At 46.1% G+C, this 111,667-nt stretch overlaps 4 protein-coding genes across 33 annotated transcripts; 2 read left to right on the top strand and 2 right to left on the bottom strand.

The window, feature by feature from the left end:
* Positions 1-2,700: 2,700 nt before the first annotated feature.
* LOC133057618 (translational activator of cytochrome c oxidase 1) lies at positions 2,701-9,999 on the top strand. The gene is made up of 6 exons (XM_061144332.1): positions 2,701-3,153; positions 3,446-3,552; positions 5,046-5,173; positions 5,850-6,027; positions 6,365-6,572; positions 7,159-9,999. The coding sequence occupies exons 1-5, from the start codon at positions 2,874-2,876 to the stop codon at positions 6,563-6,565; spliced, it is 894 nt and encodes a 297-aa protein (XP_061000315.1). The 5' UTR covers positions 2,701-2,873; the 3' UTR covers positions 6,566-6,572; positions 7,159-9,999.
* Positions 10,000-14,242: 4,243 nt separating this feature from the next.
* Positions 14,243-73,259, top strand: MAP3K3 (mitogen-activated protein kinase kinase kinase 3). Of its 4 annotated transcripts, none has more exons than XM_061144337.1 (17): positions 14,243-14,567; positions 22,450-22,571; positions 24,143-24,235; positions 33,371-33,411; positions 38,412-38,511; positions 43,680-43,793; positions 50,523-50,643; positions 59,852-59,985; positions 63,661-63,734; positions 65,601-65,668; positions 65,864-65,956; positions 66,564-66,755; positions 67,278-67,426; positions 68,039-68,170; positions 68,654-68,783; positions 69,145-69,322; positions 70,521-73,259. In XM_061144337.1, the coding sequence occupies exons 1-17, from the start codon at positions 14,564-14,566 to the stop codon at positions 70,747-70,749; spliced, it is 1,974 nt and encodes a 657-aa protein (XP_061000320.1). In that variant the 5' UTR covers positions 14,243-14,563; the 3' UTR covers positions 70,750-73,259. The 4 variants fall into 4 exon arrangements, with proteins under 4 accessions (XP_061000320.1, XP_061000316.1, XP_061000317.1 ...); XM_061144333.1 differs by having other exon boundaries at positions 14,436-14,567; positions 63,661-63,722; XM_061144334.1 differs by lacking the exon at positions 24,143-24,235 and having other exon boundaries at positions 14,436-14,567.
* A 1,372-nt stretch (positions 73,260-74,631) lies between these two features.
* On the bottom strand, positions 74,632-76,932 carry LIMD2 (LIM domain containing 2). Of its 2 annotated transcripts, none has more exons than XM_061144338.1 (5): positions 76,827-76,932; positions 75,982-76,079; positions 75,752-75,796; positions 75,532-75,671; positions 74,632-75,457 (listed from the first exon to the last, which is right to left on the bottom strand). In XM_061144338.1, the coding sequence occupies exons 2-5, from the start codon at positions 76,024-76,026 to the stop codon at positions 75,298-75,300; spliced, it is 390 nt and encodes a 129-aa protein (XP_061000321.1). In that variant the 5' UTR covers positions 76,027-76,079; positions 76,827-76,932; the 3' UTR covers positions 74,632-75,297. The 2 variants fall into 2 exon arrangements, with proteins under 2 accessions (XP_061000321.1, XP_061000322.1); XM_061144339.1 differs by having other exon boundaries at positions 76,765-76,929.
* A 2,452-nt stretch (positions 76,933-79,384) lies between these two features.
* On the bottom strand, positions 79,385-107,325 carry STRADA (STE20 related adaptor alpha). 26 transcript variants are annotated; one of them, XM_061144343.1, is made up of 15 exons: positions 107,197-107,311; positions 106,910-107,118; positions 104,119-104,262; positions 98,933-99,012; positions 96,799-96,856; positions 94,325-94,353; positions 88,612-88,714; positions 87,975-88,096; positions 86,418-86,526; positions 86,191-86,314; positions 83,970-84,141; positions 83,335-83,439; positions 81,050-81,291; positions 80,735-80,777; positions 79,385-80,258 (listed from the first exon to the last, which is right to left on the bottom strand). In XM_061144343.1, exons 4-15 carry the CDS (start codon positions 98,966-98,968, stop codon positions 80,106-80,108), a joined length of 1,296 nt encoding a protein of 431 aa, XP_061000326.1. In that variant the 5' UTR covers positions 98,969-99,012; positions 104,119-104,262; positions 106,910-107,118; positions 107,197-107,311; the 3' UTR covers positions 79,385-80,105. The 26 variants fall into 26 exon arrangements, with proteins under 26 accessions (XP_061000326.1, XP_061000332.1, XP_061000328.1 ...); XM_061144349.1 differs by having other exon boundaries at positions 98,957-99,012; positions 107,197-107,310; XM_061144345.1 differs by lacking the exon at positions 104,119-104,262 and having other exon boundaries at positions 106,953-107,118.
* Positions 107,326-111,667: the final 4,342 nt, after the last annotated feature.

Here is a 111,667-nt window from a genome sequence, read left to right on the forward strand (position 1 = left end):
AACATCCATGTACAGATCTAGAGAGGGTAGATTTCTCCTTCAGTCCAGTGGTTAAGACCTCACCTCCCAATGCAGAGGACGGGGTTCAGTCCCTAGTCGGGGAGCTAAGTTCCCGCATGCCTCCTGGCCAAAAAAAAAAAAAAACAAAACATGAACCAGAAGCAATATTGTAGCAAATTCAAAAAGACTTTAAAAACTGTCTACATAAAAAAAATTTGCATTTGCTGAGGGAAGGGATGGTTAGGGAATTTGGGATGGTCATGTACACACTGCTGTTTTTAAAATGGGTAACCAACAAGGACCTATCATAGAGCACATGGAACTCTGCCCAATGTTAGGTGGCAGCCTGGATGGGAGAAGGGTTTGGGGGAGAATGGATACATGTGTATGTAAGACTCAGTCCCTTCACTGTACATCTGCAACTGTCATAACATTATTAATTGGCTATACCTCAATACAAAATAAATTCAAAAAATAAAAACCTAAGAAGTCAATGTTACAGACATGTATGAAGGGTTATGTGAAAATGCAGAGGAGTGCAGCTGAGCCCAAATGGAGAATTTGGAGAGTTTTCCTCTGGCGGGAAATGATGCCTGAGCTATAAATCTTGAAGGAAAGACAAAGACTAGCCAGAAGTGAGGTTGAACAGCAAAGACACAGGTTTGTGCTCAATACAAGAACTGGGAGAAACAATCTGGCATTTCTACATAAACTGCAAAGTACAGGGAGGAGAGGGCCCAGCCCCAAGGAGCTTCAATAAAAAGAGAAATAGAACAATTTATAAATGTACTATGGGCTTCCCTGAGAGCTCAGTTGGTAAGGAATCCACCTGCAATGCAGGAGACCCTGGTTCAGTTCCTCAGTCTGGAAGTTCCACTGGAGAAGGGATAGGCTACCCATTCTAGTATTCTTGGGCTTCCCTTGTGTCTCAGCTGGTAAAGAATCTGCCTGCAATGCGGGAGACCTGGGTTCGATCCCTGGGTTGGGAAGATCCCCTGGAAAAGGGAAAGGCTGCCCACTCCAGTATCCTGGTCTGGAGAATTCCATGGACTGTATAGTCCATGGGGTCGCAAAGAGTTGGACACAACTGAGTGACCTTCATTTTCACATAAATATACTATTAATTACAGCTAAAAATTCAAAGAAGAACTCAAGATCGCTTTACCTGAGGTGGTGACAGCTGAACTGGGTCTTGAAGCATGATAAAGATCTTACCAGCAAGATAGTGACATCACTCCAAGCAGAAAGGATGAAGAAGTGATAACTTCTATTCAGAGTACAGTGACGGGACACGAGACCAGAAAAATGAGTAGATCTGAGTTTATGGAGATTTTCTATAGTAATAAAGTCTATACCTGTGTATTTTATCCATTATCCCATTTAATCCTAGCAAGCCTATTCTGGCCTCCCTGATGACTCAGTGGTAAAGAATCTGCCAGCCAAATGCAGGAAACTTGGGTTCCATTCCTGGGTAGGGAAGATGCCCTGAAGAAAGAAATGGCAGCCTTCTATAATATTCTTGCCTGGGAAATTCCATGGACAGAGGACCCTGGCAGGCTATATACAGTCCTCACAGTGGCAAAAGAGTCAGACACAACCTGAGACTAAACAACAACAAGGCTATTTACGGGTCAGGAAATTGAAATAAAGGGGATTGCCCAGGGTTACACTAGTAATAAAACAACCGGGGTTTGAACCCACCAGTTCAAACCAGAGGCCACAAGCTTAAGCTGTTCACCACACCAGGTCCTTTGGATTTAACCTCACCAGCTTGGGGGCCACTGGGAAGGTGTTCACAGTCGCTGGCTTCGTTTCTTCTATACCTTCTCTTCCTAATAGCCTCGGTTTTTCCGAGGCTCTCCCTCTAGGAGAGCAGAGGGAAAACACAGAGGGGAATTTGGTTCTTGAAAATTCTTCTGATTTTCTTCCCTCTCCAGGATGGCAAGCGTCAGTTACTTTTAGGGACCTTGTCAGTTTGGTCATCTCTGCTATTTACATAAGACTTTATTACTCTAAGGGTTTCCCTGGTGGCTCAGATGGTAAAGAATCCTTCTGCAATGCAGGAGACCCAGGTTTGGTCCCTGGGTCGGGAAGATCCCCCTGGAGAAGAGAATGGCCATCCATTCCAGTATTCTTGCCTGGGAAATCCCATGGACAGAGGACCCTGGTGGGCTGTAGTACATAGGGTCGCAAAGAGTCGGACATGACTGATCGACTAACCCTTTCACTTTATTACTTTAAAGCTCTAAGGGTTTACTTTGCATTTTCAACCCTCCTACGTTGGTAAAGCAAGTAGTAGCATCCTTATTTACAGATAGTGAAGACGAAGTTCAGAGAGACTAAATGACTGAGCAGATCACATCTCTGCCGACGATTTCCTTACCTGTAAAGTGACTGAACTATTTATCTCTTTGCAACTGCAATACATTTATCATTCTAGACCTGCTCAGAGTTGGGAAGCCATTCTGAAGCAGAATCAGTTTCATAACCCAGATACATCTCTAGTAGATCGTTGTGGGACGTAAAGTCCGGCGTTCCCCAGGCAACCGAAGGGATTGAGCACAGGGTTGCCTCACGTAGGTCTGGGGTCTGCTCAGCGGCTACAGAAAAGCACGTACCAAGCGGCGGAACGGCTTTTGCGGGCGGTGGGGACGCGTTTTTGGAACGGACCAGGGAAAGGAAGTGTGTTACACCATCGATTGTACCCACTCCCGGCTGCTGCGGGGACGGTGCGGCGTCCTTGGCATTCCGGCTGTCCTGGGCTGGCCTGAGCCTTAGGGTCTCCGGTGGCGGGCAAAGGAGGCTACTGGCTCTGGACGGGCTTGTTTCGGTGGCAGACTGGGAGGGCTGACCTTGGCCCAGGGTCGGAGCCGATGGCGGCTCGGGCTGTTATCAGCTTGAGCAGGGCTGCTGCCCAGTGCTTGTGGGAGCGAGGCCCCGGGGTCCGGGTGGCTCTTACGCGCTCCGCCCTGGCCTTCCAGCCTGAGCCCCCGTGCTGCAGCGCCGCTGGGGGCCGGACGCTGCACCTCACGGCCGAAGTACCCGCGGGGCACAACAAGTGGTCCAAAGTCCGGCACATCAAGGGTCCCAAAGACGCAGAAAGGAGTCGCATCTTCTCCAAGCTCAGCTTGAGCATTCGCCTAGCGGTTAAAGGTGAGAACCTGGCGGTCACCCACCGCTGGCAGCTACCGCCCTCACTGTGCCCACGCCCTCACTTGTCTCCCAACCCCCTGTCCCCGGCCTTTCATTTCAAATAAACTGAAAACGTCTTTCCCAAAATACTTACCCAGCTTTCATTCAAACGTCGGATAAAGTGTCCTAAATGAACCGAAATCTAAGCGGTGACTTGTCTCTCTTGGCTGATGGAGGGGAGGAGAGGGCGTGGATGTCCTTTTTTTCTCTCATGTCTTATTGAGATGTCTCTGCTTACTCTTTTCTATCTCAGAAGGAGGCCCCAACCCTGAGCTCAACAGCAACCTGGCCAGCATCCTAGAGGTGTGTCGCAGCAAGCACATGCCCAAGTCAACAATTGAGGCAGCGCTGAAAATGGAGGTGTGTCCTCGGTTTGACCTTCTTGTTATTGATCACAACCCCTACCGAGTACATGTTTGGAAGGCCACCACACTTTATTTTTATTTTTTTTCACCACACTTTAAATTATCAGAGAAGCAGTGTTGTTGACACCCTCAACATAGAGCTTTCTGGTGACTCTTGGCCATTAGTTACGGGAGCATAGTCAGGAATAGGATGTATAGATGTTATACAGAACTGCAGCCTAAGACTAGTGAGCTGAGTTGTGAGGAGCTGGGGGGAAAAGAAAGGGCAGAGTATGATGTTAGGTTGAGGAAGAGTTTGTTTTTCTGACATTGATGCCTTAAAGGAGAAAAACCAGTAGAAAGAGAAAAGGTACAGATGATAGTGATGGTGGGAGGGGCTGGGATATAGGACTCAGGTGTGGAAATTATCTTCAAGTCCAGGTGAGGAGACACCTCTTCTCTGGGATGGGTGGGAAGGATTTGAGGAAGTCGTAGCCATCTTAGTACAGTTATTGAGTGTTTACTCCAGGCCAAGTTCTTTTTATTTTTTTTTCTGGCTGCATCATGTGGCTTGTGAGATCTTAGTTCCCCAACCAGGGATGGAACCCATGCCCTCTGCAGTAGAAACACAAGAGTAGAGTCTTAATCACTAGACCACCAGGGAAGTCCGGAGGCCAAGTTCTTTGATAAAAACTTTGTATGCGTAATTTCACTGAATCCTCGGAACAACCTTAAGTTGGAAACTGAGGCACAGAAAGATTAGGCGACTTGACCAAGTCACACAGAAAATGACAAACTGGGAACCGGACAGACCCCAAAGCCTGTTTTCGAACCATCCTACACGCCGCCTTCATGTCAGGTGTGTGCAGATAAGGCACACACCTTTCCCCCACCTGGTGGTCGTTTATTTCCTTTGTGAAAGAGGGAGAGAGAAGTCATCAGTTGAGTGTTCCTGGGAAGACGGCAGGGCAAGGGGACAGGGAGAGAGAGGTGAAGATAGGGTGCGTGGGCAAGGAATGAACAGAGGCAGCGTGGGATGTCCCCATGAGATTGTTCGCTGGAGCTTTTGATTGTTTGAATTTTGAGGCCATGCTGTTTGATGAGGCCCAGGTGTGTGATTTCTCTTAGCAGTACTCAGCAGCCCAGGGATAGACTCACAGGGGTTTCATGCAGGATAAGGTATATGAGGATGAGTTTTAGTAGGAGTGATGAAGGAGTGGATGTGGGATTCAGCTGGGAAGGGGAGGAACCAAAACTGGGAGATGAGTGATTGATTGTTCAGGGACAAGAGAAACAGACTGCCTTCCAAGGAAGGGGTAGGACTTCCCGTTATCTCAAACGTTGATCCCAAGAGCCTCCTCTCAGAGAGGGAGGACAGAATTAGAGCCTTAAGAGCCTAGGCTTCACTCCAGAGAGCGCATTCCATGGAGTCAACTTTGTGGTGTTTGTGGTGCCTGGGCTGGCATGGAGGAGGGAATTAGGAAAATGTGTTTGTGTTATCTATTGCAGAAAACCAAGGGCATTTATTTGTTGTATGAGGGCCGAGGCCCCGGTGGCTCTTCTCTTCTCATTGAGGCATTATCTAACAGTAGCTCCAAGTGCCACTCGGACATCAAACACATCCTGAACAAGAATGGGTAGGTGTGTGTCTGGGGAGAGTGGAAGGGGGCAGAGTCTCTAGGTTCTGATTCTGGGTGAGGTAAGTACTGTGGTTCCTGGTGGGGTTTCAGGTTTTACACACATGTCATCCTTAGCAGAACCCACGTGGGATTGTTTGTTCTCCTTTGATGTGTCCTGTAGTGGGAAGGACCCGAAGGACAGGTGGAGAGGAATGCTGTGTCCTATTGTCTCATCTGTCCACAGAATGTCCAGGTCTTGAAATATCCTGCCAGCAGTGTACTCTCAGTTGGACAGGATTGATGAGCAAAGTCTTGGCAGCCTCCAAACTCCAGTCGGGGCAGAAAATAGAGGGTTGGGGACTTCTCTTGGTGGTCCAGTGGCTAAGACTACACGCTCCTCAGGGGGCCTGGGTTCGATCCCTAGAGGAGCTAGATCCCACATGTCACCACTAAAAGGTCAAGCATGCTGCAACTAAGACCTGGGCAGCCAAATTAATTAATCAAAATAAAACAGAGGGTTAGTGTTATGTTCAGATTATTCCCTTGCCCAGAGGTAGCTGCATCTTCTTCAGGAAGAGAGCTGCTCCATGTCTATTTATACTCTGGGGGTGGGGTGGGAATGAGTGCTGGGCAGTGCTGTGTGGAGGCTGAGTGTCTAAAGGCATCTGTTCTGGCCCATTTCCTCGCCTGTTAGGGGAATGATGGCCGAAGGAGCTCGCCACTCCTTTGACAAAAAGGGGGTGATTGTGGTTGGAGAGGAGGACAGAGAGAAGAAACCTGTGAACCTAGAGCGTGCCCTGGAGCTGGCAATAGAAGCTGGAGCCGAGGATGTCAAGGAGACTGAAGACGAAGAGGAAAAGAACATTTTTAAAGTGAGTAAGAGGCCTTGGTGTCTGGTGGACTGCCGAGAGGGCCCTGATAGACACGTTAAGTATTCTTCTCTCAGTCTCTTCTGTCCTGTGCCCGGGGGACAGGTGAGATGAAGAGCTCACCTATTACACAGACAGTTTATTAAGTGAATACTGGATAGGACTTACTCTCCTGAGGACAATGAGAAGGATTCAGAGCGTTGAACACTCTGTTTCTGCCAGTGAAGACTTAAACCCAGTAATACATTTCAGGAATTCCATGCAGGTGTTTGCAAACTTCTGTCCAGCTTTGTCTTGTTATCTCCTGGCTCCTTACCTCCTGACTTTGCTTTGTCCCTAGTTTATTTGTGATGCCTCTTCACTGCATCAAGTGAGGAAGAAACTGGACTCCCTGGGACTGTGTTCTGTGTCCTGTACGTTAGAGTTCATCCCCAACACAAAGGTGCAGCTGGCTGACCCCGACCTGGAGCAGGCTGCCCATCTCATCCAGGCGCTCGGCAACCACGATGACGTGATCCATGTCTATGACAACATTGAGTAGCCAGACTGTACGTGCCTCCAGGTGGCCTATTGTGGAGCACAAGCTTCTGCAGTGTCCCCTGGGACTCAGGTTGTGGGGGGGGGGGGGGGGTGCCTAGCAGGTTAGCAAGCATAGACCTGCAGCTTTGTGGTCAGCTGAATCCCTGCACGTCCATGAAGCCTCTTTGTCAGTTCTGATGGTGTCTGAGCCCTCCTGGGTGAGTCCCCCACATCCTTCTCGATGTGGGGGGTGTGGCCATTCAGCTGGTCAAGTTCTGATCTCAGGAATCTGGCCCTTGGGACAGTAGGTGCCCTGAAGGCCCATGTACTAGAAACTACTCTTCAGTAATAACAGTAATTATTGACCTGAATAGCTGGCCTGCTATTGTGTGACTTGAGTTTTCCTGGGTTTGTGTCCAGTTGGTGGGACCCTCTTGACTTTCTTTTAAGTCTGTAGGCTTAGTTCCACTACTCCAGTCCCAAGACTGTATTTTTTTGATTGACCATAGAAACGTGACTCCCTCCAGGTGCTGTGTGTTCTAGTGCTGGTCTAATGGCCTAAATCTGTCGTTCTTTCACATACCTAATGTCAATCAAACACCTACTGTGTACCAGGAACTGGACTTACAACCTGTTCAATTGATCCCCCGTGCTGGATCTGCTCTAAGACATTGGACCTCAGGGAGAAGACACAGGATCTCTCTCTCCGGGAGCTGTCCGAGGGCAATGTGAACTGCTGTGCATGCATCCTTGTTCTCTTCCTGTGGCCTCTGTATCCTTCTGCCAGAGAGCTTAAGGCTCTAGCCCAAAGGGTGCCAATGTATGGGACTCCCAGGCCCTGCGTTGTCCAGGTCCCTCTGTGTTCTGAGTGCTTTCACTGCTGAGTGAACCCATCAGTGGGCTGCACTCAGGAAAAGAAACACCAACCTGGTTTTGAAAGCTGCCTGATGCCCAGAATGTCCAACTCTGGCCCCTCTTAATCCCTGATGCCAGTTGGATGATGGGGCACTGGGAACTGGAAAGGAAATGAGAACAGAAAGAAGGGTAAAGAGCTGAGTCAGGAGCCTGGCCAGATGGGAAATAGGAGCCATGGTGCCTTTTGCTGCTAAGAATCACTTCTAGGTTTAGGGACACCAGGAGTGCCGACCACCTGTGCTGGAGCCCGTCAGATATGTGGGGTCTGGAGTGGCTTTTTGATCCCTGTTATTCACCTCCTTTTAAGTTGGTTAAGGCAGTTCTGAGCTCAGTGTAATTTTCCTCAAGGAGCCTTAGGTAAATTAGGATGGAGAAGAACTAAAACCAAATTGGCTTTTAAGTGATAGCTTCACTTTCTAGCAAAAATAGATTACTAATTCCATGATGACTTCAGCTGGAGAGTGAAGCCTACGGGAAGAAAATCAATTAAATAACCCATTATGGTGCCAAAGCATGTGCCCTTATACCTCATTTCATAATGGTGGTACTACCTGGGATTTTTAGTTTTTATAGGAGATAACTCATCTAAATATCTGAATAGCACATCATTAAAACAGGGCAACGTAAAGTTTAAATGCCACTTCCTAATTTATAAGATACTTTCATATTTTATTTATTCGACTTTCAAAACAAACCTATAAAATAGTCAGGCCAAGTATTTTATGCACAGATGATCTCATACCAAGCAGGTGAAAACTCCGTCTTGCGTTCATAGACCTTGGTTTATAAAATAGCTCTGTTTTGTGAAAGTTGAATATAGATTAATTTGGAGAAATGTGACCATTTCTGATATGAGTAATCTTGTACTAAGGAAACCTGCTCGAGAAGGGAACTTGGTTACCCATGTGGATAGTCCTCTGATCTAATAGATAGGATTTGTTACTGCGAATTCTTCTATAAACCAGTTTGCATCAAGACATCCTAGACAGCTCTGCACTGACCCCTGGCGGTGCCCTGTAGTCTTCCTGGAGTTAATATGGAAAAGGCAGAAGTGAAAGCTTACTCAGAAAGTTCTGACCCAAGAGATCCTTAGCTACCTAGGTTAAATAGTTAAATAGCTATTTAACTGAAAATTTCAATAAAGATGGTATGAGCTGTTTTGCCACTAGAAATTATTTTTTAAAGAATATTTTATGTCAGAGAAAACATTTACAATATGTTAAATGAAAAACAAAGATTAAAAACTGTGTGTATAGTGTGGTCCAGATTTTAAAATATATATGATGCTGTATATATGAAATTTTAAGAAAAGACTAGAAGGAAGTATACCAGCAAAACTGATTATCTCTGGGTGGTGATATTATAACTGAATTTTATTTTCATGTATTACGTTTATTAGGGAAGCATTTTTTAAAAAGAAGAAAACTAGTCACGTTATCCTCCTACTAAGGAGACAACATGTGAGCACCTGGGATTCAAGTGCACCTTGAAGCCAAAAGAATGGGGTCTGGTCCTGGCTTGCCTTATCTTTGGTTAGTGTCTTAACAACAAAATCATTTAGCACCTTGAGCTGGCTTGGGCTCACTTTCAAGTGTCCTTTCAGTAGGATGGAAGTATCAGTGACAGGCTTTGTCCGCAGCCTTGACTCTCACTGGGAAACGCTCATGTAGTATGTAGCTGCTGCACCTCTGCCAGGGGCCCCGGCTGAATCAGACTGGAACAGTGAAGGCTCTGCCTCCAGCTAACCATGGAAATTCAGTCGTGTGGTTACTTTTTTTTTTTTCTCTTGAGAACATATAACATAGATGTCATAGAGTTGTCTTGAGAACTGTTAAATAAGTTAATATATGCTAAGCACTTAAAACAGTGCCTGGCAGTAGTAAGTATTCAATATATGTTGGCCTTTTTTCCCACTAAGTATGAATGAACATTTTTTTTAAGCATTTTTTATTTTATATTGGACTAGAGTCAATTAACAATATTGTGATAGTTTCAGGTGTACAACAAAGCAACTCAGCCATCCATATACATGTATCCTGAATGAACATTTTTTAAAAATTGAAACGTGACCACCCTATGTGTATCTGCTTTGTAACCTGTCCCTCACCCTCTCCTTCCCCTTCACAATATATCCTAGATGCCTTTTGGTATTGGGATGGAGAAGTCTACTTCTTTCTTTTTAGTGGCTACATAGTATTTTATTATTATTAATTAATTTTATTTTTAATTAATGTGTCATAATTTATTTTATTTTATTAGTCTCTATCAATGGATATTTGGATTGTTTATCTTACAGAAGATGCTACAATGAATACTTTTTACCTTTGCTCTCTTGCAAAGTATTCTTCACGATAAATTTATAGAAGTGGAATTACAAAACGCAAAACAGTTTTTCTTTAGACGTAAATGTCAATATGTAAAAATGTAAAGATGTAAAAATCTATTTACCTCCTTCCTTAACAAAGCAGAGAACCTAACTGATTGAACTGGTGATCTGAATATGTTCTGTGTTACCTCTGAATTAAAAGAATTTTCATCAAATCAGGTGATAGGTTTTTTGGTTTGTCTACCTGTTTTACACCAAATTCATTGAGCTATCCCTTCAGAGAATTTCAGTTCAGTTCAGTTCAGTCGCTCAGTCGTGTCCGACTCTTTGCGACCCCATGAATCGCAGCACGCCAGGCCTCCCTGTCCATCACCAACTCCATCACCGGAGTTTACTCAAACTCATGCCCATCGAGTCGGTGATGCCATCCAACCATCTCATCCTCTGTCATCCCCTTCTCCTCCTGCCCTCAATCCCTCCCAGCATCAGGGTCTTTTCCAATGAGTCAACTCTTCGCATGAGGTGGCCAAAGTATTGGAGTTTCAGCTTCAGCATCAGTCCTTCCAATGAACACCCAGGATTGATCTCCTCTAGGATGGACTGGCTGGATCTCCTTGCAGTCCAAGGGACTCTCAAGAGTCTTCTCCAACACCATAGTTCAAAAGCATCAATTTTTCGGCGCTCAGCTTTCTTCAGAGAATTTATTCATTGGTATTTGTTGTTCCCTGTCATGTGTCCTGTGCTCTTGAAAAATGAAAAGGAATGTGTGCAGCTGGTTGTGAGTGACTGCTTAGTGGGACCAGTACCCTGAGGCCCTGAGCTCTAGGGTTAGGTCATGAACCTTGAGGTCAGGGATGACTCAGGTGCTTAAACAGAAGCACCTACTCAGTGTACAACTAGGGTGATAGACCTGAGAAGGCCTGGCCCAGTTGGGAGGCTTCACATGGGGAAAATGAAGGGGGAGGAGAGAAACAACATAGAAAGGGAAGATAAAATACAGAACTAAAGGAAATAACAATAGTTAGCAACATCCCCATCAGAGGTTCACTTATTCATTCAACAAATATTTGTTTTTTGAATGTGCCATGAAAGATGGTAGGCCATCTTTTTTCAATGACACAGCTTCTAATTTTTTGATATATATATATATATATATATATATATATATATATATTTTTTTTTTTGTTGTTGTTGTTGTTGTTGTTAGAGGATAGTACACTCCCGAGACATGGGAACGGGCCAACCCCAAAGGAGAGGCCCAACTTCTGTCTTTCTGCTTACTTTCTTAAAGGCAGTTACAGTAGAGTAAGACAAGTGCTTTGATGAATAAAGTACTAGGTGCTCTGGTGCCCAGATTTAGGGCTTTCTGCCTGGAAAGGCTTCCTGAAGGGAGTAGTGTTTAGGCTTACTTCTTCCCTGAAAGAATGAGGGTGGGGGCAAGAATGGAGGAGAGGGGTGTTCAAGATAGTGAATATGCAAAGGTTAGAGGCAAGAGAGGGTCATATTTGAGGAACTACCAGTGGTTCTGTGTGGCCAGAAAAGAGAATTTGAATGATGGGGTTGTTGGAGGTGGGAAATGGAAAAACTTATGGTCGGAGAAGGAATGGTTTCAGGTCCTTCTTAACTACATTGATGTATTCGACTTTTCCTAAGGGTGATGGGGACTGTAAAATCTTTCAGGAGATCATGGCAGGATCAGGAATCTATTTTAAAAGGTCACCCTGTGATGGGAGTGATCTTGAGAAGCTGTTACACTAAATACTCCAATAGACTTGGGAGGTTTGAACTAGGATGGTGGAGCTGGGACAGGGAGAGGAGTGGACAGATTGGAGACATGGTCAGGATTAGCTGTCGGGGAAGGGAAATGGAGAGGAAGATATCTTCAAGTTTGATAACTCAAAAGCATCCAAATTGGGGAACCTATGATGGAGAGAGCAAATGAGAACCATGGAGGAAAACAATCAGATCAGTTTGGACCTGTGGAATTTGAAGTACCTGCAGAATACTCAGTGGGTGATGCCTCTGAAGTTCAGAAGAAAGCCCAGTAGGATGACCGCAGCATGGGGATGTTTGAGATGGCTGGTTCAGTGACAGACAATGGAAATGGAGTCCTCAAAAAAAGCAGTTGCTAGGAATGTAGAGGAAAAATCAGGAGGCTCTTTCCAGCTAAAGACTTAATGTTGCTGTACTGCATGTGCTACTATGTGCGAGGCACTGTTCTAAGTGTTGGTGACAGGGCAGTGAACGGGACATAGTCCCTGCTTCTACATGGCTTATGTTCATTGTAGTCGGAGGAAACTGTATAATTTCAGGCTCTACGAAGAAAAATAAGGCAGCATATGGAAATATAAAATGTTGGAGGGGAGAGGGCCTATTTTGGATGGTGTGGTTAGGCACTTTTGAGAGTTGACATTTGAGCAGACCTGAATGAAATGGAGGAATTAGCTGTGGGAAGAGCATTCTAGGTGAAACGAAGGGCAAGGGCAAAGGTCCTGAGCCTGGTGAGCTCAAAGTGTGGAAAGAAGGCCAGTGTGGCTGGAGTGATTGAGGGAGCTGGAGAGGTGAGGTGGGAGAGGATGGCGGGGGCCAACTCCTTTTGGGCCCAGATGGCCATGACAGAGTTTGAACCTGTTCTGTGTGTTGATGGGAAGCCCTCAGAAGGTTGAGAGCAGGGAGTGACATGATGTTAATTACATTTTACAAGGATCACTGGCTGCTGTGTGGAGCATCATTTGTTAGATGGTCACAGAGGAAACAGGGAAACCAGTTAGGCAGTCACCCAGTATGTAGGGTGGTGTCTTGCACCAGGGTGGAAGTGGTGAGTAGTTGGATTCAGATACATTTTTAAAGGAGAGCTGAAAAGACTTGCTGGATGATTGGACAGAGGAATGTTAGAGAAAGAGTGAAATGAAGAAAGATGCCTCCTAGGTGTGTATTTTTACCACTGGGAAAACAGAGGAGCAAGGTTTTGTGGGGAAGGGGGAAAGAATCAAGAATTCAGTGTAAAACATGTTAAACTGGAGTTGTATTTTAGACATTCCAAGAGATGCTGCTGAATACAGGCAAATATTCCTAAATCTAAGAGGTGGATTTAAAGAAAAAGGTCTAAAGTAATTCTTAAGAGATTTGATACCCGAGGCAAAGCCACCACTAAAGGTTCTTAGTTGACAGTTGAAAGCGACATCAGAGGAAGATGTTTTTGGCGTCTGATTTATCTTACACTGAACAGGGGCCTGAGGAAGGGAGCCCGGATTGTGACGGCCTTGGAATCTGAAGATGGAGGTGTATAACATGCTGAACAGTGGAAGCTGGGAAAATTAATTATGGTCATCTCTATTTTGAAATGTCATGCAGTCAAGCACAATTGTTTTGGGACAATATTAAGTGGCACGGGAAAACAGGATAAAATTTAAGCACACTACAAAACAATATGAAGCCGTTTTTATCAAACGCTGTATATTTATGTAGGAAAGAGACAAAATATCTCTGGGGTGAAATTTTTATTTTTTTCAATTTTAATACACAGAGCTTGTGTTGCTTTTATGACCGGAAAAAAAGTTTTCTTCCCGAAAGAACCTCACTTAATGGTTTCGGCCCTCGCCAGCAGATTCCTAGGACCCACTTCCCGGCACTACCCCAGCCCCTTGGGGTGTGTGGCTGTTGAGACCCAGGAAAAGGCAGGCAGTGGTAAACCGCTCCTGCCTCCCGGCAAGCGCAGCCTCTGGACCGGAGGACTTGCTTGGGGGTCCGGCGGCAGAGGTGGCCACACGCCGGGAAGCGCTCAGAGCCAGAACCCTCCACGCTTATTACGCGCTGGTGTGGGGACACGGAGGGGCAGGACGTCAGCCTCAGGAACCGCGGGGAGCTGGAAGGGCGGGAGGCAATGGGGCCCCTCCAAACGTCTTCCTAAACTCCAGCCCCAAAGTAGCCGGCGGGGAACCGCGCCAGCCCGCGCGCCAGCCGAGACTTGGGTGACTGACGGGAGGTGGGAATGTGGGCGGAGCCTCAAGCGCGAGCTGTGATTGGAAAAACCCACACCTCCTGGGGAGAGAGGGCGGGCAAGTCTGCGAGGGATGCGCAGAGGAGGGTGCTCAGAGGAGGGTGCTACGTGATTGGCTAGCAGCGGAGTGAACCGGGAGCTGTTCCGATGATTGGCAGAGGGTAGACAACCCTCCGAAACTGCTTTGGCTTCGCCTATTCGCATCCTGCGAGAGTAGGCGGGATTGGTTCATCGAGGGGTGCCGTTGATTAGCTGGCGGCTGAGAGTTAGGGTGTTGGAGAGAGCTGGGGGAGGAGGGGCGGCGGAGGCAGTGACTTCCTCCTTGTTATTGGCTGGTGAAGTGAGTGAGGGGTGGCACCAAGGGCCAGCGGCTGGCTAGGATTGGCGGGTGCTGGGATGAGTGACAGACAGGGGGGCGAGCTGCGCGACCAGCGGTTTGTTTTTCGGAGCGTTCCTGAGGTGGAGAACGGCGGCCGGACGGAACGACTTCGGGACTGAGGGACTGGCGGTCGGGCGGGCCGAGCGGCGCCGCCGAGGCCGGGCTGGGCCGAGCCGAGGAGCTCCGGGGATGTAGCGGGCCACCCTGCCCATGCCACAGCGCCCGGCTGCGGGCGGAGCCGGAGCCGGAGCCTGGGGAGGCGGCGGGGGCCCGGAGCACAGCCCGCGCCCCCCGCGCGGAGCCAGGCCCGCTGCCGTCCCCGCCGCCCGGGCCCCCGGCATGCAGCTCCGGCTGCGGAGGTGACACTCGGGCCGGAGCCGCCGCCGCCGCCATCGCCACCATGGGTGAGTGTCGCCACCGCCCCGGCCTGTGCCCGCGCTGCTTCGCGTCGCCCCGCCCCGGGCTGAGGGGAGGAGGACCCTGGGCCGCCGCCTGACAGGCATGGACAGCCCGCCCGGCCGGGGCTGCGGACCGCCGGCGCCCGCCCGCCCCGCTCGCGGCTTAGCGGCTCCGCGGCCCGGGCGGGGGTTCTGGCTCCCCCGGCCTTCAAGGGCGGCCCCGACCCGCTGAGCCCACTCGGCCGCCTCTTTCCGGGCCGCGCGGCCAGCACATCCCGAGGAAGCGGCGGCGGGTCGAGGGCCCGTGCTCGGCGGAGCAACCCGCTCCGGGCCGAGCTAGCGGGACCCCGAGCCCGAGGGCGGGGGAGCGCGAGCGCAGTGTGGGGCCCGGGCTGGAGGCTGGTGCAGGCCTAGCTGCTGTTGGGTCTTTTCCTTGATTTGCTTTTTTTTCCTGCCTGTGTCATTTCCTTCCCTTTGCTCACACAGGCCGGCCTGTGAGAGCTCCCGGGGCTTTGCTCTCGAGCCCTGTGCGCGCCCCAGCGCAGGGGGGAGGGCGTGCGGGGAGACCGGCTGGGAGGTGACTAAAATGGCAATCACTGTTATCTAGCGCGCGGTTGAGAAATGCGAGCTGCACGCAGATTGCTGGAGTTTAGGAATCGGCTGCCAGTGATAATACCCATCCTACTTTTTGAAAAATCTCCTTGCAGTGTTTTACATCCATTAGTTTAATCTAGCGGTCTCCCTGAAATTATGTAACTTTTGAAAGAGAGAAACATTCACTACACAAAAGAATCTCTGTGAAATCATTTCCTTTTTAATCGATAGTTGCAATTTCTGTTGTGAAGATGTAGTCTAAGGCACGCTTTTAATGTCTTCCACACGCAGCATTTGAACTGAATTATCTATTTCATGTCCTTTGTGGTAATCTAGCAGACAACTATTGGACTACATTAAGTAGCAATAACATGTTCGATGTACTGTGCTTCTCTTATTGGATCAGTTATTTTGATACGGTTGTCTGCAGTGGCAAGTTTTGCGAAGTATTTGGTATTGTCCTAATTAATCAAGGGGTAAACTTCAGTAAAGGGATCATTTGCACAGCCACTGATTCCATCTGCAAAGAGGGAACATTAATGTTTGCTCTGCCCTATGGCAAGGTCAAGTCGTTTTTGTAGGAGGTTAAGTGTTTGCTGTGTCACATTGGGCAGTTAATCTTTTGTGGCCCATCTTTACACTCTGGCTTTGAATGAATCGCCTTGTTCTGTTCCATGCTGCCCCTCTACAGTAAAGAGTGGGTTCCTTCATTTATTGGGCTGTTTCCTTCCCATGCTTTATTTCAGAAGTGCTTGCTTTTCTAGGCAAAGTCTGTGACAGTAAGCAGAAAAGGAACTCAGTGAGGCCTGGTATTTATTGAATAAATACGTAATTCAACAAGTACTCGTTGAGCATTTACTGTAAATGGGGAACATAATTCTTCTTGTCCTCCCCAGGTTTCACACATTTATCTTGTGCTCTGGAATTTGATGATCACACTAAATCTTTGAATTGATTTGTGAACCTACATTTGTGATAGTTTTTCTAATCAGTCTTTCCTTTTTATCCTGTGGGGACAGGCTTAAATCCCAAAGGGGAGTGTGAATACTTTAGGGTGTGCAGACCTCCTATTTTCCACTTTCTCGACTGCTAAATTAGTGTCCAGATGTGTTGACTACATCTCGTGCCTAATGATAAAATAGAGGTCAGCCTGTTTTCGCATTTCAAGATCATTTCAAAAAGTTTAAATGTGTGAGTATATGGAGGGACAATGATGGGAAGGAAAGGAACTATGTAGATAGGGTCCAGAGCCCCACAGGAAAAAGGACCCAAAACTCAGTATCTTCTCATTTGTTCCCATGTCAGTTTTTACATGAAGAAAGTGAGACAGGGCAAAATTAACTTGCCTGGTGGCTGCAGTATATTAATCGGCAGACAAGCTGATTTAAGAACCCCTGCCTGGCTTTCTTCAGCACTCTTCCCTCATACCATTCTCACTTTCTTTTAAGTAGATGACCTTGACATGTGCTTAGAACTAGTACTGGATTCTCTTAGAACCTGACCTTCAGTTTGCTTTGTATAGGGCTCAGCAAGGGTGTCTGTACAAACATATACACACCGGAGTCTCTCTCCTAAGTACTCGTTTCCATTTTGGTGATATAAATGATGAAAAGTCAGATTCCCAGGTTAGCATGCGTTAGTTGATGTATGTAGTCCTAAATAAGTTAAAGGGGTAATAAGGGAGAAACATAGACTTATTAATATTTTTATTATACTTGTTAAACTCCAGCCCAGTGAGGAAAGGACTAAAACTAATTTGAATCCTTGGCCTTCAGGTTCCTTGGTTAACAGTCATATTTTCCTGAGCTGTTCTAAGCCCCAGACTCAAGCTTGTTTGACAGCTTGTGTTGGTAATGAAAACAGGTCAGATTTTATATTGGCAGTTAGCCCCAGTAACTTTCTAGTGGAAATTACACTTATCCTTGTAAATAATAGGAAATACTCTTTTTGTTTGTTTTTGGCCTTTTTTTTTTTTTTTTTTTGGCTTTGATATTTTGTGGTTATAAAAAAACTGGAAATTGACTGGTCGTTTTTTCTTGGTCACACCAAAATTCCCTCCTGGTTTTAGTAATCATAGTGGCAAATGCTGCTAATTACACCTAAGATTAATTTGCTAGTGCTTACTTGGGACATGCTCTATAAATGCAATCTAAAATTTGGTGGGAAGTATTAACTGAAAAATATGTAACAACTTGGAAACATTACAGGAACGGGAACTGAGTGTAGGATTAGGATGGTGTGGTTCTGGTTTGATAACTTGGTTTGAAGTCAGAATTGTTTCAAGGCTGTTGGAAGCTCCCAGTTAGACTAATCTCAGTTCAGTTTGGCTAGAATCTGACTGCCTGTGTAGATCTAAATAGTTGGCAACTGTTTTTTAATTGAAATTGGGATCATAGATTAATGACTCAACATGGCTATGTCACAACTAGACTTCTGATGTTTAACAAAATTATGGTTGGCTTTAAAACTGAATTTTAGGCATTTATAAAAAGTAAATATCAGTCCAACTGAGCATGATTTAGTGAAATACATAGAGGATAAGAAGCAGTTTTCTTGGTTCTGACTAAGCTATCCATTTTTCCTTTGCCCCTTTTATTGAACATCTCTTCTGTGTCAGATACAGTACATGTCCCTGTACATTTATTTATCCTGTATTTAAGAAGTTATAGTTAGGTAAGGTGAACCAGAAACAATAAACAAATAAGCGGTGTTATAGATACCTTGTCAAAACTGTAAAGATACATTGGATGGAGAGATCAGTTCTGTAGTTTTGAGATTGACATACATTATCTATAGTCCTCAGGCCTCAAAGGTTAATTTCATTAACTTAAAATAAAATATGATGGTGATATATGGATTCTTATGAGGAAGCAATAGCGTACTTTGTAATATGTATTTTTAAATTTTGAGTTATCAACTAATATTGAAGGACTGTTATATCACAGAAACAGAAAAATAAACCCCAGAATTTGACTTTGCAACCTAGCAAAGTTTTCAACCAGGGCCTTGAAGGAAAAAGGAAAAATGTTTGTTGTGAATTGAGGATCAGACCTTTTTGCTTATACTTATTATACTAGGAGATGATGTTTGCCCAGATGGACAGGGTGGAGGAGAACCGTGCGGGTATGTAACATGTCATGGACAGTAAGGTAGTAAAATCAGACTCACAGACACTGAATCAGAACAGGATCTCCTGATTGAGCAGTGTGATCAGATGATCTGACAAAAGTTGGGTAGAGTAGAGCATTGTCAAGATGAAGAAATCATTTAAATGAAAACAGAGATTAAATTTGGGAGTTGTATGTATGGGAAAAAGAGTGTCTGGCATCATGCAGGACAACAGTGTTTATCCAACAACATGTTGCTTCTGGAAACTTTTCTGGGGTTTTAGCCAAGGGAATTCATAAGTGGGAGTGCCTTAAGACCCTGCTTTTAGATAGAAGTAATAGCTTAGTCTGGAAGAGTGACTTCCTGCTGGGGTTAATGAACGAGGAGTGTGTTTGCCTGGCAGCCCCCACGCCTTAGGTCAGGATATCAGAAGAAAAAGTACTCACTGCTGGATAATTACGGATAGCTATCTGCTTGAGACTGCTGACAGAGCTTCCACTTTTTAAGCCTGAATTGTAAACCCTGTTTGATAGATCCCTTCTTTTTTTTTTCCCTATGAATATTCCTCACCCCTAGATCTTTAACCCCCTAATCTCTAGAATTAACTTCTTCCTTTGTGCTTCTTTCTGGTAGCTTTGAGGTGTGTCATACCACCCCCATCCTTTGGAAATCTTTTCAAGGTTATAGCATACTCTTACCTCTGCCTCAACTTGTTCACGTGTGAAGTACATAAAGGAATTATTGATTTCCACTACTTCCAATTTTCTTTTAATCTTCAGCTTCTCGATTCCCTGTCAAGATGTTTCTGCCTCTATTACCCTATTGGACCTGCCCGCCCTTGCTCTTCTTTGGTCTTAGCGTCTGTGGTGTTACTTTTTGTTTGTTTGTTTATAGTTCTCTTAAAGACTTCTGTGCTCACACATCTTCTTCCTACTCTTCTTGTTGACATGAGTATTCACTGGCATCAGTCCCTGAGCCTCTTTTCTTTTCCTCCGCTGTTCACTTGCTTTCATGTCCCTTCTCCTCCTCAGTTCATTTATAAAGCTCTCATCCATAGCTGGAACAGCTTTCTTTTTTTGAAAAAATGTTTATTCTGTAAAATTATCTATATAACCCCTTGCTACTCACGCTGTAAAAAAACTTTTTTACACGTGTGTTTATGTATCCTGTCTAATTCGGTCTCTTTATTTGCATAACCTTGTATTTGTGTGTTGTTTGTCTTTTTACCCCTAGAATTTGAGTACCTGAAAGTATCTTTCGAAACTGTCTTAATGTATAATACATGATAGGTAGTCAGTAAATGGCTATTGTTAATGATTAATAAAAATTCTAAAATAAAGTTTAGGATAGATTGTGGCCTCCAGTCTTTTCCCATTAACCTTTTTTTCCCCACTGATGATAATAGCCAGCATTTTTTCAGCATTAGGTACCATGAGGAATAATTTGTAAGGTTTTTTTTTTCCCCCCTCTTAAGTCTCACAGCAGCTCTGTGTAATGATACTTTTATTATGTACATTTTACAGATGAGGAAATTGAGGTTTAGGGAGAATAGATGATTTGTCTAAGGGCTCCTTAAAACCCAAGTCTTTCTGATTCCAAGGTCCATATAACTGCTGCACTCTAAGAAAGCTATTTGTTAATTTTTTTTTTTTAAAGGAATGCATATGGTAGCACAGATAATTCAGTTAAAATCCCAATCCAGGAAGAAATGCCTGAGAGAACCACTTGATGTGCATCCCGTCTTTATCCATCTCCTCAGTTTGAAATATCAGTTTAAGAACCAGTTTGCCTCTAGAAATGTATGCAACTCTGACAAAACAGCAGATTCTATAGCTATATTTCACTTGTGTCAGTTGTCCTGGATTCCAGGAGATAGAGCCAAACCATTCCTCCAGTGTGTTCTCAGTGCTGGAACTACCAAACAAGTTTATCCGTTAAGTAATGCCAGGAATTGGTTAGCTTCCTGGAAACAGAGTTTGTCAACCTGATAAACTAGCTCTTATAATAGCATCATCTTATACAGAATTAGAAACAATTTCTCTAATCATACTTGTCACAGATTTGATTTGAAAAGCATGTGTGTATCTGTGTATGAATATGCACATCCATTTTGTTTCAATATCTGAGTTGAGACAACTATTCTCAGTTCTAAGGCAGGTTTCCTTGATATTGAAAATTACATGCATTCTGCTGTTAGGACTATCAAGGGATGCTCCTCAGAAAACACCCCTTTCGTGCCATCTAGTCATAATCATAGTGATCCCAGTTTTCTGTTAAGTGTGTGCATGTGTCGCTCGGTCGTATCTGACTGTTTGAGACCCCATGGACTGTAGCCCACCCGGCTCTCCTCCAGGAGATCTTCCTGACCCACGGATTGAACCTGCGTCTCCTGCGTTGGCAGACGGATTCTTTACCATTGAGCCACCTGGGAAGCCCCCATTTACTATTATAGTTGGTCCAATAATTTTATACATATATAATATTTAATGATATATAATTTTATACTTATTTATGTTAAACTTAACATCAGTGCATGTGTGTATGCTAAGTCGCTTCAGTCGTGTTCGACTCTTTGCGACCCCCTGGACTGTAGCCCAGCAGGCTCCTCTGTCCATGGGATTTCCCGGACAAGAACACTGGAATGGGTTGCCATTTCCTTCTCCAATATAAATGCATATATTTATATTATTTGTATATAAGCCAGTCATTATAGTTTAGGTGTTATACTCTAGTTTTAAAATCTTGGTTTGGAGGTTAAAAAACAAAAACCAAGCAACTTCTCTTTCTTTAAGGAGCCTACAGGTAAATTGTGAGAAAATATAAAATAATTGATGGGATGTATGAGTTTTAATTTTTTAATAAGTGTCTTTGTGTAAATACCTGCTTCGTCCTCATTTGTTACCTCATTTACTTCATTCTTTTTGTACCACAACTGTATCACTCGTACTTTTGTATGTACTTTGAAGTGGAATTAGAAAGGAAGCTACTCTAATGGTGTTTTTCTTACAAGTCTTAAATCTAATTTTACTTTTCTGATCAGGCAGAGGTCTCTTCATGGGTACCCTTCTCCTTCCTTTCTACACCTCCTCAGAGGGCAAGTAGGGCACCCGAGCAGATTTGGTCCAGGACAAGGGGAGAGGTGAATGATCCCATTTACTTCCTATGCTCCATGCTGGTCTTTCCTTTACACAGGGTATTAGAATATTTTCAAGGGACAGTGATAAAGGGCAGAAAATAGGCACACTCTATGGGTGGAGTCTTGAGCTTGCTTCTTTTAAGGTGTGCCCCAAGTCCGTAAGTGACTCACTTGTCACGAAAGCAAGTATAACAACTCATTCCTAATGTTCCTTTGCAGATCAACAGACCTGTTTATTTTTAACCTCCCACTGCTATTTGAGTGGACAAGGATCTCTTGAAGGACCTGGGAGAATTTGGCAAAACGTAGAATTGACCTGGTTTTAGGTTCTCGGTTTTGGCCAGTTGTCTTCAGTACATGAGAACTCTAGTGCTCTATGCTATTTCAAGAAAGGGGGATTAAAAGTAATACCAATAAGGCAGAGACAATGCACTGCTTGCTTGGTTAGGGAAGAAAAACAATAGAATTGCCTTTCGACTTCCCCGTGGGAAGCAGAAGGCCTATAAACTTGTAAAGAGTTGGGAAGGGGCATTCAGAGGCTAGGCTTGTGAAACAACTTCTGTTTAAAGCAGCAACCTTGTTTGGTACCTTTTAAATATGCTTTCCTACAGTACTTGAAGGATAAGTCTGTGACTGATTCTGTCTCATAATTGCTTCTCCGTGAATTCATCTTTTTACTCAGTACCCTGCTACACTGTGCTGTGTTGTTTTTCACTTCACTCCAAGTTTTCATCTATTTTTCCTGGTTGAGTTTCTCTGGCACTGGAAGAATTGGTTTGTTTGAATACCTCTCTCGCTCCCAGTGAATAGGTAGATATTGCTGCCAGAAATCTGATTGGAGAACTGTTAGAATCCATTAAAATTCAATTTGCCATAGTCTGATCTCAGCTATCCTCTTTTCACAGATAGCAAATTTATGTCGTTTAGTTACAGGATCTGTCATTTCACCTGGGCAGAACTCCCTGCGTGTGAGTCATACAACTTGTGAAACTACTTTCTTTTGTGGTCCGTTTTAAAGTGTCTTAGCCCATGTGCTCTCTTTCTTTGCAGACGAGCAGGAGGCATTGAACTCGATCATGAAGGACCTGGTGGCCCTCCAGATGAGCCGACGTCCCCGGGTGCCTGGATATGAGACCATGAAGAGCAAAGACACGGGTCACCCAAATAGGCAGGTGTGTGCAGCTGTGGCTGTTAACTGACTTTGTTGGGGGGTTGGTTTCAGATGGGAAATATGTGAGAAGCCAGTGATACTCTAATACAGGTTTAAATGCTGTTGACCCCTTCCTTTCAGTCTGTTGAATGGTAGGTAAGTGATGTATACCCACCAGGTGTGGGTCATGATCTGGAGTCCCAGTGCCTTATGCATCTGACCTTGTAAATAGCATTTCATTTGTGGAGAATAAGAGTAATTTCTTTGTTATGGGGACAGTACTCATAGAATTTTTCCTTTACTGATCATTTGGCAAATATTTTATCCAGACTCTTGATCTCCAGCTCAGAAGGTCTTTATACAGTATATTCTCAGGAAGAATTAATTGATTTTAGTTTATTTAAATGTAATTAGGAAGGGAAGTGTATTTAATAAAACATCATATATTCTGAAGGTAAGAATGAGTGATTTTGTTATTACTGCTATTTACAGCTGTTTCCCGTCATTAACTCAGGTAGTTGAGAGTGCCTGTTTTACTGAGAGCTGTGTGCTTTGTTAGGAACGCAGTTTCTCTTTTGTTAACATCTCAGCGTGTGTGCTGTGGAGAACTTTCTTCTCCCGGTCAGTCTTGCTGAGCTCCTTGTTTCCCGGGTCCTTTGGCAGCAGAGAGGAGTGAGTGAGGGGGAGCCTGCCTTCCTAGTGGGCACCAGAGGGTTGTGCTCAGTGTGGTTGATGATTTCCTCCTTGATGGTTCTCTTGGTTGTCAGCTGACCTTCTCTCTGCTCATCTGCACCTTGTCTACCAGTTCTTCAAAAGTGCTCTTGGTTCCTGGAGAAAGTAGAAGGGGCTGGAACTTTTTCTGTCTGAGGTCTGCTAGATGTAGCCTCCCAGAGTATTTCCTGCCCTTAGGAAAACTGGGGACCCCAAGTCCTTTTGTTTCAGTTATAGTGGAAGGAATAGTTTAAAGAGCTGCTTTTATTTTTTGTGGTTACCTTATAGAACTGGGGAGCAACAGAATAGGGCCCATTCTTGTACTGCTTTCATACATTATTCTGATTGTGTGGGTTCTCCCTTGCTGTAACATTTCTATTCAAAGCTGCTTTTGGAAGGAGCATTTTACCAGAAGTGAATCCCCTCCCCCAGGCTTGAGCCTAATGACCTCACTTTCCTTCCTGTCTTCCTATGTGGAGTGTGCTTGCTAATGCTGCTCCAGTCAGCTGATCCTTCTCCAAATGGGACTGTTAGCGTGGATATCAGTTAGTAGGTGAAAAGGGGAAGCTTTCTTGAGTTGGAAGGCCCGAAAGAACCCGGCTGAGGGGTGAAGTGGTCTGTTACTGTTGGGGAATCCTACTTAGAGGATACTAAAGCTACTATTAGAAAATCCTGATCTTTTACTGTGCCTACTGCTGTGCTTTTGGAGTGAAAGCCGTGGTTATAGAAGTAGAAGGCTGTGAAAAGGATTGACTACTATCAGGAAATAATCTTAACAAGAAATACTAGCTGTTTGGATCCATAGTTTACTTGAATATCATCAGACTTTTTCTGCAGCATGAAGGATACAGATTATTAACCTCAGTTTTTTTGTTTTTAAAGAAAAAGCACAACAGCAGCAGCTCAGCCCTTCTGAACAGCCCCACAGTAACAACAGGCTCATGTGCAGGGGCCAGTGAGAAAAAGAAATTTTTGGTAAGGAATAAAATTACCCATTAAAGGTGAAATGTGCTTTTAAATCTTGCAGTGCTCGAAGTGTATAGAGTTCATTTCTTGGACACATTGTCGTAGTGGATTTGTAGGGAGCACTGGTTACTCGTTACCTGTGTTCTGTTACCATTTCTCACAACAATATTATTCATACGCAGCCTGTACCACTGCTGCACAGTAGATTTCTGTGGTGATAGAAATGGTCTATGTTTGTGCTGCCCCGCGTAGTAGCCACTGGCCATATGTGGCTGTTGAGCAACTGAGGAACTGAATTTAAATTTTTATTCAGTTTTAATTATTTTAAATTTAAATAGCAACATGTGGCTATTGGCTATGGTCTTAGCACAACTTTATATAAGGGACTTTTGATTTGTTGGGCAAGAAATTGAGTACACGCTTGGAGATGTGTCCATTCATCCTCCATGGACAGGTCATGAGTTCATGGGTTTCTACACATTGTGATAAACTCATCAGTGGGAAACCTATCTAATAGTCTAATCCAGGGCCATGGGGTTCTGGGGGCAATGTGAAGCTGTGGAACTATCATGGCTGTTTAGAAATTGAAGCTCAAAGTTTTATGCTAACTTTAGGTAAAAGGACAACGAAAATATCAGACTAGCTTCTGCTGTTAATAAAGTCAAGGTTGTAGAGTGGTCTCTTCTGGGAAGTGTAACAGATGTTCAGCTTCTGACCAGGAGAAATATTCTTCAGCAAAATCCTGAAAGCAGAAGGAGAGAGGAAGCCTTAGTGAATGCATTTCCGAGGAAGTGTGAGTTGGGGTGAGATGGGGGTGGTGAGAGCAGTTGAGGGGAAAAGTGTTTACAGCCTGATGTAATGAAAAGAGCTCGGCCTAAGAGTCTCAAGATGTTAATAGTTTGTTACTGTAGGACTTTACGGTTTACAAAGTGAATTCCCTTTTTGAAAATTCTTGTTTTTGTTTGCTTGGGCCTAGGATAGGAATAAATAGTTTTCTTATTACCACTTCTTCTACCAGAAGGTCCATGCTTAGGAGGAGAGAGGACTGAAAGATCAAAAACCTAATGTAAATGGCTAAGAGATGCCAAATTGGTCTAAGAATTGTCACACTGGGCTAAAGATTCAGGTTGCAGAGTCCTGGTTGAAAGAAACCAAGTATTTTGGCCAGTAGGAAAGGTGGTTTGTTTGGGGATAGATCGGTGCTCGTAGGGGCAAGCAGCGCTTCAGAGCGAGAAAGGTAGAGCTGAGGTTGGCATAGCCTCCTGGGGCTCAGGCTTGGCACAGCAAGGAATGCCGCGGGAGCTGGGGCTTCACTGACAGAACTGTTTGGGACCGAGGCCTGGAAGAACGCGAAAGCCTAATTTAATATCTCTGCTTGGCAAGACTTCAGACATCCTCTTCCCTGAGTAAACAAACTAGGCGATTAATTGAAAAAAGAGAATGATTTGAGAACAGCTAAGCATTCTGAGCAGCTATGGGAGCACAGGGGCATGACGTGCTTGGTTATCCACCTGTTGGCTAGGAGTTAGGATCTGTGCGCTTTATGCTGTCCCATTAGGTCCCTGGGAGCCTGCCGCCTGGTTAGAGCTGGCTACATGTTTTTGGGTCGGTGTGGCGCATCCTAGGTGTGACTGGGGCCCACGATGGCTCTGTAGGCCATAATATGCAGACCCTTTAGAAGTCATCGCTTGCAGTGCTTTAGCAACAGGTCTATTTCTCCAAGTTGGCAGCTTAGTGTACTGAAAGGAGCACTGGCCCAGAAGTCACTGAGTTGTTAATAATCCATTAACATGGAATTTTAGTTTGGAGAGTGCTGTCAACAACGACAATTAACAACAGTAACAACAATATAAGCATGTGTGTTATGCTTTAAAAATTCTCAAGGTGTTTACGCAAAGGTGTTAAGTAGAGCCAGGAAGCAAACCCAGGCCTTCTGACCCCTGGTCACAGTAGTTTTCCCACGTGTAAGTCTGATGTCCTTTCTGAACCTCAGTTTTTCTGTTTACCTCTGGAAGTTGTGAGCTCATAGACAGAATATAAAGCACTTTATATGTTGGAACACAAGGTACGGGTATAAAGCGGTAGTGACTGCGTCACTTCTGTTGTCATGGAGCTGAAAAGGTTAAGGTTTTCTGCCTTTATTGGATTGACATTACTATCAATTAGATGGTCCTTTGCAGACTTCTGCAGCTAACCTAACATATTAAAATCCCAGTGAAGGAAGAAATAGAATCCTTATTACCACAGATTCCTGTTTTCCTTGAATCTTATCACAGAGGTAGGTAGAGGCTTGAACGGAGATGTTCACTAGTTGGTACTTGAGAATGAAAAAGTTGTTTTCTTCATAGCAGGCACTAGAAGGGCAGGCTCTTGGTATCAGCTCTAAAGGAGGAGAATTCTAGGAGCTGTGCTGCCAGCAGGGTCAGGGACTGAGCAGGCTGTCTTTTGCTTTTACTATGATAGACCTGACTCTTCAGGACTTCCTTTTTCTTTCAAGAGTTATTGATAAGATAGGCTGGCTAGTTTGAAAATAAAACACAACACAGTGTACAAGTCTCATATTCTATTTCATAAGAAGCTTCCTTTTCTGTGGTATTTTATTAAGTAGCAGTAAATAATGAATATGCCATTTCATCATTGATTTATTTATTCACATCCTCACTGAATGCCTTGCGCAGTGCTAGGACTGGAGACTGAGAAGGAACTGGGGCAGGGAAGACGGTCGCTTTATAGTCACCTCTTCCACTGATCTCTTAGGACTTCTCTGAGTCACACAAATAAAATTATTTTTGATGCTCTTTTCTTCTCATTTATTTACTATCTTTGGCAAAATAAGGACTCCAGTGCCAAAGATGTGGGAGCCAGCAAAGGTACATAGCAATGTGGGGGAATGGGAGCACTGCAGAACCAGAGAGAGGGTGCCAGAGATACTGGCTCATGGGGGCCTTTGCCAGGTCAGGTTCACAGACCTTTGTTTAATAAACACTTTGATTTTTTTTTTTTTTTAATTCTTGAGAATCTTCTTGGATTACATGTTCAGTTGTTGAGTTCAGACTTTGAGAAGGTCTTTTCTACTTAAGTTTGGTATTGTTGGTTACTCCTGTTGTCCCTGTGGCGTTCCCAGGTTGCAGCTCAGCCTGGAGGCCTGCGCTGTCTTCTCCTGTCTGTGTCTCTTACTCTTCCTTTCACCACACTGGCTCTGGTGAGCAGGGGACTTGAACCTACGTAGACCTGAATTTTTGTACTGGTGCTTTTTTCTCAGCAGCTGTGGCATCTCTCCATTCAGTTCAACATGAGCTTATACTCAAGCTTCTTAGACAAAAGAAATATGTTATATTCCCTGTACGCTAGGAATCATGCAGTCTTACTATAAACGAGAAATATGTGAAGAAAAGAAACTAAGGTAGGATGTGACTGTGCCTAAATACATGGTACAGATTCTGAGAGGTAAAGGAGGCCAGGAAAGTGAAAGGTGAACTTGGGCCAGAGGAGTCACAGAGTCATTTCCGGAGAAGGTGGCACTGGAGGCAAGCAGTGAAGGATGTGTAGGAGTTTAGTCAGGAGGAAGTACAGCACTCCAGGGTGGGAAACTGCATTGTTAAAGGCCTGGGGGAAGGAATGCACATGGCATATTTCAGGAAATAGGGTGGGCATCGATCTAGCTGGAGAGAGGTTCCCTTTGAGAACAAACAATGTGAGATGATTAAACTAAGTAAGCATAAGTTCCAGGGGGCTTTGAATAATAGTTAATAACTTAGACTTTATTCCATAGGTCATGGGTATTGCTGATTACTTTTTGAATAAAGAAGGGATGTGGTGAAAGCGGTGGCTAAGATGATTGAGACTGTGGAGGCATGTGGAACGTGCTGGAAGAAGGGAACTGAGAAGTGCAGAGGCTGCTTCAGGAGTTGAGGAGGGGAAAGGAACTCGAGGCGAGTGAGAACTGAGAGAATGGGAAGCAGTCTCATCTGGGAGTCTCTGGAGGGGAGAGTGGGGTCTTGCCATCTGCTGAGGAAGGGAAAAGAGGGAACTAATCAAGCAGAGCTCAGAGGTTTGAACTTGTAGCCAGTATTATAAGTTGCACCATTGAGAAGGGGGATTAGTTAGGGAGGGTAGCTGATGCAGACACGTAACTAGGTTGAGTTTGCAATTATAGCGGAAGACTGAGGTTGTGTGCGCAGGTATGTGTGTGCATTGCTTTTGCAGTTCTGAAATCCAAAGAGTGCTGCCAACTAAAAGGTGCTTTTTAAAATTTATGTATTTTAAAATTTCCAACTCCAAATTTCCAATACCAAATTTATGTATTTTAAAATTTGCAAACTCATTTGGCAACAAAACTTGGGCTGAATGGACACGGGGCTATTTATAGTCTTTATTTATTGCACTTATTGTGAATATTGATACTTTTCAATACAGAAACTGACTTTTGCTGTTAGCAGGTAAACCCTGAACCTCAGTGACTGTACGGCCGTGTCCAATGCAGGGAAGGAGGCGATAGTGTTCCCCATGGCCACGTCAGGACCCTGATTGAGGGTGGCCCCTCTGACCTGGAACATGTGGCTGCCAAGGAAGAGAGTGCAGAGCTCAACTTTGTCCCCAGCTATCGGTCAGAACTAGCTACAAAGCCCCAAACTAACTTCCAGAGAGGCTTAGCAGTGTAGAGGAGGGCACGAAGTGTTTCTGTGTGTTCTGCCTCTGCCGTGGGAGTGCCGCCTGACACCCTCCCCCTGGAGGGGCGTCACTTCACAGACAGAGCACATACCACTGTTCTGAAACACTTTTGGCTCCAAGGGTTTGGCTAAAGGAGAATGGACCTGTATTATCATTTTTTGAACACGTGTGTCAAGTACTCTTCTCATATCTTTCCCCAATTATTTCATTTAATTATTTTGATAATTCCACAAGACAGATTGTCACTGTTTTCACTTTGCAGATGAGGAAACTGGGTCACAGAGAGTCATGTTCAAGGTTACCACAGGGAGGTTATAGAGCCAGGGTTTGAAGCCAGACAACTTGACTCTAGTGCTCCATTCCTTATAAACGACTTACCTGCCTCGTTTACATGGCAGATGGATGATGTTTTGCTTGAGAAGATGGGGCTGGACATAGAGATTTGGGAATCTTCTATTTAGAGGTGACCTGATTTTTTAATTCCTACCAAGGAGAAGATGTGAGGAGAAGGAGAGAAATCCAGAGGCCAAAAGTTCAAACCTTGAGGCACAGTCACGTGTTAAGGGGAGGGGTGGGAGAAGGCATGAGGAAGAGGAACCAGCAAAGAAGCAGAAGTGGTTAGAGTGGTGGCAGGTTCTCTGGCTTGAGACAGAGTCACAGAGGCAAGGAGGACACAGCTACCAATGCGAAATGCCTCATAGAGGCACAGAGAACGGTTGGCAGGAAGGAATTGAATCTAGTGAGCTTTAGTGGAACTTTCTTGTCCGTGGCTTGTTCTAGTCAGCCTGACAGGGGAAAACCCAGGGTTGGGAACTTGGCAGATTTGGGCACACCGTGTGGTACATGGAAACCAGTCACGGGCCTGCATCCTACTCTGGAAAGGCCGTAGCCACATCAGACACAGGACTCAGAAGACTGGGCATCTTTGTTTACACTGCTTGCTAATCACAGGCTAGGTTAGTCTTGAGTAGGAGTGATTTGTGGTTTGAGGCAAAAGTTTAATTCCCTTTCTGACTGAATTCACGTCGAATAGCATTTGGATTATGTCCCATCATGAAATAAATTTAGTTCCTTTAGTCCCACAAAGGGACGGAGGGAGTTCTTTCCTAGGTTCATCTAAATATCGTAAGTCCCCCACATATGAACCTTCAAGGTGTGAGCTTTGACAGATGCGAATGTGCCTTCCCATGTTCAGTTGTGTTAGTTCACATGCCTAGCACACCTTGTCACGTGCGTGAACCCTCTACATGCAGTTGTGCTTTTGTGTGCTATACAGTACTGTATACAGTAGTACAGTGTCTTTATTTCAAACCCACGATGTGCAGAAACAAGTGTAAAAGCAGCAGTGATGTAGCTGGTGCTACTGTACTTCTCGAGGTACTGTACTATAAGATTAAAAATGTCTTATATTTTATGTTTTTTACATTATTTGTGTGAGAAGTATTATAAACCTACTACAGTACAGACTATATAACTGATTGTGTCAGTTGGGTAACTAGGCTAACTTTGTTGGACTTGAACAAATCAAACTTACTAACGTGCTCTTGGAATAGAACTTATTGGTATGTAGGGGACTTAACTGTAATAATGTTCTAGGTGAAAGGAGTGGCACCCTACCTGTAGGGACAGACAGGACTGCAAACTGTGGTGGAGACGTGGGGTCCTCCAGAGCTGGTGTGAAATTGGACAGTATGGGAAGCTGGAGGTGGCATGTCTGAGCGTGGCAGCGTGACGCAGACACCGTGCTTTGGAAGGCCCTTCCCATGGGAACTTCAAGGGAGGAGAAAAGGAAGACAGTGGCAAAACTGCTGTCACTCATGAAACCTTGAAGCTGCACCACTTCCTCTGCAGTGTGCCACATCTTTCCATGTGTGCATGTGTACGCTCATGCTCACACACAGTCTCTCTCACCTAGAATGCAGACCAGGTGGGGCACCCTGCCTTCCCATTCCACCTTCTCCACCTCCAACCATGCACAGCCTCAGCCAGAGCCTCCAATTACTGGTTCCCCAGGCCCCATAGCTTCCCGCAAGGTTGCCACCCTGATCTGATGCTGACTCCATTATTACTCCCATCTCCTCCGTGAGTTCTGAAAAGTGAGGTTTCAGAAGATCCTGTGATAGTTTCTTTCTTTCAGTGTTCCCATTGAAGCCCTGCATCTGTGAGTAAAATAAACCTCCCTTGCCTGTGTAACACTTAAGTTGTAGCCTATTTAGGCTTCTTTTAAAGCATTATGATCTTGAGAGAATTTATTTAACTTCCCTGTAACTCAGTTTCTCCTGTAAAATAGGGATCGTAAGAGTTCCTGTTATGAGGGTTAGTTTAACTGATGCATGTAACATACTTAGAACAAGGCTTAGTATATGGTAAATGCTCTATAAATGTCAGCTATTGTCATATTATTGGTAATGGATAAAGTGGTCCATATGTGAAATCAAAGGATGAGTGGACTGTATCAGGGTTGTATTTTGAAGAGCTATCACAGTGCAGGCCTGTTACTCCAGGGAGCTTTGCTGTCCACTGTTCAGTATGTGAATTTTGGGGGGGCATGAAGCTCTTTGAGCCTCCATTTCCTTGACTTTAAAATAGTGGGTTAAAGGCTATACTTATATTTTAATTTAGTGACTCTCAAGGTGTGTTCTGGGACCCCTAGCAGGTTCCCAAGAATCTTTTGGGCGTCCCTCAGGTTAAAACTATTTTCATACTAGTACTAAGATGTTCTTTGGCCTTTTCACCCTTATACTCTTAAAAAGTACACTAGAGTTTTCCAGAGGCTATATGACACATGTTATCAGAACAGTTTGAAAGCAGAAGCTGATAAGAGAATCCAGCTGTCTCCTATGAAGCCATGCATTAAAGAGTGCCTACTCTCTTGCTTCACTTTTTCTTTCTTCTTTCTTTCTTTTTTTTTTCCTGGTATTTTGGCCACACTGTGTGGCACAGAGGATAGTCCCCTGACCAGGAGTTGAACCTGTGCCTCCACAGTGAAAGTGCCAAATCCTAACCGCTAGGCCACCAGGGAACTCTATCTCACTTCACTTTTTAAAAAACATACAGTTTTTAAAATGTGTTTATGTTAACACATAACGGTTTTTAATTATTTTTAGATGAATAAAATTTAAGTTTTCTTAGTTTTAATTTCTAATAAGGCAAATATTTGTAGATATCATATACATAAGTAAAAGCTTTTAGGGGGTTTTAGAGTGTAATTAGAGTCTTTAGAGTGTAAATTTTTAGAGTGTAAGTTAGAATCATCAGTCTGGTTCATTTGACTGGAAGAGAATTCTGGCCCTCCTATCTCTTGGGAAGGGGAAGTCCTTTGTACACCTACCCTACCTTTCAGCTTTCTCCTTTTTCTGTCATCTTCTCTGCCTGCTCTATGTTCTTCATCTTCAGATATCCTGAAACCCTCTTCTTTCTTCAAAGCCACAGTCTTTTGTCTGTCTCAGTATTATTTTCATTCACTGACTATGAACTCTTTCTTACCTTTATCTCTATTACTTGTTGGTTTCCTGACAATTTTAGTTTTCTTTTTCCTTTGTACCTGTTCTTCTATAATATCTCTTCTCTTTTCCTGTCATTTCTAACTCCCTCAAGTTATTTATTTGACCTTTATAGTATCTCTTCCTCCCTGATTTGTTCCTTAACCTTCTAACACTCCTTCTCTTTCTTGTTTCTGATACTTATACTCAACTCTGTTTTTCAATCAATGAATTCATTTAACAAATATTTTTAAGCACAAAGATTACATACCATTACCTTTGCTTGTCCCTGGAGCTACGGAATTAAGAGAGGCATGATCCCTGTTCTCCCAGAGCTTATAGGGTGCCCTGATGGTCATCTAGGCTAAAACTGGGGACATTTATGAGGTATTTGTCCAGGGTGCCACTCTGCTCCCACTTAGGGCAGGCGTGATAGGATAGTAGAAATCATTGGTACCAGTGGTAACCATTTATTGCATGTCTACTATGTATTAACTTACATTTTCTTGTTAAGTTCTCATAACAACTCTGTGAGTTAGGTATATTTAGCCCTATTCTGAAGATGGAAGAACTAAGAGTTACAGAGGGTAAGTAACTTGGTTGTGGTTGTAGAGCTAGAATTATCACTATGAAGAGTTCTTTTTCTGTTTAGTTACGTCAGCCAAGAAGGAACGGTATCCTGGCCCGGAGGTGGTGACATAGTGGGAGCAGCTCCAGAGCCAGTTGTGGAAATAGAGCTTGTGAACTTAGAGATGACATGTCAGAGCAGAGCTCCTGGGCTGGGCACCCCCGAGGGTTCTTGTCCCAAGAGCTTTGTTGCCCGGGAGGTTAGAACTCAGTGACAGGAATGCCCATCAGGGCAGAGAAGCTCCAACAGGAGCCTTCAGGGATGCTGCCTAATGTTGCTGAAGGACTGCCTGAGGCTACCTGGGTGGGGCAGGAGTGACACAGGCTAGAAAACCCGCTAACCTGTCTATCCTTTCTTTGGCAGAGTGACGTCAGAATCAAGTTTGAGCACAATGGGGAGAGGCGGTAAGTCTGTCTTCTGATGAGTGGATGTGTAATGGGTGCCCCATTTCTCAGAAAGCGTGCAGCTTGTGGGAGCCATCTCCCTGGAGTGATTCCTGTGGGGTCCCTGGCTGGGTAATGGGGTTGATGGGGCATAAAGGGGAATGTTTCATCCTTGGTTTGGCATATTGACTGAACCTTGTTTCTGGTCTTAAAGCGTCAACTGCTAATGTTTTACCCTTCTGCTCTTGTTCTGCTGCTGTGAGGTCCATCATTGTGCTGGGGGAGAAAGTCAGAGCTCCAGCTCCACTGAGTCATAGCTTCCAGACACGCTGACCCTGTGCCAGCTGTGGGCATCAGAGAGAGAGGAGGCTTCTCCTGTGACGTGCTGCCATTCCTGTCCTGAAAGAGTGTCCCTGGTTTTGTCCTCATCAGGGGTCATGTTGGGTGAATTGGAAGTTTCTTTAAAATGTCTCTAGGTCATGGGAAGCTACATTAAGTCCCTCAGTTGTGAAAGATTTCAGCTCATTTGAGGACATAGAAAGAGAGAGTTGTCAGTCTGCATTCTGTGTCTTACCTTGGGGAAGTGAAAGTACTGTTACAAAACCCTTGTATCCTTTTTCCATTGTCAATATTAAGGTTTTTGTAGGAAGTCAAGATAGAAGTTCTCAGTGGAGAAAAATATGACTTCACTTAATTTCTCAAGTTATTTTAAGGAAAATCTTTAAGAAAGCATATAGAACTCTGGTCAGGGGATATTTGGGACACTTTGTGTGCATGTGTGTGGCATGTATACGCACAAGCATGCTTTTCAATATCTGTTTCTTGCTCTTTGCCTTTCTCCCTTGTTGATAACTGCCCTGCCCTTTTTCCTTTGCTATGAGCATTTGGAGGGCAAAGAGCACTATGAGCGTAAGATCCTCCTGCTTTACCAGTCACCAGAGGACCTTGCATGCGTCCTCGGTCTCTTCAGTTGTGTCCAACTCTCTGCGACCCTATGGACTGTAGCCCTCCAGGCTCCTCTGTCCATGGGATTCTCCAGGCAAGAATACTGGAGTGGGTTGCCATTTCCTTCTCCAGGGGATCTTCCCGACCCAGAGATCGAACCCACATCTATTTCGGCTCCTGCATTGCAGGCGGGTTCTTTACTGCTGAGCCACTGGGGAAGCCCCCAGAGGACCTTAAGTGCCTTCAAACGTTTTTGTCCTGGAAGTTGTCTGCTGCTGGCATCTTTCAGCCCTCTCTGAAACTAGCTCTGGAGCTCTAGAGATCTGTGGCTCTGCTTTCCCTTAAAAAGATAAATTCAGAAGCCTGCAAGTTGGTCAGAGGTGGAAACATTGTGCAGAGCCAGGGCCTGCTGCTGCTAGGTAAATTCTAGGGCTGTTCCAGGCCGGGAGGGAGGAAGGTTTTCTGAGCTCTGTCCCCAGCTGTTCGTTCAAGGACCTGCCAGTAGCACGGAAGTTAAATTGTCACTTCATTGTTGCTGCTTTTCACACTTCTGACCGGACTGGATTTTGGAGGGATTGCCAAACTCAGAGCAGCCGAGAGTTTTCAGAAGTAGATACTAAATCAAAGACTTGATTGTGTCGGAGCCTAATTACGCAGTTACGCTCTCCTGAATTCCTGTTCACTAAGTGGTATGTAGTTACAGTGAGCAGACTTACACTGAGAAAGTGTGTGTGTTTAGTTTCAGAGATGCTGCCAGATCGAAACCACAAATATTTAAGGTGGTCAGGCAGGAATGGCCTTTTGAAGCCCCGAGCAGCAGTGTTGGTATCAAGGTTTTGAGAACTGCATGCTCTTTTTATGGAGCTGTTTTCTGGAGCCGTGGTGCTTCACTGTTCGTGTACTGTGTGTGGAATTGAGGACTTTATAAAGGCTGTGCAGCAGAGCCATGTTCAAGCTGCTCTGCCAGACAGCTCTGGTTTCATGTATGTCGTATCTTAAAGATTTGGTTGAAAATGTTTCTGTGGGCTTTCTTTACTTTTTACAGGACTAGGAATAGGATCTATTTAAATGTTGTAGGCTCTTATAGACTTAGAATTTACAGAAAAGAGGAAAGAAGTAGTGACTTTTCCCCTTCGTCCTTGCCAGATATCCATTCTGGTGGGCTGACTTTCCCTTTGGTTTGGATGGGTGGGCATCAGACTCTGAACTTTCCTCCCTCTTAGCCTCAGGAGGGCAGAAGAGGACTGTGGACTAAGATCTCCCTCCTTGGAAATTATATTGTTGAATGTATTAGTTCATATCCACCAGGAAATCCATCCATATTGTAATCCTTGTATTCCCTCCCCATCTCAAATCAACCATCCCAAGCATTAATCAGGTGCTGTCTCTAAAAAAGAGAGAGAAAGTGAAGTGCTACCTAGATATGAGTTATCTAGATATGGGTGTTTGATGGATTCTTTTGAGAGAATACCTTTCTATTTATTCCTTATAGTAAATCATATCCCGTTCATCAGGACCTCAGCCACCTTTTGAACTGGTGGGGATGGTTGTGCTGGGTGTTAGACCCATCTTTGAAGTACTAGCCTGAAAATGTCAGTTATTTAAGGTGACAGTGGCAGCTTAGATCTTAACTAACCTGAGAGTCCTGGTTTCTTAACCTTGGTCAGACTTTTGGGCTGCTTTTAAATGGTTTTGGAAGTTTTAAATGGTTCATCACCAGGCCAAATGCAGGAGAATTTATCTCTGAGCCTAATCTTTTTCTGAATGTGTTAAGGATATCTGAGTGATCTGGTATTTTATTCAGAAAGGCAGACCCCTTTTGAACCATTGCTGAAGTCCTGATGAAGGGGGTATGTAATTAATTATGGAATTTAGTAATTCCTTATTTACAAAAGAATTAATAGAAAGGTATTCTCTCAAAAGAATCCATCAAACACTCATATCTAGATAACCCATATCTAGGTAGCACTTAATTTTTTCTCTCTCTTTTTTTCAAAGATAGCACCTGATTAATGCTTGGGATGGTTGATTTGAGGGGGGATAATATAAGGATTACAATATGGATGGACTTCCTGGTGGATATAAATTAATATATTCAGCAATATAATTTTCAGAAATGAAGGTAGTGACAGATGAAGGAAAAGTTATAGAGAAATTATCTTCCTGAGATATTAGGCTTTGTATGAAGGATTATACTAATAGCCTATCAACGTTGTTCAGTAGAACTTCGGCTCTAATAGAAACGTTCTGCAGAAATCCCTTGGTAGCCGAGGAAATTGGTTCCAGGGCCCCCTGTGGATATCAGACCCCCTCGGATGCGCAAATCTTTTAGATGAAATGGTGTAGTCTTTGCATATAACCTACGTACATCTTTGTGTATACTTTAAATCATCTCTAGATTACTTATAAACCTAAGACAATGTAATTGCCATGTAAATAGTTGCCAGCATGGGGCATATTCAAGTTCTGCTTTTTTGGAACTTTCTGGAAATTTTTTTTTTTCCAGATATTTTTGATCTGCAGGTGTAGACCTAGGTATGAAGAGGGGTGACTTATAGCTGTGTTCTCCAGTATACTAGTCACTAGCTACGTGTATCTAGTGAGCACTTGAATGTGCTGATGGGACTTAAAGAGCTGATTTTAAATTTAATCAATTTAAATTTAAATAGCCACATGTGGCTAGTGGCTACTGTATTGAACAGCTCAGTTCTAGATATAATGACTTTCATGGTGCCCACTGATTTCAGTCAGCCAGATTTCATGAAAATCCAATGGCTTACCTATCAAATTACCCATGACATTTTTCACAGAACTAGAACAAATAATCCTAAAATTCATTTGGAACCACAGAAGGCTAAATTGCCAAAGCAATCTGAGGAAAAAGCAAGCAGGAGGCATCACCCTCTCAGACTTCAGACAAATTTAAAAGATGCAGCCATCAGCAGTTTAAATTTTTGCTGTCAAATTTGTCTTCTTCCTTTTGGCTTCTGTATTTTATGTAATTTTATATAATGCTTATTAGGGAGACCTTCCCTACGCCAACATTTTTTTATTTCTACATTTTCTTATATACATGTATATATGTAGTATACATATGAGTTTCTTTTTTGTATTCTGTTTATTTCTTTGTTTATTTTTACTTTAAATAAGTTTTAAAGTATTGGGTTGGACCCATATGATATGGTCACTTTTATATGTCAAACATTGTTGACTATCCCCAGTAACCCTAATACATTAAAACTTTTTATTTAAAAAATGTCAAACACACACAAAAGTAGAGAATGTGAAACTGAGCCTCCAAGGATCTGTCACCCAGCTTCAACATTATCAACATTTTGCCAACCTAGTTTCATCTATACCCACTTGTAAATTTTGTTGTGATATGTAATGACAAGTTATTTTAAGACCTCTTTGAACATGTTGCTACTCTACCATGTGTTAATATTTATAGAAATTGTTCTTTGAACAGACTAGTGAGTCTCTCTGGAAAAGCATCAATATCAACACTACTTACAGGCACACATGTGTCACTGGTTAAGAAAAGTGATCAGGCATATAACCAACTCAAAGGGAATTCCTGTGACTTGGTGGTGGGAAATGTCAATTCTTAGGATAATCACCATTGAGATTCCTGTGGCATCTCAAAAATGAACAGTAGAAAAGACCTTTTCAAGTCCTGGATGTGAGTCATTTAGGAGTTAAGACCATGTTTTCAGGACTGCGGTTCCAGTCTCCAGGTTTTCTTCCTAATAGGAATATTTGGAACATAGTTTTTAAACCCAGGTATCCTGCGGTGATACTGAACTGTCATTGACTGAAAGATCTGAGCTGAAGTGGTAGAACAATGATTGAGATTGAATACTGCTTGTGGGTACTATTGAAAAACCTGAGAGATGCTCAGAGAAAGGGTGAAAAGATAAAGGCAGATAAGAGAAAAAAAAAAAATACAGAGAAAGGTAAGCTGTATGAAAAATAAAAAGAACTCTTGAAAAGAAAGGAAAATGTCACTCAGGAGTCATAACTTCTAAACCCTGCATTTAAAATGTACAGTTAACCATGCTTCTGTTCTGTCTCAGAATTATAGCATTCAGCCGGCCTGTGAGATACGAAGATGTGGAGCACAAGGTGACAGCAGTGTTTGGGCAGCCTCTGGATCTACATTACATGAATAATGAGGTGCGGAAGTCAGATGGCCTGGGGATGTGGGGCGCACCTTGCCTACCCACCTTCTCTCTGCTGAACTGAGGATCTCTTAGTTTGTTCTTCTAATGTCATCTGCAGGTTTTCATTTTCTGGAGCCTCTTTTCTTAATTCCATTAATTTTGGGATTTTTCTTTTTTACTGTGTGGAAGGTTGCACCGCCATTTCCATTCCCTCTGCTCATTCTAGGCCAGTAGCTCTAATAACTCCGTGGTGGGGTCAGGTACGGGGATCAGGGTCAGCGCTTAGCGTTGCCTTACTATAGCAGAGGATTCAGCAGGGCTGGGGATGTGGGGAAAACTGGTGGGTAGGTCCTCTACTGACAGTCATAAATGTTGGATTCTTCTCAGAGTTTCGCTTCTGACTGTAGCTGGTGTCAAACATTAGCACCTACTCTAATCATTTCTTTAATCGCTTACTCCTCCTAACCCTACCCAATGGTCCTTATTTATGCATACTTTGAACATCACCCAGGAAGGAATTCTTTTGAATGTCAGTTACATGGCTGCTTTCCCAGCTCCAAGGAAGGTACTAGAGGCTGTAGTCTGCTTGGGTTGGTGCTTTGCATTAGTCTGAAAGGCAATGTGTTTGTGCCCAGTAAAGAGCCTGCACTTTGAGGGGCTTACCTGGTGGTCTAGTGGTTAAGAATCCATCTGCCAATGCAGGGGACATGGGTTCGATCCTTGGTCTGTGAAGATCCCACATGCTGCGGAGCAACTAAGCCTGTGCATCACAGCTACTGAGCCTATAGTCTAGAGCCCAGAAGCTATAACTGCTGAGCCCATGTGCTGCAACTGTGGAAGCCTGCGTATCTGGAGCCCATGCTCTACAACAAGAGAAGCCCTTGCAATGAGAAGCCTGCCTGCTGCAACTAGAGAAAGCAATGAAGACCTGTCGCAGCCAAAAAATAAAATAAATTAAAATCTTAAAAAAAAAAGAATTAAGGATTGATTCATCCCTTACTTGAAAATAAAGGCTTTAAAAAAAAAAAGCTTGCTCCTTGAGGGAACTAAGTTGAGGGGAATAGACAGGAAAGCTGGGCAACCTCATGGCTCTTTGAGAGGTCTTTCCTATGTAGTTTTATTTTAGTGGTTGAAAAGTTAAGAATTTCCTCCAAACTCTGGGGCTGAAATCCATGGAAGCTGAGATTTGTTGGCTAAAACCTTTCTGGCCTTTAAACAAAATGTACAGCCACAGTTGGGTATGCATGCTTGCTCAGTCACTTCAGTCGTGTCCGACTCTTTGTGATCCCATAGACTGTAGCCCGCCAGGCTCCTTTGTCCATGGAATTCTCCAGGCAGGTTGCTGTGCCCTCCTGCAGGGAATCTTCCTGACTCAGGGATCGAACCTGAGTCTTCTGCATTGCAGGCAAATTCTTTACCACTGAGCTCCCCAGTTGGGTATATGCTGCCATATAGCTAACAAAAATAAGACCATCTGATCTTTTGCTTTTGGGTAAATTTTAGAAATACAACAAATTTAGAAAATCACTAACACTATGGTTAATAAATAAAACAGATGTAAGCATTTCAAAGTATGTAAACTAACACATTTTAAATACAGGGTATGAGAACCCCCAAAATATAAGTGAAAAATCCATAGAACAGTTCAAACATCCATGACTGTATGAGAAAACGAGGCTAAAATCAGCTAGCCAGTCAGCATTCAAGAAGGTGTTCTTTAGTTAGGAAATATTTTTCTGGATGATTTAGTACTACTTATTTCTCTTTCCATTAATATTTCCATTAAGAATTCCGTATGTCCCAAAATCCATTTTCAAACTCTTTTGCCAAGGAAGTGACTGCCCAGAATGTTGGGCATTCCTTTATTCAAATGTTTATGCAGATATTGATTCTAAACCAAATATATTTTTTAAGAGTCAGTGAAGACTAATGTATTTGAGCATTTATTTTTCATCACTTTTTTACTGTTGTTGTTGTTTCTGTTTTTGTTTTTTGACCTCATTTCCCAGACCAGGGATTGAACCCAGGCCATGTCAGTGAAAGCCCAGAATCCTAACCACTAGGCCGCCAGGGAATTCCCATAATTGTTATTATATTAAATCATGCATGTTTTTCCATACTCTGCTAATGTCAGTGACTAAGAGTTGACTAATTTATATCTTATTAATTTCAACTCTCTCAACCTGTTTTTCTTTGCCCTCTAAACCCTGCCTTGTCAGGACTTGTGAGCCACAAATGAAAAATCTTTGATTTTATTTATGTTTATATTTTTGTTAAAATAGCTTTTTTGAGATATAATTCACCTACCATATCACTTACCCTTTTATTTTTAAATTTACGTTTTTAAACTGTACAATTCAGTGATTTTTAGTATATTCAGAGTTGTGTTAACTATCGGTACATGATTCCAGAACCTTTTTATCACCCCAAAGAGAAACCCTATACTCATTAGCAGTAACTTCCCATTCCCCCTCCACTTCCTAGCCCCGGGCAACTACTTATTTACTTTCCATCTTTCTGGATTTGCCTATTCTGAACATTTTATGTATATGGAATCACACAGTATGTTGCCTTTTGTATTTGACTTCTTTCACTGAGCATGTATTCAAGGCTCATCTATATTGTAGCGTGTATTGGACTTCATTCCTTTGTATGGCTGAATAATATTCCATGATATCAGTATACCACATTTTGTGTATTCCTTCATTCACCTTTTGATGGACATGAGTTTTTCCACTTTTGGCTGTCATAAATAATGCTGCTATGAACATTTGTGTACCAGTTTTATATGAGCAGCTGTTTTCAATCCTCTAAAATATACCTAAGAGTGGAATTGTGGGTCTTGTAGAAACTCTGTATCTAACTTTTTGAGGAGCTGCCCAATTATCTCATATTGACTGGTACCACTTTACATTCTTACTAGCAATATATGAGGGTTGCAGTTTCTCCACATTCTCACCAGTACTTGTGATTCTTTTTTTTTTTTTTTCTTTTTTAAAAAAATTATAGCCATCCTAGTACGTATGAAGTGATATTTTATTGTGGTTTTAATTTTCATTTCCCTAATGACTAATGATATTATCTTTTCATGTACTTATAGTCATTTATTTATTTTTCTTTGAACAAATACATATTCAAATCCTTTGCCCATTTAAAAAACTGGATTGCTTGTCCTCCTTTTGTTGAGTTGTAAGAGTTCTTCACATATTCTGGATACTAGATCCTTATCATACATTTGCAAAATTGTAGCTTTTTTTTTAAAGTTAAAACATACTCCAGTAATTTCTTTATCTTCTTGTATCTCCACCCAACACTAGCCCTTATTTATCCTTACTTTATATATTAGTCAGAAATGAATTGTTTAATGTGATATGATCTGTAGAATTTCATCCCATTCCATGGGTGGTTTTGAGCTTTTATTTTAAATATTGTTTTTTACTATTTGTTATTTCCTGGCCTAGGATTTAGAGTTCTCATTTCCTTGCATTATAAATTGGGAACTGCAGAAATTAATTGGATTTTTGCTTTGTGTTTGCCACAGATGTGTAAGATCTGACATTATTTAGGTCTTAAGGCATAGCATACTTCTGCATCTTTTAATACTAAGTACTCATAATATTTCAGAAAACTAAAATCATGGCATCCAGTCCCATCACTTCATGGCAAATAGATGGGGAAACAGTGAAAACAGTGGCTGACTTTATTTTGGGGGGGCTCCAAAATCACTGCAGATGGTGATTGCAGCCATGAAATTAAAAGATGCTTACTCCTAGGAAGGAAAGTTGTGACCAACCTAGACAGCATATTAAAAAGCAGAGACATTACTTTGTCAACAAGGTTCGTCTAGTCAAGGCTATGGTTTTTCCAGTAGTCATGTATGGATGTGAGAGTTGGACTATAAAGAAAGCTGAGCACAGAAGAATTGGTGCTTTTGAACTGTGGTGTTGGAGAAGACTCTTGAGAGTCCCTTGGACTGCAAAGAGATCCATCCAGTCCATCCTAAAGGAGATCGTCTGGGTGTTCATTGGAAGGACTGATGTTGAAGCTGAAACTCCAGTATTTTGGCCACCTGATGTGAAGAGCTGACTCATTGGAAAAGACCCTGATGCTGGGAAAGATTGAGGGCAGGAGGAAAAGGGGACGATAGAGAATGAGATGGTTGGATGGCATCACCGACTCAATGGACATGGGTTTGGGTAGACTCCGGCAGTTGATGATGGATAGGAAGGCCTGGCATGCTGTGGTTCATGGGATTGCAAAGAGTCGGACAAGACTAAGCAACTGAACTGAACTCAGTATCTTCTGCTTTTTAATAGTGAATAGTGAATAAGATTTATCTATGTCCTCGAGAATCTTCTCTTTAATACTTCAATGGAATGAAAACAGAGGAAGTCATTTTTGGTTCTAGTTATGGATTTTTTTTTAACCTTTAAACGTTAAGATATTAAACCCTTCTATGTGGTCTAAATTTGTGTTCTTACTTGAGGAATGTTTTCATCCTCAGCCCGCCCCCCTCCTCCTCCTCAGCCTTTTCTGCTTATTTTGTTAACGTCAGCACAGAGTAGGGTGGGACACGCTTCTACTGCTGGAGTTGGGAAGAAATATGGGGGCTAAAACTGTTTGGGACTTGATGCTTTGGAGTAGAGAGTATTTTGGGAGAGGAAGCTCTTCTCAGAAAATATCTTGAAATAAAGTACTAATGTGCTACAGCATGGATGAACTCAAAAATACTAAGCAAAGTGAAAGAAGTTGGATGCAAAAGACTATGAATTGAATCAAATATATATGAATTGTGTGATTTCATTTATATGAAATGTCCAGGAAATGCAAATCTCTAGAGACAGAAAGTAGATTAGTGGTTGCCTGGGGTGAGAGGTAGAAAAGAGGAGTGACTGTGAATGGGCACAAGAGATCTTTTTAAAGTGGTGAAAATGTTTTAAAATTGAATTGTGGTGATGGTTGCACAACTCTGTCATTTTCCTAAAAATTATTACATTTTACACTTAAATGAAAAAAAAGAGAAAATATCTCTATGGCTTCAGTTAGGTCTTTGAGGACTCCAGAGTATGCATTGAGATTGTTTTTCTCCAAATTTATTTTTAGTTTTTGTTTGTTTTGCTTATTTTTGCAGACTAAAGACATATTTTATATGATTTCCTTTTTCTGTGTCATGTGTCACAGCTCTCCATCCTGCTGAAGAATCAAGATGATCTTGACAAAGCAATTGACATTTTGGATAGAAGCTCAAGCATGAAAAGTCTTAGAATATTGTTGCTGTCCCAGGACAGAAACCATGTAAGTAGCCCCTGCCCTGGACTGACAGCTGAAGACACAGCTTGCTGTCCTTCAGGAATTCACGTTCTTCCTTGGCAGAGTTTTGTGTTCCACTGTCACCACTAAAGTGAGAACATAAGTGCAGTCCAGCCCACTGGGTCAGTGGCCAGCTAGCCTTCTGCATTTGATTTTACTGCACAGCCAGATCATCAGTGTTAAAGTTGCAGGTAAAGGTTACTTGGCTGGTGGTGTGGAAGGAAGGAAAACATTTTATGATAAAGGAGAGAATTCTTTTTCTCTGTAGTTAATGTGTGTTTTTTTTGTTTTTTTTTTTTAAAAACTAGATTTGGACCCCAGCAAGGGAGATTTGCTTAGCGTGGGGGTGCTGATTAGCAAAGACTGTCAAGGATTTGAGACTGTCATGCTTTGTGAACCCAACTCCTACAACTCCTCAGCAACTGTGACTTTCCCTTGGGACACGTAGAAAACACACTTTTCCCTTCTGTTCAGTGGGAAAAAGGCCATAGACTAAAGGGCCTCTTGTAAGTTAGCATCTGCTGCCTTACCAAATGGCAACAATCTTAGGGGCCTTCAGAACTGAGGGATTTTTCCTTACACAGTTTCCTTTCCTAAAGAATCCCCAAGGGCCTACATTTCACAGGAATGCTTGTAATCTGTATCTGTCTTCTGTTTGATTCCTCTACCAGTTTTCTTCACATACATGTTCCTGAAGGTTTCTTTGGTGTTCTTTCCTTTCCATATGCTTGAAAACAGCCAACTGTGGACAGCTAACATTACTGCCTGAGAACCGTGGATGCCCTATACCGGACAGAATTTAGAGGGAATGGTGCTTTAGTTTTAAACAGACTTTAGAATGTCTGTTGATTAGGGAAAGACACAGAAGAATGTAGTTAGGAAGCCTTAGAATAAAGAAGATGTTTTCTAATAGTACAGAAGTGTCCTTGAGCATGAGGACTGGTCTTCTCTTTCCCAGTGTCTTTTTTTTCTGGATATGTTTTGGGAAGTATTCTGAAGTAAAATATAAACTTTATTACTTCATTTCTCTCTTCGAGTTACTTACCTTCTCCTTGTAGTCCTTTCTCATTGCCTGTCATGTGAGATTTAAATGTAGCCTATCACCCAGAATTTTTCACTAACTATCCTTCTTTCAGCTCCCCAGTCTCATCTTCCCAAGTTCTTCAGCATACTCCCCTTCTTCTACAGTTCTTTCTTCTTCCTTTTTGCCAGACCATGGTTGTCAGCCTTTTTTTTTTGGTTCTAGCTTGATTTACCTGCTACGGTTTGGTCAGTATTTTTGACTGAGGCCATATTGATTATTCCCCTTTCCTTTAGTCTTTGGATATAATTTGCACACTAGTTTACTGGTTCCTTAGTAATTGCCCCAAAGTTGTTGCGTATTTGTAAATTTTATCCCAAAAGATTGTAAGGTCCTAGAGAACTGGAGCTGTATCTTGTTGTTCTGGAACCCATCTTCCTAAGAGGGCAACAGTGACTACTTGAAATGTTAGCAAGAGTCAAGTAGAGACCATATTTAGCAAACCCCTTCTTTACAGAAGAAGCTGGAGTTGAAATTTAATGATGTGATGGTTTAACTGGGAGCCAGCAACCCTGATGGTGATCCCTCCACTCCCCTGATGAGAAGCTTCGGACAACTGGTTCTATACATTTGCCTCCGCACCCATCAAAGGGTGCTCTCAGCTGCAGGTGCTGCTACAGCACCCAGAGCTGTGTGAAAGATGACCATCTGATCTCTGACACTCATGGCATTACATTAAATGTTGCATGAAATAAATGCCATATTGACGCCTCTCTTTCTAAGGATGTATATTTAAAAAATTATAAAGTCAGTGTAACTTATTGTAAAGTTAAAATAATAAAAAAGTATTGTCTTACATAATTCTAGCACCAAAACACATTGATTGATTTTTGATATGTTTCTCTTTGGCCATATGTATACACGCTTTAGTGTTGTCATGGTGTTTATGCAGTTTTCTAATATAATTTTTCACTTATTGTCATGTACATTTTTCTGTTAATATACAGTCTTCATGATTATAATTTATAAGGATGCAGAATTTCCTTGAGTGGACATACCATAATTTTATTCAGTAACCAGTTTTACTACTGTTAGAATGCTTAAGCTGCTCCTATTTTTTGGCATTTATCAAGATTTACATTTAAGACTAACAGTAGTACTGGTGGTGATGAAATCTTTCCTTGGGGACTTCCTCAGCTAGACTTCAGGCTTCTTTGTAAACAGAGGTATCATGATCCAAAATTGCTATGTGTTTAGGTGTCCTACCTTTAGAAGAGTGCTTCTCTGTTTGTGATGAAATCTCACTGTTGTTCTTCTAGTTTCCAGTCTGTCATAGACCAGTTCTTCTTTAAAAACACAAAAACTGAAAAGTGGAAAAATTGACTAGAGACGTACAAAACACAAGCCCCCAATTTTTGTTAGATTTAATAGGCATAAGTCACTATGCCAAATTATTACCAAAGTGTTTATTAGCAAGTTACTCTTCACATTTCAGTACTTAAATTGTAGAGGACTGGTTCACCACAGGTTGGAACCTGGCACCAGCCCTTAGATCACACTCTACATATACTTCTTCAGGACACCACATCACCCCAGTCTTCATCCTCTCTTGATGGTCACTGTCAGCCACTTTGTTCCTATAGTTTCCTTCAGTTTTAGCAGCCTATCACCTCATTAACCTTTTGTTATCATCTGAACCTTTACTTCCCTTCTTATTCTTGTTTTTAAAATTTACTGTCTCTTCTCTATGGATTCCTTTTTTTATTGCTCTTTCTATGACAGATTTTAGCCTTTCCTCTGTCTTCATCCCTCAGCAAGGTGGATAGTCATACTCCTCCCATCACACCTGCCAAACCATGTCTTAGACTTCAGTATTGTTTTCACTTAAGAACACTTGGATTTTAGTAATCACAGAACTTCTCTTAGTCTGAGGAACCTTTCTCTAGCCTTGATTTTACTGCCATTTTAAGATACTTCACCACCTCCTTCAGTAGTTCTCATTGCCCTAGACCTCTGCCTTGGGCCATCAACTCTCAGCTGTTTGCTATTACAGACTGCTTTTCTAAGTGTGTGTTCATCTAACTCTTAATTTATCTTTCTAAAGCTCTTGACCTTCTTATAACTTTCCAGATTTTCCACCATCATAACGTAATCTCAAGCTCAACATTATCTTGTCACTTGTACATATGATAAAAACTAAATATCCAGGATAATCTAAATGATAATTCTTTTTATTTTTCTAAGAATAATGGGGCAAGTGCAGGAAGTTAGAACTAAACTTGGTGGGCAGAATATCTTTAGTCTGGCCCCTGTTTAAAAATCATTACACATTTGGGAATTCCCTGGCAGTCTTGTGATTAGGACTCCATGCTTTCACTGATGAGAGTGGGGGTTCAGTCCTGGGTCAGAGAACCAAGATCCCACAAGCCAGTAGCACTGCTAACAGATGAATAAAAATTATTACATTTTATGTATCTAAGGTACTTTCTTTTCTCATTTGATTTTTGTGACTTTGAGGGATCCTGGTTATTGCTAGTCTATACCTAGGGAAACTGAGGCCTAGGGTGATTTGCCCTGGGTGAAGCAGGTAATAGTGACAGAGCTGGGCTAGAGCCCAGATGTTCTGACTGTAGTCCAGTAACGTACGAGACACCATCCAGGAAAAGGATCTTAGAATTATTATAAGATCCTTTATTATTAGGATTATTATAGTAGTCTTTGGAAATTATTGTAGTTCTGGAAAACCTCACCCAGGTTCTTCCACAGTTCGTTAGAAGCACAACAGGAACTGTAATGTTGCCTATGAGGAAAACCTGTGAGATGTGTCATTTTCTCCACCTTTTTCTTCCTTTCTCAACTTAAAAGGGAACTGAGCTAAGAAAGGTCCAAGACAAGACAAATTTTTATGAAGTTGGGATCAGTTTTATACGTGAATAGCATAAAATGCCTGGAACTCTTTAGTCAGGAAAGGGAGCTGGAGCTTACATACCTTTAGGCAAAGTCTGTGTAGCACTGAAGAGTGGGGACAATAAAAGCACAGATTTATTCACCTCATCTCAATTTGAATGAACCCCTGGAATATGAGGATTATCAGAGAACAAAAAAGAAATAAAAATTTGCATAAGACACATAAACATGTCATCCTTTCTTCAAGTTGTATAGCTTCTTTTTTTTTTTTTCAAGTTGTATAGCTTCAAAGCAGATTTTTTTTTCAGACTTTTAATAAATTCATGTGTGTTAAAAGCTGTGAATTTATTAAATAATCTGGATGCTTCCACAGTGATCATAACTATCATGGTCTTCCATGCAAATGTCTCTTGGTGCCACCATTGAAACAGGCCGCTGAGATCCAGAGAGCCACTTCTCAGCTCACGTTTCCATGAACCAAACTAAACCAAACACATGGATACCCCTTTTTTCCCTCTCTGCATCATTGAGTTCAACTGCTCCTTTTGTCTGATACCACCAAATCTTTTATCAAGATAATTTGTGGGTCAACTTTTATAATCTTTTTTTTTTGCTGATCTCCTAGTTTCCAGTGACTGCAGTCTTTGTGCACATGGTTCCGTGGTGATATTTCATGTTGTTTGTGTCGGCCACAGCACACTGCTACCCACAGAATCTTTCAGTGAGGTTTTCACAAAATGGTTGCATGCCTTCTATTTGCTGTCTCTAGAATGTTCTGCCATCTACACACTTTGCACCCATTGGGACTCCTTTCACTCTCTACAGGCACTTTTATTTTTTCCTAGTCCCACCTTCCTCCTTCTCTTTCCCACTTCTGGGTCTTGTTCGAGGTTCCTTGAGTCCTTGCATCAACCTCATTTTTGTTTACCATGTCATTCTCTTGTCATTCTCAAAATCAGGGTTTTCCAAACTTGACCGAATGTTACCAACACTTGGGGGAGATTTTAAAAATACCAGTCCTTGGGCCTTACCCCCAGAGAATCTGCTGTAGTTGGTCTGAGGTGTCAAAAACCCCACAGGCAGTTCTGCTGGGTAGATGGGGCTGAGAACCACTGCCTTAAACCAAATATGACTCACCTCCCAGGACCTCACTGCTCTGAATGTAGTTCATGTACCACTTCATCAACATCACCTGAAAGCTGGTTAGAAATGCAGATCCTCAGTCTCACCCCCAGACCTCTTGAATCAGAATCTTGCATTTGAACAAGGTCCTAGGCGATTTGTGTGCACGTAGCAATGTGAGAAGCCCTGCTCAGAAACCTTCACTGATTCCCTTCATCTGTTTTCCAACTTGGTGCCACAGTCAGCCTTTCCTCTTAGAAACCTATGCTTGTGCCGGCTATTGAACTTCATTTCCTGTCTCAGCTTTTAGATTTGAAAATTGAGAGATTAGAATTTTATATTCTTCGGTAATTTCAGATTGTGTTGCCAAGATGTATGGAGTTCCCACTCTGTGTCAGGCCCTGTCCCAGCAGGTGTCCTTGAGGTGCTCAGCACAGCTCTTCTCTGTCTGACTGCAGGGCTGTAGCCTTTGCGTGCCCCTCACTGACCTGCTTCCCCAGCGTGTGGCTTTGATTGTTTTTTCCTTTCTGACCCTTGGCGGAGAGCTATTGCACATCGGAGGCTTCAGCAAGAACACTCACTTCCCCTTGTTTCTGACTTCCCGTTAGAGCAGGACAGTGTGTCAGGACAGCCAGCATGTGATCAGGTCTGGCGCGGGGAGACCCAGAGGAGGCTGCTTGGCAGCTGGACCTCCCCTTGAGCGCGCGCGGGAAGCGTTTTTCCTGGAGGACAGGATAGAGTTTGTTTTGGTTGCACTTTTTTTTTTCCTTATGGGAGGTGTGTGTGAGAGAGAGAAAAAGAGAAACAAGTAGAAATTTTGACCCAAGTTATTTATAAATTCTGAGCTCCCACTCTCCATAGCGCTCTACTTAATTATGAGCACAGCTTGACATCACTTGCTCCCCTTCAGGCATCAGTTGTAAACTTCCTCATGCAAGGCTCCCCTTTTTTGCTTTGTTTTCTCTCTAGGGCTCACCTTGTGGCCTAACTGAGTCAGTGCAAAGTGGGGTGGATGTAGCAAGGCTGCTGACCCTGTCCTGAAGTCCTTGACCTCGGGCAGCATGGTACCTGTGATAGTCTTTCTGAGACCAACACAGTCCAAAGATGGTTCACACGTAAGCTCCAGGAACATGAAGTAGCCAAGCTCATTGTACCCTAATTTTCAGGGAGCAATGATGATGAGGGAGGAAGAAGCATATCACATTATTTTTAAAATGTTTTATCAACCAGAGGTTTTGATGCAGAGGTGGCCATCATTTTCCATGCTGAACCCCCACGCAACAGGTGATCTTGCTGCTGAGATAATCTGCTTTTCCTGCTATTCTGCCCAACCCTTCAGAGAGTTTTATGAGAGGATATGTACAGCTGTTTTCTCTTTGGCACATTACTACAGGAATGCCTGGTATTCCTGTGTGTCTGGGTCGTCACCTATTCCATTGGAGCACTGGGTATCGGTGCCCTCTATCAGTGAAACTGTAAAATGAATTGAGCAGATAGCGATGGGCCACATCTGATTGAGGAGTGAGGTTTGAGGGAAAGCTGAGAAGCTCATGCACTGAAGGCATGAAGGTGGCTGAGAGCATGCTGCGTTCCAGGGAGGGGCAAGGGGACATTTCTCAGCCTGCCTCCTTAGTGAGCTCAGCCTTTTTCCTCTTATCTTGCAGACCAGTTCCTCTCCCCACTCCGGGGTGTCCAGGCAAGTGCGAATCAAAGCTTCCCAGTCTTCGGGAGATGTAAATACCATCTACCAGCCCCCTGAGTCCAGGAGCAGGCACCTCTCTGTCAGTGAGTATCTCCTCCCCTTTTTTCCTCTTACCTATCTGGCTATTTTTTTTAATATTCTTTTAAAAAATAATTATTATTTAAAAAACAATCATCAAACATTATTGACTGCTACGTTGTTTGGAATAATTTTCCATGCCTTTCTTTGGGGAAGAGAGATAGTGATATGATTGGGATGGAGTCCTAACCCTTATGCTGTCATGCTGTGGTGGGGTAATCAGGTCCTTTTCAACAGCCCCGAAAAAGTGATCTCAAACATCTGCTTGAGGACCTTCAGTGGCAGTGGCCCCTCACTTCTGACCATATTTTCCCCAAAAGACTGGGAACTTGTGGAGTTAGAAGTCAGGTCCAAGTTTGAGTTTTGATATCAAGCCTCTTGCTTGTGGTTCCTGAGGAGTTCTGATACTTCACAGAAGATGCAGACCAGCAAAACTACTGGAGTGTCTAAGTTGTCTGGGAGGATAGGAGACTATTGACGTAGTATATACAATTGGCTCATTAGTAAGAAAGATATGTAGCTGCTGCCAGGCCTTCCTGGGAAAGAAATCTAAATCAGATCTGTGCATTATACCAGGCAGTCCAGTTTTGCTTTGGATCCCTTTTTCCACATTTGAGGAAAAAGCTCTCTTTTTGAATTGTGCAATTTGTTTTAAGGGGGAAGTCTGGCCTTGTCAGCATCTGCATTGAGGTTGCTGCCCTGATGTTGCTGGAACCCCTGCTGCTGTCCATACAGGTTCTCTCTGGGCAGGTAGAATTGCATCAAACTGAACTGCTCTCTGGAGATCTGAAGCTGAGCTGGCGGCAGGGCGGGGTGGGGTGGGGAGCTGCATTCTGAGCATCAGTCCTGTCATGGAGCTTGTGTGGGAATGAGAAGCCTCCCCAGGGAGCAGCAGAAAGATTGTGCTGCTGAGGCACTGACTCTGCCTCACTGAGTAATTTCTGGAGCCCGAGCAAGCCCTGGTAGTAAGTGTTGCCAAGCTGGAAGTCCATATATGCATTTCATGTTTCCCTAGCCTTGTGGATGATTGGTGGGTATGTTTACAGTAAGCTGGTTGAGGGGAGAGCCAGCACCCCAGCAGGGAGACCTTATCCAGAGCATCTCTGGCCCTGGAATCCAGGTGTCCTGGAACCTGGGTATCTCTGCTAGTTTGGCCTCTGTTCTAGAGCCCTTGTAGAGACCAAGGGGCTGGAGCGGGGCAGCGCTGCTCCTTTGTGGAGGAAGCAGTGAGTACTGACGTTGTGCAGTGACCTGGACTCCTGCTCCTAAGCAAGTGCCTGTGACGTGTGTGGAGATGGGGTCTACATGGTTGGCCATTGTCATAGGGACCCCATTTGGAATTTCCTTGTCTGAGAGTGCTGAGGAGTAAAATTTCTACAAATGAGTTCCTGTCTATATAAAGAATGGGCAACACAGCCTCCCAGCATGCACAGATTCTGGGTTCCTCCCTTCAGCCAGCACTATATCTCAGGCTTTAGGCTGGTGTGGGGGCTATAGTGGAGGCACCTGGAAGGCCGAGGGTGGTGTGGGGACACAGAGGAGGCAGAACCAGCTCCACCCAGGACTTTGCTTTCACAAAAGAGAGGGAACATCAGAGATGACAAATGAGGGGAAGATTTACTGAGTGTGAAATGTAGACCGATATTCTGGGCACAGAAAGGGGCATATGCCAGGCACGATCACCAAAGAAGATGGTGACTTCTGAGAACACTGGATGGTTCTGGATTATGAGAGAGACTCGTAAAGCGGGGATGTGGCAGAGGCTGTCTGACGAGAATGACCTGGGATGTGCACCCAGTGTGAGCTGGAATTTTAGAGGTTATGGAGGATTTCCATAGGCCAGGATGACAGGAGAGGGCATTTCAGTGATCTGCTGGTGGAGAGCCCACATACCCTTCTGACTGGGCTGATGTATTTGAAGGAGAAATAGAGACGGCTGAGAAAGGATGTCTGCCGTGACCAAGGAGCCTCAACTGCACATGGACTCGCTCTGTAGGCATTGGGCAAACGCTGGGAGTGGTGACCCCTGGTACCCATCTCTATTCTAACGCTTATCACATTATCTTATGGTATCTCTCTCCCTGTCAAACTGCATTTTTACTCATTTGTTCATTTAGGAAATAATTACCTGGAGTATCTGCTGTGTGCCAGAATCATGGAAATCAAAGCACAGTTCCTGTCCCTGCGGCCCTTATATACCTGTAGAAGGTCATATGTCACTTGTGACGTGATTCATCTCTAATTATAGGCTCTGACCAAAAGGTGTGTGGTGGTGTGAGCACATATAACAGAAGGATGTGACCTGATTTCAGGGCCAGTGAAGCCTTAGGCTGTGACCTAGAGCATGAATGGGAGTTATTCAAATGGACAGGGAGGAGAGTTCCTGGCTCCCCTTGCTGAGGCCTCATGGAAAGGGGAGTGCTGTGTATTTCAGAAGCAGAGGGCTGGAGAGCTGAGAACAGGGCTGAGGAGGAGGGGCCGAGGCTGAGGATGGGGGGCAGAGCCCTGAGGACTGGCAGGTAGATTTCAGTCCTAAGTGAAGAGGAATGGGTGATGTATTTGGAGTTTTATTTTGAAAAGATTTCTCTAGCTACACAAGGGTTGAAGAGCCGATCCGAGAGGGGCAAGCGTGGCTCCAAGGGAAAGCCATATTAGCCTGTGTGGTGGTCCAGGTGAAAGAAGACAGAAACGTGGATTAGACTAGTGACGGTAGGCAAAGAGGAGGGACCAGGTGGGTTTGAGACGCTTAGAAGGTAAAGCCATTAGAACATGGGGGAGATGTTGGGGAGGTACCTGAGATCCATTTAGGATCTGCAGGGTCAGAACTATTTTCATGATAATACTAAGACATCGATCGGCTTTTCACTCATTCTCTCACAAATGGGGGAATTTTCCAGAGGTCACCTGCTTGGGGTAATGTCATTGCTCTGTGGCTAACGGAATGTGTGCTTGGGTATCAGTGTGTTTTAAACTTTTTGACCCTAATTTCTAATACAGTGAATATCAATTGGTTATAACCCCCATAAATAAAAGATCTTTGGTGTCCTCAATTTTAGAAGTGAAAAAGGGTTCTAAGATCAGAAGGGTTAAGAACCACTGTGGTATTGGATTGCATTTTCAGGTGTTGAAAGAGCAGGGTGTTAAGTTACTGGTTTATGGATCTGGCAATGCCTTTTACGAAGACAGAGATTAGAAGTGAGCCTGGTTTCAGGTGCTGAGAAGGGCATGAAATTTTAGGCAGGTTGAATTGGAGATAGATTTGAGTCAGCTAAGAGAAGACAGCAGATGAGCAGCTAACTCTGCAAATCTCTAGCTCAGAGGGGAGAAAACCAGTGGTAGAGGAGAAAAATGGATGCTGTCAAGTTGAAGTCTTGGGCCCAGATGAGAGTTTCTAAACAGACTCTAGAGTGAGAAGAGAAGAGGGCCTAGGACTGAGCCTTAGAGATCCAGACAGTGGCCAGTTAGAGGGGGATAAACCTGTGGAGGACACAGGAAAGGAGTGACCAGAGAAGCAGGAGGGAGAGGATGCCAGGGTGGGAAGGAGGCCCTCCTGGCGCCAGCCAGGTTGGAAAAGGACGGACTAAGAGGAAAAACTTGGCGTCTGCATCCACACGTCTGATTGCTTGCTCTGCTGGTATGGGGTAGGGCCTTCTGGAAGAGAAGGAAACAGAAAGAGAGGAGTTAAGGTTTAAGCGTGAGGGATAGGAGAAGTCCTAGCCATGCAAATGGGGTCAAATCAGAAGCCTTAGTGATGCAACCCCCACCAACAGGAGGGGCTCTTGGCCTTCCTTCCCCACCAACATTAACATACCTGTGCTATTGAGTGTAAGACTGAACATGCAGGTCATTCAGCTCCCACTGCAGCATTTTCAATAATGAGGAAGTGCAGCGAAGCCCAACCCAATTTGAGACAACTTTCTTTATTTGAGATTAGTCCTTATTTTGAGTTGAGATTCTGCCTTCTCTCACTTTACCCATTGGCTCTAGTAGTGCTCTCTTGAGCAGCACAGATAACATCTTTCATATGACAGTTTTTCAGATGCTTGAAACCAGCTATCATGTTCACCTTTGGTTTTTTCCCATCATAATATACATACCTTGAATTCAATCCAGTTAGCTTAAAAAAACAAACAAACAAACAACAAAAACAAACCACCCAAACCAAAAATAAAACCTACTAGATAGTATGTTAATCCAAAAGAGAGACCCCTGAGGAAGATCTCCAGACAAGGCAAATGGAATTTCCCTATGTGAATATCCCCTTCTTTGTGTCCTTGCCTCTGGAGATTCTACCCATCTTTGAAACTGAAAGCTTGAGCACTGTTTCTTCCATAATATGTCAGGCGATGCCCTCAAGTAAAGGACCCATCCCTGCCACATCTGACTCTAATTTTCCTAGCGCATCTTAAGTGCCTTTGTCTCTGTTCTCATTCCATCTTGCTCCTCTTCTTGCCACTGCAACCTGCAGTGGGCAAGCCAGATTGCAACCCCTCAGGAATGGGTAGCTGATGAGTAGAGGCAATCAATTCTTTTTCAAAGGGTTGGGCCATAAAAGAAAAAAAAGAGGTGGGCTAGTGGCTTAAGGGAGTGGCAGAAATAAGGTCAGGCTATTTTTAGGCTAGAGATCTGAGCTTGTTTATGAAGGGAGGCACAGAGACAGCTGAAGAGGAGATTGGAGGCGGTAAAGAGGGGACCCTAGGGAGGGGACCCTCCTGCTGGGAGTCAACGGGGGAGTTCAGACAGAGGGCTTATAGTGCCTGGATAAGGAGGAAGGCAGCCCTCGTCCTCAGAGAGGAGAGGTGGAAAAACAGGAGTGTTGAAGGGATGAGGTGCCTTCTAGTGACACCTGGACAGTGCGGACCTCCAGCCCTGGTACAGATCTGCAAGAGTGAACTGCAGAGGTGGTGACCACAAACACAGAGACAAAACGGTCAGCTTCCTTCACTTCCACAGGTTTTTTCTCCCTGCTTAAAATTCTGCAATACTAGATGAGACCAGAAACTGTGTAGTGGCAGTAGCAACTTCAGAATAAAATGGGAGGTTTGAAAGTTAAAACAGGATGTTCTCAGGGTCTTATGGGATGACAATATCGAGAAGCTCTGTTCTGTACAGCCTGGTCTAGTGTGAGGAAATGGGGATATATTGGTTAAGATTTTCCATTGATGAAGAAAAAAAAGATTGGATTCCTCCCCTCATCAGCCCCCCAAGAGAGAACCGGGTTTAGAGAAAATAGTTGATGGCCAAAAACAGCTATCTCTTTGTACTTGTAGTGACCTGCACATTAACACTGACCCAAAGCCCTAGAACTCCCTGTGGAGGCAACTTCCTGACTGCATCAGCTTCCTGACAGGAGTCTCCTATGAGAAGGGCTCAAGTCTGGGAGCCTCTCTTTCAGCTTTGAGTCAAAGAACAGAGCAAAAGACTCAGCCATATCCTGGGGTATGAGTTTTGCTCCAGCTCTGCTGCCCTGGATCAAGGAGGAATGTGGCCAGCCGGCAGCGTGAACCCCTGTGTAGAGAGGCTTCGTGGGAAGCTACGGCCACCCTGAACACAGGATTATCAGTCTGTTCTTTTGCTTCAGCTGGTGATGACAGGGGGCCCCTTGGCATGAGGGGCCTGATGAGGCTAGAGCAGGAGCAGGCTGGAGTGCCAGGGGAGGGTGGCCCAGGGAAGCCGCTCTCCCTGCCGTGCCCGCTGGGACCTGGGTTGACTGTATCTGGCATGGCACTGTGCTCATGCTGCCTGGCTTGCTGCGGTCCAGCTGGTAAACACAGGAGCCTCAATGAGTCTCTGCGGTCAGTATCTTGTCCTGCTCTGGTCCCTGTCTCACTCATCCTCAGCAGCTATTGTGTGTGTCATTAGCCCCTGATTTCTGAAATGAAGATAAAAACAAAACTGAAAATGCTCTGGAGCAGTTCTGCCAACTCCTGATTTTTCCATTCGCTTCCTCTGATAGCCATTGGTTTGGGGAGACTTCCCTTTCCTGCCCCAAGCTGTGGGCCTGTGCACAATAGCCCCTGGCCCACTGCCCATCAGATAACAAGGCTGGCTCTCGGCAAGCAGCAATGTGTATTGGAAAAAGTGAAAGTCTCTGGCTGGAAATAAAAGCTCAGAAACCCTCTGCTGTTTTCCCCCAGCCCCTCCTGGGTCTGTAGTGCTGGCTTCGTGTGAGCTAGTCCCATCCCACCTGCAGAACCAGGGGAGAGTTCAGTGGTAGCTGGTGGAGGAGAGGGAATGGGTGTCGAGGGCCCATGGATCTTTTGTCCCAGGAGGTCTCACCCTAGACACTCTGTGTGACAGACTGAGGGTACTTCAGCCTGTCTTGGGATAGTTTGGACCAGTGTGTGGGATTTCATCAGTACATAAGAGTTTTTCTTTCTCTCTAATCATAAGAGACATCTTTTGTTTTAGGTCAAATATGTAATACCTTTTCACTCCAGAATATATTGGTCAGGGTTGAGTTGCACAGAACAGAATCCACTCTGACTAGTTTCAGGAAGAAGGCATTTAAAGCACATTCTGGCTTATAAAATCACAAAGAGTGAGAAACAGACTGAATAAGTCTAAAAATGCTACAGAGCTTCTCTTCCTCCTATACTGAGGAAACCACCAGATCCAGAATCAGGGCCCCTCTGTTCCGTCCACACACCACTTACATGGGGATCCCTGCACCTGTGTCTTGACATCAGGAAAACTGGGAACCACAGGTGAGGCCTCTGCTGATGCTACAGCAGAAAAACCAAGGCTTCTGGGATTGTGCCCAGAAACAGCAGGAATTTCAGGAAGCCATCTAAATCTACACAAGTGCATCAACTGGCTGAACCTAAAGGAGGTCTTAGAATTAATAGCTTCTAGCTGACTAACTCGGAGAAGGCAATGGCACCCCACTCCAGTACTCTTGCCTGGAAAATCCCATGGACGGAGGAGCCTGATGGGCTGCAGCCCATGGGATCGCTAAGAGTCGGACACGACTGAGTGACTTCCCTTTCACTTTTCACTTTTGTGCATTGGAGAAGGAAGTGGCAACCCACTCCAGTGTTCTTGCCTGGAGGATCCCAGGGACAGGGGAGCCTGGTGGGCTGCCGTGTGTGGGGTCGCACAGTGTTGAACACTGCGGCTGATGCGACGGAGCAGCCGCAGCCGATGAATTTGTGAGGCACAGGAAGGCCCACTGGAATGGCAGCATGTGTTGTGAGTCTAACCCGTTGCCTCCTCCACACAATGAAGGAAGCAAATGAGACTCTAGCATGTGGGTGTGTACTGGTGCTGGCCACATTTCATTTATAATTTCCAAAAAAGGCAATAAGGTAGAGAGTTCTTCCCATTTTCATAAGTGAGGAAATTTAGGTGAGAGTTTAAATCATTCAGCTAATGAGTGACAAAGCCTGCTCTGAACCTCTGCACATCTGATTTTCAAGCTTAGGCTTTTCTCACTATATCTTGCTTACCTCTTGAGGTTGCTTCTGCTGCTGACAAATTGTTGCCAACATAGGGATTGGATTTCCACAGGACTTGTGGGCTACTAGAATGTTATCCAAGGCCGGAAATGGGAAGCAGGCACTTGGCTAATGTTTGTAAGCCAAGTGTTAAAAATGTGAACTGTGCTTTGGGGCATGGTAAGGCTTAAGAAAGCCATCTTTTTTCCATGGTTACATTGGAATTTTATGGTACAGTGGGGAGGGAAATGGCCGGCTGCCTGGATCTTTGCCATCTGACCCTCTGAAAAATGGAGTAGCTTTCTTATTCCCATTTGGTTTCCTCTTACCTCCATCTTGTTTTTGCCTTTGAGCCCTCCGTTGGCATCTTGCATCCAGTTTACAGGTGACCCTGGACAGAACAGCTTGGAATCAGAGTGACGTAAAATGTGGCCCTGTGTTTCTCTTGTGCTGTCGAGGAATCCCCATATTAGCCTCGCTCCTGGTCCTTGCAGAAAGGCAGTCGCGTTCCCCCATGGGTGGAATCTCCCCAACTCCTCTGTTTGGATTGCTTCTGGGGAATGTATGGCCTGGCCAGCTTGGGGAGAAGTTTTGCTGTCCATCTCTATGTTGAACGGTATGCCTGCCCTTTCTGGAAATAAATTACAGTCTCAAAATGGCCTTGCCCAAACTGTACTGGGAGTCACAAAGGCTGTTTGCTGGCTGAAGCACCACCATTGAGTCACTATATGACTTTGGGCCTTGGCTTCCCCTTCTGCACACAGTGGATGAGCATAGTGCACCTTCACTGTAGGAGTGTTGTGAGAATTAAAGGCAAAGTAACAGGATAAAAAAGAAAAGGAGGACTTTCCTGGTGGTCTAGTGGTTAAGACTGTGCATTCACTACAGGTTGTGTGGGTTTGATCCCTCGTCAGGAAACCAAGATCCCACATGCTGTGCAGGTGACCAGAAAAAAAAAAAAAAGAAAATGACTGATTTCTTTGCTCTGTTAGTTGATGGCACAGTATCTCTGAATTTCTACTCTGAGCAGCATCAATTTCTGCCAGGGCTTAGAAAGTTTGAGCAGACTCTTTCTTCCATGGGTTGTTTGAGATCATTTGAAAGGCATGGTTTAGGCACCGCCTTATCTCAGAATTTGTAGCTGTGGGTGAGGTGTTGAAAGTGGAAATCCAGCATAATTCTACACATGTTTTCAGAGCAGTTTGGTTTCTAGCCTCTGCTTTAGAGTCAAGTGGGGAAGCCAGGCTACCAAGAGTCTCAGGTGCTTCCCACCTGAGATAACTAATCCAGGTGGTTCTTGGAGAGAGTGTGAGTTGATGCCTCCAACAAGAGATTGGAATACCAACTCCTCTTGGTGGCGAATTCATTAAAATATCTTCCCTACAAACTGAATGATCCATATATTCTGAATGAGTGACTTTGTGTAGAAGAATGAAGGAATCACTTGTTTGAAGGACGTTGAAAATAGTAGTTTTAAACTCCTCAAAGACTGTCTTTCAAAGAGCAAGCCTACCACCATTCTTTGGCTTTTCTCTTAAGGAGTTTTCTTCCTTCTTGGGGTCCTTGGATTAGGGGGAGAAGCTGCCTGGTTCAGGAAGTTTCCCTCAACCCCAGCACTTTGCTAGGAGGAGGCCCGCCCTCTCTTCCAGGATGTTCAGAGAGCCAAATGGGCTCTCCACCACCAAGCAGATGCTGGGCCCAAGCTGGCCTCGTGTCTGCTTCTCTCAGGCTGTGGGTCGTGGGCTGTCCCGTCAAGGATCTTGTTTCTGTGCTCTAGGCTCCCAGAACCCCGGCCGAAGCTCGCCTCCCCCTGGCTATGTGCCCGAGCGGCAGCAGCGCATCGCCCGGCAGGGCTCCTACACCAGCATCAACAGCGAGGGCGAGTTCATACCGGAGACCAGCGAGCAGTGCGTGAGTACAGTCTGGGTTATACATAGAGGGTGTGTGTCTGGGGAGGTGTCAGACCAAGGTTATAATGGGGGTTCCTCAGTGGGCATGGTGTGCAAGTGAGGGACTTGAGTCCCATCCAGTAGCTCTTTTGTAAACCAGGCCCGCCCAGGTATGGATATTTCCTTTCTAAGGGCCAAATATCAATTTCTACCAAAGACAGGGCTTCCCTGATAGCTCAGTTGGTGAAGAATTCGCCTGCAATGCAGGAGACCCCGGTTCGATTCCTGGATCAGGAAGATCCACTGAAGAAGGGATAGGCTACCCACTCCAGTATTCTTGGGCTTCCCTTGTGGCTGGTAAAGAATCCACTTGAAATGTGGGAGACCTGGGTTTGATCCCTGGGTTGAGAAGATCCCCTAGAGAAAGGAACGGCTACCCACTCCAGTATTCTGGCCTGGATAGTCCATGGGGTCGCAAAGAGTCTGATACGACTGAGCGACTTCACGTTTACCAAGGACAGGATCTAAGCTACCTCGCCTCCTCGGTGCTAGACGTGCGTTTGACAGCTTTTTGCTCCTCTGTGGTCCTCTCACTGGTCTCACACAAACTGCAGAAACCACTCTGCTGTTTGTGTGCTTCCTCACAACCACCTGTCCTTTCAGCAAGTTTTAACATATGACCAGTCCTAAATACACAGATTTTTTTTTTTCTTTTCCATCAACCAGCTTTTAGTTTTGCTATTGATTTATGAAAGGTAGGGAGTATACCAGTCCAGAGTAGGACTGGCTACTTTGGGTGAACTTTTATGATAGTAGACAACTATATTAGTTATCTGTTGCTATATAAAACAACCACAGGCTTAGCAGCACAAACAGCAGACATTTATTATTTTACAGTTTCCTGGGGTCTAAGATCCAGGCATGACTTCGTTGGGTTCTCTGCTCAGGGTTGCACAAGGCTGCAACCAAATGTCAGCCAGCCCGTATTTCTTCCTGAAGCTTGGGGTTCCGTTCTTGGTCCACATGGTTGTTGGTCAGTGTCTTGTGGTTGTAGCATCGTGGCCCCTATTTTCTTGCTGGCTGTCAGCCAGGGACCCCTCTGAGCTCTTCGAAGCCACCTGCAGTTCCCTGCGGTGTGGCCCTCTCACTTCCAGGCTACCAGGAGAGTCTCTTGCTCCAGTCTGCAAAGATGGAGTCTCACGTAGTATAACACAATTAGGGGAATGAATATCTTATCCACTTTGCCATGGTCTATCGACTAGAAGCGAATTACAAGTTCTACCTATACTCAGGTGAGGGAGTTATGAAAGATTGTGACTCACTGAGGGGAGGGGAGTTGGGGGGTCATCTTAGGGTGTGTTCACCACAGTATCTTACCCATTTTGATGGCTAGCTTTTTAAACTTGTGGCTCACTTGATGAAAATGTCACTTTGGCTTAGTGAACTCAGCAAGAATGAGATCTCTGGCTTCATTCTGAAGTTTTTTCAATGAGCTTGCTTTGATTGCAAAGAAAAAGATACGTCTTCTATACTTTTGGAATTTGATCTTCAAAGGGGAAATGTCTTAAAGGTAAAAGCATCCAGTAGAAGGCCAGCACCAACACATGGGGGGTTTTACCAAAAAAACCAATTCTTACAACTTTTCCTAAAACTGATTCTTATGACTTTTCCAGCATTGTTTCACTTGTACAGGCTATGGGAAGCAGTTTTACATTGCTCCTGCTCTCTTCTGTAGTCCTACCTTCCAGATAAATTGATGTTTAGAACAGTGACCTAGAGTACTTTTATCTGCAGAGTCCCCTCTTGGTTATCTTACTGACCATCCTTTCCTTTTTCTCTAACCAGAGTGCTTCCGGACATCAGCTATACGAGGGGTAACTTGGGTGTAAAACCTCAGAGGTTGTTAATGAGTTTGATTGCCTTTGCTCTCTATCCTTCCCCATGGTCCTATATCCTGGTCCTTTTACTTCTTTACGTTACCTTCATGGCCGTGGAAGGCATGGGAGTATTAGACTTGTAGTGAGGAGAGAGGCCTTTAGGAAGGCCATGGAAGGTGGCAGCAGGACAATGACTAGGTCCTTCCTCAGTGCCTGCGTCTTTAGTGGAAAATTGCTGCTGGTAATGGGCCATTCAAGATAAATCTACTCAACAGAGACCAAAACAGCATGGTATAAGAATAACAGCATAGTGAAAGAATATCCAACTGGGACTTTCTTGAAAAGTGGAACTAAGATAAGTTTGTTTTATTTTTTCTTTAATCAGATTTGAGTAATGGCCGCATCTATTTGCTAATTTTCAGAATGAACAAAACATGGTGCAGGCTAGGTTTTTTTTTTTTGGCTTGATTTTTATAACATAATTTTGCTAATGCAACAGAACTTCCTTCCCTTTGACTTCTGCAGCACTGTCATAAAGAGGGTGTTTTTTTTTTTGGCTGAGCAGCATATGGGATAATAGTTCCATTGGGGATCGAACCCATGCCCCCTGCAGCGAAAGCCCAGAGTCTCAACCACGGGACCACCAGGGCAAGTCCCTAAAAGAGGGTCCTTTTTAAAAAAAAAACAAAAACAACAAAAAACAAAAACAGAAACCTTCACAGGGTTCAGTGTGTTTTCCAATGGCCTCTCTTGAACCTTTGGTATTCTTCCTCCTTCATCACACCTGTCATGTTGTTATTCTTACTCATTTTCTCTTCTGTTATCTGATCTAACTTTGCCAAATATGTACTTTCTGGATTGGGAGCAGTTCTTTCCCGTGTTGGTTTTATCCACTTGGGGAAATCCTATCTCCTTAGCAAGATTTGGGGGATTTTACTTTGCAATTAATTTGCCTTGATTGGCAGTTTAAAAAAAAATCACATGACAATATCTGGGTGAAATTATAGGTGAGATGGTCTCCAGCATTAAATGGGAAGAGATCATTTGACTTGGAAACCAATTTTATAAAAGTTGTTCATGGATTTTCATAGTTCTGATACTCTGCTTCCCTGTGTAATGCTTGACTTTGGATCTCAGATAATGAATTCTCTAACAGTGAACACACCCCTTCACTGCCCCCCACCCCCAGGCAAAATGAAGGGAGATCAGTTGGAGAAAAGGCTAATCTGAAGGCTTTTTGTTACTGCATTTGACCCAGGGCCAGAGAAACATTTCAACTCACATAGATACCTGTTGGCCCTGCCTGAGAACCAGGAACTGGGAAACTTGTATTCTGTGTCAGTTGTGCACTGACTTGTTTCATGACTTCAGACAATACTCCTCCCCTTTCCAGACCTGCAGTGGCTCATCTGTGAAACGAGGACACTCCTTGTCTTTGTAAATTATAAATTATGAAGTGTAAACAGAAGCATCACCGTCCTGCCCACACACACTGGAAGCCTCTGCAGGGTAGTACCGTCTCCAGCACCAGGCTTCAGCTTTCACAAGCCAAGAAAATGCCAACCAGAGAAGCAGCGTCTCTGCTTTGCTCTCCTGGCAGAGCGCCTTGGGATGCCAGCCAGGCATTTTTCTCACTCCTGGAAACTTGCCTTTCAGACTGTGGGGGAGAACGGTACCTGCCTAACCATTCTTCCCACTGCCCAGGCAGAGAAAGGGCACTTTCATATTTTGGGGGAAAAAAAAAAGGACCCTTTGCTGGTCTTGGCTGGGTACCTGGCTCGGGCTGGGGCTGGGGCTTTACTGTATGCCTTTCCTTGCAGATGCTGGATCCTCTGAGCAGTGCTGAAAACTCCTTGTCAGGAAGCTGCCAGTCCTTGGACAGGTCAGCAGACAGGTATGGGACTGTGGCTGGTTCGGGAGTTGGTACACAGGCATTTTTGGAACTGATGAGCTGAGGAAATAGAGTTAGCTAGTGTGTGTGTCCCTGAACTAGACACTGGTCTGCAGGCCCATGGCTAGAACCTCATGCTTTTGGAGAGAAACCTCTCGCTAGCATTCCGAGCCCTCTCCTTAATTTTCCAAGGAGAGTGTTCTGTTTGTGTAATTAGATGGATGTAATAGGTCATAGTAGCAGCTCACATGGATAAATGCTTGCTCCGTTGTTTCCAGCACTTTTTATGTGTTTTGACTTCCCACATAATACATGCTGCCCTTGGCCTCATTGTACCCCTGGCCTCATTGCTGAGGTCTGGACTGAGAAGCAGTGGACCTTCAGTGTTTAGGGGACAAAATTGAATTATCACCTGTAGGTTTACTTTCATTTTTTTCTTTTCTCCAAGTATTTCTGGTGGAATAAGAAACTGGGGTATAAAAACCTGAAAACAAAATAATCCAGACTGCCTAGCTTACCACACTGCCCACTTGATGTGTCATCTTACGCACCAGCTGTGTTCTTATTACACTTTGGGAGGGAACAAGTGCTGTCCTTTACACACCCCATAGTCTGTGGAGCTGGTTCGTCAGTCAGCAGGGGTGTTTAGAGATGGCTTTGGCATTGATCCAGCCAGTCTCTCTCCTTGACCTCATCATGCCCAGGAACACATTTTGACCATGTCTGGCTTGGCTTAGGGCTGTGGTCAGAGGCTACCGAACAGTTGGGAGGATTTTCTTCTCTTTGTGGAACTGATTAATTGCTCACACGGGTAATCACCTTGTGACCCTGGCCAGATCTGTACTGTGTCTCTTCTAAAAGACCTGTGCTCTGGTGAGTGTGGTCTCCCTCCAGGCGTCATAGGACACAGTGACAGTTGCTGTTGGCATTCAATTTGCAGCCTTATTTTAGGCTTTCCAAGCAGAAGAGCAAGAAGGCACTGGTAAAAGTGCCAGAGTTGTTACTGTGAACTGAGAGCTCTTCCAGGACAGGGACTGACTATGGCTTTGAACTCTCTTCTGAGTTTTGTGGCCATACTGGTGGGGGCGGGGAGGTGTGGGGCAGGACCACAGAAAGTCTGGTAGTTGGGACGTAGAGGACAGTTCCTGTACCACTGCCTTGAGAGTTTTCTGAGTTTTGATCTTCTCCAAAGGCACTCACACATGAGGGAAAAGAACCATTCAGGTGGATGCTTGTAAAGATGACTCTCTTGATTCTTGAGTTTTTCCTCTGGCCCTCCAGTGGTTTATTTTCATCTCCTTGGGAGTCAGACTCAGTGACCTGGATTTACTTCCTTGGGGCCCAGCATAACCGAAGGTCAGAGCTTTCATCTTCCCTTCATGGGACCTGGAGCCATTAGACCCAACCCCACCAAATATTAGTCGAATAGCTTTGGACAAATCCATTAACCTCTCTGTTCCTCAGTTTTCCATATCTCTAAGAGGGGATAGTGGTGATTAGTCTGAATGAAAGATCCTGGATGTTATTACTGTTTTTATGACTGCCCTGAGCAAGGGATCATTCGCAGTTCTTCTGTTCCCAGAGTGGGAGGAAAGGGTAAGATCCAGCACTCTGCCCCACCGTGGAGGTCGGGAGCACTGGAGGGCCTCATCATGCAGGGTCCTGTCAGCTGTGGGCCTCAGACTAGTGAAGAGAAAGTAGGAAGCTTAGGAAAGGTCTGCTTCTCTTGAACTCTGCTTCCTACCATATAATGACATGTGTGGGAAGGAGTCAGAAAAGGCAGTGTGTCTGGGTATCCTGCCCTCTGACCTGGTGAGCTGCTTTGGAGGGACCCTGAAGTCTGCTGTGTGATTCATTTTGTTTTTCTAGCCCATCCTTCCGGAAATCACGAATGTCCCGAGCCCAGAGCTTCCCAGACAACAGACAGGAATTCTCGGGTGAGTTCTCCAGAGCCTGGGTAAGCGCTTCAAGGTGTCCAGGCGGGGCTGCCGGCAATCTGCCCTGGACGGCTCAGGGGGGAAGAGAAGCCAGGGCTGTATTTAATCTTCTGCGGCCTGCTGCTGTGAGGTCTCAGGTGACCTGGAGGCTCACCTGGGCCTGTCGAGAAGCCAGTGACCCCTGTCTTTCCTCAGATCGGGAAACTCAGCTCTATGACAAAGGGGTCAAAGGTGGAACCTACCCCCGGCGCTACCACGTGTCTGTGCACCACAAGGACTACAGTGACGGTGAGTGTGCCTGCACGCTGCCCCCTGCCGGCCACCTCAGGAGGGCTGGTGAGCGCTCTGCCAGGAGAAGCCACTGGAACGGGGCGGCCCAGGCACTCCAGGCCCCTCGTTTCCTTTATTCCTGAGGAGCTGCATGTAGGCTTGAGGCAGTAGAGTCAGGGTTTTTTAAAAGAGGAGGATGGTATTGTAGATGGATACTGCCTCCAGGAAATCAGTCCTTTGTCTGAGGGCACGGCGTGCTCCAGGCACCAACTCTCCACTGCCCTCTTCTGCCTCAGGCAGCAAACGGAATGGAACTTCCACAGAGGTGTAGGATTAAGATGCCAAGGAAAACAGAGCAGCCATGGATTGGCCCCACGGGTGTTGTGGGGCATGAGGGCCAGCCTTGCACTTTCCCTTTGGCTGGCTTTCCCTGAACCCCCTGGCTGCTTGCTGATTCCTGCTTTTGTCCTGATCCTCAGGATGCTTGAGACATCAGCCATTCTGGCCAGAGTTGGGTGGGAGGGAAGAGAAGATGGACTGGAGCTGGTGTTATAACCTGGTTGGCACATTTGGCCTTGCAGTCAGGGCGCTGACTTGCTCTACTCTGGCCCCTGCACCCATTCAGGCAGAAGAACTTTTCCCCGAATACGGCGTCATCAAGGCAACCTGTTCACCCTGGTGCCCTCTAGCCGCTCCCTGAGCACAAACGGCGAGAACATGGGCCTGGCAGTGCAGTACCTGGACCCCCGAGGCCGCCTGCGGAGCGCCGACAGCGAGAACGCCCTCTCTGTGCAGGAGAGGAGTGTGCCCACCAAGTGTGAGGAGTGGGCCTGGCTGGGGAGGGCCTGCCTGAGGGATGCTCAGGGCCGGGGGCCAGCGAGTCCCCTGGGCTGTTGGGCTTGGCGGGTGGCTGCCCTGGCCCATCCGTACCCAGGGGAAGAGCCTGAGGGGGCAGCAGATCCCCTGGACCTTGGTCCTCACTCCACTGTTGTGTGATGAGCCACTCCTCTCTGGCCTTTAGTTTCTCCATGTTTAAATGAAGAGCAATCTCCTTAATCCCTGACATAATGAGCTGTCTGGGGGCCTTGGAAGTATAAAGGTGTTTAATCAGTTCAGATAAGCATTTAACTGTGATTTTAGTCAGTCCTCTGCTTATCAGGGTGTGGGCCTTGAGGTCTGATTGGCCAGGGCCCTGAGCCTGTTCCAGGTGAGGGTGGAGATGCTGTGCTGAGGTGTGATGACGCCTGGTGAGGGGCAGCTCGGGCCTTCGGACAATGAGGTGGGATGTCGGGAAATAAGTGCATGAACTCTAATGCTCTTTCCTACTGTTCTCCTGTAGCTCCCAGTGCCCCTATTAATTGGCGCCGAGGGAAGCTCCTAGGCCAGGGTGCCTTTGGCAGGGTCTATTTGTGCTATGACGTGGACACAGGACGAGAGCTTGCTTCCAAGCAGGTGCAGTTTGACCCAGACAGTCCCGAGACAAGCAAGGTACTGCCTTCCCTACAGTCTGACTTCCAATTCCTCCTTCTCAGCAAAATGCCTGTCTTCTTGCACAGACTAATTGCTTGAGATGCTACAGGTTGTTTCTCCCATCATTCTTCCTCCCAAGCTCCTTTACCATCTACCCCAGTCCTAGGAAGAGATTAGTTGGTGTCAAAGTGTCTAGCTGCCCAGACTGGTTTGGATGGCCAGTGCCACAACAAGCAGCTCCTGCCCCCCAGCCCCCCACCTCAGCAGACAGATGCCACTCTCCCAGCCCCTGAGCCAGGAAGGAGCCTGTCTTTGGAGCTTAGCTTTGGCTGTGGCCTTCACTCCAGTTTGAGTGCACAAATTCAGCAGTTGTCTGAACTCCTTAGCTGCGCCCACAAACCCATCTCCCACCCCACCGTCTTCTGTCTTCCAGCATGGGAATGCCCCATCCCACAGCTTAGCCAGCATTGTGGGCAAGGGCCAGACAGTTGAGACATTCCCCGTTTTCTCCAGCTGAAGTTCCCACGGCACATGGGCTCCTCTGAGGCCACTGACTAGGGCAAGCTGAGCTGATGCCAGGCAGGTAGAACCGAGGCCTGCAAGCCTCGGTGACCACTGGCCCCTTCCCAGGAGGTGAGTGCTCTGGAGTGCGAGATCCAGTTGCTGAAGAACTTGCAGCATGAGCGCATAGTGCAGTACTACGGCTGCCTGCGGGACCGCGCCGAGAAGACTCTGACCATCTTCATGGAGTACATGCCAGGGGTATGTGCCCTGTGACACAGGCGGACGTGCACGAGAGGGACTGTCGTGGGGCTGCGGCTGTGGAGGGGGGGGGTCCCTTTGACATGAGTCTGGTTACCTGAGACTCCAGAGGCTCCAGGGGAAAAGTGAGGCAGGGGCAGGACCTGGAGTCAGCAGGCCCTGCATCTGGCTGCAGTGACGGTGTGGGGTGAGAATTGTCCCAGGCTCCCCTGACCTGAGGCTTACAGGGCAGCTGCACCATCCAGTAGGTCCTGCCTCTACCTGGAGCACACAGACCTCCCTTCTGGGTTTGGGTCACCCTAGCTTGAGGGAAGGGCTGTCTCATACTTTTCTCCAAGCTGCCTGACAGCCCTTAGCATGGTGCCTGGCCTGCATTAATGGGGACTGGACCTCACTCCCTTGCTGAACACTGGGGGCTGGAAATAGCCTTGCCCTCTTCCCTCCGCCTTCCTGCAGTGACCGCTCTGACTCCTGTGACTTTAGGGTTCAGTGAAAGACCAGCTGAAGGCCTACGGTGCTCTGACAGAGAGTGTGACCCGGAAGTACACCCGGCAGATACTGGAAGGCATGTCCTACTTGCACAGCAACATGATTGTTCACCGGGACATCAAGGGTGAGCGGGGCAGGCTGTGGGCTCGCCATGACCTAGAAACTCGGGGACTCTCCACCCGGTTGTTGTGAACTTTCTGAAACGTGAAATCCTAATGACTTCCTTGGGGGACTGGTGTAAAGATCAGTTCAGTGATTTGGAAAAACACAGCGAAGGGCTCTGCAGATGCTAGCTGTGGTGATGACTGTTCGCTGCTGTGTAGATGCCTCCCACCACTAGCCTGTTAGCTCTGTGTGGTTCAGTTCCAGCTCACGAGGCCCCCATCCTACCCAGCAGCCCTTTGGACTGGGAGGGTGGGACAGAAGGAGGATGGCGGCAAGTGCCAGGGGTCCAGGGCTGCAGCCTCTGCCCTTTCATGCCTTAGGAGCCAACATCCTGCGAGACTCTGCTGGAAATGTGAAGCTGGGGGACTTTGGGGCCAGCAAGCGCCTGCAAACCATCTGCATGTCCGGCACGGGCATGCGCTCAGTCACTGGCACTCCCTACTGGATGAGCCCCGAGGTGATCAGCGGTGAGGGCTACGGAAGGAAGGCAGACGTGTGGTGAGTGTGCTGGGGACATGCTGGGACCCCCATCTCCTGGTCTGGGCTATAGTGGCTCCAGTTTAGAAATGGGGCTGAGGGCTCTGCAGTGTGGCAAGAATGAGGATTGGCCTCTGGCCAGCGAGGCCAGGTTGCAGGCTCCATGTGGGCAGGGGTGGTAGTGTCTGCAGCAGTACACACAGCAGATGTGTTGTGTTTTCACTCTGAACAGCAACTATTCTTGCTGAGAGCTTAGGCCATGGAAAACATCCCTGGGGTGTTTGCTAAATGCTTGAAAGAACTCGGATCCCATTTGAAGGCCTGGATGGGTCTCTAAGCAGTAGTGGTAGGCTTCGGCTCCCTTTCCTAGTGCTCAGATGGCCTGCAGCTGCTCTAATTTTGTGTCCATCCTCTGAAAGGGCCTGAAAGTTATGAGAGCATCACTTCCTCTTAGAATGTTACTGTGGGGGGGCAGAATAGTGGTCCCTGAAGATGTCCATATCCTAATCCCAAAGGGATGAGTAAGTGTTACCTTATGTGACAGTAGGGCCTTTGCAGACATGAGTTTTAAGAATTTTGAAATGGGGAGATGATCCTGGATTATCCAGATGGGCCCAGTATACTCACAAAGGTCCTTATAAAAGAGGCAGGAGATTAGAGTGAGTAGTAAGAGGTGTGACAAAGGAAACAAGAGGTTGGAGTGAGACAAGAAAGGAGCCATGAGCCGAGAACACAGGCAGCCTCTAAGAGTGGGAAGAGGCCAGGAGACGGGCTTTCCCCTGAGAGCCTCCACAAGGAACTGTCCCGAGTGGCACACTGACTTCAGCCCAGTGAGACTGCCCTTAGGCGTCCGACCTCCACAGCAGGAACACTCCTAGGCTGCTTTTTTATGCCACTGGGATCATGGTCACTGTTAGAGCAGCAGTAGGAAACCAGTACCGTTATTTCAGAGCACTTTGTGCACATGCTCAGTGGTTCTCCCCGATATCAGGAAGCAGCCGGGTGGGTGCAGGTTGATGAAGCCCACGTGGAAGAAGTTAACGGGGCTGTGATAACCTCTTCTGGCTGTGGGGGCCCTCTTCAGGGGTGTTCACCCCCAGCCTGGCCCATCCTGCCTCAGTGTGTTTCGAGAAAGGCACCTCCTTTCACAGCTGTGTGCGGGATGGCTGGGAGCTTGGGGCTGGCTCTGGGGTGACGCGGGGGTTCTCTCTCTCTCCAGGAGCCTGGGCTGCACAGTGGTGGAGATGCTGACAGAGAAACCACCTTGGGCAGAGTATGAAGCTATGGCCGCCATTTTCAAGATCGCCACCCAGCCCACCAACCCTCAGCTGCCCTCCCACATCTCTGAACATGGCCGGGACTTCCTGAGGCGCATTTTTGTGGAGGCCCGCCAGAGACCTTCGGCCGAGGAGCTGCTCACACACCACTTTGCACAGCTTGTGTACTGAGCTCTCAAGGCCACACTGCTGCCGGCCGCCCCTTCTGCATGGGCGAGGGGCTGCTGAGGGGCTCAGCAAAGTTGGGCCATGGACCACGGAGCTGAGTCCAGCCAGCGTTGTCTGTGCCCTTTTGCTGCTGGGGCCCGGGGCCTGGGAGGGCGGCTGCAGCCTCACGGACTGGGAGCCCCCAGCCTGCCAGACCCGAAGCACCAGCGTCCTCAGCTCAGCCTGGAGGGGAAGGAGCTGGAACAGTGTGCGAGGCACCCAGGGCCCCACCCTCGGGGCTGTGTCTTGACATGGCCATCAGCACCAGACCCCAGAGAGTCTGGGGCACAGGATGGACACAAGGGTCTGAATAGTGTTACTTTCATTCAGAGTGTTACTTTGTTTCTCCTCCCCATGTCTGGAGACCACCAGGGCATCTCTGGGCTGATAAGCCCACCCAAGCCTGAGGTAAAGCCCAGCACCCCACAGCCAATGGAAAGCAGAGGCCTGGGCGGCCCTCTCCCTGGAGCCCCAGGCCAGCTTTGCCAGCCCCTGTCCTTTACCAAAGATGAATGAAGCAACTGTTATGCTGCCTTATTCAGGGAAGGAGGAGCCTGTCCTGCCTGCCCCCATGACCCTGCCCCCCCACCACACACCCTCAAGCAGGGGCCTGAGATGTGGAACTGCCCCCACTGAGGGGAGACCCAGTCTGTCAATGCAATTGTCTGTGTTTTATAAGTTGGAGTCACTCTTATGCTGTACCCAGTTTCTCAACTGGCGACTTCGTGTGCCCTCTGGGTTCTGAGTACCCCTGCTGTGGGCTGGGGCCTTGGGCCAGATTGGAGAGCTGAGGGTCATGGCCCCAGGCCTTGTGCTCCTGGCTGGCACCTGTTCCCCCACCGGAGCAGAGAAGATGACAGACAATACGGTGAGGGCACCTGAGCCGGCTGGCTACCCTGAGTGGAGCGTCCCGCAGAGCCGGGGAGTTGTATCAGGCTGTCTGCGGGTTGTGACCTGCTAGGCCAGAGCTCTGCCTGGTAGAAGGGAGAGCCTGTGTGATGCCACCACCTGTGTCGGGAACCTCCAGCTCTGTTCCTCTGTGGCCAGCCTCGCCCATCCCCACGAGGTCTCAGCCTCTTTCCCTTCTCGCTCCCCTGGGGGTGGAATGGCAGCAGGGCTCGGGGAGCCAGTATCTTCAAGCAGCTTAGAGTCGGCCTTACTTACCTCAGCCTGGGCGCTGGTCCTTTCTTCCGGCCCCTCCCCTCCAAAATGTGCCTATTGCTAGAGCTCCTCCCTCTCAACACCCAGTTTCCTTGGGAGTTGTTGTTAAAAGAGAAAAAAAAAAAAGCCAGTGCCCAGGGATGGGTGTCTCCAAGGAGCTGGGGATTCGCGCCAGGCAGCTCATTGCCAGCCATGCCCACTCCCCCACGGGCACCAGAACAAGCCAAAGCCTTCGTTGTATGTTGACGATGCACTTTTATGAATGTAGTTTCTATCGCTGTTTTTAGCCTTTTCACATCATGTAATGTGAGGCCTTGTACTTGTTAATTTATATCTCAGATCATATTTGATGGTTTTTATATATATCAATTCTAGACTGTTACAGGTGATGGACGCCTCAAGAGAGAGAAGAGCAAACGAAAGCAGCTGGTTTTGCAGGAATGTGTGTTGCACGGTGCCAGTTGGGCCTGGGCCTCTGTTTCCATCCTCGCCCCCAAGGGCCTCCGTCAGGCACCCCAGCCGGGCCCTCTGAAGACAGTGAGTGTATGCTCCTGCCTCCACCTCGGCTCTTGCCCAGGGAGGGGACCGGCCCCTTGTCTCGACCAAAGCTGCTGATTGGCAGCTCGGCCTCTCCACAACCCCGTCCTGATGGCTGTAGCATTCTTCTTGGGCCCACACCCCAATCCCCAGTCCCCAACCCCAACAGGAAAGTGGTGCCGGTGCCAGATGAGACGACTCTGTGTCCCAGGTTCAGGCTCTCACAGAGCCCCACCCCCGGGGTCTTACCTCACAGGGAATGTGTTCTTAAAAATGAATTTGCCAACAAGCCAACAAATCCTACACTCCAAAAAAACAAGACCCTGATTTTTCTTTTTTTTGTGCCAAAAACTGTGGACATGCTGGCTCAGCATCCTCAGGACCAAGCTGTTGCTTAATTTTAATTTATTGTTTTTTTTTTTTTTTTTTATTAAATAATCCAAATGAAAAGTTGTGGGGCCTAGGATGGCCTGGCCCAAAGGATCTGAAGGGCCGTCTCCTAGCAGCCCCAGGCTGGCTGTGGGAAGGGCCATGCCACCATTTGCTTATCATTCCGTGGGGTATTTCGGCCTTGGCCAACCCAACATGGAGAGGCCAGGGCTGGGGACAGTCCACTCTCCACTGCCCTCCTGCCCACCCCAGCTCTGTGAGTCTGAATTGTGGATCGTGCAGAAGAACCTGCAGCCATAGTTATTTGACTATATCTTGACCGAGGGCTTGCAGTGCAAAGCCAGGCCAGTGTCGTGCATTACTTACAATAAAAGGGATCATTTATACCCAAGGGGTCCTGTGGCAGTGCTTTTGGTTGTGGGGTGGAGGCAGTAAGTGTTTACCTGGGAGAAGCCAGGTTATGCTGCCTGTCAACAAGCTTGCGTCCCTCAGCAGAGAACTTGAAATGATTCCCAGAGGGGTCCTGGGCACTGCTAGCTCAGAGACGGCACCCTCTCTTCCTCCCCAACTCCTCGGCGCTTTACTGAGGGTGGTCCTACCACAGCTGACTTCCTGAGGTGACACTGTCAGCTCACCCGACTTGAGCGTCACCGTGGCTTAGTTCCCAGGACCTCTGTGGGATCCACTAGTCCTCCCAGCCCCGGGAAGTCCTTGCCAGCCGAAGTCACATCCTTGTGAGGCAGGTACCGCCACAAGCCACCTCTGCTGGCTCTTCTTGAGTGAGCTGATGCTGTTGCTTAGCTCTGGGTGGAAGACCAACCTCGTCCCCAGCTGAGGCCTCTGGTGCAGAAGTTAGAGCTGCCTCGAGTGAGGCGCTCTGCATTCCCCTCATGCTCTGAGGACCCAGGCTCAGAGTGCCAACTCTGCTTCCTGTTGGCTCTGTTACTTCCAGGGCAACACAGCACAGTGGCCTATCTACCACCGGAGTTTGAGGCCCTGCTTCCTACCCTGTTCTGTGGGCACGAGGTCACTTAGGAACTTAAGGACTTGTACAGGGTTAGGGTCAGGTAATCCCCCTAGGAGTCTGCCCTCTTGTTCTGCCAATTTACACAGTCCAGTCAGCTGGGGGAGACCAGGACGGTTGGGTCTGGGGCAGGACAGTCCCGACTTCCTGTCTGTATTCTCCTGAGGGGTGGGGTCTTAGGTTCTCCTTGTTTGTGTCACTGTAAACTTGTCCCCAAGAGAAGAAGAGCTATTTCTCCTTTGACTGCTTGGGATGGTGACCATGACTGCCCCATTCCCTGGAGCTGGAAAAGTGGAAGAGAGACCCTGAAGGGGCACACTGACTCCTTGCTGGGGAAAGGGCACAGAGACTAAGCCCTTGGACACAACTTGTTGGATCCTCTGGTTTGCCCATCCCTTCCTGATTTCCAGGACAAAGAAGATCTAGGTAAGGACTCAGCACCATCACCTGCTGACGGCCCGATCTTGGGCAGCACAGGCTGAGAGACCCAGTGGGGTTCAGTCCTCAAACTCGCTGAGTTTGACGTGGAGAGACCTGGTTGGGAAGAACACCCCCTTTTCTCAGGCTGCCTGGTAAGATCCCTGACACCCATCACCCTAACCACCACCCCCCGCCACCAGTCAAGGCCAGGAATGCGTTGGCCTGATGCTGTTCCCCTTCACCTCTGTGTGGTGTGTCCCTGCCGCAAACCGCGCCCCCCCCCCCCCCCAATCGGCCATATAACAGAGCCAGAATCTGTCGAAACAGGTTTAAAATAGGATTGATTACAACAGTCAAAACCGGCAGAAGTGGGAGGAGGGAGAATGTGGCCCCGCCAGCACCCCCCAGTCCCTGTGGCTCAGCCTGGTGGAGGCTTTCCCTTCCGCTGCTTCCGCACTGTGGGATGATCCCGGCCCTGACAGGCACGCCCTGCCTCACCTCTGCAGGTGGAGGGGGCCCAGAGCTGTTCCAGTTCCCCTCCCCCTACACTGGGCCCTGGGGGACATTTGGAGAGGCCCAGCAGGGGGCACCCTGGCTCACCTTCCTCCAGTCTCCATGGCTCAGGACCAGGCTAAGGGCAGAGGTAGATGGGGAGACGTGGGGGCCACACAGGCCCCTGGGTGGCAGTGAGGGAGCTTGGGACCCTGAGGGGGCATGCTGACTCCTTGCTGGAGAAAAGGCACCTAGATAGGGAAGCTGAGTTTGAGGGCCTCCCAGGGGGGGCCCTGGGGTGAGGTGGGGTAGGCTGAAAGAAACAGGAAGTAGGGTGGTGAGCAAACCCCAATCCTGGTTCCCGAACCCCCACCGGCGGAGGAAGAAGGAATCCGGGAGCAGAGCCCTGCCCCTGCAACCCTCTGCCTGAGCAAAATGGCCTCATCCCCTTTCCACCCTCACCCGGGGCCCGGCCGTCCAGAGGGGCCTCAGGCTGTCTTGGTGCCAGGGTCCACCTCCTTGTGGGCCCAGAGCTCCTTGTGCTGCTTCCGGCCGAAGCCTTCGTCGTAGTTGCCTTTGCTCTTAAACAGCTGCTGAAAGTGGGGCTTGCAGTAGAATTCCCCGTGCAGTGCTGCGTAGCTGCCCAGGCTGCAGAAGCAGAACACTGTGGTCAGGTCAGGCCGGGTCAGGAGGGCTGGGGCGGGGTCAGGGCGGGGGTGCACCTGAGCTTGGTGTGACAGTGCTTGCAGCAGAAGCAAGAGCTGTGGAAAATGAGCTTGTCGGCCACCAGTCGCTCCATGGGGTACACGGTCTTCTGGCAGGAGGTGCAGGTCTCCTTCACCTGAGCCCGAAGGCTGAAGGACTGTTCCGGGAGAGACTCCATCAGGGGCCTGACTGGCGCCCACCCCTTCCTCCCCGCACAGCCCAGCCTCAGGGCCCTACCTTGGAGCGCTGAACCGTGCTGCTGGAACCGCCACCTTTGGCTTCCTGAGGGAGAGGGCGGTGGGGCAGGGTCAGTTGAGGAGGGCCCTAGACCATCACCAGCCCAGATCCCAGGGGGACTCAAAGGGGAAGGGGAGGGAGGCCGGCAAACAGGCCGCTCCTCGTCCCTTCAGGCTCGGGCCAGACACCTGCGGGGATGGAGTGCCCTCCCACCCCGGCTGATCACCTACATGGGAGGGGGTGGCCTGGGCGGCGGCTCCGGCGGCCTGGAACATGGCTCGTTGAAGGCGATGGAGGCCCCGAGTGGAGACGCGGCACCCGCTGGGTTCTGCAAGGGGAAGTCGGTTGGGAGGGCCCTGCAAGCCCTTCCCAGCCCGCAGGGTGGAGGTAGGGGTGTTTACAGGCAGGGGGCTGGGGGGCTGTGGTTGGGACTTTCCCTAAGTCATTTCCTGTTGCTCTGGGTCTTGCCACTTCCGCCCCTCACCCACCCCCCGCTTCGCCCGCTCGGGCCCCACGCGGCTCCCCAGGGGGCAGGGGTCCCTGAGTGGAACCATGTGTCCCGGGAGGAGCGGAGTTAGCGGGCAGCGGCTGGGGGAGGGGCTCCGCGCAGCCGCCCGAACACTTCGCGGACCCGGACGCCGCCAGGCGCGAGGGGAGGTCAGAGGAGGCCTGCCCCACTGGGGCCGCAGCCAGAAGCGGCTGCCCCGGCCTGACCCCGGCCCGAAGCTGCCCAGTGCTGGGCCTCGAGTACGCTCCGTTCGGCGGGCCCAGCCCCTGGACAGCGCCCGCGGGCTGGGCCACCCGCCCCGCCCCGCCGAGCCGCCGCCCGCTCCTCCGCTCCGAACCCGCGTGGACCGGACCCCAGACCCAGGACCCCGGCGGGCCCGGCCTCAGGGACCTCGGCCCCGCCCGGGTGGCGGACGCCGGCCTCGGGACCCCGGGCGAGAGCGACGGACTAAGACGCTCGGCGTCGGGACCCCGTGGGCGGCGGCCCTTGCGCCCACAGCCCCCACCTGGGCCGTCCGAATCGCGAGCCGGAGGCCGGCCCCTCCCCCGGCCTGCCCGCGGGTCTCACCGGGCCCCGGCCTGGGCCGCGGGGCGGGGGTCGGTCTCCGGGGGAAGCCTCGGTGCGAGGAGCGCGCGGGGGCGAGCTGCCGCCGCTGCCAGTGGTCCCTGAGCGGCCGCGGCCGCCGCCGCCTCACCGCGGCACCGCCCCCGCCGGCCCCCGCCCCGCGCCCGCCCATTGGCTCCGCCGCGCCCGGTGCCGCCTCCGGGGCCCCGGCGCCGCCGCCGACCCCCTTTCTGCGCTTTGTCTTCCCCTCGCTCGGCGTCCCCCGCCTTTGTCTGCCCCTCGAGCTGACCCCGCGCTCCGCACCGCCCCTCGGGCTTCGCGCTCGCCCGCCTCGCGAAACCCGCCGCCCCGTCAGCCCGCTCTGGACCGAGGCAGGGACCGGAGCCGAAGGGTCCGCGCCGGAGGCCTCGGGGCAGGGACGAGTACAGGTGGAGACGACTCGCGTGACAAATGGCGCTCCCGACGAGGCGGCGGCAAAGGATAACTGGGCGCGCCTGGGCTTTTGGCTGCTTCCATTTCCCGGCTCCGTGGGCCCTGCCGGCGTCCCCGCGCGGCTCCCACGCCCCCTCGGGCGCCGAGTCTGCCCGCTGTCAGGGGCGCCCCGCACGGCGGCCGAGATGGCAGGGGCGGCCGGGCACGCGATCCCGCGCCGCGAGGCTCGGCCCCGTCGCAGGGAGGGCCCCCTCGGCCACCAGCCCTCAGCCCCTTCTGGCGCCGGGCAGCCTGCGCCTGCGGTGCCCGTTGCTGCGGCCCTCGCGAGGCCACCGTCCCAAAGCGCCTCTGTGGCTCGACTTTGTGGGCTTAGTCACCCCCACTCCCGGCTCCAGCGGGCACCCGCTCCAGGGAAAGATTTTCATCCTTCAAACAATCAAACCTGGGTTCATCCAAACCTCATTTGGCACAGGGAGCGGGGCCTGAGGATTTGAAGTGACTTGTTCAAATAACAGAGACGAGTGGCAGGGTTGGCGTCAAGAGGCTGGGCCTCCGGACCCCTGCCCCGTGGCCAAGCCGGTGGGCACTGCAAGTCCCGGGTACACGAGGCCGGGCGCCTAACTCCTCAGCTCTGCGAGGAGCACAGGGGAGCCTGTCCCCATGGCATCTCTAGAGGGACACCAGGGACTGCTGAGCCGCGCCTGCCATCAGGCTGGAAGCTGTTTCACAAAGCGCAGCCCTAAACATAGCTCCTGCCCACATGGTGGCAGGAACAGAAAGAGCGGCTCCACAGCGAGGCCCACACACTTGTCAGGAACAAATGGCATCAGGCACCCCAGGCCCAGGCTGTTCCCATGGCTGCCTCAAGGCGCCCTCCCTGTGGTTCGCTTTTCTCCTGGGCCCCCTGTCCCTCTTTGGAGGAAGATTTACATTCGGGTTGAGCTGCAGCCCTCAGGCCTCCCCGGATGGGGTGCGTGAGAACTGAAACTGTTAAGGGGCCTCTCTTTTCCATCTGAGCTTCCACACCTGTCTGTCTTCAGATTCTCAAGGGGGTTGGGGTGATGTGAGAAAGGTGAAGCCCGCGGAGGTGTGGGGAGCAGCGCTGGGCTAGCCCCTGGGCACCGCCTGGCCCCTTGGCCCTGCCCAGGACCATCCGTGTGCTGAGCTGCAGCCGTTCCCACAGAATCAGCACTCTGCATGCTGAGGATGAGCTGATGGCAAGGTGAAGCAAGCAGACCAGAGGAAAGAAAACAAGCTGATAATGGTGTGAAGAAAAGGGAACTTGAGGTTTAAAGAAAAAAAAAAAACCCGAACTGGGCAGGAGGGTTGGAAATAAATGTGAGCTGGCCTGCTCACTCCCTCCATTTCAGGGTTCCCCACTCCCTCCAGGGTCCTGCCGTCTCTTAACCCCTGTAACTGGGGAAGAGTTATTTTTTTTCAAAGTGGTGTTAGTTTCTCAGGAAAGGGAAAGCGAGGGCATATGATGGGATGAAGCAGCTATAGGCAAGAGGGAGGGGCACTTCCTTGGTCTGACATTTGAAGTGCTGGAGCTCGCTAGAGGGGCACCCACCCCGAGGGATGGGGATGGGTAGGGGAAGGGGCCCAGCCGGGGTGCATGCAGGCCAGGAGGAAGCACCGTGGAGGAGACCCAGGTCATCCTGACCCCTGGCCCAGACTCCTGGCCACCAGCCAGGATGGAGGGGAGGACCAGGTCTGGGTCTTAGGTTACCTGCTCTCTGAGTACTGGTTTCCAGGTAAGGAGACACCACGAGTCCTGTTGCACAACAATCCCATTCACCTCCTTTCCTGCCAAAAGGGAGCCTCTTCTGCCTGGCCTTCACTGGCCCAGACGTGGTCCCGAGGAAGAGCCAGCCCTAGACCTCAGACCCTTCCTGCTCCAAAGTGTTTTGATGGCTACAGGCTAAAATGGTCCCAACATCAGATAATTAGAGACAAATCTATCGTGGGTTTTAAATGAAATGTGTATTGTGAGGCTATCCTATGAAGGAGGTCACTGCTATGGCTCCATGGGCATGTATGGAAACGCTCTCAGATGGCAGAACCCAGGGCGGGATGACTTGTGTCTGAGCCTGCGTGGCCAATGCACAATGATGTCACTCTCCAGTGGATTCTCTGGAACTTTTTAATTTGTTCTGGCAATGAAACTAACATGGCATAAGAACTTAAGCCCCTCAGGCTGGGCAGCACCAAAGCAGCCAGCAGGGTTCAGTTAGATGGACTCCTGGTGGGAAAGGAAGGAGTTACCCAGATGAACCAAGGGAAGGTTTCCGGGGTCAGGGGCTGAGTGAAAGGAGGATGGACCACCCCAGCCTTAATCTAGTGCTTAAAGAGAAAAAAATACCCTGTCCTTCAGTTATCAGGGAGAGACCTGGGGAAACGGGGTGGGGGGAGGTCCCTCCATGGACCTATAGGATCTGAGAGTAGGGGAGAAGAATGGAACTAGGCTGATGGGAGAGCTGGCATGGGAATAAGTCGCACAGCTCCCCAGGCGAGTCTAACCCTGGGCTTGAACTTCACAGCCCCCATGGCCAGGACAGGACAGTGTCTCTTCCTTCTGCAGAGGTCAGGTCGCCTGAGCTCATAGGACAGGGAATTTCTGGCCCCTCCTGATCCCTGTGTGTTGGGGCTCCCTCGTGTCTCAGAAGCCTTGAAGCAGTAAAGTTTCTCTCCAAGAATTGCCTTTCCAGTCCCTAAGCAGCCAACTCTCCTGGTGGAAATGTCTTTTCTGCCTCATCTGCCCTCAGGAGGGTGGGAATGTGGCCAGCCCTTGGGAAGGGTCCCAGAGGCACACGCAGCCCAGGATGGAGAACGTGCACCTTCTTCAGAGGCTCAGAACTCCCAGTCATCCACCTCCAGCTCTTCCAGGTTTGTTACCAGGCCGAAGATCCCACTGTGATCCTGAGACTGTCTTCCTTCAAAAGTAGTGATGGGGGTGACAGGTCGGAGTAACTCAGGCAGAGCCTCTGAGGCACGTCGCTTGATCTGGGAAGGAGAGAGAGTTGCGGGTGGATCCTGTTGCTTTGAGCCTCGGGACATGGTGGGGCAAGGGACCGTGGCTCAGGGACAGACAGGCTGCTGAAGGCAGCAGGGGAGAGGAAGGAGAGCGCCTTCAGTGGGCTTTAGAAACATGGTCATGTCTGACCCGTCAGGAAAGTGAAAGTGTTAGTCATGCAGTCATGTCTGACTCTTGCCACCCCATGGACTATAGCCTGCAAGGCTCCTCTGTCCATGGAATTCTCCAGGCAAGAATGCTGGAGTGGGTAGCTATTCCCTTCTCCAGGGGATCTTCCGACCCAAGGACTGAACCCGGGTCTCCCACCCTGCAGGCAGATTCTTTACCATTTGAGCCTCCTCCAGGGAGGAGGAGACAATATCTAAAGACCCGAAACTGAGGGGACTGAGGGTGGCTGAGGCCACAAGCAAGGCGAACCACCACGGGCCCAGGGAGGCTACTGCACCTGCTTGAAGAACGAGTGGCCCAGGAGCGCGCTGGCGCTTGGTCTGCGGAGGAAGGAGAAACCAGCATCACCTCGTGCTGTTTCCAGAATCCTGCTGCTGCCGCCTTACCCTCAAGTGCCCACTCCTACTCTTGGCTCCCCAAGAAACAACAGCCAGAGTGACCCAGGCCAGCTTCCTGGCAAACCCTGTGCCACCCGCTCCCGCTGTGGGGACTTCAGACTCCTGCGGGGAACCCAGCCCTTCCCAGGACAGAGGCGTCCTCTCCAGCCCCTGCTGGCTTCCCCCAAGGCCCACCCCGAGCCCGGCAGGAGCACCTCATGTCCGGGTTGCGCTGAAGGCACTGCTCCACGAAGTGGTGGAAGTGGGGCGAGAAGGTGCGGTGGTAGGGGTGGGAGGGCGAGTCGCCGTTGGAGGTCCTGGGGGTGCTGGGGGCCAGGCTCTCGCTCAGGCCCGAGTTGGCCGCCGAGCGCGAGGTGCTCATGGTCAGCTCCTCGGCGGGGATGGTGCTGGTGTCCAGCAGGCAGGGCACCGTGCCATTCAGCTTCTCCAGCAGCATCTGGGGAGGACAGAGCCAGGGCCGGGCTGGAGGGGCCCCCGGAAGGACCCCAGGGTTCCTTTACAAGTCCACTTTTCCCCAAACACACGAGTGATTCGGGGGCAGCAAAGACAGAAGTGGGAAAAGGCCTGTCACTGTCTTACTTTGGTTTTCTCGACTCTGTACCTAGACAGACATCCATATCCCCCTGTCCGGTCCACCAGAGCTCATCTATCTGCGAGACTCACTTTTCTGAAACATGCATCTGATGCTATCACTCCTGTGCTCAGAAGCCTTTGACAGTTCTCCACATGCCCTAGGACAGGAACCCAACACCCTGGCCTGACCCATAAAGTCCCTCCTGACCTGCCTGGGCTTCCTTCTCCAGCCATGCCACCTGGCAGCCCTGCAGAAGCATTCATACTTCAGCCATACAACTATCTCCTGTCCTCAGATTCTGTTCTTTCTTGACTGGGTCTGTCACAGGCTGTTCCCTCTGCTGAAAAGCTTCCTTCCACTGGAAGATCCCATTCTTCACCTGCTGCTGCTGCTGCTAAGTCACTTCAGTCGTGTCCGACTCTGTGCGACCCCATAGACGGCAGCCCACCAGGCTCCCCGGTCCCTGGGATTCTCCAGGCAAGAACACTGGAGTGGGTTGCCATTTCCTTCTCCAATGCATGAAAGTGAAAAGTGAAAGTGAAGTCGCTCAGTTGTGTTCCACTCCTAGCAACCCCATGGACTGCAGCCTACCAGGCTCCTCTGTCCATGGGATTTTCCAGGCAAGAGTACTGGAGTGGGGTGCCATTGCCTATTCTTCACCTAGTTAATTCCTATTTGCCTTCAAGTCTCAAGTGTCCCCTCCCTGAAGCCTCCCCGGGTTCCCTCCTCTAGAGCTGCCCTCTGGCCACTCTCCAGCCGTCCCTGTCCCCACGGGGCAGGCCATCTGTGGGTTCAAGGAGAGGCTTACTCAGTGGGCACAACCCCCCCCTCCCCGCCCCAGGTCTAGATCATGCTCCAGGAACTTGGGCCCCAGGTAATCCTTGCACAAATGACCCAAGTCCACTTCCTAGACTTGGCAAGACCTGGATAAGTCTCTTCCCTGAGTCCAGCTCCAAGGGAGACAATGCAGACTCCTGGCTGCATGTGTGCCGAGAAGCCAAGGGAAGCAGGCAAGTTCAAAGGGGCATGAACAGGGTGGGAGGTGGAGAGAGGTTCAAGGAGGGAACATGTGTACACCGACGGCTGATTCATGCTGATGTACGGCAGAAACCAACACACTATTGTAAAGCAGTTATTCTCCAGCTAAAAATAAGTAAATTAAAAAAAGCTGGGGGGAGCATGAACGGAAGGAGGCTGAAGGTTGCAAAGGTACGGAGTGGAACGTGGTAGCACTGAACCTGAGAAGTCTAATTCTAAATTAGAAATCAGCCTTCTACACTATCACCGACTCAATGGACATGAACTTGAGCAAACTCCGGGAGATGGTGGAGGACAGGGAAGCCTGGCATGTGGCAGTTCATGGGTTGCAAAGAGCTGGACATGACTTAGTATCTGAAGAACAACAGCTTCCAGGTATACTGATCAAAGTGAAAAAATAAAACATATTTTATAAACTTAAAAAATTTCTCAGGGACTTTCCTGGTGGTCCAGTTGGTTAAGACCACACTTCTACTGCAGGGGGCATGGGTTCAACCCCTGGCTGGGGAACTAGGATCCTATGGGCCATGTGATGCAGCCAAAAATTGGGGGGAAAAATGTCAGCTTAAAAGTAAAAAAAGACTCCTGGTATGTGGGCTCCAGGCCTGTGATTATGAGCAGTGCTTGCTTCTGTGACCCCCACCTCCCAGGCTCCATTTCCACCGCAGTTATCACAGACACAAGTAAATGGTTACACAACTACCCCCCCTGCCCCCCCTCCCCCATACACTGGGGCTCTTGAAGGAAAAGCCTGGGTTGTTCATCCTAGCATCTCAGGCTGGTGTCCAGAGTGTGGCAGGTCCTCAACAAGCGTGTGTGGGAGGCAGACAGGAAAGGACAGAAGGAGATCCCTGGCTGCAGGCTCACCTGGGTGGCAGGCATGTCTTTAAAGGGGACGTGGCCATTGGCCAGCTCACAGGCCGTGATTCCCACGCTGTAGATGTCAGACTTGGCATCGTAACCCTGGAGATTCTGTATCAGGAGAGAAGAGCCACAGGTCACTCCACTGGAGCCTTGGTCGTTGTTCTTAGACAAAGAAGCAGGTGGAAACTGTCCCCAAATCGGGATGAGCTGCAGGGCTTCCCTCACCTGTACACTCAGGAGTCGCTGCTATTTCAGGAGGAATGAGTGTCTGGCTGAAGCCATGTGAGAGCAGGAGGAAGTGCTCTGCTTAGCGTAAGGATGCAGAGACAGCACCAAATGTTTGAGCATTTGCTTCCTGTAAGATGCTTCCCGTAAGATGGGAGCATCTCTGAAGGGAGCCTGAGTGCAGCTCAGGACCCCCCAGGGGTAATGACATCACCTTCCAGGGACACAGCACACCTGTGCTGCGAGGGGCCTCCCAGGTCTACCGGCCAACAGGGGAGCCTGCTCTCCAAGAACCCCCCACTCCGCTCAGAAGCAGAGGGCACCCCCCATCCCTAGAACTTCCTGAAGGCCTCCTTGGGGGGGCGGTATCACGAGTCAGTTGGGGCAGGGGCTCCTGAGATCCAGGCACCAACCTGCTGGAGGACCTCCGGGCTGAGCCAGGGCAGAACCTTGATGCTGTACTTGGGGAAGTCGTGGACCACACGCTGCCGCTGCCCGTGGCTGATCATGCTGAGGTTGCTGCGTAAACCCGACAGGTAGACCTTCCCATCAGCGGAGATCAGAACGTGGCTGGCTTTGACGCTCCTGGGGGGTAGGGGGTGTGTGTTACCAGGCGGCAGAGGAGGCCCTCACAGCACAAACCTTTGTCTTCACACACTAGACCCAGTCAGCTCTCTCCCCTGGGGCGTGTATTATATACATACATACAGATTATTGCTTCCCTGGTGGCTCAGTGTTTAAGAATCCGCCTGCCAAGTAGGAGACTCAGGTTCGATCCCTGGGTCAGGAAGACCCCCTGGAGAAGGAAATGGCAACCCACTCCAGTATTCTTGTCTGAGAAATCCCATGGACAGAAGAGCCTGGCAGGTTACGGTCCATGGGACTGCAAAAGAGTCGGATGTGACTTAGCCACTAAACAAAATATACATACATATGTGAGTACAGATATACATACATATTATATATACATGAACGAACATGTATTTTTGTGAAAAATTTCAAACATACGTAGAGAGAAAAAGCATCATGACCCCATTTACACATGACCAGGTTTTAAAACTTATCTGTTTTGTTCAAGTTCTCTTTTATGCTCACAGACCACTGCTTCCTCTAGTGTCTTCCTCCACTGCCTTTAATCTGTACTTTCTGTTTGTAGGTGTTCTCATAAAGTGGATTACTGCTTCGCACGCATCTTCTGTTCTGACCTAATGGTACTGTGTTAGGCAGCCCATGTTTCAGGGTTATGTTTCTGAGCCCCATTGGGTTGCCAATGGTATACACCTCACTGTTGCTTTTAATTGCTACCTGCACTCTGGAGTGGGGTCTGACATTTACTAATCCATTCTTCTAGCACTCGTACTGTCTCTAATCAGCACGAATGTGAACACAAATGTCTATACACACAGCCCCTGAGGTGCCTGTGGGAGGGCTTCTTTGGGGGGTGCACCCAGAGGGTAGCCAGCACCGAAAGCCCCCGTTCTGAGTGACCCTGGCTGCGTGGGGTCACCTTCTACCATGAGGATGGGAGACCCACCTCCTCACCACACTGGTCCTCACCCAGCCTCTGAATCCCTGCCAGGCCCCCCACAGGCATAAGGTGACATCACCTTGTTTTCATTTGATTTTCTGATTCTTGTTGAGTCATGTCTGACTCTTTGTGACCCCATGGGCTGTAACCTGGCAGGCTCCTCTGTCCATAGGATTTCCCAGGCAAGAATACTGGAGTGGGGTGCCATTTCCTACTCCTGGGGATCTTCCCAACCCAGGGACCAAACCTGAGTCTCTTAGGTCTCCTGCATTGGCAGGCGGGTTCTTTACCACTGCGCCACCTGAGAAGCCTCGCTAGAGTGTCTGTTCATATGACCATTATTAGGCTTTTGGGTTCTCTCTTGTATAAACTTCATATCCTTTGCTCATTTTTCTATTGCTTTGCTATCCTTTTCTTATGGATTCACAAAATCGGTTTTGGACAAAGATGAACAGCTTTCACACTCTAACTCCTTTCTTAACTTTGTCCCTGGTGCCCTGTAGTGGAGAGAAAGCTTTAATTGTGATATAATCAAATCGAATCCATCCTTTTTTTTTTTTGCCTTAATGTTTTGCGTGTATAAAACATTTAGAAGTTATGGTACGCCTCAGGTCACAAAAATATTTCCTTGCATTTCCTTCTATGTAAGCCTAGAGCTTGCATTTAGGCCTTGAAAACATCTGAACTGCTCCTCTGCACGTGGAATTAGGGAGAGGTCCTGGTTGTATCATCTTCCCTACCCCGAACTGCTTCTCCCAGACACCATCTCCTGAGCAATCTGTCTTTTCCTGAGCCTCCCAGCTGAGGGCTGACTCGGGGGAAGCACACCCCAGCAGGGGTGCTCCAAGGAGGGAGGGGGTGGGTGCAGAGGCCCACGTTGGATAGTCGGTCCCCTCACACAGTACTCAGGAAAAAGCTGCTCGGTAAAGAGAAAGTCAGCAGCTTCAACACAGACAGGGCAAATGCTCCGCGCCCCCAGCAGAGGCACGGACAGGACTCGCGCCTCGATTTAACCTCTGGCTTCACTGACTTCAACCGTTTCTTTGGGGGCTCACGACCCCAGACACCGCTCGTGTAGAGGGTGAGAGGCCTGCGAAAGCAAGCACCTGTGCACGTAGCCCATGTGGTGGATGTAGTCCAGGGCCTTGAGCGCCCCCTGCAGGATGTAAGCGATGGCCAGCTCGCTCATGCCGTCCATGAAGTGCGTGCAGATGAGGTCCTTGGCCGAGCCTGAGAAAGAGGGCGGAGGGGACAGGGAAGGGCGGTAGCGCATGAGCGAGCTGCCGGCAGAGCGCTCTGAACCCCTCTCCGCCAGGACCCCCTGCCCACTCACCGTATGCCATGAACGACGTGACGACCCACAGCTCGTTGTCCGCAATGAAGGTGGCTCCGTAGGGCAGGATGTTGGGGTGGCTGAAGAGTTTAGAGACGTGGAGTTCCCCCTGCAAGCATTGGTGAGCTGCAGTCAGAACCAGGGGGCAGCGACTGCCCTGGTGGTCCTGTGGCTGAGACTCCACACTCCGCAACGCCAGGGGCCCAGGTTTGATCCCTGGTCAGGGAACTCAATCTCACATGTCGCAACTTACAGTTCACATGCTGCAACTAAAAGAGGCTGCATGCTGCAACTAAGACCTGGTGCAGCCAAATAAATATTAAAAAAGAACCAAGGGGCACCGAGGAGAACGCGCAACATGGTGGCAGCGTGGACACTACGGGGACCTAGAATCCCGGGAGCAGCCGGGACTGGGATGAGAGGAGCCAGGCTCTGCTGTCTCTGCAGGGAAGTCAGCCCTGCTCCACCAGCGTCTGCCTAACTCGGACTCTGCCAGCCAATCCTAAAGGGCCTGAGAACCATTCCCCACCGCCAGGGCAACTGCTGAGCCAGCAGAGGGTGGCAGCACTGCCTCGGAGACATGAAAACAAACTGCAGACTGAAGACTTGGGAAGTTAAAAGCTTAGCTCAACTTCAAGGGCCAAGGCACAGAACTCCTCTTTAAGATAATAAAACAACAACAACAAAAAATGTTTTCCTATTACAAAGGAAAGTGCTGTTAGAAATGGAAACACAGAAACAGCGCATTAAGAACAACTACTAAACATTAGAAGAGATTTCTCCAGCGACCTCAGGTTGAGAGCTCCCTTCCTCAAAAGCAGCTATAGAAAGTTTAAGACTGATGGAATTCTAAAGTAAATTTGGAAAAAAGATGTGAAAAAAAAATTGGACAAAAGAACTGCAGAAACTCCAGGGTCCTGGCCTCTGGGAAATGAGCCAAGGCCAAACAGCCAGCCCCCTCTAACCTATCCACAGCTCTACAGAAATGAAGAAAAGAATCACAGAGCCCAATGCGCTCTCAAACAAACTCAGGTATCTTTTTTTCCAAAAAACTGAGCTAGGATTGACTTTCTGTCCCACCCTGAGACCCACAAAACTACTCTGAACATATGAACTGGTATTAGAGCACCTTCGGATGAGTTGAATTCAGAAAAACGCTGTAATTGAAGAAGGGGAAGGGGCCCAACCAACTATACTTAAAATACACTGACTCAGGCCCTTGTCCCTGCACCAGAAAAGACTGTCTGTGTGTGGAGCTTGTCACTTACTAGTGTGTGTGACCAGGGGTGAGTTACTTAGCCTTGCTGAATAATAGATACATGAATAAATGAGCCACAAGGAGTCTCTAGAGAAGAGGGAAATATACATCGGGCTGAGCAGTGCTACAGAATCCTTAATACCAGATGTCCAAGATTCTTCACTGAGAGCTTCCTTAACTTCTTGGCTTGGTCTACCTTCGTTTCCTGCCAGCTATTTCAGAAGACAGATGTAAACATGCCTTGTAATGACTACTGGGACTAAGAGCCCACCCTCCAAGTGTCAATCATTTCTGATTACCTGTAAGAACGTCACCATCTCGTTGGAGCAAGCCTCGAGGTCAATCCTTCGTACCGTCACATACTCCCCCGTTGGTCTGTACCTCGCTAGATTCACTGTCATCAGGTCCTCGAATCCTTTGCCTAAAAGAAAAGAAGGCCGTAAGCAGGGACAAGAGCAACACCAGCTTTCATCTTCTTTAGAGAGACTTGATTTTAGAATGAATACATGTATGTGAGTAACTGAAGCGCTTTGTTGTACACCTGACATTAACACAACATTGGAAATCAACTAGTCACCAATTAAAAAAAAAACAAAAAGACTTGATTTTAAAAGAAAATTCAAGTTAGAACTTTCACTTCTGTCTTGATTTTTTCTTCTTCTATCAGTTCCTTCTCAGACAACTATTCTAACTGATGATGGTCCAGGACACCAGGAGTGTGCAGGAAAAACTGAAAAAGAGCTCCTCTCCTGAAAATGTGATTGATCTCTTTCTCCATACCTTGAAGAAGAAAACCACAGAAGACCCTGCCCCAAAAAGCCAGTTTTGTCACCACACATCCTGCTAACTGGCTGACAGCTTCTGGCACACATTCATCTGAGGATGCTGAAAAGACTGCTGCGGTCCCCTGGAGCATGACAGTCCTCTGGACATTACCTATAACAGTGAGCAGCTCATAACACCCTCCCTCTGGCAGGAAGCTACTCATGATCTCCGGCTTAGAGAAGGATGCTATCGACTCCGAGCTCGCCTCATTGGTCTAAAGGAAAAGAAAAACAGGTTAGTGAGAGAAACTTGGGGGCAGGGGCGGGAGTGGGGAAGATGGTAATTCAGACCCACAAGGAGACTGGCATCTAGACAAACATACAAATTTGGACTGTGGAGCAAAGAAACAGTTCCAGCACTGTTTGGTGAGAAAGGTAAAACCGCAGCAGTTCAGTGCAGTCACCAGCACTAATATTAAGAATATGTGTGAGGCTAACTACAAACAGGGGTGGGGATGAGGGCCAGGTGTCGCTGACCGTTGATTTGCTTGTCCTTCCCAACAACTGGCTCATCTCATAGCTAAAAGCTGTGGCTTTAGCTGGCTCATAGCTAAAAGCTCTGAAATTCTTACCTGGGAAAGGATGTCCAGAGAAAGGCTTATTTAGAAAAGAGAAGGGAGATGGGTGGGTAGGGGGTTCTCTTGGATGTCCAGCTGCAATAAGGGCCCTATTTTTAAGATCCTGATGAAAAAAATTCCCAAAGATCAAACGTTAAATCTCACTACTGCCCATAAGAGGCTCCCTCTTTAGCAAACCAAGAGGCCAGCCAAGGGATTTTCCCTGGCAGTCCAGTGGCTAAGATGCTGAGCTCCCAATGCAGGGGACCCAGGTTCAATCCCTAGTCAGGGAACTAGATCCCATAGGCCACAGCTAAGAGTTTGCATGCCACAACTAAGACCCCGTACAGCAAAATAAATTAATTAAAAAAAAAAAAGAGGCCAGACCAGTCACTCCCTTCCAAGGGGAGCTAGAAAACAGCAAACACATGGGGCTACGGGCAGGGAACAGAGCCATCAGGTCTTGGCCATCATCCCAGGGAGCAGAAGGGACCCACTCCCCGGGCCCTGTGCACTTCAGCTGCAGATGAAGCTGGGTCTCAGCCACTTCGGATGCGGGCATCACAGGTGAGGTCCTGATGAGAAATGCCCAAAAAAGTAAACGGCAGGCCAATAGCTCTTCCTTCAGTTCAATAGGCTCAGTGTCCTTCTTCCAGATCTAAATTTATCTGTATGATTAGGGACCATCAGTACTCTTCTCCTGGATCCTCTTTTCTTCAGATGTGTGTCTAACTGAAACGAAGACTCTTAGACCAGCTCGCATTTCATAGGCTGCATTCATAAACCTGCCCTCTGGTTAGGAAAAGGTCTTCGAAGACTCGGAGGCTCTTGGCTCAGCATGAGCCAGCAGAGTGTGTGAGCTGAGAAATGTTCTGGCATGCTGGTATCAGCTTGTGGAGGGTCCCTGACGTTTGAAACACATCTGCTTGCAAAACAACTGATGCTGCCGGTGGTGCAAGAAACCAAATGGGGTTTTGTCTCCAGCAGCGCTTCACTAAGAGGAACCCAGTCAAGCAAAGTTAAGCCTTGTCAGCAAAGTGTAGTTTTCATTTAATCGACTTTATATGTCTAAGATTCACTAATATTGTATTTAACCATACTGTGTAATATTCATCTTATGAACAACTTCAGTCTATCCTTCCAATGCTGATGGGCTTTTGGGGTTACTTTTCAGTCTGCTATTATGAACTGTGCTACTAAAAACACACTCGAATGGGTCCCTTGACACATACATGCAGGAGTTATGCTAAAGCTTACACTGATGACTGGAACTGGAGGTCAGAGAGTATATGAACATTTGACTTTAGGAGAAAAATGCCAAACTGGTTTCTAAAAAGGTTACATCAGTTTACACTCTCGCCAGCAAGACTCTCCCTCTTGTCGACCCAGCTTTTCCTCAACACTTGGTATATCTGGACTTAATTTTTGTCAGTCTCTCTGTGAGTATGATTTACATTTCCGACTGCTAATGAAGTTGAGCATCTTTTCATGTATTTATTGGCCATGTGGATTTTCTCCAGAGTGAAAATGCCTTTGTCTCTTGTCCATTCTTTTTTTTTTCCCCATTCTTCTACAATTTTTTGATTTCCCCAAAGTAGGCCCCATGGAACACTGATCCTAGCAGTTAATGCATAAAAAACAGTCTACACATCCAGTTAAGTTACAACATGCAGCACACTCCTTCTCATGGACAATCACAAGAGATGCACGCATGTTAAAGGCTTTGAGAAGTTCTGTAGTTTGACAAAGACTAACACTGTTTAACCTAACATACTTCTCAAAGATGCCTTGTGTGTCTCACATCTGTTAAATCTGGGGGAAGATAATTCAGGGAAGGGAAGCAAAACATATGGGATAATGCTAAGACTCAAGGCTTAGGGGCCAGGGAGAGGCTGAACTTGACCTCAGTCTGTCACTTGTGCTGTGACCCTGGGCAAGTCCCTCTGACCCCTGGGATCTCCGTTATCTCATCAGTGGAATAATTCCCACTTCACAGAGTTGCTGTGACAATGAGATGAGATGAGATGAAACTTACAGAGCTCAGCGCTGCTTGGTGGATCACAGGTATTCAGTAAACATGAGTTCTATTCTCCCTCTCCTGCTGTCTACTTGTTAGTCATGCTCCTGTTCTACAAAGAAGATGGAACAGAGAAGATGGAGAAAACAGAGACTCCTAAATAGAGCTTGAGCCACAGTTAAGGTTGGTTTACTTTTGGTTTTTGCATGTAGCTGTGCTTTCAGATGCTCTGAAAACAGATTCCAGGATCACTTAACAGCCACTGCAGCTTCTTCAGAGCCTCATCTGCAGACCAGACACCGGTTACTACATGCCAGGTGCCTCACGCAGCTGAGAGAGATTCAGACCATCAAGGAACAAAACGGAGTAGCAATCTGAGCCAAAAGCCTACGTGGAGAGCTCCGAGGGAGGCGACCCCCAGCTGCGGAGCATCTCAGCGGCAGGGTGCGCTCCTCAAGGAGAGAGCCATCATAACGTTGAACCTGGAACCCACTACACATATTCTCACTCTGCTTCACTGTTTTCTCAAGTATCAATCTACCCTCAGGAAAATCAGCATCGCCAGTTAACAGAAAACCCAGGGGGTGCTTTCAGACCTAGCCCCTACTCTGGCCTCCGAGGACCCACCTGACTCAGCCGCCGCCTACTTCCCTGACTTCGTCCCACACCTCACTGCCCGCGCTGCACCTCACCCCCGCAAGCAAGCGGTCATAGCAAATGCACGCCAGCCAGCCCTTTGTCTGGGTCACTCCTGACCTGCTCCTTCCCTGCCCTCACCATCTTCTCGTCGATGCTTCCTCCTCACCTCCGAGGCTGCAACTCAATGTCATCTATTCTAGTCAAAGGAAAGCAGGCACCCAGTCACTTTATCATGTCATCTCGCTTCATTTCTCCCCACTGGGATCACTGTGATTTTCTCTGTAGTGATCACTGCAGTTTATTTTGTCTACTGTCTTGTCTCCTCTGCTAGAATACAAGCTCCGTGGAGACAGGACCTGTCTCTTATACAACCATGTTGGCATCTACTTAAAAAAGAATCATTTATGGGACTTCCCTGGTATGGTGTGGCCAAAAAAAGGAAAAAAAAAAAAAAGAAAATTTAAGCCAGCATTTGAACTCAGGAGGTTTTCTGCCCATGACCTTGTTATTCCCATGGGTTGAAGAGGAGAAACAAATGTACCAGCCCGTTCCATTGGAGACGGTTCAGCATACAGACCTAGACTGCGAACGCTAGTCCTCCTACGACACACTCCCTAGCTGCTCTGTTACCGGGGGAACTTTACAGATCAGAATCTGACACCTGCATGAGAGAAAGTACTGTGTATTTTAGCAGCTAGCAATATGGCCCCGATGAGAACAAATCTAGAATGACTGTGTTTTAAGGTCTCTCCTCCGACCTCTATGCAAAACGCCTTATGCTTCTCTAATTTGAAAAAGAGGACTATGAAAGACAGTTGAGTCCTGAGATAAATTTTTTTTTACACGCATTTTAAATAATTCCCTTTGGAAAAACTACCGATGGGATACTTTTTCTTAAAACTACCCATCTCCCCTTTTCTTGCCAAGAGTGCATATAAGACATACTATCTATGCACTAAAGTCACACTTCTGTTGAGCCTAGGTAAGGAATGATTCATTTAATTACTGATATGATTAGCTTGTGACTTGACAAAATGCAGTATTTCAACTGTCTTTGTTGACTACAGAAAAGTACCTTTAAGTGTTTTAGAAAATGAAATTCTTTAGGTAACCGGGAATATGAGTGAGTTCCCTGGGCAGTTTGGAGTTTTATGAAATGAACTAGTGCTGACTGCTGTGGGCCCTCTACCATTCTGTCCCAGCTCCCTGGAAATGACCCTAACATGGAGGATTTCTGCATTGTGCGTGTTCTACGGTCTGAACTCAGGGAGAAACTGATCTTTATTTAGGAAAACAAACAAAGGCAATAATATTTCTAAAGGAAGAGGTTTGGTCTGATTTTCCCACAAGAAAGGCAGGTTAGTCCATTATACTGTTTCAGATTTAGACAAGGTCAGAATTCAGATGAAAAGGATGAGATATGAAGTCCATTCTCTTTAAACATAGCATGCCATAGTTTTACTGGTGTAATGTGTAATCTCAAATTGCCTGGAGAAAGAACTAATTCTATCAAAGTCTTCTCTTAGTTTCCCCTACCGTGAAAAGTATTTTGTTCATTCTGAAGCATTTGAAAAATACATAAGCTACTGATATCGAGAAATAACCATTAAATAACTTTGTTTAAAGAATATAAAACAATGAAATAAAGCACACAGAGACTAGTTATCTATGAAATGCCCAACAAATAAGTACATCCAACCCCCCACAGGTTTCACACAGGATGACTTCTGGTATCAAATCAGCAGCTGGGGAAATATAAACACTATATACACTGGCACTGTACTCTGGAAAAACACCTAACTGCTCGTGCAGGGCACGTTTTTGGTCTCCTGACTGGAAAATATTCAGATCTGATAGACAGGCATTGCCAAGCAAGCTTTACTCAAAGATAAACTCCTAAAAAAAATAAACTAGTCAGCAGCATTATCTTTCACCCACCTCGGAGTTGCTTGCAAAAGGCACAAAGGTGGTCATTGGAAAAGAGGAAGAAGTCTATGGAGAAAAGAGCTCTGATTCTCTCTGCATAAGACTCTGATTCACCATATCAGAAACAGCTTGGTTTGCTGCTGTTATTCCCATTGGTAAAATAAACTAGAAGAGTCAGAAGTGGGGCAGGATTCTTAAAACTTCTGCCAATAAAATAATACATTTTCTGTTTTCTACATTAAAATCTGGGGTTTTGTTTTTAAAGTAGATTTGAAGTCCTGCCTTATAATCTAGACAGAGATCTATATACTCTCTGTGGACTGAAATCTATTATTAATTGACTAAGGACAGAAAATATAGTACCACTAGTTACTGCAAGATAACCACGTTAGATTGTTGAAACTTTCTCTCTCTTTTTTTTTGGAGAGGGCGGCCAGGTGATTGGGAGGGCTAGGAGGGGGAGGAGAGAGAAAAAGTGCCTGAGATGTTTTTTCAGTTTTCAAAGTACACATCAGAATCTCTCCGGGGTGAAACCTGAGTCTCCACAAGAAGAATGATATTGCAAATAAAACTCAAGGGCAGATGAGCAGAAATGTAAAATGATAAGCCAACCAAAAAACCAAACGGAGCTCCACAAATCAATTCCATGCAACAGCCATGGTACAAAAGCCTAGGAAATCACTTACTTTTCTCCGAGTGTCACCCGGAGGCTGCTCTGGAGTAGAGAAATTGGTTGTTGGCATTTTGTGTTTTTGGCAGAAGACACACCCACATGCAGAACAGCAATTACTGCACTTAAGACTACATTTATTAATAGAAACCACTTAAGTCATTATAGCAAAAACTGCCTGCAGTGTTACATATAAACACACACACACACAGAGATCCACAGCAAAAATGCTGCAGATACATGGGCTTTTAAACATGAATCTATGGCTCTTCAAAACTTGGCAAGACTCTTATTCTACGGGTATTCTTTACTGACTATGACTCAACTGCTATAGTTTCAGTATATACAATTACTTTCCATCAGCATGCAATATTACTTTCAATAGGCTGGTTTCAGAGTCTTACACTTTTATAAAAACTCATTATAAAATTATAGACATTGTTGGTGATTTCCCAGGGAGTACAGGAAATAAAAAATAGATTTGCCCCAAAAAAAGAAGTTTTAATACAGCAACCTGTGTTTGTGGGACCATTACTGAGTTTGATTCTTCAGTCAAATACATTCTGTTCTGAATGAAAATAAAGCAGGGGCTTTTGGGCCCTCTGCTACGCCTGGTGAACATAAATAAAGCAAATGACAGCTTAAATAACTTTCTGCTCCAAAAGATGACAACTTCTGTATCTATGCTTTTTATTTTCTCCATTCTGAAAAATAATCAAAGTAAAGATTCTAACTGTAAAGGACTGGAATGATTACACATCTCCAAAATATCTGCAGAGTAAATTAGCCTCAATTTATCAAAATAAGATTTTTGTGTGTGTGCCATGGATCAGTTTCCTGGTATACAAATGGCAGGAGTGGTTGCTTAAGACAGGCTTCTTACAGTCAGAGATAAGAAGCCAGGTGAACAGGTGAAACGAAATGAAACCCAGTCTTCATAGAGCAGAAGGCAAATCCCAAGCTGTATCAACATGAATATACACTTTATTAAGCCGTAAACGATATACAGAACAATTTCTTCATCCTCCTCAAATCAGAGACTAGGCAATTATCAAAAGACACCCAGAAATCCTACACTCAAGACACCGAAATCAAAATCCATTCATCTAATTCACATAACCAGAATATTTTAAACTAATGTAAACTGGACTTTCAACTCAATTTTCATCAATGCCAGTGTTTACTTTAAAACCATCGTGTTACCATTAGTGATGGGAAGAAAATGAGAATGGGAGCATTTCTGTTCCATAAGCCTTGCCTTTATTGTGTAGATTATTTTTATTCTTTACAATCAAAACAAAAATAACTCGTTTTTCTAAACTCTCATTTGTCCTGTATACAACCCTTCGACAAAGTTCATGAATAATTCAACTCCAGAAGTTTTCTGAGTGGCATTAGGGAAAATAAATTAATAGGTACCACCTGGTAACTAACGTGTTTTGAGTTTTCAATTACTCAAGTCTTTCAGGGTATTTTGGATCAGTTAACCAACATACAATCTGATAAGCCATTTCTTTAGCTGCTGCTGCTGCTGCCGCTGAGTCGCTTCAGTCGTGTCCGACTCTGCGGGACCCCATAGATGGGAGCCCACCAGGCTCCCCCATCCCTGGGATTCTCCAAGCAAGAACACTAGAGTGGGTTGCCATTTCCTTCTCCAGTGCATGAAAGTGAAAAGTGAAAGTGAAGTTGCTGTCATGTCCGACTCAGCGACCCCAAGGACTGCAGCCCACCAGGCTCCTCCGTCCATGGGATTTTCCAGGCAAGAGTACTGGAGTGGGGTGCCATTGCCTTCTCCGTTTCTTTAGCTATAGGAGCTAAAGTGAGTATCTGTGGTGTTCAGACACAAAGAATGGGGCTTTATTACTATTATTTTTATAGAAAAGGAATTTTCCTTGCCTTCAATTAAGATCACAGTTCCCAAAACAGCTCAATTTGACCAAAGGGAAGGGGTTGGGTCTATTAAACCTCCAAATTGCAAATCTACTTTACTTTGAATCAACATTTAGAATTTACAATAGGAAGTTAGTGCCTTTGTCCTGACAGATTTTTTTCTTTAGTCTCTTTTTAAGTCTCATGAAAAGATGAGTCAACTAGATTCATCAGTAAAACCATAACTTTTATATCACTGCTACCTCTGTCCTGACCATAATTTTATTTTTTAAATCTTCAAGGCTAGAGGCTTTTAAACACCTACTTTTTTCCTTTTAAGTATTTCAACTCGACAAATACTTAAGAAGAAACACGTGTGCTTTTAAGTAAATACTGGCTTTTTAACAATCAAGACAGGCCAAGGACAACTAACTGCTAGATTAGCCCTCAGATTTGGGGGAAACCATGGATTCAAAGAAGAGCCAAATAAATATAAAAGTGTAGCCAAATAAATATAACAACTTGCCCTTGGAATCGCTAATGTCTATAAATTGATTTTAATCAAGAAAAGGGTAGCGATATTTATCCTAAAGTGATGGCTAAAAGCCATACTGTACTTACCTCCAAATAGTTCCAAATCTCTTAAGCCCTCAACAATGAACTTTTCCGAGACCCACCGCTAAAGAGGAAAACCCCAGAGAGAATTAGTACTTCTTCCAAGCCACAAAAAATTAGCGATCAGCCATTAGAAGGACAAAAATACAACTATGAAAACTGAATCATGCAGTATAGTTAGGCTACATTATTAAGGAAAAGTTTTTAAAAGGAACTGGGATTCAAATTGGCTGAAAACAACAGATTAATTCCTTGCTCTATTCTTGTCTAATTTGGTGAGCAATTCTTAAATCTGACAGATGACAGGTAGCACTGGCCCTAGTAATAAGGAATGTTTTCGTCCTTCCTGTATATAAAACTGCCTTTGGGTCGCATCTTAGTCAGTCCACGGCTGTCTACTATAAATGTTTTGGGTCATTACTGCCAATGTGAAAAAAATATGATGAATTCACAGCACAGAAAACAGGGATGAAACAGGTTTTCACAAGCTCCTAGTAGTTTGTAAAAGGAATCAGCCAGCTACATATTCTTTCATCTGGTAGGAGTTCTAAAGACATCATCAACATTTAAATTTTCTACCAAGTTTATGAGGACTGAACTAGCATGACTGATCTATGGTTTATATAACTGGCCTATTTCAAATGAGTATGGGTTTCCATCATACCATAATCAGAGGTCTGGTTTCACCTGAATCAGGTTGAGAGAGAAAAGCAGCTCATACATAAAAGCAAAGGGAACAAGGCTGCAGTTCACTTAAGGGCTGGTATTACTTTGAATCAACATTTAGAGTTTACAATAGGAAGTTAGTGCCTTCCTGTGTGTGTGCTCAGTCGCGTCTGGCTCTTTGTAACCCCACGGACTGTAGTGTAGTCCGGTAGGGTCCTCCCTCCATGGAGCTGTCCAGGCAAGAATACTGGAGTGGGCTGCCAGTTCCTTCTCCAGGGGATCTTCCCCACCCAGGAATCGAACCCACATCTCCTGCACTGGCAGGTGAAAATCTTTACCACTAGTGCCACCAGGAAGCCCACTGGCTTGAGGGTATTCTTTCCACTGGGTAGAGTACAGGCCAAGGAGGGATTCTGTAATTTTTTACCCTCTTAATAGCAAAGTTTATTCTTTCCAATATAAACTATTCTTATCCACATAAACAGAAGAAAAAAGAAGGAACATTCAGAAATAAGTTGCAAAAAAAAAAGTCGCATAATATGGACTATGAATTGAAACTATACCATCATTCTCTATCCTTCTGTATCAGTTTTTTCCAAGTAAAAAAGCAACACCCTAAATAAAAAACTTGATATAAAAAATTCATATGCACTGTACCACAAAATATAATTTACACCTTAATATTTAAAGAAAGTAGTATATTCAGGGAATTCCCTGGTGGCCTAATGGTTAGGATTCCTGAGCTGTGGCTCAGGTGCAATCCCTGATCAAGGAGCTGAGATGCCACAGGCCACAAAGGGGGATGGTCCATTCACAATGTCTCATATTACACATACACTGTTAAAGAATTTAAAATGATTGCTACCGCATTTAAATACTTGATAATAAATAAGACAGTCTTTTACGAAATCACGGACACTAAACACAGTATTTGTTCCTGAGGTCATTTTAGCTAGTGAAGTTCTCAGGTGTAATAACATTTTTCAGTCTTCAGTTAAAACCTATGATGGCAGTTCCTTGGCAGTCCAGTGGTTAGGACTCTGTGCTTTTACTGCTCATGGCCTGGGCTCAAAAAAGTGTTCCAATGATTACAATTTGATGCTGACTTTTAAAACCCACAAACTCTCTGAAAATTTGCAGGAAACAGGCAGATCATTAGTGGGTGCATATCTACGATGAAAAAGGCCAGCAACTCATTTAATGCATGACTGATACTCATAAAATAAGCTACCTTGTTTCTTCTCTATCAGACAAGCTGGTGGGCATGTTATATTCTGTGTCTCTGGTCAGCCTGTGCCTGCAAGTTCTGTTCTTTGGAGTGGAGGCTGCAATACCTGCTTGACTTTCTACATCTCTCACTTCTATATGATTCTGAGCATCACATTAAAAAAAAAAAAAAGTCTACAATATCTGCTAAAACACACTGCTTTTCAGAAAATAAAAATAGTAAAGGCAGAAGAAGAGAAACACTCACCCTAATTCGCTCTGGTTTACTTACAAGAAAAGACATGAGTTCCTAACGTGTAGACCTACTTCAATTTCAAAAATTTAAACCTAAAAGGAAAATAGACACAAGTTGTTAGTCAAGTCTGCTTTTGTAGAAATATTTGTTGATTAACAAAAACTGAGTCTACCATTCAAAGCACTGAACTAAACCTACAAATTGCTAGACTGTAAAGACATTTTAGAGAAACTTTCAGTGACAATAAACCTGGATGTACTATAGCCAAATACATTCCAAAATACTGCATCTCTGTAAGGAAAATGAAGTTTGTTATAGGTTTTTAAAAAAAAATTTTTTTAATTTCTCTTGACCCCTTTGCAGAAGCAATTACCTTTAATTCTTTTGGTTGTTTACCCTTCTTTTTAATCATCACTTTTACATGTTGTTTACATGTGATGACATACCCATTTCAGACATTTATCTACTAACTTCCCACCATGGTAGGTGAAAACTAAGCTCTCCTCTATCACCTGCACCCTACTTTCCTGCCTTCATTCTCCCAACATAGTTCTGACATAATTTTTGGTTAAAACCATGGTCCAAATTTACATTACTATGACTACACCAACATGGTTTTTGCATGCTAAGTTGCTTCAGTCGTATCCAACTCTTTGTGACCCCCACGGACTGTAGCTGGCCAGGCTCCTCTGTCCATGGGATTCTCCAGGCAAGTATATTGAAGTGGGTTGCCACCTTCTCCTCCAAGGGATCTTCGTGACACAGGGATCGAACTCATAAGGAGTCTCTTATGTCTCCTGCGTTGGCAGGCAGGTTCTTTACCCCTAGTGCCACCTGGCAAGCCCAAGGACTTAGTTCTTAGCAGAGGCAAACAGTTAGAGATGACTATGTCTTTTGTCTTATACACTAGTTCTCCCACCACACCCCCAGCAGAGTTATTAATTGCCTCATTTTTTCACTTGCTTGTTTTTCCACGTAGTTATTAACTTTTTCAAAATACCTCAACAGTTCTGCTATTAGTCTTATCAATGTATTTTTCCATACACTCAAACTCATTCATTGCAATTTCTCCCTGGAGACTGCCTTCCTGAGGCCCTCCGTCCTCTGGCTATAATCTAGACTAGCTGAAAAGTTGGTGGCATTCAGCCTTTTTAATGTGGAAATGTGGGTCTTCCAATTCTGGGGAATATTATTTTTGTAGCAAGAAATAGCAACAGAAATTCTAATAGTTAAAGGTGTATTTCTAGGATTATCCACTAAAGTTATATTTCACTCCTACTTTACAACTTTCTACTTTCCAGGAAACTTCTTCAAACTTTATTTTCCAACCTTTTTGCTAGGTTTTATATTTTTGTTACCCATTTCCAAGACCTTTTGCCACTTCTCAAATGTATGTTTTTTCATGTCATCCTGATTTCATGTTTGCTATTTATAGTTAAGAATTTATATCTAGAATGGCTAAAAGCATAATACATCATGACCAAGCAGGGTTTAGTTCAGGAATAAAAGATCAGTTTAACATTAAAAAATGAATCAACATACACAAAACAGTTTTTGAAGCTGCTCGCAAATAAAGAACCACCAATTTTAAGGCATTTTAAAAAATGATGTAATTTTATCTTACTGAGTAAACAAGTAAAAATACAATCATTTCAATCGATGGAGAAAAACCATCTAACAAAACTCTACACTAAGCCACAAGTTTAAAAAAAAAAACTCTTAGTCAACTAGGAATAGTCGAAAAGGAATAGGATAGAAATGGGATTTACCAAGTCAAATTGGTAAAAGATATGTATAAAAAATTTATACCTAACATCTATTAATAGTAAGAAGAATGAACGAATTTCCTCTAAGGACAGAAATAAAGCAACAACGTTCTTATCACTTCTTTTCATCACTGTACTAGTGGTCTTGGCCAATGCAAAAAGGCAAGAAGAAATAAAAGGCATACAGGTGGGAAAAAAGGATGTAAAATTCTTTATTCATAAACAACAAAACTGTATACATAGAAATCTAGTGGAAGTCGCTCAGTCGTGTCCGACTCTTTGCGACCCCACCGACTGTACAGTTCATGGAATTCTCCAGGCCAGAATATTGGAGTGGGTAGCCTTTTCCTTCTCCAGGGGATCTTCCCAAGCCAGGTCTCCCGCATTGCAGGCGGATTCTTTACCAGCTGAGCCACAAGGGAAGCCCAAGAATACTGGGGTGGGTGGCCTATCTGTTCTCCAAATCTTCCTGACCCAGGAATTGAACCAGGGTCTCCTGAATTGCAGGTGGATTCTTTACTAACTCAGCTATCAGGGAAGTCCTACATAGAAACCTATGTATTCTACAAAAAAAAAAAAAAAAATCATTATACTTAAGAAAATTAATTTATAAAGATCAATTATAAAACCCAGTTGTATTTCTATATATAGCAACAACCAATCAGAAAATGAAATTTAAAAAATATCATCAATAAACCAATGAAAACATAAAATGATTAGGAATAATTTTAATAAACTATGAGTAAGACCTGTATGTTTAAAATGATAAAACACTGCTAAGAGAGATTAAAGATGATATAGATAAAAAAGATATGCCATGTTCATAAAATGGAAGACTCAATATTATTAAGATGTCAATTCTCTCCAAATTGATCTACAGATTCAGTGCAATGCTTATCAAAATCCCAGCAGACTTTCAAAAGAAATTGATAAGCTCAGGCTAAAACTTACATGGAAATATGAGGGACCTAAAAGAGCCAAAATAATTTTGAAGAAGAAAGTCAGAAGACTTTTATTACCTGAACTCCAGACTTACTTTATTGCTATAGTAATCAAGATGGTGTACTTTAGTCTAAGGATAGATATATGGGTCAATGAAACAGAACAGAGAACCCAGAAACAGACCCATGCATATATGGTCAATTACTTTTCAAGAGAATGGCCAAAGTAATTTTATGGGAAAAAACAGCCTGGATACAACTTGATATTTATTTAGAAAAAAATGAACCTCAATGCTGACTTTATATTGCACACAAAAATTAACTTGAAATGGATCACACAACTAAAGAAAAAGTTAGAACTACTAAAGAAAAGAGAGGAGAAAATCTTCATGATCTTGGGATAAGCAGAGATTCAAAAATAGACTGTCAAGAGCATGAAACATAAAAGAAAAATATGACAAATTAATCTTTATCAAAATTTAAAATGTCTGCCTTACAAAGACAGACCACTAAGAAACTGAAAAGATTGGGAGAAAACATATTCTGTGAGCATGTGTGTGTATCTAAAAAGGACTTTATATACAGAATTTATAGAGAATTTCTATACTCAATAATAAGACAACCCAGTTTAAACAATGGCAACAGATCTGAACAGAAGATAAAGGAGTGGCCACTAAGCACATGAAATGATGTTCAACATTACTTGTCATCAGGGAAATAAACATAAAGCCACAATGAGATACCATTAAACACCCACCAAAACGGCTAAACATAAAGACTGACAATACCAAGAGTTGACAAGGACATCAACCAGCTGGAACTCTCATACATTGCTGGTGGGAATGCAAACAAATACGGCCCCTCTGGAAAATGGTTTAATAGCTTCTTTCTCAATAATTCTGCTCTAGGTCATCTACTCAAGAGAAATGAAAACATATCTTCTCATTAACTTGTACATGAATGTTCATAAAAGCAATATTCACTATAGCCCCAAGTTGAAAACAATTCAAGCATCTACCAACTGGTAAATACATTTTAAAAATGTGGTACAGGTCAGGCAGCAACAGTTAGAACTGAACATGAAACAGCAGACTATTTCCAGATAAGAAAAAGAGTACGTCAATGCTGTATACTGTCACCCTGCTTATTTAACTTATATGCAGAGTACATCCTGAGAAACGCTGGGCTGGATGAAGCACAAGCTGGAATCAAGATTGCTGGGAGAAATATCAATAACCTCAGATATGCAGATGACACCACCCTTATGGCAGAAAGTGAAGAAGAACTGAAGAGGCTCTTGATGAAAGTGAAAGCGGAGAGAGAAAAAGTTGGCTTAAAGCTCAACATTCAGAAAACTAAGATCATGGCATCAGTCCCATCACTTCATGGCAAATAGATGGGGAAACAGTGGCAGACTTTATTTTTCTGGGCTCCAAAATCACTGCAGATGGTGATTGCAGCCATGAAATTAAAAGACGCTTACTCCTTGGAAGAAAAGCTATGACCAACCTAGACAGCATATTAAAAAGCAGAGACATTACTTTGCCAACAAAGGTCCGTCTAGTAGTCATGTATGGATGTGAGAGTTGGACTATAACGAAAGATGAGCACTGAAGAATTGATGCTTTTGAACTGTGGTGTTGGAGAAGACTTTTCAGAGTCCCTTGGACTGCAAGGAGATCAACCAGTCCATCCCAAAGGAGATCCGTCCTGAGTATTCACTGGAAGGACTGATGTTGAAGCTGAAATTCCAATACTTTGGCTACTTGATGCGAAGAACTGACTCTAATAAGACCCTGATGCTGGGAAAGATTGAAGGCGGGAGGAGAAGGGGACGACAGAGGATGAGATGGTTGGATGGCATCACTGACTCAATGGACATGAGTTTGGGTAAACGGGAGTTGGTGATGGACAGGGAGGCCTCGCGTGCTGCAGTCCATGGGGTTGCAAAGAGTTGGACACGACTGAGCGACTGAACTGAACAGACACCAATGTAATACTATTCAGCAATAAAAAGGGACAAACTGCTGACATAAGCAACAAAAAGTCAGACACAAATCTACATACTATTTCCATTCACATAAAATTCTAGAAAAAGCAAAAATATGACAGAAAGCAGGTCTTGGTTGCCTGGACCCAACAGTGAGATGAGGGACCAACTTCAAAGAGAAACACAAGAACTTTTCAGGGTGATGGAAAAGTTCTGTATCTTTATTGCATGGTGGTTATATAACTATACTTCTCAAAACTCAACAAACTGTACACTTGCTATAGGTGTATTTTGTTACAGGTATATTATACCTGAATAAAGCTGATTTTAAAACTAAAACACTAAAATAAATACTCAGATGTGCTTTTTAAGAATCTAGAAAAAAATCTGCTACATTTCCATTCTTTTTTTCAGGTGGGCTAGGCTTGTGAGGGGCTTCCCTGGTGTCTCAGCTGGGAAGAGAAGACGATGACAGAGGACGAGATGGTTGGATGGCATTACCAACTAGATGGACATGAGTTTGAGCAAGCTTCGGGAGTTGGTGGTGATGGACAGGGAAGCCTGGCGTGCTGCAGTCCATGGGGTCACAAAGAGTCCTACACGACTGAGCGACTGAACTCTGAAGGTTGTGAGGGATTGTATAATCTGCAAAGAGATGTGAGAGGAGGGAGGTGAAAACAAACCAGAGAAAGGAATGTTAGTTAGAATCCAGTATAATGAAAAAAGGAAAAAGAGGGAATCCAGTTATTCTGGGCCACATCTCTGGTGATAAGAACCTGTGGAAGAACGAATATTGAGAAATGGATGGGGATGGGTGGGAGGGAGGCTCTAGAGGGAGGGGATACATAAATATAGTTATGACTGATTCGTGTTGTTGTAAGGCAGAAACCAACACAACATTGTAAAGCAATCATCCTCCAGTTAAAAAAAACAGATGGATAAGGAGAAAGAAAAATAAGTTAGTAAGGACACCATAAGTCATTGAGTCTGTCCTCCACTCTTTGGAAGAACAGCTTTATAAACACCTGGATATAAGGTTATCAAGTCTCTGCTTGAAAACTTACTACCTAATCAGGGAACCTGTTCTACTTGTGAACAACTCTGATGACTTTTTTATTTTTGGTGCCTGAGTAACTGCAAAGAGTAGTGTATCAAAGACAAACTAGAAAATGTCAGAGATGGAAGTTATTTTGGTTGGAAAGATGAGTTTGTTTTTAAGTTACGCTGCAATTAAGGAAACAGTTATATATCCCAAGTGGAAATAGCATTTAGTTAGAAAAGTAAGACTGATGCTTAAAAGAGGGGTTAGAAATGGCTATGTGGACTTGGGAGTCAGTAGCTAAAGCTCTACGAGTGATAGAAATTCACTTTAGAAGAAAATGCTGAAAAAAAAAAAAAAGAAAATGCTGAGAGAAAAGCAGAAAGCTGGGAAGTAAGCCTTGTGATAAGTTCATATTTAGGACATGGAGCTTCTTAAAGGACATGGAGCATCAAGGCAACCGACTTCCCAGATGGCACAATAGTAAAGAATCCGCCTGCCAATGCAGGAGAGGAGGATTTGATTCCTGGGTCGGGAAGATCGCCTGCGGCAGGAAACAGCAACCCGCTCCAGTATCTTTGCCTGGAAAATTCCACAGACAGAGGAGCCTGGCGGGCTATACAGTCCATGGGAGTCACAAAGAGTTGGGTATGACTAAGAACAACTTCAAAGGCAGGTAGGAAATGGAACCCAAAGGAAAAACTTGAAAGATCCTGCTTCCCCTCGTGGACCACTTACACTTTCCAATCTATTCATCTTTTGCCTGTCCTTTTGCTACAGGAAGTCCTACCAGACTGCCCCACCCCACCTGGGTTAGATGCTTGGCCTCTGTACTCAATCCTTATATATACCACTCTCTCAACGGCCTCTTTATCATTTTCCGTCACTAGAGAGTCTGAGAAGGCAGGGAATGCATCTTGTTTACTGCTGCATTCCCAGGGGCTACTGTGACCAACACTTAATATGGACACTCTTGTGTCTGTTAAATTAATAATAGTGAAAATAATCAAAGCAGCAGACACTTATGGTGAACTTAGCATGTGCCAACATCTGTCCTAAATGCTTCATGGAGATCAGCTCACAACAAGTTATTATTGATCCTCGTTTTACAGATCAGGAAATTAGGAATAAGAGAGGTTAAATGCCCAAATTACACAGACATGGGATTTCCTTCGCGGTCCAGCTGTTAAGACTCCCTGCTTCCACTGCAGGAGGAGCAGGTTCAATCCCTGGTGGGGAACTTAGATCTCACATGCTGTGTGACATGGCCAAAAAATTAAAAAAAACACAAAACAACAACGAATAACTGAAGTTACACAGGCAAGTAATAGAGGGCTGATTAGGTCTATTCCAAAGCCTGTGCTCTAGAAGCTGTAAGTGATAACAGAGAAACTTAGGGAGAAGCCTCAAGACTGAGTGTAAAGATGTGATGACTGAAAAGGCATCATCTGATTTGACAACACTGACCAGATGCTAAATGGTATAGAAAGGAAAATTTATTTACGTTATCAATTTTTCTTCTTCCCCTATTTTTGTCACTGGTTTTCTAAACTTCTTCCATGTCTGGGATTACAACTATAAACACTGCATTTGGGTCACAACACCTCTAAGAAATCTAGTTAAAGGGCAAACAGATTTAACCAGTTCAACACTTTATCTTATGGCTGAATAGGCTCCTGGCTTGAGGCAGATAATCAGAAAAGATTTGGTTTCTTCACCTTTCAGGGACAACACACAGTGTTGGCGATCTCTAAAGAAAAGCATAGATCAGTCAAAGAAAAAGTGTCTTAATGCCACAAAAACATACTGGAATTCGGTTCTACCCCAACAAATGTTACAATAAGAAAAGAATCAATTGGCACGTCTTTTCCTCTTTGGGAAGAAGTTCGAAGATAGTAGAATACCTTAACAGAAGGCTGGGCAGAGAAGTTGGTTCCCCATTTCCTGAAAACTTGAACAATTTTATTTAACCACTCCCCTTCCCTCGAGCTCACTTCCCTACCCCCATACCGCATCTCCACCCCAAGGTGCTGTGGGCACTTAAGCATTTTGGAAAACAAGACAATTAGAAGCTCTATTTAGGCTGATTCAGGGAATACCTGAGCTCTGTCCTTACGAGGGCTTGACCTACTGCTGCCTGTCCCGCCTGGGAAGAGATGCGGATGCGGGGGGCGCAAATGGGGTGCGGGGAGAGGATATGCCTCCTCTTCGCTACATCAGGACAAACTGTCACCTGGGCCCCAGGTTTCCCACCTGGAAATCAGGGGGGAAGGGGAGAGGGAAAGCAGGCGCTCGCCTCTTCCGCCCGGCAACTCCGCTGCGGTGTCTCCGGGCCAGGCCCAAGCCTATTCTCTTCTCGGGCTACAGCCCCTCATTGCGTGAATCGAGAAGGATTCGGGTGCAAAGGGGGCTCGCGGAGGACGAGGGAGGCGAAAGGTGGCCGCTCTGATGAAGGCCCGCCCCTGAGGAGATGGAATCGGCGTCAAGGCGAGGAGGAACTGATCCCCGGAGCGCACCAGGCGGCCCCGCCAGCCCGGTACCTGGTCCTGGAGTCAGCAAGCAGTCCCGGCCCAGTCTCAGCTCCGCCTCCTTGGTTTAAGGCCGCGCTGCCGCCAGGCCGGTTGCTGGGAGGGAGGTACGCAACGTGCCATGCGCAGTAGAGGGACGCGGGGAGGGCTGGTAGAGGAGAGCTCCGCCCCGCCCCGCCCCGGCCGCCTCTGCCCGGGCGCGGTAAGTGGGGAAGCCCCGCCCCGCCCCCGGCCGCCGGGGCCCGGGCGCGGCCAGTGGGGAAGCTCCGCCCCGCCCCGCGCGGGAGAGGAAGGCCCGCCCCGCCCCGGCGCGGCCAGTGGGGAAGCTCCGCCCCGCCCCGGCCCCCTCGACCAGGCAGAGGCTAGTGGAGAAGCAGCGTGCTTCTCGCGTCTCCTCGAGTGCGGTGGGGTTTTTCTTAGCAGCTACCTCGCACAGAGCGATTCTCCAGTTCTGAGTCACCTGATTACGCGCAGCGCAAACCTGAGGGCATTCGGTCTCCAACAGATGGGACCTGTGTCCCCGCGCGTGGAAACCAGAGACCTAGCTTGTCCTTGATGTGTTCTTCGGGGTCTGAAAAGGGCTCTGTGAGCCTCGGTCCCGGAAGCAGGAAGGAAGTGGGATGATTTCAATAATGAAGAGTCAAGGGGACTAGAGGAAGGCAAACCAACGCTGGCTGCTGACTTGGCTACTTTTGGGGGATTCTTTTTCCTTTCCTGTGGTAGGACTTTAGTTGAAAGATCAGTCTCGCACTTTCTTTGAAGATATCTTGAACGCCCCTCACTTTGGCCTCTCGGGCACCAGACTGACAAGCTACAAAGGGGAAACCCACCCTTTCTCTGTGCCGCCTTCTATAAAGGGAGGAAAACAGCTCAACTATCCTTTTTGTCCCTCTCAGGATCTTTTGTCCTGAATCCTTCCGTACCCACGACTTTGAGACATGTACTGTTTGCAGAACCCTGTGAAGTTTGCCTTTCTGGGGAGGCTAGCCTCAGCCAAGGGATGCAGGGCTTGAGAAAGGATGAAGCAATGAATGATGGAGCAAGACTTCCGTGAGCCTGCGTTTTTTTCAGTGACTTGCTCCACTCACGGAGGCGGGGGTGCGGGTGGGGGTGGGCTGGATCCAAAATTGGATCTACACCATTCAATAATGAACACTAGCCCTTCCTGGCTAAGATCCTTGACCCAGATTTGTACAGGTTTAACTTCCAAGATGGGTGAGTTCAGCTACATTGAAACAGGGACTGATGGAATTTGATGCCTAAAGTCAATGTGAACTCTTTCCAGTGCATCTCAAGATCTTATTGAATTTTACACACATCACTCTGATTTGTTGCTTTAGCGTTCCCAAGCAGTATTCTCACTATTCTCTCATTATCAAATAAGATCCTTACCCAGCAACGAACTTGGTAAATTGACAAAGCAAGATAGTAGCAGAAAGTGAAGTAAAATCCTTGTGATGTTCTTTGGAAAAGATCATTTTCCCATGTGGTCTTTGGAAATAAGAGTACTGGAGGAGTCAGTGCCTGAAAAGATGCCAAATTTAATGCAGCCACCAGGATAGGGAATTTAAACACAGAAATACTTCCCATCTGATACCCAGCCCTGTAGCTATGTCATTTTCTAGCTGGATGTCAGTTGGTCAAGGGGGCTAAAAGATCTCACCATCTTCACGACTGCCCACAAAAGCTAGTTTGAAAATCTTTGGGCTAGACTGTTTAAAGGAGCAAATTTCCTTGCAGAAAGTTCTCCTAAATCCAGACAACTTAGAAAACTGGTGTAATGCAAGACCTATTTTGAGTTTACAAACTCAGTGTCTTCTTGCTTTGCTTTTGACTTATGAGTTCTGGGGTGCACAAGCTCCATTATGCTTCTCATTTATGTATAATAAGGGGTAGGACTCTTCAAGATTTCTGGAGCCTTCTGAAATTTGTTTGAAGCCTAGAGGAATGGAGATGGACTGATGAGCACTGAGTGCACTGCCCTCTTCAAGATAGCACATAAATTAACTGTGGGAACAGTAAAACTAATTGCCTAGAATACTTGAGTGACAGCTGGAAATGCTTATGATGTGTAGTTTAACAAGTTGAGCAGGATTATTTAATTTATAGAGCATTTTATATGTCAAAGCACTTTATGTGTGCTAAATTGCTTCAGTCGTGTCTGACTCTTTGTGACCCTACGGATTGTAGTCTGCTAGGCTCCTCTGTCCCTAGGATTCTCCAGGCAAGAATACTGGAGTGGGTTTCCATGCCTTCCTCCAGACCAAGGGATCAAACCTGCGTCTCTTGTGTCTCCTGCATTGGCAGAAGGGTTTCTTTACCACTAGTGCCACCTGGGAAGTCCTGAGCACTGTCCTCTGAACAGGCATTTCAGAAAGGTGAGTAGATGATGCCCACTTACAGATGAGAAAAGAGACTTGTCACAGCACTATGACAGCACCTGGGTTGCAACCCATGAGCCCAGGGCTCTTTCCTGAAGCAGGAAACTGGCTTCAATTCTAGCTTTGCTTCAACCTTGGAAAGTAATATAAGTACATGCAAGAAAAAGGCAAAAGCTACTTAAGCATTTAGGTTGAAAATGTGATAGGAAAGCAAAGTTGATACAACAAATAACCTAAAGACTTACATGGTACTAAATACTTTAAAAGGCCTGGGTGTCTTTTAAAGAAAAAGTTATGCTATTTGGAAAAGCAAATAGGTGGAATTAAAGAGGACAATTAATTTTAAAAGATGAAAATAAAACCTCGTAATATCCATTGAAAGCAATACAGTAACAGACATGAAGTTCTTCCTTTTAGGGGGAAAAAAAACACATAAAACTTTTTTTCTGAAATTTCTATCACTTCTCAGGTCACAGCTGAGATGATGACATTCAACTTGCACAAAGATAAAACCATCACACTTATCCAAATGCAAACAAATCTTTGGCCCATCACCAAATTCCAGAAACTAAGAAAAGCAGTATTTTTCACTGTTGTTTTAGCATTCTGTAGTAGAAGCCACTCTTACGAGTTTAACTGTCTCCTCTCTCTTACCTCTTTTCAAATCATTTAAAATGAGGAGAGGCCAGAACTGAAAGAAAAAGAAGCTGGAATGATAAAATACAGTATTTTGCCCCTTGCACCAAAACCAATTGTCCCATTAAAAAAAAAAAAATTTTCACATTGGTGCCTAACAAGGAAAGGTTCTATCATTAAGGAAACAGAATTATAAACTACCCACCCCCACCCCAATACTGTCATGTTCTGTGTAGATACACATGTTATATCTATAACTTAAGAGAACTCTGAAAGGATCTGCTTGGTTTCCACGGAGAGAAAGAAAAACAAGACAGAATAAAGCAAAAATACACCACTAGGAGAGTAAACCTAGATGATACACTTTTATAGTGCTATCATTTACAGGAGAATTTTGCACATATTACCTCTTAGTGTTGACCTACATGTGAGGCAGGTAGAGAAAATAATTACTATCCTTACCTTGTAGAAGGAAGAATGAGACTCAAAGAGGTTAGTGACTTACCCAATGTCAAAGGATTAGTAACTGGTTTTGCTGGCACTAAAAACCAAGTCTTTATCTTCCAGTCCAGCACTTGTGGTACTGCTAAATGCCCAGGCAATGCAGACAAGACTGGAGGGCTTAGTGGTTTTCTAACATGTGACAGTCAACAACATTCTCCTTTCTTTGTCCCCTCAGTCACAGGAGAGACAATGGTGTCTCAACTTTAGTGGGGGACTTTGAGGGAGAAGCCTATTAATAGGGGTATAAAAATAGAAAACATTCTATAAACAGCTGGTGGGATTTACCAGGGGGGTCCAGTGGTTAGGACTCCACGCTTTTGCTGCCAAGGGCATGGGTCTGATTCTCAGTTGGGGAACTAAGATCCTGCAAACCGTGTGGCAAGGCCAAGAAACAAAAACAAACTCCAAAACCAAAACCTGCTAACAGTTATAGGGAAGCCTGGTGTGCTGCAGTCCATGGGATCACAAAGAGCTGGACACGATTTAGCAACTAAACAACAGAAGGATTATTGTCAACGCCAGCTCTTTTGAGGGAAAAGCATTTCAGTGCTTACTTTTACTGAACAAGAAGGACATTCCTATGGGCTTACACTCTTGTAGGGAAACCCCAGAAAAGTAAAGGCGGCACTCTGAGACTTTTGTCAATTAGTTTAATATACGTCCATAGGTAGTTCATATTAATGCTTAAATTACAAAATTAGCTGCCATGGTCCAAATGTGTGGGATTTTAAGAAAGCTTTTATTAATCAAAAGATGGCTAAGCATATCAACTTTGATTTCTAAAATGCAGGTCAGTGTTTGTAAAACAAGGCTAATTTGAGAAATATATAGCATTAAAGTAATTCAACTTTATTTTTGTTATCTTTAATAACTTAATTTCATGAACTGTTAAAAAAAATATTATATTTGCTTCTCCCAGCTTACACATTTCTGCACTGACCTGGAGAAAAACCCATGTGGAG

The sequence above is a fragment of the Dama dama genome, chromosome 5 (genome assembly GCF_033118175.1).
Source record: "Dama dama isolate Ldn47 chromosome 5, ASM3311817v1, whole genome shotgun sequence".
NCBI lineage: Eukaryota > Metazoa > Chordata > Mammalia > Artiodactyla > Cervidae > Dama > Dama dama.

Coding starts and splice junctions, on each gene's coding strand:
- LOC133057618 (XM_061144332.1), top strand. CDS start 2,874: ATGGCGGCTCGGGCTGTTATCAGCTTGAGCAGGGCTGCTGCCCAGTGC. Junction 3,553..5,045: donor AGGCAGCGCTGAAAATGGAG/GTGTGTCCTCGG, acceptor TATCTATTGCAG/AAAACCAAGGGCATTTATTT. Junction 6,028..6,364: donor AGGAAAAGAACATTTTTAAA/GTGAGTAAGAGG, acceptor CTTTGTCCCTAG/TTTATTTGTGATGCCTCTTC.
- MAP3K3 (XM_061144337.1), top strand. Junction 22,572..24,142: donor CGGGTCACCCAAATAGGCAG/GTGTGTGCAGCT, acceptor TTGTTTTTAAAG/AAAAAGCACAACAGCAGCAG. Junction 59,986..63,660: donor CGGAGACCAGCGAGCAGTGC/GTGAGTACAGTC, acceptor CTTTCCTTGCAG/ATGCTGGATCCTCTGAGCAG.
- LIMD2 (XM_061144338.1), bottom strand. CDS start 76,026: ATGTTCCAGGCCGCCGGAGCCGCCGCCCAGGCCACCCCCTCCCAT. Junction 75,797..75,981: donor CCCAGGCCACCCCCTCCCAT/GTAGGTGATCAG, acceptor CCTCTCCCTCAG/GAAGCCAAAGGTGGCGGTTC. Junction 75,672..75,751: donor GCACGGTTCAGCGCTCCAAG/GTAGGGCCCTGA, acceptor CTCCCGGAACAG/TCCTTCAGCCTTCGGGCTCA.
- STRADA (XM_061144341.1), bottom strand. CDS start 98,968: ATGTCTTTTCTTGTAAGTAAACCAGAGCGAATTAGG. Junction 88,715..94,324: donor CGGGTGACACTCGGAGAAAA/GTAAGTGATTTC, acceptor CTTTTCCTTTAG/ACCAATGAGGCGAGCTCGGA. Junction 86,315..86,417: donor CACGTCGTTCATGGCATACG/GTGAGTGGGCAG, acceptor CCTCTTTCTCAG/GCTCGGCCAAGGACCTCATC.